General features: G+C 41.4%; 2 protein-coding genes across 2 annotated transcripts in view; both read left to right on the top strand.

Moving 5' to 3' along the window:
• The first annotated feature begins 8484 nt into the window (after positions 1-8484).
• Positions 8485-46528, top strand: LOC117440047 (gamma-aminobutyric acid receptor subunit rho-2-like). Its single transcript, XM_034076263.2, has 9 exons — positions 8485-8718; positions 10698-10804; positions 26430-26497; positions 30286-30509; positions 30654-30736; positions 32499-32639; positions 42205-42357; positions 43070-43278; positions 43365-46528. Exons 1-9 carry the CDS (start codon positions 8597-8599, stop codon positions 43671-43673), a joined length of 1416 nt encoding a protein of 471 aa, XP_033932154.1. The 5' UTR covers positions 8485-8596; the 3' UTR covers positions 43674-46528.
• A 48656-nt stretch (positions 46529-95184) lies between these two features.
• Positions 95185-121896, top strand: part of ankrd6b (ankyrin repeat domain 6b) — a 47497-nt gene continuing 20785 nt past the window's right edge. Inside the window, exons 1-3 of the mRNA XM_071202027.1 lie at positions 95185-95268; positions 97273-97382; positions 120759-120903. Of these exons, the coding sequence (XP_071058128.1) occupies positions 95185-95268; positions 97273-97382; positions 120759-120903 (339 nt within the window). The remainder of the gene's footprint in view (positions 95269-97272; positions 97383-120758; positions 120904-121896) is intronic.

The following is a 121896-nucleotide window of genomic DNA, read 5'->3' as shown; positions in this document are numbered from 1 at the left end:
AATATGAAGTAGTTGGTAAGGAAGGGGTTTTTCTTTAAGGGTGCAAAACTTTAGAACAGGGTAAAATATTCATTAATTTGTATTGAATTGAGTTTTCTTTTTGATTTTCAACATACTATTTGTACACAATGACTTTTCCATATTTCTGATAAACTATACTTTGACTGTTTTCCGTAAAATCATGACAAAACTATTACTTATTCTTAAATGTCACCTATTGCTGGAGATTGAGGATGAAAAAGCTACAACGCTTAAAGAACTTTTTTTCTAAAAAACTCTCAATTCTATAATTGACTCCCCCATTCAACGCAATGAGCCCCACCCTCCACTCAACAAATCATCTAAAAATGAAGGACCCTCGCTAAGACGATCGTTGTAAACTAAGCCATGGGAGCAGAGAAAAGCCAAGACTACCCCCGCGAGTTGCAGTCAGGAACAGAGTCCACCAGCAACACCACCACTGTGGGAAACCCGAATCTTGCCCGAATCTTGCTGCTGATGCTACTTCCTCGGGTCAAGAAGTCTCAGTTTAGGGACCACAGTGAAATCGGAGTTGTTTCATATTCTGGAGATGGTGATGTATCGGTACAGAAAGAAATCTGCAAAGAATGCCGACGCAGTAACCCCCGACCAGAGGCAACACGATTGTCGGAATGACATGCCCGATTTCTTCTTCAGAAACAATTACAAAGCGTTAATGAAAAGACTTTGGCTCGCCGACTTTGTTGCAGTGATTGACCAGAGTCTTATTGAAAAAGGCATTTGCGAGGATAAACTGAAGATAGGACGCGCTTCGGAAGCCTTTCTGCACAAGCTTGTAAAATGTAGATGCCTCAAGGAGAGACTTGAAATATCCATACAGAGTTGGAATGGAGAAGAAGAAGACTAACAAACAGCAGTCGGATGGAGAAGAAGCCAGGGACTTGTTCGATGCAGTGACTTTTTTCTTTAAGTAAAATAAAAAATGGGAAACTACTTTGCAAACACTCTGTATATATTGATCATAATGTAGTCCCTTACCCGTTTAATAAATGTGGTGATGGGGACGATTGAAAACAGAACGAGTAGTGACCCCTGTGTAAAAAGAATGGCCGAAGTTTGTAAACTGGAAGACATTTTGGATATCGTTCGTTCTAGCAGTATTATTCAGGGTCATTGGGAAACGGTTGTAAACGAAACATTTAAAGTGGTCCTGGAATCTTCATTTTCCGAAACATTCTGTAACATTATCTCAGAAATGAAACAAACATCAAAAGTGTATCATGTGCTCTCATTGTATGCTCTGTTTGTAGATGTAATGCATCTGTGTGTTGAAAACAGCATACACGTGAATATTTTGACTGAAGTGAAAAAACTCCATCACGATATCTCCAGTAATATGGGGAATTCTATGCTAGAGACTGTCCTGGGGATGCTACAATCAGTATAACTATTGATTTTGTGTGTGAAAAAAATAAAAAAAGTGTTTTTTACATCTAAAAACTGTTGTCATCATTATAACAAGGGGGGCGTGTCTGATACATGTGTATTACAGTCCTTCTTGTTGTGTTTTTCAGTGTTTTCTGTGTGTCTGTACACACAAAGCACGCGTCATTATCTACTTTTCAGCTTTTATATACAAAGTGTATCTTCAGTAACTTTACCAGAGAATTTAAGCATAAATCTGTCAAATGTTCAAAACAGCCTTGTTTTACTGAAATACCCTCAAAATGACAAACTGCCATTAAGAGTCAGATTCTTAACCAAATCTACTGACACAAAGTACTTCGTTATCTACTTTTCAGCTTTTAAATACAAAAGTGTATCTTTCGGTAACCTTTTTGAGAGAATTAAGCATAAATCTGTCAAAGATTCTTAACGAAATCTACTGACACAAAGTACTTCATTATCTACTTTTCAGCTTTTATACACAAAGTGTATCTTCAGTAACTTTTCCCAGAGAATTTAAGCATAAATCTGTCAATGTTCAAAACAGCCTTGTTTCACTGAAATACCCTCAAAATGACAAACTACCATTATTACGAAATCTCCTCAAACAGAGTACTTTCTACAGATGAAGCCTCCCACTCAACGCAATAAGTCCCACCCCACTCAGCAAATCATCTAAACGAAGGACACCGTTAAAAACTAGCCATGGATCTGAGAAAACCAAGTCTGATGTAGCCTACCCTGATTATAACCAGATAATGGATAGGGCTTAATGACTGGATTGTTACAAATAGGGGAGAGATGTTCCCGAAGAAGAGCTCTCCTCTATAACATATCCATGTAATGTTGTATGTTAGGACAAAAAGGGACCATGATAACATACATTGAGAATATCTTTCTTTAAAAGATGGTATTATAGATAACCTTTATAGAAACAGTATATCTCATGCCACTCGCCAAGATCGCAAACGACAATTAGCAGAAAAGAATAGAAAAAAGTAAAGAAAAACGAAGAAAAAGAGCAACATGAAAAGGAGAAGAAAATTAAAAGCAAACGCAGATGCGAATGAAAAGAAAAGGGACCATAGAGACGGAAAAGACAAAAGAAGGAAGGGTGAAAAGAAAAAGAAACAAAGTGAAGACATTTAAACTAGAGGATGGTGTTGTAGAGCCATTACCGGATCATAATAATCTTATAGATCATCTCCCGCTAACCGACTGCTGCGAATGTGTTTTCATCTCATCTCCAGCAATAGGTGACATTTAAGAATAAGTAATAGTTTGTCATGATTTTACGGAAAACAGTCAAAAGTATAGTTTATCAGAAATATGGAAAAGTCATTGTGTACAAATAGTATGTTGAAAATCAAAAAAGAAAACTCAATTCAATACAAATTAATGAATATTTTACCCTGTTCTAAAGTTTTGCACCCTTAAAGAAAAACCCCTTCCTTACCCAACTACTTCATATTATACCCTTTGTTAAGTGTTGCGTACATCAGGGTGTATCTCAAAGTATCTTGGTAACATAAATAACTAAAATATGTAAGTTTATCAGAAAAGAAAAAAACCTTGTTTATCTGAACAAGTGTTGCATACACCAAAGTGTGTTTAAAAGTATCTTAGTAACACAAGAAAAAGAGAAAAAAGCCTTGATGTCAACAAAACTGTATTTTTCCACTGAAATAGCGTTAAAATAAAAAAAAGTGCCTTTAAAGAAATGTATTCAGACAAAGTATTTTATTTTCAAAAAAAAAAAAAAGTTTAAGGTCTTGCATACATAAAAAGTGTATCTTACAGTTCCTTTGTGAGAGAATTACACAACAAATCTGCCAAGTGTCAGGGAGAAATATTGTTAAAATCACAAACTTACCTTTTAGAGAAACAGTCTTTAAGAAAAAATCTCATCAGACTGTACTTCATTTTCTAGTTTTAAGGTTTTGCATCCCTCAAAGTGTGTCTAAAAGTATCTTGGCAAGAGAAAAAAGCCCAAATCTGCCTTTAAAAGAATCCGAATTCCTTATAAAGTACTTCATATTCAACCAGTTTCAGTTTTCAGACACCAAACTTGTATCTAAAAGTATCTTGGTAACACAAGAAAAAGAGTAAGGTAATTTATTCGGTAATGTTACAGAATGTTTCTGAAAAATGAAGATTCCAGGACCACTTAAATGTTTCGTTTACAATACTATTACATATAGAGGAGAGCTCTTCTTCGGGAACATACCTCTCCCCTCTTTGTACCATCCAGTCATTAAGCCCATATCCATTATCTGGTGATAATAAGGGTAGGCTACATCAGACTTGGTTTTTCTCAGATCCATGGCTAGTTTTCAACGGTCGTCTTGGTGGGGTCCTTCGTTTTAGATTGATTTGCTGAGTGGGTTGGGACTTATTGCGTTGAGTGGGGGGAGTCAGTGTAGAATTGAGAGTTTTTAGAAAAAGTTCTTTAAGCGTTGTAGCTTTTCATCTCATCTCCAGCAATAGGTCATCATTTAAGAACAAGTAATAGTTTTGTCAAGATTCTACAGAAAAAAGTCAAAAAAGTATAGTACGTCAGAAATATGTAAAAGTCATATAGTATGTTGAAAATCAAAAAAAAGAAAACTCAATTCAATACAAATTAATGAATAGTTTACCCTGTTCTAAAGTTTTGCACCCTTAAAGAAAAACCCCTTCCTTACCAACTACTTCATATTATACCCTTTGTAAGTGTTGCGTACATCAGGGTGTATCTCAAAGTATCTTGGTAACATAAAATAACTAAAATATGTAATTTATCAGAAAAGAAAAAACCTTGTTTATCTGAACAAGTGTTGCATACACCAAAGTGTGTTTAAAAGTATCTTAGTAACACAAGAAAAAGAGAAGAAAGCGTTAATGTTAACAAACACTGGATTGTTCCATTGAAATAATAAATAAATAATTTCAAAAAGTGCTCTTAAAAAAGAACAAATGTATTCAGATAAAAGTATTTTGTTAGACTATTAAGTCCCCGATGGTTATATTTAACCCCTAACCCATTTGTATTATATGTTTGTTGTCCTAATAAAGCCAGAGTCACCTGAATTAAATTTTGTCTCCAGACCTTTTTTATTTTTTACAATTTTGTAACAATCTTAAACCATTTGTGGTTGGACTCTTTTTAAAAAAAAGTTTCTTTTTCATCTATCATTTTCAACCAAGCAGCAAGAGGTCAAATGTAAGAACAAGTAATAGGTTTTGTCACGATTTTACGGGAAATAGTCAGAGCGCTATGTCACATCTTAAAGACAGCTTTGAACTGGATAATGGTTAGTCTTTTTCAAACATACCGTACATTCTGCATGTTAGTATATCTGGCCCATCGATTTAGACCCTACTGCCCTACTGCCCCTACTGCATGCCCTCAATAGGGTAGTCACGCTTTGGGAAGAGGTGTTTCATTTCACAGATCCACCTTGATTGTTATTGTGAAGAGGGACGGGGGAGGAACATTCAGAGGATGAAGAAGCATAAACATAACTTGTTTGTAAAACGGACAGCACGTCAGTTTCAAGAAAGATGACACCGTGTTTATGCATGACATGCAACATATCTTGAAGTCCTACAAAAAAAAAAAAAAGGGTACAAGTATATTGTGTTGAAAATATCGTCAAAAGTCGTAATATTGTATAATGTATTAGTTGCATGTTGTATTTTTGCTAGCAATCACTATGTAGTTTTTTCAAAAATATAATGGAAAAAAAAAGCGAGAAAGACAAAAACAAAATACGTTGAAAATGGGATGAGTATGTCTGGCTCTCGGGGGGTTGGTGTGTTAAGAGTCACAGTCTTAAAGAAAATCTGCTCAGAAAAAGTACTTAACTTTCTACCAGTTGTAAAGTTGTCATACATAAAAAACGCTATCTATGAGTGTTTTTAGCTGTAAAATACCTCCACATTTTAGTTTTCAGCGTACGGTTTAAATCTTTCTACCATACATGCCTTTATGTCACTGGCGGTTATATAATGTTGTATACCGCTTTTCTTCAACAAGTTTTGGAAAAAACTTTATTAAAGAATTCTTTCCCCGCTTCTGTTTGTGACTTTTTAGGGATCTCGCTGTGTGTGTTAAAACTGTATCAAAAGCTTTTGGTAACCTTACCCTTCTTTTTCTTTTTAATGTTAGAGCACAGGTTTTTCTAAATACATTTATGACTGTTAACAAATAATTAAAGCCATCATTATATTCGGACAGCGACTGCATATCGCAGAGATCTGCTTGAAATTGTTGCAGCGGTCTGAGTACGAAAACTCTGTTTTCTTACCAAAATCCACCCGTGTCGACTTGTACAAAATGTATATGCGTTATCCTCTGATAAATATTCTCTGACTTTCTATATATATTTAAGTATATTACCTACCTCCCCTCTGTTTACAACATGCTTGTCTCCATAGGGGGTTTATGACTTCTCCATAGGGGGTTTGGGGTTTTCCCCCTCCCTTATCCCTTTAGCAAAAAAGGCTGACTTTTTAAAATATCTGTTTTTTATATGCTTTACTTTGATTTGGAGCACCCAACGGATGGCTGTAAGTTGGTCACCGGTGTCTCGCTGATTAAATTCATATCAAGACGTCTCTTGGCCATTTTCTCTCGACTTGAAAAATATTTAAGAGTGACGCTGGCTTTTTATTTAGACAGCCCTAAAGCGAGAGGGGCGGGGAAAGTGTGTGTGTGTGTGTGTGTGTGTGTGTGTGTGTGTGTTCCCCCTCCTTCACCATATGTTTTCTCCCCTCATGTCCTGTCATGTCCTGTTTGCAAAAACAGAGAGGTTTAAATATGTGTTTTTTAGATGCTTTTACTTTTGATTAATTTCATGTTATTTGTAATAGCCATATAGTTGAATATATAACCCCAAACATCGCCATTTCTCAGAATCCATTCTTCGTGAAGTTCTTCGGCTGTAGGCGTCTGAACCCGGCATACAAACTGCATTCGTTTCTTGATTGGAGCACCCAACGGATGGCTGTAAGTTGTCACCGGTGTCTCGCTGATTAAATTCATATCAAGACGTCTCTTGGCCATTTTCTCTCGACTTGAAAAATATTTAAGAGTGACGCTGGCTTTTTATTTAGACAGAGGGAGAGGGTGAGGGGCGGGGAAAGTGTGTGTGTGTGTGTGTGTGTGTGTGTGTGTGTGTGTGTGTGTGTGTGTGTGTGTGTGTGTGTGTGTGTGTGTGTGTGTGTGTGTGTGTGTGTGTGTGTGTGTGTGTGTGTGTGTGTGTGTGTGTGGTGTGTGTGTGTGTGTGTGTAGTGTGTGTGTGTGTGTGTGTGTGTGTGTGTGTGTTTGTGTGTGTGTGTGTGTTCCCCCTCCTTCACCATATGTTTTCTCCCCTCATGTCCTGTCATGTCCTGTTTGCAAAAAACAGAGAGGTTTAAATATGTTTTTTAGATGCTTTTACTTTTGATTAATTTCATGTTATTTGCAAGTATTTGTAAGTTACACTCGATACTGTATACAGGATTAACCACACAGGAAGTGGTTAGGAGGCGGGATATATATATCCTAGACATATTAATTAGCGGGGGCGGGACATCCGCCGGAAGCGGGGGCGGGACATCCGGTCGAACGAGGCGGGACTTCCGGTCGAACGAGGCGGGACTTCCGGTTTTCAAAATAAAAATAAAAAGGCGGGACTTCCGGTCAAATAAGGCGGGACTTCCGGCCAAAAAGGGGCGGGGCGACCTGTCACTTTTTCTGCATACTAATGAGATTGATATGGCATTTGTACTACTACTAATATTCTGTTTAGGGCGTAGACACAAAATACACACCAACAGTCTCTGGAGCAAAGGCCAACTCATGGATAGGGTCAGGCGCAGATCATTTCCCCGACTAGGACCTGCTGTACCAAAAACAAATCAACAAGATGACAATTAAAGTGTCCCTGTTACCATAACTGCACGATGCACAAGCAGTCATATCCACATCCCTGGTATCTTCGGCTCACGTTACAGCACAGTCCACAGTTTAGGAATACTCTGTTACAGTAACAGTCCTGCATTCAAGATGTTACTCAAGTAAAGTACAAAAGTATTAGCATCTAAATATACCTAGCAAAAGTAAAAGTTCTCATTCTGCAGATTGGCCCATTTGAGAATAATAAATATGATATGTTTTATAATGATTGATCAGTGAAAGTGTTCTCAGAGCTGGTGAAGGTGCAGCTAGTCTGAATGGCTTTGTAGACTGCAGGGTAGCTGGTGGATTTACTCCAGGTGGAACTAAAGTCTGATTTAACACTTGGTTAGATTTCACATCATTCATCCACATCTGTAAGGTATTAAATACATGGAGTAAAACTACACCATTTCCCTCTGAATTGTAGTGGGGTAGAAGTAAAAAAAAAATGAAATACTCAAGTAAAGTACAAGTAACTTCAAATTGTGATTAAGTACAGTACCACAGGGGGGTGTTACAGGGGCACTGGCCCCCTGTTGGCCCTCCCATAGAACCAGGACATCCATATAAAGACATAAGTAAACAAACAAGAAATCACTTTCAATCTGTTCTGAAAACGTTGTTATCCAGCCTGCAGGCTGTTGGAGTGAAGAGACGGATGCCAGATGTGGAAGCGTTACGGCATTTTAAGAGGATGCCTTTATACTGTCTCACACTGCAAACTAGAATCAGAATAAACATAAACATATCATGCAGTCGTTGACTGTTCAGAAGTTCACTAACAGGATCATTTTGTACGTGAGATTAAATATTTCAACGTTTTCAAGCAACACGCATTCAAAAATAATATCAAATAGAGACAGGAGCCTCCACATGGTCTGGGTGGTCTCCTAAAATGCAGCAGGACTATATATGTTGGCAGTGACCCTAAACGCCTCGTAAGGGGGGGGGGGGGTGGTATGTTGTTGTTTTTTTGTTTTCTTTCTATTTAGATTTGAGCATTTGGTGCTGATGCTGCGCGCGCCTGAGCCAGAAACAGCTGCTCTGGAGGCTGAAGACCAATCAGAGCATCAGACTTCCCCACTCCGTCTCCCCCCCACAGCAGCCGGCGCACTGGTTCCTACGTCCTCCGACCCGCACTCTCTCCTCCTGCCCCTGACAGGAAGATGGTACCGTGCACAGAGCTTCCTGCACGTGAACCGAAGGCGTCACTCACCGACTCGCTGCGGGACTTTTGAACTCACCATGCCGTGCTACGCTAGGATTCTCTTCATAGTGCTGTGTCTGATCCTGCTCGGGGACTGCAGGAAACACCGGAGTCGGAGAAAACGCTGGTCCGCTCCGGCGGAGAGTCACAAGCCCGGCAAGTGAGTACCGAAACATTCTTTATGTGACTCTTTAACTTAAAGGTGCCCTTCAGGAACAGCATAGGGCAACGCGAGGTGAATCACTTCTGATTCCACCCGATATGTCACATTTACGCACGACTCGGTGCCATGGACCAATCAGCACAGCTTGACAGCAGATTCAGACGATGCAGCAGCTTTGTGGATTTCCCCTTCACTTAGTTTCCATCCAGAATGTCAACATTTAGGGGGAATGGCCAGGAGCGGTTCCTGTTCCTTTTCCAGCCGAAACCCCTCCTCAGCGAGGCTGTTGGGAACAGCTGTATCTACGCTTTTCAAAACGAAAACATATCGATGGGATGCGTAAAATCAGCCCTCCACTGAGCCGGCTCACAATCACGACAGCAAACACCACCCTTCCCTCAGATCCAGTATTTTGTAAGTTATTTCAGGTGAATTCTTTATTCTGCCTTCAGGGACTCCGAACACAGAGACTGCGGAGTGGAGGGATATTCTCTTTGAGCCCGTTGTGTGGCTGCGATTTTCCCCGACTGTCACACTTCTGTCATTTCAAATAGGATCAACCATCCCTCAGCAGCAGCCAGATTTATTCTGATGTAACATGAATTCATAATACCAGCAACACTTGGATTTTAAAGCATTTGGCTATTTTACCACCTGCATTGCTTTATTCCATTTTGGGTCCTGCGGTTCATCTATTATTGTCTCCAAATATCGGTCTCTACTCGATGTCTCTGGTCTTTGACTTTCCCAGAACCCAAATGGACCTCTTCAAATTGCATTTATTTTTCAGCCAACAGTTTACTGTCATAACATACTCAGAATAAGAACTCAGTGTTGATAAGCAAGGACCAGATTATTTTGGGCCGTTTTGCTTAGGAAATTATTAAAAATGACTAAAGGTCAAATATGTATCTGAAGATCTTTCTGATAATTGATGCAACAAGTCAACCCATTGATTCAGCACAACTTCACAGTTCAGCTTCAGCACATATTCTTCTGACCCCTTCTGGACCACCATGTAAATGTTCATTTAACACTACAACCTTATCAATATTTATCTTTTAGGGAGTACAAAGCAATAACATTTCATTTTAATTACAGTTCTATTGCAAATAATATCTTTAAATTCGATGACTTTAGGTTACATTTCTAAAATGGTGGATTACTATCAGTATTACAATGTGACTAAAACCTTAAAAGATAGTGGTTGTTGTAAAGGATCTTCTCTGAGCTGTTCTGTTCTGCAGGATAATACGTTAAGTGTGAATACGCCTACTGCCTGAATCTGCTTTATGGTTTTCACTTTCTTTGCTTCATTCGTTCTGGTTTTAACATATGTTCATAATATAGTGTGTGTGAGTGTAACTGTGTGTTAAACTGTAGATACATTGTGCTTTTACAGCTCAGATTTTATATCTGCCTTGTTACACTAGTGTGTGCTCATGTGTTGCAGTGTTGGTGTTTAGGCTGCTTCCTGAATCTGCTGAGTGAAAGGCAGCTTTTCCTGTACATAACATCTCTGAGCAAAAGAACGATGTTTGATATTACATATCTTGGTTTCTTCTTTCTCTAAGGTTACATTGCTCTGTTGTCTTACCAAATGCACCGCCCCTTAACCCTGCTATAAAGTAGTCTGCTTGTTCTGGGTGCTTCTTTTTTAAACAAATCCCATGTGCAGACCGAAAGTTAAAATGAATGTCTCTAATAGAAAGCCTGATATCTCCTCGCCTTCTGTGCCAACTTATTAAACACGCATCAGTGCTCTCCACTGATGCACTGGGTGGCATGTGTTTATTACCATGGACACACACACTGTTGATCTTCACTCAATCTCACACACGCCGTCCTGCTGCCAGAAACACTTAATCGAGCACCACATGTGCATTCATTGGCCCCTGAAAACAGTCCCCAGCAATGTCCTCTTGAATGAGTAACTCTAATGCCACTCTCCTCTCTGTCCTCCCGCCTGCTGCCAGTCCTCTGTCCAAGAAAGTTGCTGATGGAACCAAATCCAAAAAGCTGAAGACCAGCCATCTCCTGCGTATCGATGAACATGACTTCACCATGAGGCCGGCCTTCGCAGGTGAGATCTCTGAGCTCCATGAGAGACACCTTCTCCCTTCAGAACCCTGCAGCTGGGTCAGAGGCTCCGCCTCCATGTGCAGTACTGCCTTGGTTATTATGATGGGAGCCAGGTGATGTAATATAAAGAGAACAGAGTGTGTAGGAGGGAGTGGGCTGTGGGGGGAGGGGGGATCTAACAAACACTGGACTTTAACCCTTGAGCTGCAGTGAAACCAAAAGTAAATGTTATCCTTTCCTTAACTTAAATACCAAAGTTAACCTTTATCACGTATGTCAGGTGTTTATGTCATGTACATACATAACATATATATATATATTTAAACTATATTTAGCTAACACTTATTTCAAAAGCAACTTAAACACACTTTAAAGAGGCCTTAATATGCTTTGTTGTGTTCTATAGGTTTTTGTGCAGGTAAATGGTCTGCAAAGACTACAATTCCACTCTGTAACAGTTGCGCTTGTATTTGCTAGCATTCCAACATATTGTACATGATAGGCTAAGGGGCGGGACATCTCTAAGTGGTTAACCAATCACAACAGAGCTGGCCAGCTAGCCACTCAGAGCAGACTGGGCTCTGGTTTCAGACAGAGGGTGAAAAGAGGTGCAGCAGGAGAGGACTCTTTAAAGTAGAGACACTACATACTGATATACACCTGAACATCTGCAGGAGAGGACTCTTTAAAGTAGAGACACTACATACTGATATACACCTGAACATCATCAGGAGAGGACTCTTTAAAGTAGAGACACTACATACTGATATACACCTGAACATCAGCAGGAGAGGACTCTTTAAAGTAGAGACACTACATACTGATATACACCTGAACATCAGCAAGAGAGGACTCTTTAAAGTAGATACACTACATACTGATATACACCTGAACATCAGCAGGAGAGGACTCTTTAAAGTAGAGACACTACATACTGATATACAGCTGAACATCAGCAGGAGAGGACTCTTTAAAGTAGAGACACTACATACTGATATACACCTGAACATCAGCAGGAGAGGACTCTTTAAAGTAGAGACACTACATACTGATATACACCTGAACATCAGCAGGAGAGGACTCTTTAAAGTAGAGAGACTACATACTGATATACACCTGAACATCAGCAGGAGAGGACTCTTTAAAGTAGAGAGACTACATACTGATATACACCTGAACATCAGCAGGAGAGGATGTTTAAAGTAGAGACACTACATACTAACATACACCTGAACATCAGCAGGAGAGGACTCTTTAAAGTAGAGACTCTACATACTGATATACACCTGAACATCAGCAGGAGAGGACTCTTTAAAGTAGAGAGACTACATACTGATATACACCTGAACATCAGCAGGAGAGGACTCTTTAAAGTAGAGAGACTACATACTGATATACACCTGAACATCAGCAGGAGAGGACTCTTTAAAGTAGAGACACTACATACTGATATACACCTGAAGATCAGCAGGAGAGAACTCTTTAAAGTAGAGACACTACAAACTGATATACACCTGAACATCAGCAGGAGAGGACTCTTTAAAGTAGAGACACTACATACTGATATACACCTGAACATCAGCAGGAGAGGACTCTTTAAAGTAGAGACACTACATACTGACATACACCTGAACATCAGCAGGAGAGGACTCTTTAAAGTAGAGACACTACATACTGATATACACCTAAACATCAGCAGGAGAGGACTATTTAAAGTAGAGACACTACATACTGATGTACACCTGAACATCAGCAGGAGAGGACTCTTTAAAGTAGAGACACTACATACTGATGTACACCTGAACATCAGCAGGAGAGGACTCTTTAATTAGAGACACTACATACTGATATACACCTGAACATCAGCAGGAGAGGACTCTTTAAAGTAGAGACTCTACATACTGATATACACCTGAACATCAGCAGGAGAGGACTCTTTAAAGTAGAGACTCTACATACTGATATACACCTGAACATCAGCAGGAGAGGACTCTTTAAAGTAGAGACACTACATACTGACATACACCTGAACATCAGCAGGAGAGGACTCTTTAAAGTAGAGACACTACATACTGACATACACCTGAACATCAGCAGGAGAGGACTCTTTAAAGTAGAGACACTACATACTGACATACACCTGAACATCAGCAGGAGAGGACTCTTTAAAGTAGAGACACTACATACTGACATACACCTGAACATCAGCAGGAGAGGACTCTTTAAAGTAGAGACACTACATACTGATATACACCTGAACATCAGCAGGAGAAGACTCTTTAAAGTAGAGACACTACATACTGATATACACCTGAACATCAGCAGGAGAGGACTCTTTAAAGTAGAGACATTACATACTGATATACACCTGAACATCAGCAGGAGAGGACTCTTTAAAGTAGAGACACTACATACTGATATACACCTGAACATCAGCAGGAGAGGACTCTTTAAAGTAGAGACACTACATACTGATATACACCTGAACATCAATCAATCAATCAATCAATCAATCAATCAATCAATCAATCAATCAATCAATGTTTATTTTTATAGCCCAATATCACAAATGTTACATTTGTCTCAGTGGTCTTCACAGTGTGTACAGAATATCAGTATGACAATACGACACCTTCTGTCCTTAGACCCTCACATCGTACAAGGAAACACTTCCAAAGAAAACCCAGTTTAAAGGGAAAAATGGGAGAAACCTCAGGGAGAGCAACAGAGGAGGGATCCCTCTCCCAGGACGGACAGACGTGCAATAGATGCCGTGTGTAAATTGAAAAGATAATACATTTGCAACATCAGCAGGAGAGGACTCTTTAAAGTAGAGACACTACATACTGACATACACCTGAACATCAGCAGGAGAGGACTCTTTAAAGTAGAGACTCTACATACTGACATACACCTGAACATCAGCAGGAGAGGACTCTTTAAAGTAGAGACACTACATTCTGATATACACCTGAACATCAGCAGGAGAGGACTCTTTAAAGTAGAGACACTACATACTGATATACACCTGAACATCAGCAGGAGAGGACTCTTTAAAGTAGAGACACTACATACTGATATACACCTGAACATCAGCAGGAGAGGACTCTTTAAAGTAGAGACACTACATACTGATATACACCTGAACATCAGCAGGAGAGGACTCTTTAAAGTAGAGACACTACATACTGATATACACCTGAACATCAGCAGGAGAGGACTCTTTAAAGTAGAGAGACTACATACTGATATACACCTGAACATCAGCAGGAGAGGACTCTTTAAAGTAGAGACACTACATACTGATATACACCTGAACATCAGCAGGAGAGGACTCTTTAAAGTAGAGAGACTACATACTGATATACACCTGAACATCAGCAGGAGAGGACTCTTTAAAGTAGAGAGACTACATACTGATATACACCTGAACATCAGCAGGAGAGGACTCTTTAAAGTAGAGACACTACATACTGATATACACCTGAACATCAGCAGGAGAGGACTCTTTAAAGTATAGACACTACATACTGATATACACCTGAACATCAGCAGGAGAGGACTCTTTAAAGTATAGACACTACATACTGATATACACCTGAACATCAGCAAGAGAGGACTCTTTAAAGTAGAGACTCTACATACTGATATACACCTGAACATCAGCAGGAGGGGACTCTTTAAAGTAGAGACACTACATACTGATATACACCTGAACATCAGCAGGAGAGGACTCTTTAAAGTAGAGACACTACATACTGATATACACCTGAACATCAGCAGGAGAGAACTCTTTAAAGTAGAGACACTACAAACTGATATACACCTGAACATCAGCAGGAGAGGACTCTTTAAAGTAGAGACCCTACATACTGATATACACCTGAACATCAGCAGGAGAGAACTCTTTAAAGTAGAGACACTACAAACTGATATACACCTGAACATCAGCAGGAGAGGACTCTTTAAAGTAGAGACCCTACATACTGATATACACCTGAACATCAGCAGGAGAGGACTCTTTAAAGTAGAGACACTACATACTGATATACACCTGAACATCAGCAGGAGAGGACTCTTTAAAGTAGAGACACTACATACTGATATACACCTGCACATCAGCAGGAGAGGACTCTTTAAAGTAGAGACACTACATACTGATATACAACCTGAACATCAGCAGGAGAGGACTCTTTAAAGTAGAGACACTACATACTGATATACACCTGAACATCAGCAGGAGAGGACTCTTTAAAGTAGAGACCCTACATACTGATATACACCTGAACATCAGCAGGATGTGTCCTCTTTAAGACCGTAGACATTCTGGGGTTAAGTATCTTGCCCAAGGACTTGTTGACCACAGGGGCTAAAGATCGATCGGCCCCTCTGATTGGTAGACGCCCATTCACTCCATGAGCCCAAGCCGCCGTACTCATATAACTTAACATTTTACTACAGTTACTCGGCAAACCAACTCATTTGAACCCACACCAGCTCTTTTCTGAACCAAATGAATGAGTTTTGTTGGAATTCTCCATCAGACTATAGTCCACGTCGAACGATCATTCCCAGTGAAGGGTTTGTTCTGAGTGATGGCACACACCAACAGGATTAATTTGTTGAATCTGAGTGTGGAGGGAATGTTGATGTCAAACTGATGAAGAAAGGGGTGGCAGGTTTGTTTTTCCCACTTCTTCTCTTCTGTTCCACTGCCAAACCTAAAGAGAACAGAAATAGGCGATGTGGAGCTCACAGCCTCGAGCTAACAAAGAGGAAGAAACCCTCAGCAGGTTACACTGTAAACACATTGTGACGCATGGCGATGGAGGCGATGGAGTAAGATTCATTCTGAGGCCATTATTTGTCACTTCCGATTGTTTGTATCTTCGATCAGTGACCCTGAACAGTCAGCAGAAGTCAGCAGGGGGGTCGTGTGCCCTTGCTTTACACCTTGAATGTCACGACAATGGTACCGCTGCTGGGATTTGGGGAAGCAATTAAAAATAAGAAGCTTATTTGTCGAACCAAAGTATCCCTTTCACTGGTATTCAGCCTAAACGGGTCCTGTCCCAGCACAGGAGGAGGTGGCGAGCTAAATGAAATGTCCCGTTGGGACGACAGCGGCGCCACATATGGGAGTGTGGGTCCCACTGAGGAGCGCCTTTTGTCCTGCGTCTGTCAGCCTTTATTTGCAGACACAGGCAGCTTTTACAGCAGAAGAACAGGAATGTGATCGTCTTATTCAAACACCACCAAAAGCTGACTGGTGTAAGCTGCTGCTGCTGCCGCTGCCTGTGAGACTGCCATGCCTTCCTTTGGCTGAGGAGAACAGTGTGTGTGCAGCTGCTGTGCTTCCTCCTGGCTTCAAAAGGAGCGACTGCAGTGTTACTAATGGAAGCCTCTTACAGAACGCTATCAAAAAATAGGCTTTTACGTGCCAAAAGGGATGTCAGTGTAGGGACGGAGGGAATTCCCAGGTCACAATCAGACACATCCAGAGTGTGGAGAAGGTTATTGTACAACATGAACACAATAACCGCTTTGTTGTGATTCCATATTCCGAAGAACAAAGATATTGAAAAGAGAAATGTTAATTGCTTTGTTAAGAGCCTACGGCGTGCCTCAGAGAGCAGCCGTGAACGAGGTGTGTATTACCAACAGTGTGCAGGTGGAGTTTGAATGTTATCCCAATTAGAGCTGCCCCACAAGTCAAGCACACAGGAAGCTGCAGATTGACGATGCGTCATCACATCTGACTCCCGGGGAACATCTATTCGCAGAGCTCCTCCTTCGTGTCTGCCTCGGGTTGGAAATCAGCCTCACCTGTCATGCATAAGTCATATTTGCATTTAAGACGCAGCATGTTCCCCCTCATTTCAACCAAATGCTTCCTCACTTGGATGTCTCTCCAGCCCTATATTGTGTAATGCTGTCTAATGGAGCCAGCTGTGGATTACAGCTGCTAATCCATGAAGAGAGGAGCAGTCCAGCTTCATTAGGTGGAATGGATAGGGTGTTGCCCCCCCCCATATCTACATAACACAAGGACAATTCCATAGGCTAAAGTGTCTCAGCGGTAATGAACCAATTAGACTCCCTGAAAGTGCAGCTTTAATGTGAGACATTTGACTTTCAGTAACAATATGTTCCAGGATCAGCTGTGATGTGTGGAGGACGATGGGCAGGTGCATGTGTGCAGCAAACCTCAAAGCTAGCCTGTGACTTTTAGTGCTGCAGATAGCTGTACATGTCTTTCACAAGTATTATTATTTAGACACTTTTCAGAGTGTGTCATTTTAATCACAACATCTTTAAATATGAAGCTTTTTAGAACGCATTTGGGACAATTAACTAAACTATTACGAAGACTATCTCCTGGCATCTGAATGTGGCTGCTACGTGGTCAGACATGTATGATTTTTCACCAAGATCATTTAAATAGGTTCAAATGTAGTTACGGACAAAAAATGACATTTACAAGCCATAATTGGTGGCCATCTGGAAAATTGCAGATTTCCCTGGTTGTTTAATTATCTTCAGCACACATTTAAATAAACAAGATGTAACTAATTATTCCCCTTGCAAATCACTTGCCAGAAAACGGCCCATGTTCATTACACTAATGATTTAGTTTTGATGCTCCAGTCTCACTCGTCTGGTGTGACCATAGCTAATGGTGGCCTATGCTAGCAGACCCTCCCCATTCGACTGTCATGAGGCCAAGTTAGCATTGATTTGAAAGAAACTCATTCAAATGTTTCAAGCTAAAGTTTGGAACAACATTGAAGTGAGAAAGTGTCAAACAAGTGCTAGAATGTATGGTCTTCACAGCCAAATCCAAGTCCACCCTCTTTCAAATGGCAATCATGAGGACTTCAAATGGCTTGTTTTGTTTGACTCAAATCCAAATGAGAAGGAACTCCATTATTGAATCCATTATGTAAATAGTTTCTAATAATTGTTTCTGTCTATTGACCAATCAATGAATCAACTAATCATCATATGCCTGTAATCAACACCTTGTTTAGTCTCTGTTCCCTACATCAGTGGCTCTGAACCTGTGTCTTCTTAATTCACACAATAACTAGAATATTAAATATCTTCATATGAGCATCCTCACATGGTTAAAGCTTTGGTGAAGACATGACTTGTGAGCAGATCCACTAAAGATCTGCTTTTTCCTTTTGGTTAAATTGTAATATGTGAAGGGAGAAGACTTTAAAATGTCCAGTGTTTTACAAGGAAATAATTAAAAGTTAGAGAGAAGTCAATATGATTGAGAGATATACTGACAGACGTTTGCTCACATCCTGCAGAGGATTCAGCTTTCATGTCTCTCAGAGCTCTGAACTCAGTACTTCACATTCGGACTCATATTGATATTTGAATCTCTTCCCAAACTACTGAAAACTTAAGGCTGTTTTCCAAATCATATGTTGAGGGTATTTGATGGCTGTATTAGATAGTGGACAGTGCAAAGGGGACAGGAAATGAAGGAACAAAGGATTCCCACCAGCAGCTCTTCACACACGGACCCCCAAAGGCTGTTTTATCAACCCATATTAAATATATCTATATTAAATGTCCTGTGCTGTGAGAACCACAAACAAAGCATATATTCATCTCCATTGTTCGGAGGCAGACATCTTAAATCTTAAACCTGGACACATAAAAACAGAAGTATTCGTACAGCTGAGCTGCCCGGGGCCTCCGGGGGCCCCGAAAGCACCAGCTTCACTTTCATGTTGGTCTGATTTATCTAAGCGCCAACCTGTGAGAGAGTGTAGCACTAGATCCCAGTTCTACCAGAAATGATGGGACCAATGATCATGACATAATCCTGTGACCCAGTCCATGAAATATTCACTACTAATTGTTCTTGTAATTACCAACAATGAATTTCCCACACTGCAAACGTCCAGCAGGGGAGCACTGGGAATGTCTTATATATTAGAGTTAAAGGATGATAAAGCTGCCAGGTGCTGTCTGCGGTGTAAAGGTAGATACATAGAAAGCAGCTCCCTTCCTCCCCAGGTGTTGAATGGGAGAATACAAAGTTGCTTGGGGGAACTGGCCCTTTATTTGGAGTTGTCTTCGCTACGTGCATGCTCATAAACACAATGTTCATTAGATTAGCACCGTTATAAAAAAGGGATGAAGAACTCAGGCTGCCACAAGGGGAATATTCCCCCATTGCCTAATGTTAGACTTTAATATGCCTGAACATCTGCTGGTAACCATCAGAATGAATGGTCGCCCCCCCCCCACACTGACATCCTGCGTTCCTTAGATTAATGATCATTATGTAGCCTACAACTGTAACTTTCTTAATTAAACACATTATGAATTGTCATCCACAGGGAGAAATTAAAGTCTCTATACACAGCGACTCAAATAATTAGCCTGATCAAATATTCAGTACTTAAATAAACACTGTGAATGGATGTGCTTTGTTTTCACGTCTGTGCTTTGGCGATAACTGCGTTTTAAAGAGTGAGTGTTATTAAATGAAGCCGTTGGGGTTTTAGTGGGCTGTCAGGAAAGCAGAACTGTGAAACTATCGATATGGTTTTTCTGCATGTTGCCCATAAACAGCCTGTTCATACATTTTCAGTTGGATTCATTATGGGGTAGATGATACGCAGTGTTCCTGTTTGTGGCACTGTGAGGTCAGCGGGAGACACCGGCTGACTCACTCTGAAAAAACTGAACCGTGACTTTAATTAAATGTATTATGTCAACAGATTTCACATGTAGGTTAGGTGAAAGCAATACTATTAAGTTTAAATATCATCTAACCATACACAGTTATGTGAAATCTGTTGACATAATACATTTAATTAAAGTCACGTTTCAGTTGTTCCAGTGTGCTTCATGTCCCATTTGAAACAGGAAGTGCTACTGAGGGTTGTAAGGGCCAAGAGGAGGTATGATGCGGGGCTTGGATGACGCATTCGTTGGTCTCATCTGATAATCAGTGACGTGGAATAATTCGCTGATGCTGTCAGCTCAAAATAGCAAATGGAAATCTTCCGGCGGACCCACACGCGGGACACGCAGTGATCGTCCAGCCTGAACACATGAGCCTCACTTCTTCAGCCTCAATCTGCACTCTAACAAGTCATTCAGGGGACCTTTGGCCACCACTTAATTAAATGCATGGTTGCAAGATACAAATTTGGATTAATTGATTTAGATACACATTTTAAGTTGCAAACATTAATTTATAAGTTGTGTTGACGTAATAAATGTTGGTAATTACATCAACTTAATATTGTGTGTAATTTAAACTCGGATTTCCGCGTTAATTGACTTAAAACTACATTCAAGTTGTAGTAAGTAATGCAATTGGCTTGATAACTTAATTGTTCTACACCTTGAGTTAAGGATTTCAAGTCCACTCCCACTTAACATGCCTGGACAAGTTCCCACAGTTAAGACAAATAGAAATATACAAAGGACATTTTAAGGTGAGTGTCATCTTTTGTCATTCTAATACAGTAGATAGCCTTGTAGTTGCACTGTATGGCAAATTGCTGTTTGACCAAAACTAGCAGCCTTTGAACTGCGAATAGTTCTGTGAGAGGATACAAAGTAGTAGAGGCTACTGTGAAAGTACAAATACTTTGGTTACTATTGTGATATCGCTTTTTATTCAAAATGAATCTCGGTGAAGCAGATCAAGGACATACTTCTTGAGGTCACCCATTCAGAATATATTCCTTTACAGTAGGTCATTTCTCTTTTTTCCCTTTTTCAAAAATAGCACAATACAATTGAAGTACGCAGAGAACTATAGCCATCCGCTGCCTTGTCGTGTGCCTTGGAGAAAAGGAAGAGGACCTTTTCAAGGAGTTTAGCGACGTAATTAAAAATCTTAAAATAAAATAAAATCCACGGCCACAGGACAAAAGCACTGCTCTCTGTCAGCTACATTTTTGAAGCATATTGCACTTTTGGCCACACCCCAATCAATAATATCTTAGCAACGTTCAGCGTGGATAGGTGTTGACAGCAATGGCATGGGGAAAGGATTGTGTAACATTTGAGAAGTGGCTTCTGCTCTTCACTTAACCAGTTCACATGTTGTATGGAACCTGAAAAAAGATGAGAAGATACACTAAAACTTGCACGGTTGTGATTGACAAAATCTGTCCACATGCATTTCAATCAGGAGAGACTTAGTTGAAGTTCATAGCATTTTGTTTTTGGAGATTAGACCCCATCATACTGTGATGAATTTAGGGGGGAGGGGAAGCCGACTAAAAAGAGAAACCCCCCGGGGTCTAGACACTGGTGGTGGGGAATACTAAGGGAATATAAAATCCGGATTGATGAGGGTTCTTCTGGGCTGTCCTGCCTTGGATCTGAACAGCTGGAGGTGAAGGAAATGGAGGAGGGTTGAATCAATTCTCCTGAACGATGCTGACGGGGGAGAGAAGAGCGGATTTAAACGTTTTGCCTGGTGGTGGGTCCAGGCTCAAGGGCGTATGGCACTCTCAACTCTTTCCAGGACATGCCGGGGCCCTGCCTGCCAGTAGCTTTGCCGATATCTGTGTTGATAGGTAATAGATTAAGAGCGGTGAATCATCTTAGATACAGTTTATCTAATTTAGCAGTGATTCCATGTCAGCCACAGCTTGTTACAAAAAACATGACTGATAGTGTGTTTAACGAACTTAAACTAGCTTTATTAAATGTCAGGTCTTTGGCAGGAAAAACATTTTTAATCAATGATTTTATCACTGAGCACAATCTCGATTTTATGTTTTTAACGGAAACTTGGATTGAACAAAATAACAGTGCAGCTGTTCTTATCGAATCAACCCCTCCCAACTTTAGTTTTATGAGTCAGGAAAGAATGCATAAGAAAGGGGGTGGAGTTGCTATTCTGTTCAATGATTCCCTTCAATGCAGGAAGACATCGTATGGAAACTTTGATTCTTTTGAATATGTGGCCCTTCAGCTGAAATGCTCCTCTCGAGCTCTGTTCCTAAATAACTATAGGCCACCCAAATACTGTGCAAGCTTTTTTGATGACTTTACCGAACTGCTGTCTATAGTGTGTATTGACTTTGACCATCTAGTCATTGTTGGTGATTTTAACATCCATGTTGACAACCCCCAGGACAGAGGGGCGAAAGAACTGTTTTGTGTTCTTGATAGCTATGGACTGACTCAGCATGTGACGGAGCCCACGCACAATAAGGGGCACACTCTGGACTTAATTATCTCAAAGGGTCTGAATATCTCTAAGGTTGTGGTGACTGATGTTGCACTGTCTGACCATTCCTGTGTTTTCTTTGAGAGCTCTATTTCTGTTCACACAAGTGTTCAAAAAGAGGTAACCACAAAGCGATGTTTAACTGAAAATACTAGGGAAATGTTTACTCCACACTTGCCCCTGCTAACATCTCAGTAAATGAGCTAGTAGATCATTTTAATTCAAAAATTAAAAATGTTATAGATGCCATTGCTCCAATTAAGGTTAAGGAAGTGTCTGGGAAGAAAATATCTCCATGGAGAAAGGCCATGACCGTGAGAGCAGAAAAAAGAGAGTGTTGAAAAGCTGAACGTAGGTGGTGAATAACAAATCTCCAGGTTCACTTTGAAATCTATAAAGAGAGACTTGGCCTTTATAATTTGGAATTGAAAAACGCACGACAGTCTTTCTTCTCTGACATCATTACCAAAAACAAAAACAACGCACGTGCCTTGTTTGCTACCGTCGACAGACTAACTAACCCCCCAGTGTCAGTAGCCTCTGAATTTCTATGCACCAGGGCGTGCAAGGATTTTGCCTCCAACATTCAGAAAATCAGACAAGCAGTCAGTGCCTCTGCATCAGGAACAGCAAATGTTTGTCTCTGTGTCCACTTAACATCAATTCAGACATCATGACACAATTCCATCAGATTAATGATAAAAACCTAGAGGACATTATTCAACTTCTGAAGTCCTCCTCCTGCTGCCTTGATATTATTCCAACAGGATTTTTCAAAGATGTTTTGCCCTGCATGGCCTCAGAACTACTTCATATAGTAAACAAATCTCTTCACTCAGGTATTTTTCCACAGGCCCTGAAAACTGCAGTCATTAAACCGCTCTTAAAAAAGAATAATCTAGATGCTTCAGTAATGAACAATTACAGGCCTATATCAAACCTGCCATTTCTAGGTAAAATCATTGAAAAAGTTGTTTTTCAACAGTTGAGTAATTTCTTGCATTTAAATAGTTGTTTCGATGTGTTCCAGTCAGGCTTTCGTCCAAACCACAGCACTGAGACTGCTCTTGTAAAGGTCTTCAATGACATCCACTTAAACACAGACAGTGGCAGAACTTCAGTGTTAGTATTATTAGATCTCAGTGCTGCGTTTGACACTGTTGACCACAACATATTACTCGACCGACTAGAACACTGGGTGGGACTTTCGAAAACAGTTCTAAATTGGTTTGAATCCTACTTAAAGGACTATAGGTAAATACACATCTGAGTTGACAAATATGACATGTGGGGTACCTCAAGGCTCCATCTTGGGGCCTCTTCTCTTTAACGTCAACATGCTACCACTGGCTCAGATAATGAAAACAACAAAATAAGTTACCATAGCTATGCGGATGACACAAATTTACGTAACAATTTCACCAGGAGACTATGCTCCAATTCAAACACTGAGTAAGTGCATTGAACAAATCAATGACTGGATGTGTCAGAACTTTCTCCAATTAAACAAAGATAAAACTGAAGTAATGGTTTTTGGAGCCAAGTCAGAACGTATAAAAGTTAGCGCTGAGCTTCAGCCTGCAATGTTCAAAACAACAGATAAAGCCAGAAATCTAGGTGTAGTCATGGACTCTGACCTGAGTTTCAACGGTCACATTAAAACAGTTACTAAATCAGCCTACTATCACCTAAAGAATATATCTAGGATTAAAAGACTAATGTCACAGCAGGATTTGGAAAAACTTGTCCATGCTTTTATCTTCAGTAGACTGGACTACTGTAATGGTGTCTTCACAGGTCTCACTAAAAAATCTATTAGAAAGCTGCAGCTGATTCAGAACGCCGCTGCTCGAGTCCTCACTAACACTAAGAAAGTGGATCACATCACTCCTGTTCTGAAGTCTTTATACTGGCTTCCTGTGTGTCAAAGAATAGATTGCAAAATACTGCTGCTGGTTTATAAAGCACTGAATGGTTTAGGCCCAAAATACATTTCTGACCTCCTGCTAAATTATGAACCATCCAGATCTCTCAGGTCTTCAGGGACTGGTCAGCTTTCTGTCCCCAGAGTCAGAACTAAACATGGTAAAGCAGCGTTCAGTTATTATGCTCCAAATATCTGGAACAAACTCACTGAAAACAGCAGTTCCGCTGCAACTCTGACTACTTTTAAATCCAGACTTTTCTTTTTGCCGCTGCTTTTAATTGAACTATTTACATCTTAAACTGCACTGTAACTTTTATCCATGTATTTTCTCTTTTAATGTTTCTTTTATTATCTTTTCTTTTTAATGACTGATTTTAAATGCCATTTTCTTAATGTCTTTCGTTTTTTGTAAAGCACTTTGAATTGCCTTGTGTTGAAAGGTGCTATATAAATAAACTTGCCTTGCCTTGCCTTGCCTTGCCTTGCCTTGCCTTGACTTGGTGTGCTGATTGCTGATTGGCTGTGGGAAATGAGACGCAGCCGATTGGTTAGCTGGGGTGAGTTGCGCCTTTTGCTAATTGAGAAAGGGGGCGAGTAAGTGAGGGAGAATTGTGAATGAGAGCGTGGGAACCAGTCTTCCTGAAATAATTTACGCTGAGCTTCATTTAAACACTAGGCAAAGTACTCAAAAGCACCTCTGTGTGTCTTCAGGACCACATTGCCATGACGACACACACATGCAGACTCAATAGGGGAAAACAATACCAGGGTTGCTTTAGCAGCTGGTAATAATGTCTCTGAATTAGCTAAGAGTGACAGTTTAAAAAGTATGCAATTACCTAATTCATTATCTCTTATGCGCTAACCTATTATTTAATGTACTATTTATTAACTTTTTACCTTTACTCCTCACATTTTTTTTCACAAATACCTGTCCTTTATACATTTTCAAAACATCATTATTATCATCGCACGCCTATTTCACCATAATGACATACAGAAAAAACAATGGATGTTTATATGACAATAACAATTTGAAATAGAAGCTTTTTAATGTTCTATTAATATAAAGTGAGGTCCAGTTACCAGCTTGACTCTTGGCTTGGCTACTTTTTACTTAAGTACATTTCAAAGCCCATACTTCTGTAATTTTACTCAAGAAGTTTAGTCAGTACTTCAACTTTTACCAGAGTATTTTTAAAAATGAGTATCTGTACTTCTACTTGGGTGAAGGATATGTGTACTTTTTCCGTCTTTGGCTACATCCCTCTTCTGGACAGTCATTTTTTCCCCTCTTCTGTGTCTTGAGATCCGCGCAGAATGGGTTCTGCCTGTGGCCCCCCTTGTGGCCCCCAGTGCCCCGCTGGCCCCCCCCTCTCAGCAGGTGTCTCCTTTTTTCTCCCATGAGGCAACATGTCAGGAGCTCAGGCTCTGCTGCATCTGGCACGTTATGTGTGGCATATGGTGTGAGTAAGAGTAGGGAGGACACTCTGCCGACAGCTGGAAGCGGACATGAGCTGATATCCTTCATCCCAGGTAGCAGCTTTGCCACTGGTTACGTAAGGCTGGACCCCCTCACGCTGCTCAGATTAACAGTATTACAGCGGTCAATGTGCCTTTAATACACCAGGGGCAGAAGGCTGTGTGAATTTGTTTTGCTATTGATGAGAAGGGTACTAGTACACTCTTCCATCTAAATGTAAATCCCAAACTGGGCACTTCAATAATCCTCTCAATCAGATATGAACAGCTATGCGAATATTGTGTTCTGTTTAATTACGATTTGTTTTTTTAAGAAATGATTAGAGTAATTAGTTATGGCTTAGCAGTATATTCCATCTTGTTATGTGTGTGTGAAATCATTTCTCTACTCAAATCCAATAACATCTCATTTCTGTTCTTCCTCAGAGTGTCAGTTCAAACACAAGAGGAGAAGAGAAACTGGGAGAGAAACTCCCACTGGAGGGAACACAGGGATTCTAGCCTTTGCAGACCAGTTACATTCAGAAAAACGTATATCAAACACTACAGGAAAGGGAAACCCCAAAAAGCATAATAGGGCCTCTTTAAGATTTAAAAAACATTGTTTATATATCATTATACAAATGTCCGGCCCTGGTCAGAGCCTGCAGTGCAGAACCTGCCTATAAACATTGTTGGTGAAGAATATATCTTGATTATTGGTTTGAATAAATGTTTCTTATTAAGTTAGTACGTTACATAACAAAAGTAGCTTCAGATGAGTCAGCGAGGACTTTTGGTCGCACATGAGACATGAACAGCAGTTCACCCAGCTTCCTCACGGCATCAAAGTCATCTTTGACAATAACAGTAATTATACACTCCTGTACTTTAGGTTCTTCTTATTCTTCAAGTCTTGGATCCAGTTCCACACTTTGTTTGTATGTTTCAATGTTTTCTGAGGCACTCTTTATGGTCAGAAACTGTAATCTGTGTGGGGTTCCTCTGCAGGTCCAGCTGTCCCTGTTGGAGTGGATGTCCAGGTGGAGAGCTTGGACAGCATATCAGAGGTGGACATGGTAAGTGGCTTAAATGTGTTGAACGCCATATGGTACACACAGTAAGATTATGGGGGAAATGGATTACAAATAAATAATGTAATCTGCAAAAATAATTGAAATCTGCAGACACTTATTGGAATATACATTGAGTTTGGATGTTAAACTACAGAATTACTCATTCTGTCTTCGACCAACAGAAACCTCAAAGTAAGGAGATTATACAGGATGTACAAAATATGATGTCATTATTACTGCTACAATCCCAGCGGATTATGTCTCTGGTAGCGCATGTAGCAGTTCATCTGTGACAGATTCAGTAAAGTTGCTGACTTCAACAATGGAGCTCCTACCGCTCCAACACGTGGAGCAGCTCCACTCGGACACGGAGGCTAATGAGCAGGAACGTTCTCCATCCGCAGCGTGAGGATGGACACAGGAGACACAGTGACTCAGACTGTGGGAACACCCTTCTCAGTCCCACTTTGTGACTGAAGATCAGACACTGCATCAGAAGGCTTCTCTGCTCTGTCCTGACAGATGAACTTTGAGTCATTCAGATGTTGTTTTCAGTTGGATAATCAGAATCAGATTATGAAATCTCGACGGTAGGAATTGTTTATTTTGCTCAAACCCAGACTGAATGTTGATTAATGTAATTAAATAGACCTTCTGTCCTGCAACCATCAATTGGATCTGAACTGCTGTCCTGATGTTGTGTAAGCTCCCGTTTCCAAGGACAGCCAAGGATTACATTTCATTTGAATCCCAGTGTGTATTTAATTGTTTTGGAACAGGGGGGGGGGGGTAAAAATGAATGATTCCAGATGACGGCAGCCCTTAATGACATTATGTCATATCACAAAGCTGCAGGATGCTTAACAGTTACGCAGCAAACACTCTTTGAAACGGGTTAAAGCATATCGATGTTAATAGGACTCACTAAAAACGAGCTATTTCATCTGGATTGGTGTAGTATTGCAAATGTAATGCAATGGTTTCAAGCAGGGATTGGTTTAAGAAGTTGTTTAAATGTTTGCTAGCTCAGTAGTATACCTAAAACAGCTGACTACTAGCATTTAACGTAATCCGTCAGGAGGAAGGGGCTGTGGCAAGGTAGGAAGGATGATAGCCTGGATACAAAGTTGTATCTACAATTTGTAAATGTCTATATCTACCTAAAAAAGTTTGAATGACAACAATTTTGTTTCATATAGTGGAGGATTAGCTAAACTAACTAAACACTAAAAATGAATTCTAGCTATCTGACAGGAGATTTGCAAATATAACATCAGAAACGCATTTGTCTACACTTTTTAAGAGACAACTCCTAAAGTGTAAGGGTCCTTTCCTGTCTTTGTATTATCCCTGATGAACGATAAAGCCCTAACACACAAGCAAACGTCCCTAATGAAAGAGACACTGTGGGCCGATGGGTTGAACGTGATGTTGATCCCTCTCCATGCAGAGAACCAGGGTTCAGATCTAGCCTGGGACAGTCTGCCACGTGTCGTCCTATCTTTCTCCCCCTTTCAAAAGTGTCAATGAAATAAAGGCACAGGTTGCTACGGCGGCCGACAGGTGCATGCAAATAAAGAAACATCTTCACCAACACATGCGCAGCATTTAGTAAACAATCACAAGCTTCACGAAACATGTGCAGCAATTCCTAAAGAGGTTGCATAAATGAAACTGCAAACACAGCTATAAACCCAACGGAAACGGGGACACTAAAAAGTGACGCACACAGCTGGTACCGGTGCACTTAGTGACGTTCGGGGATTATAAAATGGGCCAACTTGGTGAAGATGTTTCTTCATTTGCATGTGATCGGGCACATTTGTGTTTTCATATTTGCATCGTTTTGAAATGGCAGCGCATTTCCCCTAATGGAAGTGTTTTTGTTTGTGGTAAAGAGTTTGCACCTGTCGACCACTGTAGGTTTTTTAATGAATTTCAGAACGAATCCCAGATGGGTTTGAGTAATATAAGTGTTGGTAATAACGGTTCATTACTGACAACCCTTATTCCATTACTGATGCATATGTTATGTTGTTGGTTCAGTTATTTATACATGCGCTAAGGCTGCAAAGCCTAGAAATGTTTGTGGAGACTATTTTCAGCTACAGCAGCAGTGTGTGTGAGATTGGGTGAAAATAAAGTCAGTGTGTGTTCATGGTAATAAAGCAACGTGTCAGAGTGCGGCAGTGAGGCTCCTTGATGTGTTCCTGAAGCTTCACCGCACAGAGCAGGAAGATATCTCCGGCTTTGATATACAGGACATTGTTGGTTTGAGTTTGTGCGTTGTATTTGATGACAAGAAGGGGAAACACCACTAGTCTGTACTGTGGCTTTTGCTGGTGTATATAACTCTGTGTTTTGTGGTAATGATACAGTAAGATCATAGAGCAGGGGTGTCAAACTCAAATTCATCGCGGGCCACATTAACATTATGGTTGCACTCAAAGGGCCGGTTGTAACCATATAAATATACATGTATAAATATATAATATATACAAAATAATGTATTATATTACATTATTGCCTCTGCATTGGATTATTATCGGATAGGGTAATAACTTCGTAATTAACTACGTCTGAAAGCAGAAGTCCAGGGCAAATAATTCTCTCTTCATGTAACTGTAGTATTATATTCTTTGCAAGCTCTTGCGGGCCACATCAAATGAAGTCGCGGGCCGGATTTGGCCCCCGGGCCTTGAGTTTGACATCCCTGTCATAGATGCTCAAATAATGCACAACAGGAGCCCACAGAAGAGTCATGAAGTTAGTGAAATGTCTACATTTATATCTAAATCAAATCGTTAGTAATTATCATTTCTTAACTTCAAATGTTGTCGCAAATAGAAGAACACAATTATAGTTGCTGAAATGTATTGTAACAGTGCAAAAGTAGAGAAGAGCAGCTACACAGCCATTTCTACACACATGTGTAAAGGCTAGCAAGCATAGCGGTGAAACCCTGCAGGTCGCAGCAGAACAAGAGTGCAGCAGTCAGAGCGTGGCCTGCGGTGACTCCATCAGCTGATACATTCAACTCTTCATTTCTTAGAAACAGAATTATTTCTTCTTTCAAAGCTTCAATAGTCTCGCATTATGAAATTCAGCTTTCAGCTACATTATAATTAAATTGTGGTTGTATAGAGCTAATCTGCTGGCAGTTATATATATGGGGTCAAGAACACTTCAATCCCAACACTTTTTAAAACAGCTCAAAGCTCAATCTGGCACTGTTACGCTTGACACATGTTAATGTTTTAAGTGTTCATTACTGTGCATTGTCCGTGCCAAATCATCGATTGAATGAATAAATGAGTGAAGGTAGCGCACATTACAGTGATCACTCAGTCAGAGCTTCAGACATGCCCCTGAACTCATCTTACGCAACATCAAGGTGCCGTATGGCGGGTGCCAAGAGCACAATGTGCGGCTGCAGCCATTATTCCAAACGGATCTGCTCTTATGTAATGCCATGAGGAGAGTGGCATGGGGGATGATCTCTGTAGCCGAGTGTGGGGGGGGGCTGAGTAGTGCAGAGGCAGGGTCACTCCGGCTTGCATAGCAACAGGGGAAGGAGGCGAGAAGACAAGGGTAATCTAGGACCAATGGAAGCTTAGGTAACATATGTTCGGCACTTCTCTTACCCGTTTGTGTTAGTCATAAGCATTCTATATAATCCAGCAGCCAGTGTAATCCCAGAGTAATTTCAGAAACCAGAGGTGGCCAGCAAGTGAGTCCTTGTCGTGCAACTTAATCCAGAGGCTGTTTGTGCCCCTCCCCCGCTGCCTCAGGACTTCACCATGACCCTGTATCTGAGGCACTACTGGAAGGACGAGAGGCTTGCCTTCCCCAGCACCACCAACAAGAGCATGACCTTTGACGGGCGCCTGGTGAAGAAGATCTGGGTGCCCGATGTGTTCTTCGTCCACTCCAAGAGGTCCTTCATCCACGACACCACCACTGAAAACATCATGCTGCGGGTGTTCCCTGACGGCCACGTCCTGTACAGCCTGAGGTGAGGACACCAGCAGGAAGCCCCCCCACACACGCTCATATCTGCCCTCACAGGGCTGTTTCACGCTGACTAAATGCCACTTGGCAGCGTTGTTGGAGCCGGCCCAGAGCTGCTGGTGATGCTAACACTCTGCTGTTTCCCCAGGGTCACAGTGACTGCTGCGTGCAACATGGATTTCAGTCGCTTCCCTTTGGACTCGCAGACATGCACGCTGGAGCTGGAGAGCTGTAAGCATGCACACACACTCCACTCTACTGCTGTGGGAAATAAAGGGCCGGTAATTATAAAGGGCCCAAAGAATATGTGCAGCATGTTGCCTCAATCAGCACCACATTGCGTCAAATCACTGAATTGTTATTCATTCCTGTTGTTGTCAGTAGGAGGTAGGTGCCGGTCATGAATGTAATTAACATCATCCCCAGCAGTATGTTGATTTCAGACTATCATTAAACAACTATTGTGGCCAAAAGCAACACATTCTGTTAGTAAAATCATTTGTTGTTTGTGCTGGGTTTTTTAAGTTAAAGAGGCCTATAATGCTCGTTGGAGTTTCCCGTTCCTGTAGTGCAGGGGTGCCCAATACGTCGATCGCATGGCATTGATACAAAAGTAAAAAATAAAAAGTTAGCCTATCATCCATCCTTACTATGGCATTTGCCACTTGTTTGCCGTCTTACGGTCAACCGTGTCAGCTGCAAATCACCGGCGAGCTGATTACCTATTAGCCTTCCAATGTATACACTTCTACTAAAGAAAGGGTATAAGGGGGGCCTCACCTCCTCATCTGAAGCGCAGATGCGGCACAATAAGTGTAAGCGTGCCACAGTTTCTCCGCCACTTCGAGGTACCGGTGACCACAGTCCACTAGCACCCCCCCCCCCCCACCCCCACCCCTCGCGACACACAGGGCCTCACCACATGACTTTGGGCAGGCCCTATAGGTAGATCACTTTGACTTGGTCATTTTAAAAGTAGCTCCCAAGCTGAACAATGGTGGGCACCCCTGCTTAGTGTGTTCTGTAGGTTTGTGTGCATGTAAATGGTCTGTAAATGCTAAAATATTTGTGTTGCCTCCGTTGGACTCCTTTGTCAGTAACATAGTGACATCACTGTTGAACACTAGCGTTCTATTGGCTAGCGCTCCAGCACACTGTACGTGAAAGGCTAAGGCAGCGACCATCAACTGGCGGCCCGCGGGCCACATCCGGCCCGACAGACATTCTCATCCGGCGCGCACGACGGGGGTTACTGTGGCGTTGGTGAGTAATGTGCAGTACCGGAGTCCAACAGAGAGGCAGCAGCTGCGGGAAAGAAGCCTAGAAGTGATCCTTCGTTAATGTGAAGACTCTGCTAAGCTTTATGCGCTCCGCAGTACCTGAGCGTGCTCCACTAGCCCCCCGTCCCCCTTAACAACTTCAACATTCTGGGCTATATATAAAAATCGCTGGCCCGCGAAAGTGTCTATTGGATACATTCTGGCCCTTGGACAAATGTAGTTGGTGATCCCTGGGCTAAGGGGCGGGACATCTCTACGCGGTTGACCAATCACTACAGAGCCGGCCAGCTAACCAATCAGAGCAGACTGGGCTCTGGTTTCAGACAGAGGGGGAAAAGAGGTGCTGCAGCACAGGCAGTATGAGAACAATAAAGAGCTTTTTGAACATTAAAGCATGAAGACATTCAATTCAATTCAAAACCTTTATCTATCCAGGTAAAATCCCATTGAGATCAATGATCTCTTTTTCAAGGGAGACCTGCATGTCACAGGAGAGACACTACATACTGGTTCTCTTCACATTCATTGCAATTGGAGTGTAGGGAGGTGAATTAAAAGTCTGAAAGGGTTCAAAAAGATCAAGTTCACTAATGGAAAGTGAAAAGGCAAACAGATGCACTGATAAACAATAACTCCACTATTCCTTTGGTAAGTGTCAGGGGTAAAGTTATTATCGGAACAGGCCACGCTTACATCCCTGCTCTCTCCTTCAGATGCTTACACAGATGAAGACCTGATGCTGTACTGGAAGAGCGGTGATGAGTCTCTGAGCACCGACGACAGGATCTCTCTGTCTCAGTTCCTCATCCAGAAGTTCCACACCTCTTCCAGACTGGCTTTCTACAGCAGCACAGGTACGCGGCCCACATCATGCTGAGTGGAGTGTTTTATCTGAGGCTGGTTTAGCCAAAGGCCAACAATGCAGACTTTGGAATGGAGTTATTTGAGTAATCGGTTCATATAAATGGAAATCGAAAGGACTTCCGTTTGTATGTCTGTAATCCTGCATAGTCGAGGGGCCACTAGTCAAAATCGAATTTTAATATTAATATGTCAGTTAAATGTATGCTTACTTGTGCATATTCTTAAACAAACTAAAGTTGGTCAACACATGGGAAATGAGTAGGGCCCTTCAGCTCACTGCTGATAGGATCATCAGGCCCCTATGTTACCGTCTGAAGTAACTGCATTGAGTTGAACCTCAGTAAGATGAGCAAAAGAAAAAGACTTAGCATAACATGCTTTCATATCACCTGCTGTCTTGTGCACTCTGTCAATTGCATGTCATACTTACTTCCAGTGTTTCTTTGCAAATATTTAATTTCTATAAACATATATACAATGATATCGTGTTTTTTTCACCATTTTACCTTATATTTTAATATATGGTGCTGCTATCACGTTTCAAACTTTTCGTGATGACATACTTGGTCTTGACTTGGAGATCTGCTTGAACTCTTCCCTGTCTCTGACTCAGATGGTGTGGTGCTTCACTTTTCTTCCTCTATGATTACAATGGCTCTATTTTGAATAATCAGTTGTTCTTTCATGTTTTAAATCCTCGCATTTCCAATGTTCCAGATTTTTGGCTTTAAAAAAATCAAAACTCAAACTTATTTAAATTGAGCATTTTATTTATTTGATTGAATCATTTATTTGGACAATGCACAGTAATGAACACTTAAAACATTCAAAGGTATCAAGCGTAACAGTGCCAGATTTAGCTTTGAGCTCATTTCCACCCTCACATAAACCATTTAAGAAAATTACCTTTTACAAACAAGCAAAAACAAAATACATGATAGAAAAGAAAAGAATATAAATGACAAAGGCAAAGCAGGAATACAATGCCTGTATTGTGGAATTAAAGTGTTTTTATTTTTCAGATAAAGGCAGCAAACTTACTTACGATATTTCCCTCTATGGTGTTGAATCCAAATTGCGTCCTCACTTCACTTCTGAGATGATTATCCGTCTAACTCAGCTTGCTAGTCTTCTCTATTTTGAGTGAGCAAGGAAAACAACAAATACATATTTTCACCGTGTGACAAGAAATGTGGAAATGCCAGGTGTAAATAATAACAATAATGAAAGATATAGTTCATTTAGAGGCCTGAGTTTTAGGATCCTTTCCTGTGCCACTCACTAGGACACTTAAATAGAGTGGAGCCATCATTAATGCCATTAGCAGCACTTCCACGACAAGTGAAAATGTGTGCTGTGAAAGGAACAGCATATTAAAGAGAAATGGGATAGGACAATTATGGCGCACATAATGTGTGTCTGACCAAAGTCTTAAAATCTGATTAAATATACTGTATGTCATTCCATATTCCTATTTTAGTTCAAATAAGAAGTAAAAAACCTATCTCCACCCTAGCTGAGTTAAGTGTCGTTTTAAACAAATAATTATATTTATATTCAGCAGCAACGTCTTTAGAGAAGCACTATCCTGGTTACCCCGTGAACACACTGACAACCGTTACCATGGTGAAACACGGTGCTACTAAGGGTTGAAAATAATAACAGATATTTATTATATAAGTACATTAAATAAAAGTTAATCCCCGAGCTAAACGTTGTGCAGCTTTATGTAAAGGCACTGAAATTGACTGTTTGGCTTTGCCTGAGGTTTTACTCAAACAGTGAGATGTGCACTGAAATGGTTCTGTACGGTCCTCACTATTGCGTTAAGCGTGTTGTCACTTCCGGTTGTTATATGCTATCCTGTGTGTTGGTTCTGCTGCTGATACTTTATATTATCTTAACTTAATCGATCGTTTTACAATTCTTGATCAAGGCAGCTACCTGACGTTGTAATCACACGTTACTACAGCTTAAGCACTCACAACTCTCCTTCTCTTAGCGACTGTAACTCCACAGTTGCCTACACTCCTTTCGGGTTTGCGAACGGTCGCTACTTTAGCTTGATAGCTAGCCATGGCTCTTTCCCCACCCTCGGGTGTTATTTCCTGCTCTTCCTGTCTCATGTTTGGTTACTTCCCTACCTCCTATACCGATAGGTCTGCGTGTGTTAAATGTAGTAGTTGCTAGGTTGGAGGCGGGAATCATAGCCATAGAAGCCCGGCTCTGCATTTTAGAAAGTAACTCAGCTACAGTAAAGCCCATGTTAGTCGGTACAGACCGGCAAGAGGTAGCTAGCCGTCCCCCGGCAACTCCCGAGCAGCCGGGAGACTGGGGGTGTTTCTCAATGTTGAGGACGCTTGCTTGGTAGCACATGTCTTCCGAGTCACTTGCTTCAGAAGCGAGGCAACAATCCTTCCTGGCATTCGGAAAACGAAGAGTGGAACAGGCGAGCAAGTGTGCAGGTGTGCGTCATATGAGAGGTCCCGCCTTACATTTTCCGCCACAGATTAGGGGAAATTGGTCCGTGCGCAAAGCATTGTGGGGATTTTAAGACCGCGGAATCTACACATGTGCAGCCTCGACATTTCTCGCTACGAAGCAATCTTTGACTCAAGTTTACTAAAAGGTGGGGTAGGTCATTCTGGAGAAACCAGCTCGAGTGCGCTAGAATTTGAAAATACACAGCCGGAACAAATCTGCCACTTCCTCACAGATCCCCTCCTCCAACACACAGGAACGCGCACATGACCAATGAGGGCACGAGATAAGTTTGTGCCCAGATGGAAGGCTGACAGGCAGGTAGGCCATCCAGTTACTTTAGCCGGGCCGGCTAAAATGATTGGTCGTGCTTTTTACAGTACCACGGCTTACACAGATGATATTTTGTTATGGATTTTTTGTCAAAGCACTTCAGATATTCATTGCTATCGGGATGTTAAGAGCATTCCATGGAATATAACAAAAAGTGTATCTCGGGCCGGTTTCTCAAACTTACCTACCCCACCTTTAAATTAAATTATACCTCCTATGAAAGTCTCGTTTTTAGTCTTACGCATCCGACCTGGAAAACTTTGCAGCCAATCTTATTTGTTACAGTGTACCGTGCACCAGGTCCTTATTCAGAATTCTTATCAGAATTCTCTGAGTTTTTATCAACTTTGGTTCTTAAAACAGACAAAGTAATTATCGTAGGTGACTTTAATATTCATGTTGACGACGATAAAAATAGCCTTACTCTTGCATTTAACTCTATATTAGATTCTGTTGGTTTCTGTCAGAGTGTAAATAAACCAAACCAAAAAAATCATAATTTGACATTACATTACATTGCATTTAGCTGCTTTTATCCAAAGCGACTTACAATAAGTGCGTTCGACCAACAAAATACAAACTTGAAGAAAACAGAATCATAAAGTACATCAGGCATCATAGAGCAAAAACATTTCAAGTGCTACTCAACTGGCTTTAGATAAGCCAGCCCTTTGTTAGTATATAAGTGCTTTGTTAATAGTTCTATCGCTCGAAGTGGAGTCGAAAGAGATGAGTTTTCAGTCTGGAAGGTGTGTAAGCTTTCTGCTGTCCTGATGTCAGTGGGGAGCTCATTCCACCATTTTGGAGCCAGGATAGCAAACCCACGTGTTTTTGCTGATGGGAACTTGGGTCCCCTTCGCAGCGAGGGTGCAGCGAGCCGTTTGGTTGATGCAGAGCGGAGTGCACGTGCTGGGGTGTACGGTTTAACCATGTCCTGGATGTAGGAAGGGCCAGATCCATTCGCAGCATGGTACGCAAGTACCAGTGTCTTGAAGTGGATTCTAGCAGTTACCGGAAGCCAGTGGAGGGAGCGGAGGAGCGGCGTGGTGTGGGAAAATTTAGGAAGGTTGAAGACCAGACGAGCCGCTGCATTCTGAATTAGCTGCAGAGGTCGGATGGCACATGCAGGTAGACCAGCCAGGAGGGAGTTGCAGTAGTCTAGGCGTGAGATAACGAGAGCCTGGCAAATTATTGATTCGAAAATAATATGATACAGTACAGCACTATTACGTCATTCAAGCTCGGCTCTGTGTGTGTGTGGAACGAGCCATTTTGTGTGCGCAAGCAAAAGAGAGAGCACACCGGTACCGGAGATCGTTGTTGTTAGCTTCTGGTGCTAGCCAACTACCAACCCAGTCTCACGGCATTTCGTGTTCACCAACACGATTTTTAATCTATTGATTCGTGTTCACCATCACGATTTGCCCCTTTTTTTCGTGTTGCACAGCACGATTTTAAAAGCAATGTATTTCTACTGCCTGCAGCACGTCTTTTTCTCCGGTCGGGTCGTGGGAGACCGGAAGCTGTGTGGTTCATAAAAACATGTTCTTACTCAATATCAAGCAACAATTATTGCTTTTATTTTAAATCGTATAATTTCAGACTTTTGTTGCCGTCTGTGAGGAAAATAAATGGGGCTCAGAGCTTCAGGATACTGAAATCTGTATTTTTAAATATTTTTTCCTTCTAATTTGTTATTCTTTTCAAAATAACACACTGTTATTTACTCACCAATAACACACAATTATCCTTGCTTTTATTTATTGGTTTAATTCCATAATCTCGGGCTTTTTTGGTGTCCGTCAGGAACTGAATTTCAAAATAAAAATAACCGGAAACAGACGTAGGCCTATAAGGGACATTTCGAGCATCATTGCGTCAACATTTCTGAGTTTAGGATGGCCGAAGACACTACACTACCCATAATCCCCAGCTATCGTTTAGGACTACAGTCCCCGTAAGGTTACGCAGAGCGTCAAACAGCTGTGTGAAATGGAACAAAACCACGCCAGACTATCCAAAACTGGAATCGAACACCCCCCCAGAACTACACATGCTGGTGTTTCGCAAAATGTTCTATGGGACGTCTCTACTGAACGTTTTCGTTTTTCCCACAATTAGAAGTTGCCAGTATTAAACACATTGGTGTTATCAAATGTAAAACATATAATTAATAAATGGGTGAAAATCGCTTGTGTCCATAATGCGCAGCATTAATATATACCCACATGACAGCTCATTGCTACTTTGTAATTCTACTCCACTACAATTCAGAGGTTAACCTGGTAGTTTCACTCCACTGCATTTATTTGCATTAAACTGTCATATTCTGCACATTTCTAATTCTATCTACATACATAAGAGTATAATTAATGTGTATAATATCAGTTAAAATAAGTGCTACAACATAGTTAACATTGCAGGAAAGCAATATATTAGACGTTAAGTACTTTGTCAGGCTTAATATTTATCTGTAGATAGATACCCCCAAAGACCTTAATCTGTTATTTAATGTTTAAATAAAGTTTAATCCGTTTTTCTGTTTTGCACCTCCTCCTATTAATATCTGTGTACATCCTGCACTAAACTGTTTTTATTATGAGATCACTTATAGTATCTTCTTGATTTTTATATTCTATATTTCTATATTTATACTTTCCCCCTAGGAAAGTATGTACTCTTAATATTTTTTTAATCAAATATAACACATAAAAACAATAATTCAATAACGTGCTTTAACCACTAGGAGGTGCACACAAGGTGCACACAGCCATAATAACTTTGTATTATTAGTGTGTATGTACAACATCTGAAGATGTATAGTTTTATGCATGCTTTCACATCATTTTACAGCATATTGCTATACTATTTCAGACTCAGTATTTACATTCTTACATTCATTCTTACAAATCAGTAATATCTTTGAAAACTACAGTCCTTTTATATCAGCTGTGCACAGTGGTGTAGTGGGCGTTGGACGCGGGGGTACCCGTACCCCCACTTATTTGGAGCATGATCTTTTTTGTAATAGTCTAATAAATATAAAATCATTGCCAGTCTTATCAGTTGCAAGTGTGTATTTGTTGTAATAATGACAACAACATAATACATTTCACAGTAATTAATAAAAAATAATAAAAACGATTTCCTTAAAGAATTATGATTAGTCATCAGGCTCGTGACCCCGCGGCGAGCTGGGTGTGTGTCAGTGACACACCCACGGCCAGTTTACCGCCTGCCGATTTTGCGGCAGCTCTTTCCCTCAAGAACGCTAATGAAAAAGCTCTATAATGGCAGGCAAACATTTTTTACTTGACTTCTTTTCTAAAAAGAATATAATTCACAAGAAGAAAGAGTCTAGCAGCACCGAAGCTACAAGTGAAGCTGCTACTAGTACTACAGTACATCATCAGAAGAGCCGCCTAAAGACGTGGATAATGCTAGCTAACGTGCACGTTAGCTGCGCTAGCAACGTTCCCCTGGCTAGCTCAAGCTCACCTTTCCCAGAGGTATGGACGGAGGAGATGTGGCGGAGGAAACAAGAGGCATACCCGTGGATACACTGCAAAGCTGGGAAACTGGGCTGCAAAGTTTGTTCATCCATATCTGATGTATCAGTCTTCAAAACGCAAGGGGTGTGTGTGTGTGTGTGTGTGTGTGTGTGTGTGTGTGTGTGTGTGTGTGTGTGTGTGTGTGTGTGTGTGTGTGTGTGTGTGTGTGTGTGTGTGTGTGTGTGTGTGTGTGTGTGTGTGTGTGTGTGTGTGTGTGTGTGTGTGTGTGTGTGTGTGTGTGTGTGTGTGTGTGTGTGTGTGTGAGAGAAAGAAAAAAAAAAGCAGCGCTGTCTGCTTATTTGCTATGTAGGCTAGGCCTAATCAGAATAATTTCCAGTCCAGATTCAATGTTTGCATTAGTAGGCTATATATATTTTTCGTTTTGTTTATTTAATAAGTTAATTTCAGGACAACTTTGGGAATTTTGTTTGTTTGTTATGAGTTTTAAATAGATTTTGAAAGTGGAGATAGAGAGAAAAGCAGCGCTGTCTGCTTAGTTGCAATACTGTAGTTTATGCAATTTAGGCCTATACATTGTTTATGTAACGTATGTGCCAGTGTGTCCATGGTTTTGAGTCTGTGTGTGTCTGTTGAGCACAGCGCCGTCTGCTTTTTGCAGTACAGTAAGTAAAGTAGGACTAAGCATACCGGTAGTTTCTGTGGACCTGTCTTCCCGTTTTGTAAGTGCACTGCGCGCTTGCAGTTGTTTGGGATGACCTAATTTAAAATAGCGTCCCCCCAGTAAAAAAATCTCCACTACACCACTGGCTGTGCACCGTTATGGTGTAAATATAACCTATCTGTGAATTAGATCAAATGTAAAAGTCAGCCGAATTAGTGTTGATACTGCAAGGAGACGTATTGTGTGAAGAGAAATTGAAGATGTTGTTTAATTGCTGATATATTTATGATCCACGTCACGTAGCCTATTCAGTTTCGGTGGCATTTCTTCCAGTTTTTCCAAAGGTCTTCTCATCAGTGCTCTCTAAATAAAAAAACTACGGCAGATCTGTAATATGTAATGCAGCCGAACCGTGTATTACAATGCCGTTATGTGATGACTTTCAAAGAGAAAAGCAAGAGCACTCGGAATTAAGTATTATTCTTTTTAAATGTTTTCCGGATTTCATATAATATAAACACCAAATCCCAGCATGCATTGCGGCTAACACATCCAATCAGCGATCTTAAAACCATAGCTGAGGATCTTGGGTAATCGCTCGAAATGCCTACGTCTGTTTCCGGTTATATTTATTTTGAAATTCAGTTCCTGACGGACGCCAAAAAAGCCTGAGATTATGGAATTAAACCAATAAATAAAAGCAAGGATAATTGTGTGTTATTGGTGAGTAAATAACAGTGTGTTATTTTGAAAAGAATAACAAATTAGAAGGAAAAAAAGATTTAAAAAATACAGATTTCAGTATCCTGAGGCTCTGAGCCCCATTTATTTTCCTCACAGACGGCAACAAAAGTCCGAAATTATACGATTTAAAATAAAAGCAATAACTGTGGCTTGATATTGAGTAAGAACATGTTTTTATGAACCACACAGCTTCCGGTCTTCCACGACCCGACCGGAGAAAAAGACGTGCTGCAGCCTGCAGGCACGAAACACATTAGGCTTGTTTGAGACAAGCAAGACCTGCGCAGACCTGCGCAGTTGCGATCAACGTCTTGCTCGTGCGTTGCATGATGGTTAGTCATTTTGTCCGACTTGCTCTGGAGGCTCGCCCACATGAGACTTTGAAATCTCGCGGGACAAAGACGCCCGCAGCCTTGAGAGCGAGGCGAGGCGAGTTGGCGCACTTGCTCTCCACGAGCTGCAGAAGCGAAATGCTTGATGGGAAACGACTCGCTGGTATCTCGAGCTGAGCGCTTATTGGTGGTGTTTACCACGTGCTGCTGATGAAACTCTCCAATTGGCTGGCAAAATTGTGTTGTTGTTTTGTGTCAGTTTTACGTCGCCACATCCATTCTCATTTTTCATCATTGTTCCACAATGTTTATCATCATGAAATTAATATCTATATATTTTATACTATACTGCTTACCGTTTTCATACTTTATATATCTTAGCATATTCATACACACTGTTCATACTGCTCACAGGCTGATATCTAGTGTATTCATACCCCACTGTTTATTCATCATTCAATTCATTCTATATTTTATTCTGTAGATTGTGTACATTACTTTTCACTTTACTGCTTGTTGCACCTGGTTAGAAGCTAAACTGCATTTCGTTGTCTCAGTACCTGTAATCTGTGCAATAACAATAAAGTTGAATCTAATCTTGAGCAGGAACAAATGTATTTACTTAGTACATATCTGACATTAACGATTAAACACATGTGTGCATTCTTTATAAATGCAAACCGAGTCAAGCCGACTCCGGAGGTGGCGGTATGCACCTTAAAGTTGTTTGCAATCCGCCAAAAAACCGAGAGAAGAAGAAGCAGAATGCGAAGAAGAAGATGAAGAAGAAGAAGCCGACTCGGAGCTGTCCGACTTCAGGCGAGCTTTTTGACACCTCCCCCGGCTGCGATCGGCTACTCTCGTCTACTTTCGAGGCGAGCCGCAATGTGTCTCAAACAAGCCTATTACCAGTAGAAATACATTGCTTTTAAAATCGTGCTCTGCAACACGAAAAAAAGGGGCAAATCGTGTTGGTGAACACGAATCAATAGATTAAAAATTGTGTTGGTGAACACGAAATGCCGTGAGACTGGGTTGCAACTACGCTAACGGATATAAGGAGTTTTTTCAACAACAAGGTGGAGGAGAGTCCTCTCCTGTCAGACTGAGAGACTCAGTGAACTAAAGGACTCTCTCAGTGTTATCTCAGTGGCTCTCAAACGGTTTGGTCACCATTAATGTAAACAATTATTTCCGAGGCACACTCGGTTTATATGATCATTATAGTTATAAAAAAATAAGAGAATACATGAAAAACAGGTATGAAATACTATATGACAGTAAATAAAGTTTAAAAGGATGATTTGTAAAATATCTATAAAGAAAAAGTAAATCTGTTTACAGTTCTGTTTCCTATGGGTGTTGAGAGATGTATCCACAGATCTCTTCATTTTGCTCTCAAAGTGCACTGGCTCTGTGTTTATCGAGGAATTTTAGTAAACCATTTTTCTGACATTACATTTATTTTTATTTCACTTCTTCTCTCCTCCAGGCTGGTACAACCGTCTGTACATCAACTTCACCCTGCGGCGCCACATCTTCTTCTTCCTGCTGCAGACCTACTTTCCTGCCACTCTGATGGTCATGCTGTCCTGGGTGTCCTTCTGGATCGACCGCAGGGCCGTCCCTGCCAGGGTCTCATTAGGTGAGAAGATATGCAACACAATAACCACCCTTCCTGTTCGTGTCTATCACACATCACAGTGACCTGAGAGCATGGACCAGTGTGCACAGTAGAACTGTGAGGGAATCAAACTGAAAGAAAAGTTCAACATTCTGGGAAATGTACTTATTTCCTGTCTTCCTGAGTTCAGACGATCAATATCATTCTCCTTTCCTCGTTAAGTATGGAGCTGGAGTCAAGACGCAAACATGATTGAGCTGTGAATCACAATCTCAAAACTCATAGGCTATCGATATTACGACGATAAAGGCTAGCTAGCTAGATGATAGCTGAAGCATCACAGCCAATTTATTCTGACTATTCTGCTATTGTCGTTCACCTTAATGCAACCAAACTCCTTTTGATTGGTCAAAACTACTTGGAGATTACAAACGGTAACCAGAATGCTTCCAACACCAAAATCGTGTCCTGTTATGGTCAGATTCTACATATGGACAATGTTTATAGAGATAGCCAATCACTGATTCCCATTCTTTGTCTGGGAACCTCCTCCTCCTATATTTTAGTTTTGACTGTTTTTAGTGTTTCCCCTCCTTTTCGAGAACTATAGGTGGTGCAAGACAAATACCTGGGGGGTCTGTAGCCACCCTAGGAAAGCCGCAGCACCCCAAAGAAATGTCTGTGGTTTGCTTTTCAAATGTTCACATGAAGTTGTATGTTTTGTGTTCCTCAGGTATAACCACGGTGCTCACCATGTCCACCATCATCACTGGAGTCAACGCCTCCATGCCCAGGGTGTCCTACATAAAAGCTGTGGACATTTACCTCTGGGTCAGTTTCGTCTTTGTCTTCCTGTCGGTGCTTGAATACGCTGCCGTCAACTACCTGACGACGGTGAGGGACGGTAAAGACCGTAAGCTCAGAGAAAAAGCCAGGGAACAGGTACAGAGACCTTTTCAGAATTACTGTACGTCTCTAATTCATATTAGTCTTTATCACTCTTGATTTCTTTCCTGTCTTTTGCTCAGTCTCAGAACCTGCCCTGCACCTGTGGCATGTCCCACGGCAGGACCATGATGCTGGACGGAACGTACAGTGAGGCGGACGCCAACAGTCTGGCGGGGTACACACGGGGCTCCATGGCGGCTGATGATGCATCGGAAAGACCGGAGCGGATAGTGGTGCATCTCTCGCTGGACAACGAGCCTACAGAGACCAAGAAGAAGAAGGGCTTCCGGATTATCCAGAACACCCACGCCATCGATACCTCCTCTCGCATGATCTTCCCTGGCGCATACATCCTATTTAACCTGATCTACTGGTGTGTGTACTGCTGAGTGTCTGCATTTAACCCTAAACTATAGCAGCGAAAGAAAACACTACGAAACCCATCGTTGACTTTAGAAGACGGATACAGTTGTTTCCATTCTGCATTTTCAGGTGGATCAACTAGTTTGGCAGTGAAGCTTAAGAACATCAGAGACTTCTGGGTGTGAATATCTCCAACTCATAGTTTACAGCTGAACTGGACCACTCGTACAGCTTCTCTTCCTTTACATAATTACATCCCAACTCCTATTTACACTAATTATACCTTGGGGACTGGTTGCATACGTTTGCACCTTGACTGGTCTAGTGACAGTTATACAAAATAAACCAATACAAATGTTGTATTACTGTTGCCATGGTCATGATAATGGTAGAGTACTTCGAAATAAAATGGAAATCGTTGTTAGTTGTTACAGAGACAACACGTCAGCAGTGTCAAATTGTGCAATATGAACTGTACACATGAACATATGTTGATTTAAGCAGGAAAGTCTGTTCCATTTTGTTATGATTTATGTAGATCTTTAGAGCTGCCCACCAGATATCATCATGTTTGAAACACGCTGATTTAAGGGTTGTTAATTCTGTTGACTTATCAACTTGTCACCCTGAACAGTTGCGTGCATATCACCCCCCTGCTGCCATTTCTGGCCGCCTTTATGTCGCTGGTCATGATTGTATATATGAGGTCCCCATTATTAATCCGGCAACAGAACTCAGGTTGAGCAATTGTTTCTTCAATGGGGAAAAACATCTGTTATGATAAAGACACCAGATCTATTTAATTTGTTAAATACATTGGAGAATTGTCTTGTAAGTACAGATCCAAGACAAGGATAAAGATGATCTTTAAAGCAAGCTGAAAAACACAAACAAGTAAATGTTGTCATCTTATAAATATTGTCCAATTTGCTTAGTTGCCTAAAGTAGGCCCTGAGCAACATTAGCAAATATTTTAGGCAAAACAACTTCTTTAAAGCGCCAAATGTATGTCCTTGTCTCCGGTTTGGTCTCCATTAACTCCTGAGAAAACCTTCTGTGTTTTGAAGTGTCATGTGTCAGGGTGAATACAGGCCATTCGCACAGACCGCTCAGATTATTAGGAAAGATTTGCACAACTGAAGAACTTATATGCCTTTTTGAAGTTAGACTGTTTGATCTGAGCCAGTCCAATCTTTGTGGAACCAGCCCCCGTCCAGACTTCAAATACCACTCTCCTCTCTGAAGATGTTCATGATGAAACTGTAGAAAAATAATAAGAGCAGATAATTTGTCTGCGTTGCCTCTGTAACCTCTGGATCTGACTGAGTCACATCACTAAATGTGTCGAGAGCACAGACAGACACTCATCACCAAGGTCACAATATCAATTGATCCAATAGCCCATAGGCAAAACACAGAAGATCAACAAAAGATATGATATCAAATTAACTTACCAAAGCTGAAGTAGATGGTCAACTTCATACATTTTCTCTCCGTTTTACTGATTTGAATCGTTATACACTGCTCTCTCTAGAGAAATACTCTGAGCATGCGCAGTGTAGTTTTTACAGCACCCATTCACTTAGACAGTGAGAGAGAGGGGCTAGATCGGGGCTTGACCCACGTCGCTCAAAACGGCTCAATAGGCACACTGTAGACACTAATTAGAAGAACACAGACTAAAACAGCAATGTACAGACGAATCAGATGATTAAACATGATCTGAAAAATATATTTTAAGATGTATTTTTTTTGCATATATTTGCATTTTTTTGGAATTATTATTTGAATTACTTTCTGCTGACACTAGGTGGGGCTGTCCCCCTTATGGCCAGTCGCCACTGTAAATACCACGCTCTCTTTTCATAATGGCGGCTCCTACTACCGCGACCACATTTCAGTGAAAGTGACAGTAATGCTGCTGCGCTGTGTGACACATGGACTACTTTTGGCATTTCCAAACTGAAGCATCCCCTAAAGCCAGGACGACACCGGATGTTGCTTGAGTTTTAAAGCACAACACACAACTGTTGCTCAGAAATCTTATGTATGTATGCATTTACAGCTTGTTGGTTTGCTCAGTTTCTTTTATTTGATATTTATTTGTTTAATTTAGTGCAGCAATAGATCCATGTGCTATTATACCTGAAGTTTGCAGAGATGCAGGAAACAGGACTTGTATAGAAAATTGCTTGATGCATGCTACAGATGTGGAAAACTCTATGTATATTTCTTAGGAAGGACTTAAAAAACATGGAAAGCTTTTAACAGTGATGTGTCCAACTTGAAGCGCCTTAAAATGAACATTTTTTTATACATCAACATGGTTTAATGGTTGTATTCTTGTTTTGTAATGTTTTTGTTTTAGTACTTGCATAGTTGAGACTGCATATTGACTCAACCCAGTCTCACAGCATTTCGTGTTGTAGTCACGACATTTAATCTATTGATTCGTGTTCACCAGCACGATTTCCCCCTTTTTTTCGTGTCACACAGAACGATTTTAAAAGCAATGTATTTCTATTGGTACTGTTAGGGAAATTATTGACCTAGACTCCTAGATATGACGTACAGGACCAACCCTGACGTTTGTTTATCTCCTTTAAGGACATAGGCTGCTTGAGCCATAATGTTATTGTTCCCATTCTGTGACCGGTCAACACTAGGTCACAGATGGTCTGTTGTTGTGGGTGCACTGGGACGCTTCCTTCTTTTTTGTTTGTGGACATCTTCGAGGCCATAAGTGACGGACGCAAGTGACTCAGTGTGCCCAACTGGTTAAACTATCTTATCAAAATATGTTGATTACTCTCTTTGAAACCAGTTAAATGGGCTAACGAGAGAGAGGTTCTCCAGAATTGACGTGGCAACCACCCGTGCAGTCAGACCGTGACTGCTGTGATTGTGATGTGAATTCTCCGGCCGTAACTCCAAATAAACCTCCAGTGTTTGACATCAAAGCTCCTGCTCTACCCTGTCTCCTTCCTGAGTCAGTGACTCCCACTGCATTGCTACACAGAAGTTTCCATTACAATTAGTATGTTTCGTCCCTGCAACACGTCTTTTTGTCCGGTCGGGTCTTGGAAGACCGGAAGCTGTGGGGTTCATAAAAACATCTCCTTACTCAATATCAAGCCACGATTATTGTTTTTATTTTAAATCGTATAATGTCGGACTTTTTTTGTCGTCTGTGAGGAAAAGAAATGGGGCTCAGAGCCTCAGAATACTGAAATCAGTATTTTTCTAAATCTTTTTTTCCTTCTAATTTGTTATTCTTTTCTAAATAATTATCCTTGTTTTTATTTATTTGTTTAATTCCATAATCTCTGGCTTTTTTGGCGTCCGTCAGGAACTGAATTTCAAAATAAAAATAACCAGAAACAGACGTAGGCCTATAAGGGACATTTCGAGCATCATTGCGATACACAGCCACTGAACTGATTACCCAAGATCCTCAGCTATGGTTTAAGCTCGCTGATTGGATTGTTTAGCCGCAATGCACGTAAGGATATGGTGTTTATCAGTGGCGTGCACAGACATTTATAGGGGCAGGTGCTCAAGAGAAGAAAAAAAGGGCACCTTCTGAGTCGTCGTGGCGGTCGCGCCAAAATTGTGCGCTCCGAAATTGTGCGCAAAAATTTGCCGGATAATGGCGGATTTTGTTAGTTTCTTTTCGGTTTTTGGTTAATTTATTTCAGTGTTAGGGTTAGGTTAGGGTTATGTTATTTAATTCTTATTTTTGCCTGATTTTACTGATTTATTATCAAAAAAAGTATTATTTTAACATTTATGTTTATTATTCGAAATGACTTAGGGGGGTCCAATCTGAAGCTAGGGGGGGACGAAACCCCCCCCCCCCCCCCCGGGATTGACGCCCCTGGTGGAACCGCCGGCTGCCTTAGTAGTGTGAGATTTATTAAAAGGCACATCTTGTATGTCGTAATTGCATATATATTTATTTCAATAACCTGTGTGCTGTGTGATGCAGATGCCTATCTAAAACAAACCAAATAGTAGGCTTACTAGCTTCTACACGCTAAAGCAACTGTAGTCAGGGATGCAAACTCATCAGGTATGAAAAAGGTGACAAGGATCCGAGTCCCCCGACCCCACGGAATATCGGCTTTAAACTTTTACTGTAACAGAGTATTCCTACACTCTGGTACTTCTACTTTTACTCAAGTACAAGATCTGAGTACTTCTACTTTTACTCAAGTACAAGATCTGAGTACTTCTACTTTTACTCAAGTACAAGATCTGAGTACTTCTACTTTTACTCAAGTACAAGATCTGAGTACTTCTACTTTTATTAAGTACAAGATCTGAGTAGGCCTACTTCTACTAAAGTACAAGATCTGAGTACTTCTACTTTTACTCTTGTACAATCTCTATACTTATACCACCTCTGTTTATAGCCTATGAAAAAAACTATTAGAAAACTAAGGCTAAAGCTAACGTTAGCAGATAGTGACAATGATATTGCGACAGAACAACTTTTCAGTTCACATCACGCTCTGCTGCTCTGCTCTGAACACCTGAACGGCCTGTTCTAACAGCTGTTCACCAGCGGCTCAGTCTGTGCCACAGTGACTCCGCACAGTTAACAACACACCATAGATAATGTAGCTGACCCTCATCCCGGACCAGCAGAGTTCAGCCGGCCCGACAGGCAAGAAGACTCGAGCACACAGCTCGTGCTTCATATATTAAAAAATAACACTTCATGATGGCACATAACAGCTCGCGACCGCAGATTATTTCAGCGATTAGATAAAATGTAAATTATATTTGACACAACTTTAGTTACATTTCCATGACTTTTCCAAAACTTTGGGAAAAATATTGTTTTCCATAACGTTTCCAGGGCCTGGAATTTGCATTTTGAATTTCCATGACTTTTCCAGGTTTGCAATGACCGTACGAACCCTGTATAGTTTAGTTTTGCATCTGATTTAGGGGATTCAACAATACACTCGTTGTATTTGTTACCTGGTGGTTACTTACTTGGTCGTCACTAGGGCACTTTTAATCGTGTTGCTGCGTGCTGCTGCACCACACACCCGCCGTGGCCTGTCTGACTGAATACTGACTGACGTTGAGAGCAGGGAAGGGAGGGGCTGCAGCCAGGGTATGTACGGGAGTGCCGCGGGGCGTGTGATGTCTGACAAAATTACAACGCGCATTTGGGGCATTGTTGTATATATTAGAAGCTTGTAATCCAAAATTGATCGATGTTACCATGAGCCACATACAGTACACTGTTAAAAAAAAAAAAAATGTGAAAAACGAACTTTCAAAAGGGCACATTGCTGTCCAGAGGGCAAAACGGGCAGGTGCTCAAGCACTACCTAGAGTCTATGTGTGCACATCTCTGGATGCAATATGAAATCAGAAAAACATTAAAAAATAATAATAATACTTTATTCCGAGTGTTCTTGCTTTTCTCTTTGAAAGTCATCACATAACGGCATTGTAATACACGGTTCGGCTGCATTACATATTACAGATCTGCCGTAGTTCTTTATTTATAGAGCCCTGATGAGAAGACCTTTGTACAAACTGGAAGAAATGCCGCCGAAACTGAATACGTGAGGTGGATCATAAATATATCAGCAATTAAACAACATCTTCAATTTCTCTTCACACAATACGTCTCCTTGCAGTTTCAACACTAATTCGGCTGACTTTTACATTTTATCTAATTCATAGATAGGTTATATTTACACCATAACGGTGCACAGCTGATATAAAAGGGCTGTAGTTTTTGAAGATATTACTGATTTTCTTTGAATGTAAGAATGTAAATACTGAGTCTGAAATAGTATAGCAATACGCTGTAAAATGATGTGAAAACGTGAATAAAACTACACATCTTCAGATGTTGTACATACATAAGTGTCCTACACTAATAATACAAAGTTATTATGGCTGTGTGTACCTTGTGTGCACCCCCTAGTGGTTAAAGCACGTTATTGAATTATTGTTTTTATGTGTTATATTTGATTAAAAAAATATTAAGAGTACATACTTTCATAGGGGGAAAGTAGAAGGTCTGTGATAGAAATATAGAATATAAAAAATCAAGACGATACTATAAGTGATCTCTACAATAAAACAGTTTAGTGCAGGATGTACAAAGATGTTAATATGAGGAGGTGCAAAACAGAAAAACAAATTAACCTTTATTTAAACATTAAATAATACTTTAGATTAAGGTCTTCTTTTAAATAAGAAAAACACTTTGGGGGTATCTATCTACAGATAAATATTAAGTCTGACAAAGTACTTAACGTCTAATATATTGCTTTCCTGCAATGTTAACTATGTTGAAGCACTTATTTTAACTGATATTATACATATGAATTATACTCTTCTGTATGTAGATAGTATAAGAAATGTGCAGAATATGACAGTTTAATGGTGGAGGTACACACATATTGATAGATGTCTTGTAATGCGCTGTTGAGGAACCTGTGACCCAAAATGTTCATTCATTGCATAACTACACTGTAGTTGTGTATATGATATGTCAGTAAACCTTTGAAAATCTTGAAATCTTGAAAGGGATGTGCAAAATAGCCATTATACAGTCTTTAATTAACTATTAGTAGAGAATAACGAGTAATGAATATACTTTATTACTCGTTTCCATTCATGTCAATTGCAGATAAATGTTTAGTCTTCTCAAGCATCCATCCATCCATCCATCCATCTATCTTCTCCCGCTTATCCGTGGTCGGGTCGCGGGGGTAGCAGTTCCAGCAGAGAGCCCCAAAACTTTATTTTCCCTGGCGACATCAACCAGCTCTGACTGGGGGATCCCAAGGCGCTCCCAGACCAGCGAAGAGATATAATCCCTCCACCTGGTCCTAGGTCTGCCCCTCGGTCTCTTCCCAGCTGGACGTCCCTGGAACACCTCCCTAGGGAGGCGCCCAGGTGGCATCCTAACTAGGTGCCCGAACCACCTCAATCGGCTCCTTTCGACGTGCCAACTATCAAATATCTCTCCTGATTGTTGGCACTTGACAATCACCTTACCTGAATTGTACTCAGGTGTAACTAAAGTCTGATTTAAGGGTTGTTTATATTTCACATCATTAATCAGAATCTGCAAAGTAACTCAAATAAATATAGTGGAGTAAAACTACCAGGTTAACCTCTGAATTGTAGTGAAGTAGAATTACAAAGTAACAATGAGCTGTCATGTGGGTATATTAATGCTGCGCATTATGGACACAAGCGATTTTCACCCATTTAGTAATTATATGTTTTACATTTGATAGCACCAATGTGTTTAATACTGGCAACTTCTAATTGTGGGAAAAACGAAAACGTTCAGTAGAGACGTCCCATAGAACATTTTGCGAAACACAATAGCCAGCATGTGTAGTTCTGGGGGGGCGTTCGATTCCAGTTTTGGATAGTCTGGCGTGGTTTTGTTCCATTTCAAACAGCTGTTTGACGCTCGGCGTAACCTTGGCGCACTGCCACTCCAACATCCAATCCCAGAGCTTGAAGATTAATCACGGGGACTGTAGTCCTAAACGATAGCTGGGGATTATGGGTAGTGTAGTGTCTTCGGCCATCCTAAACTCCTAGAGGCCTACGTCTGTTTCCGGTTATTTTTATTTTGAAATTCAGTTCCTGACGGACACCAAAAAAGCCAGAGATAATGGAATTAAACCAATAAATAAAAGCAAGGATAATTGTGTGTTATTGGTGAATAAATAACAGTGTGTTATTTTGAAAGAATAACAAATTAAAAAGAAAAAAATATTTAAAAAATACTGATTTCAGTATTCTGAGGCTCTGAGCCCCATTTCTTTTCCTCACAGACGGCAACAAAAGTCCGAAATTATACGATTTAAAATAAAAGCAATAATTGTGGCTTGATATTGAGTAAGAACATGTTTTTATGAACCACACAGCTTCCGGTCTTCCACGACCCGACCGGAGAAAAAGACGTGCTGCAGGCACGAAACACATTACCAGTAGAAATACACTGCTTTTAAAATCGTGCTGTGCAACACGAAAAAAAGGGGGAAATCGTGTTGGTGAACACGAATCAATAGATTAAAAATCGTGTTGGTGAACACGAAATGCCATGAGACTGGGTTGCATATTAGGGTTTAATCACGTGGGGAAAACTTAAAGCTATTGCTAAGCTAGCAATGCAGTGATGCTCTGCAGATTCTTTCCACTTTAAAAGTTAGTATTTCAAAGGCTGATTCTACCTTAAAAAATATCACTTTCTTAAAGATATGGCTCGATAATATTGGGAGTTTTCACTTTACTGAGAGTTAGATGAGAATATTTGCTTTAATCTCATATCTATACAGAGCTTGACCATGGACATCATTAGCTTAGCTTAGCATAAAGGCTAGAAGCCATCAACACCATGAAGCTTATTAGTTACCATGTTTGATCTAATGTATTTAATCAAACAGAGATGTAGAAAGAAACTTAGGGACAAACAAACTTTATTTAGCCTAATATTGTGTTTATATGCCACTTCTGTTTAATATGGAGGTTACCAAACGAGGCAGCCATAAGGAGCACAGCACCAGACCTATTGAATTTAGCTAACACGTTTGAAGTGATTCACAGGCAGGAACCAGACTAGGTTACTTCCAGTCTTTATGCTAAGCTAAGCAACTCTAGGCTCGTGCTCGTGTAGATTTTTCGTGTTGCTCAACACTTTTTCCACAGATTTGGCAGTATTGATCTTTCATCTAGCTCTCAGCCAGAAGTGAAAATTCACATTCGGCGGAACGCCTAACTACTACAAAAGTTCACAGTTCTCTCTTATTTTCAGTAACTATCATTGTATCAGCTTAATGGCAGCAATCATTCGCCGAAGGTATTGCGATTGGTAGCCTATATATTTATTTTAATGGTGCATATTACATTTTGTAATAAAACTCTCATAACAGCATATTACTTGATTTTTCTCATGCAAAACCAGACATTTTGAGCTTTGCGGTCAATATATCATTAACATATCCAATTTCCTTCACTGTTAAAGAAAAAAGGGGGACAATTCTGGTTTAATGTAATTCGAACATTTGAACTGTTTGAACAAACAGAAGGAAGATAGCTCATATATGAGACTTCAAAGGTCTTTTATTTTGAAACTGTACCTCAGATTGTTCAGATTCTCTCTGAGTGACTAGATGGGGTGTCCTGCTATCACCCTGAAGAGAAATAAGTCGTTGATACTGGATAGTTTTTGTTTCATTCTTATCTAAAAATAGGGATGATAGCTCATATATGAGACTTCAAATGTCTTTTATTTTGAAACTCTACATCAGATTGTCCTGATTCTCTCTGAGTGACTAGATGGGGTGTCCTGCTATCACCCTGGAGTGAAATAAGTTTTTTTTATTTATTCTTGTATAAAAACAGAAGGACGTCTTCATAACTGTATATTACATTTTACATTCACTCAGTTATAATAGTTTGTTTTCAATTATTATTGATCACATTATATAGTACATATTTCTTAATTCAAGCTCCAGTATATATGAATATGTTTGGTGTGTTTTTTTAGGTATATTTGTTATTGACCGAGTAAACGCTTTTATTTTGAAGGCAGTTTTTACAGGCCTCTACCGTAATCCATAGGATATACGCGCACCGCAATACAACGTGCTTTTGACTGTGTTTTCCGAAGTGGAGGCTGGCTTGACCACAGTCTGTTTACCCAGTGTTTCCTGACATGAAACGTTTTATTTCACCTTGCTATGTGTTTTTAACGTATATTAAAAAACGGGGACATTTCCGGGGACAGTTTCAACCGGGGACAGGCCAATACAAACGGGGACTGTCCCCGGAAAACGGGGACGTCTGGTCACCCTACGTTAGCTTCCTACCAACATCACACAAAATGCTCAGAATGTAATTCTTTCACAGCAAATTTCATAAATAAAGACCTTCTTACACACATTTAAATGAGTCCTGATTTACTGCTTTGAAGATCGGACCACCAGGGGCAACACTGCTGTCAAGTTCCTTCTTTCTGGTTTTTTCAAGACATCAATGGCTAAGAGGCAGCTTCACTGAAAATATTCATAACTTCCAAGAATAATGTATCAGACACAACCTTCCTGTGTGACGCACATACGTCTTTAATCCAGATTTTAGAGAGCACTCTGGGCAAATCTAATCCCCAAATAAACAAATCACGTCAGATTTGCCTATGCTACCACTACTTTAAAAAACACAGTGCTGCAGTAAGGCAGCTGATCCCACACTGTTGTTGTTTATGAATGCATCTGCTGCTTTAGGTAATACACTGACTCATGCTGTAATATGTCTGGCTGTGGTTTATACCCACTGGCAGATCCCTGAGGTCTTATTGTGCTAAAATGATGTCTGCTCTGGCTTGTTCTATGTTGTGTCTAGGATACATTTATAAACATTTACACACATTCCTTTCAAAAGCTCAACAAAAGAAAGATGATATACATAGTTTACAAATCTCTGTGCAAAGCCGATGGCTCTGGGTAGTTGTGTTGGATTTTAACAGGCAGATCAACTGAGAGTGACCCAGAATTAGGGTTTTCTGAATAATTAATTATTATATATTTTGCTCATTGTTCATTAGCAAATAAAAAAATATCAGGTTAACAGGAGCAACAATCCTGAAGTTACATAATCAGGAAGAAAGTCAAGATGAGCGAAAAATGACGACTTTTGACAGCTTCATGGCTTACATTGCTTTGAGACAGGGAAAGTGTCGGTTAACGGACCCTTTATCAGTCTACTCTACAAGTACACCACTAATAATAGTGACAATAACAGCCTTATGTATTAATGGCTTTTAATATGCATACAGTACATTACTGTTTTAAGCTGGAATGTGATGCGTAGGATGAGTACAGCGATCAGCCCCATGTCAGCTTACCAACAGGAGTCTGTTCTCTCTCCTCCACTGCTGATGGAAGTGTTTCCTGATCACTGCTGCAATAAAATAAGCTGGACATCTGCAAAAAGAAAAGTCAGAATCAATATAGATGTTTTTTATTTGAAAGAAAATTCAGATTGAACATGGTAAAAAACTGTAAATTATAGTGTCCGCCCAAAAAATATGTTGTACTTATAGTGAAAACTAACCTTGGATGATGGGTTAGTAGACTAAAAGCTTTAGGAATCCAAAGTACAACATATAATAAGTACCCTGTATCAAGATTGATGCAAAACAAGTGATATTTGACCTTTTTAGACAGATTTAGCAAAAACCTCTTCTGGGGCCATTTGGGTGGATTTTCCTTATCTCTGGCCCCCCTTGTTCGATTTTGACATGTGACATCTCTTTCTGACCGTTAGAGCCAATAGAATCCAAAGGAAATCGTCCCGCACACACTCATGTTAAGAAAAAAAAGGTGGGGTCTCTGCGCATGCTAGCTTGCAGCAGAGGGGAGAAATATCGCTGCTCTGATATAAAGCAACGGAAAAGCTGTTTTATTGCTTATGGATTATCAGAACATTTCAAAGGGGACGCAGTCACATTGGATTAACCTATGGATTAACTACACCATCGTTGTTATCGTTTTCATGCCATTGAAGACCAGTTTAGACCAGACAAAGCCATGTTAGCGTTGTGAGCTACCTAGCGCCACTTGTTTTAATGTACGTTTTTGTTGATAACGTCACGAGTTTGTATCTTTCAGTGTTGGGGTGGGCACCGTTAGATTCTGTGTCTCCTTGCGATCATAAACGATGTGTTGGATGTGTACCTAGGATAAGTAATAAGGGAGCTAGGAGTGATTATCGGTGCAGTAATAGGTTAGCATTTTTCGCTCAGGGGTCATTTAGATGCTTCTTATGAGACTTGTGTTTTGTTTTGGTAAAAATGGTTTGTTTCGTCAGTTAGCTGAGATTATTCCCGTTAATCTGGTATAACACATTAATAGGTTCTTAAATATTAAGATTCCCAGTGTCGTGAACAAAAAAAAAAAGGACCCGCCGATGGGGTCATTGGGGCTTAACAGGAGAGTTGCGTGAATTTCATTCAAGGCAAGGCAACTTTATTGACTTTACACATACAGAGGGTCAATTCAAAGTAGCCTACATTCACTGACATTATGACATGGATATGGCGCCACCTTGTCTCATGTCTACAATGCAGATTATTGACATTAGGTCTGGCAATACAGTCAATCATTATCCTGGTGATTATTTCGCAGATAAACCCAGTAACCCCGCCCCCTCTAAAACGGCTCTTTTGAATGGCTCTTTGAAAGATACGGAGCCATAAGTTCCGGCTCCCTTCAAAGAGCCATAATTCCCATCACTAAACTGAAACATTAACAGAAATATATAATTTTTTCATAAATGCACTTGCTTCATTTCTGAGAAAAAAAGCACTTTCACGTCTGCGTTAAAGCTGCATTTATTAATTTGATGCTTTAAATCTGACATTGGCTACGAGCCGAACATAGCCTATTATCAGCAGAGCCTTCATATCCAGCAGACTTTAGCAGAAATGTGCAGTCATGCTTTACATATGTCCACCTGTTGAATGTCAGTCCAATACCTTTGGTAGTCATTGGACAAAGCAGACTGCTTCACCCGCGGTGTCTCATGGAGAGATAGCGCAGGTCCTTCCTCCTGCAGTTACCAGACTGTATAACCACCAGGGCCCCTGCTAGACCCCCCCCCCCCCCCACACACACACACACACACACACAACAACAACTCGGATTATGACACCACTGTTGTAAAATAACAGCACTGTGCAATAATGTAAAAACTAAACTAAAAGCAAATAAAGACTACGACACCACTGCTGAGCAATAACACCTACAGTATTTGCAATATGCAATTAAAATGATTATTACTGGCTGCCGTCATTATTTGACCATTTTAATTCCGGAACAAGAATCTGTAAGTAACTCGATATATTGTTTTTCCTCTCTTATAACTTCTACCACTACATTCTACATGTTACACTTAATTATTTTATAAATACTGCTGCTGCTACTTTTCTACCCGAATGTGTAAATTGTAATAAGTTGTAATGTTTATTTTAAATATAATGTGCATGCCCTTTATCTAATAGTGTTTTATTTTGTGTCTCTTTCTATACAGTACTTTAGCTGTTACATTGTACATCTCCCCTCTGTGGGACGAATAAAAAAGGAATGTGATTCTGATGAACTAGTCAGTCTGCTGTGGGTGATGAGCAGACAGTATCCTCTTGGTTTATCAGAGCTTTTTCTGAAAGCTGCTGCTGATGGAAACAGGACTGATGATGGGGTGAATAGAAGTGAAGAGTTAAGCAGAACCAAAACAATCAGCTGACAGAAGCTTAAAGGCTCAGTAGAAACCATAGACTGTATGTAGAAACTGAGGGGAAATGTGGAGGTGTTGATCATTCACCACTTAAATGCTTAAAGACAATTTATTAAAACATTTCATCTCATTTGTTTAATCTGTACACAATCAGAAATGGACAAATGACCCTCACATGGAAAAACTCCCAAAGAAGTTAATGGGGAAAAATTGAGGAAACCTCTGGGAAAGCTGTCCCTCTCCCAGGACGGACAGATATAAGATAGATGTCATGTTTAAAACAAAAAAGGTAATACATTTACAACATAGATAGTCCAAATGCTAGAAAATAATGAATGTGTGTATACAGAAGAAGATGAAGATCGATCCAGGTGGATGTCAACAATCCTCTGGGTGCCATTAAAGAAGTATTAAGGTGAGCGTCAGGCAGAACCACAGCAACAGGGACAGCCACGACTTAGGATCCAGGACTCAGGATGCAGGACTCAGGATGCAGGACTCAGGATCCAGGACTTAGGATCCAGGACTCAGGATCCAGGACTTAGGATCCAGGACTTAGGATCCAGGACTTAGGATCCACGACTCAGGATCCACGACTCAGGATCCACGACTCAGGATCCAGGACTTAGGATCCAGGACTCAGGATCCAGGACTCAGGATCCACGACTCAGGATGCAGGACTCCGGATCCACGACTCAGGATCCAGGACTTAGGAGCCACGACTCAGGATCACTGAACACACCTGCGGGTGCTTTGGCCAGCGTTTTACAGGTATTTGTATTTAGGTAAAGATAAACAAACAAAATACGATTTTCTAAATGAGTTTTTAGTGAGATTTAGGAGTTGTAGTTGCACATTTTAAGTTTACGACTGAGCAGTGTTAGCAGTTACCCCATGGCTCCAGTTTTTATACTAAGCTAAAACATCCTGGCTCCAGATCTGTACTCAACACAGCCATGAGATCGACCTTATATTTCTCATCTCACAGTTAGAAAAAAGTTAATCTGATTATTTCTGTAATCATACTGCAAATACAATGAAATAACATTAAAGGGAACATGACAGTATGCTAACTTGGCTAGCATGCTTCAAAAGAACACTCGTATCCAGCTGTTAGTGTCAAAGCTTTTCCACAGTCTGAGACAAATGAAGGAGGATCACACTGGAAAGAAGCCTCTCATTACTTACAGAATGACACTTCAAAGATGGGAGTCCCAGAGTTTACTCTGCTCTCAGCTGGAGTTGGTATGCGAGTTGTAGGCTACCGACTGCCAGAACTGAGAATGTCAAGACACTAAGCAAATCAAGCCCTTTATGTTGCTGAAATAGTGAGACAATCCCTCCCAATTCCTTCTCTTTGAGTCTACAGATTTTTGATTATTCTCCCAGTGCTGTCCTCACTTGCACTGATAATGCCCCAGCATGCTCTCAAATGGACATGCAGACTGATCACAGCTTGATTTAGTTTTGTGCTTGCTCAGCAGATTTGTTGTTAATTCATTTCTCTACTTTGCCTCATCATGCTTGTAAAATAGCTTGGTTTCTGTCATTATGTCATTAATCATGTCACTTCACACTGATATAATAACATCGCTTTAATAATAACATTATATGTTGAGGTCAGATTTTATTAAACGTTTGACGTTCACCTATCTCTTAGTAAACAGTAAAAGGACTGCAGTGGTGGGAGAGGGTAAAGTGGGAGAAAATGAGGACAACAGTAAATGTTGTTCTGAATCATGGGGTGGATTCCCGGAGAGCCCTCATAGTTGAATGTTTTGTCAATCTGGAGAAAGCTGAACAAACTGAAAACATGGCCAAAAGGTTAGCAAATAGATATAAAGATATTTTGTTCCTTTTGTTAACAGTTTTGACATTTGGTGAAGGTCTGAGTGCCCTTCTAGTTGAAACAACTGATGCTGTTGGTAATCTTTGGAAAGCAGTCTCTGTTATTGGTTCATCACTGAGGGAAACGTACGCACCTTAATATTGTTGAACGTTTGAATTGTTTTAATGCAGGGATCAATATTCATCAATCATGAGTCAAAAGACAACCAAATCTTAGAATCCTCTTAGCATCCTCTCCATACTGTATACAACCACCTCATGTGACCAAAGGTTAAAGCTTAGGTCGCCTGATGACAGATGAGTAAACTCCATCCATGAGAAATGACATGTTCTCCATAAAGCAGATAGAGGAAAGAGTGCATGGAGGAGAGAGCAGAGACTGTAATTATTCAAATTGGGCCAGTCGTCATTTTGTTTTTATTAGTTTTGTTGGCTTTTCTATAATTAATTATCCATGAGTCTGCAATAATCCAACTAAACAAGGGTTCCAAGAGGTTTTTGTTCTTTGTTCTTCACAAATTCAGATTTTCTGCATTTAGATCTTGCAAAAACATTTGTAGTATATTGAGACATCATGGTAATTGTATTACATTTTACTGCACTCCTACTTAACTATATTTTGTGTAAATATTGTCTTTATTTTTTATTTTCTTGCAATAGTCTTGGCTTTTATAATTCTTCTACTAAAATAATCTTCTTTCTGTGTCTCTGCATGCACCAATTATACCAAAGCAAATTCCTCGTATGTGTAAACCTACTTGGTAATAAAACTGATTCTGATTTAAAACATTATTTTAGGTAAGAACATCCCTGTTGGATGAAGTGGAAGCCATACTTCAAAAGTAGAAAAAAAAAAGTAAATGTTGGAAAACATAGGACTAATTGCCCAGTAGCCTCTTCACACACTTTTACTTTTACCAGGATCCTGTCTTAACCTTTAGGGACAATTGTGAGAAAAACAAAATAATAATGATTATTCTCTTAGAAGTTTGAAGTTAGAGTTAGTACTCTATGTACTACTACATTGACCCCCACTGCAGTCAGCCTGTCGATGTGTCCCTGGGCAAGACACTTCACCCCAGATTGCTCCTTTGGGTATTGTCCACAATATGGCATGTGTTACATCTCTAATAAGTAACATGTGATATAATGTAATGTAAAGCGCTTTGAGCACTTGGAAAGCGCTAAATAAAAAAATAGAAATTACCATGAATTATTACTAAACCGTTTTTCCCATTAAAGGGGACCTATCATGCAAAATGCACCTTTGTACGTCTTTTATACATGGATATGTGTCCCCGTTGTGTCAGGGAACTCACCAAGTGTCAGAAAACACAACCCTCTCTCTTTTCCGCCATACCCAAATCTCTAAAAACGGGGCTGCAACGGATCTGATACAGACTGATCCAGATTTGAAATATCTCTGACTTCAGAAACAAGGAGCTCCGCCTATATGGGCAACTCTCCACCTATCAGGGGAATGGTGGGTTGCCGTGGGATGGTAACAGCATGGTAACAGCATGGTAACAGCATGGTAACAGCATGGTAACAGCATAGATACAGTCGGCAAGCGAGGGAGCGCCCACAAAACGTCACATCCGGTTCGCGCTGAGGGGGAAAACTAACCGGCTTCCACAATGCCCAGGAGCTGCTGTGTGCCCTTTTTGTACAACTAACAAGCTTAAAAATCCAAATCTAAAATTTAATATTATGCCCAACGGGAGCACAGAGCCCAGGAGAAGAACCCGGTGGCTTCAAGCGATCCGTCGAGAGGATGAGTTTGGCCACCTGTGGGATCCAAAATCCAAACATGTGTACGTCTGTAGTCAGCACTTCATTACAGGTATGACAACGTTATTCACACAATAACAGTGTTAGATTGTTTCGTAGTTAACATGAATGTTCAATTACTAGTTTTAAGAGAAGTTAACTAACTACTACGTTATTCAGGCTACCTTGCTTGAGTATACAAAAACACAGCTATGCTAACAACACTGGTGGCTTCCGAGCTTTCTGCAGTTAAAATGTATTTCACCCCCTTCTATCCCCTTCTCATTTCGTTTGTGAACTGTCTTAAACTAGGCTTAAAAAACGAGGACATAGCCCACCCAGACTACACACCCTCGCTGTTCCCACATAAAAAGACAAAGTCTCCCAGGTCAGTACTTCAGAGGCTGGAGAGAAGGAGGAAGCGTGAGGGTGTTCAGTCTGCCCAACCAGAATCCCCAACATCAGAGGGCCCAGCACCAGAAGCCCCGGCACCAGAATCCCCAACATCAGAGGGCCCAGCACCAGAAGCCCCGGCACCAGAATCCCCAACATCAGAGGGCCCAGCACCAGAAGACCCGGCACCAGAATCCCCAACATCAGAGGGCCCAGCACCAGAAGCCCCGGCACCAGAATCCCCAACATCAGAGGGCCCAGCACCAGAAGACCCGGCACCAGAATCCCCAACATCAGAAGCTCCCATACCTCTTCAGGGGTTAGAGAGAAAACAACTTTATGAAGAATTGTATAATTTAAGAAGAGAAAGAGATGAGGCCATGAAGGAGCGAGCTGAAGCCATCAGAGAATTGGAGACGTTGAAAATGTCGGTAAACACTGTGAGAGAAAATGACACTAAATGTAAAGTCATGACAGGCCTGTCATGGACAGTATTTGACACTCTTCATCAGTACCTGGTACAGTTTGTTAAATCACAGAAAACATCCAAGATGTCAACACAAGACCAGCTCTTTATTACTCTGGTGAAACTGCGGCAGAACCCCTCAACCGATATGATGTGTGGAATATTTGACCTGGCACATAGCACTTTCCTGGATGTATTCTCCCGATGGTTGGATTTGATGTACGCCAACATTTCTTTTTTGATTAAATGGCCTGATAGAGAGTGTATCAGAAGCACAGTACCAGCAGAGGTTCTCTTCCAGTACGCTAGAGTGACTGCAATTATCGACTGCTTTGAGATCAGAATTTAACACTCAAAGAAGCTGAAAACAAGGTGAGATATTTTTCTTTTTGATAGCATGCATAAAGTGTCTGGTTTTTGTAATACTTACCTGGCTGTCTGTGTATATGTCAACCCAGTCTCACGGCATTTCGTGTTCACCAACACGATTTTTAATCTATTGATTCGTGTTCACCATCACGATTTGCCCCTTTTTTTCGTGTTGTTCAGCACGATTGTAAAAGCAATGTATTTCTACTGGTAACGTGTTTCGTGCCTGCAGGCTGCAGCACGTCTTTTTCTCCGGTCGGGTCGTGGAAGACCGGAAGCTGTGTGGTTCATAAAAACATGTTCTTACTCAATATCAAGCCACAATTATTGCTTTTATTTTAATTCGTATAATTTCGGACTTTTGTTGCCGTCTGTGAGGAAAATAAATGGGGCTCAGAGCCTCAGGATACTGAAATCTGTATTTTTAAATATTTCTTTCCTTCTAATTTGTTATTCTTTTCAAAATAACACACTGTTATTTACTCACCAATAACACACAATTATCCTTGCTTTTATTTATTGGTTTAATTCCATAATCTCGCGCTTTTTGGTGTCCGTCAGGAACTGAATTTCAAAATAAAAATAACCGGAAACAGACGTAGGCCTATAAGGGACATTTCGAACATCATTGCGATTGTCAACATTTCTGAGTTTAGGATGGCCAAAGACACTACACTACCCATAATCCCCAGCTATCGTTTAGGACTACAGTTCCCGTAAGGTTGCAGAGCGTCAAACAGCTGTGTGAAATGGAACGAAACCACGCCAGATTATCCAAAACTGGAATCGAACGCCCCCCCAGAACTACACATGCTGGCTATTGTGTTTCGCAAAGTGTTCTATGGGACGTCTCTACTGAACGTTTTCGTTTTTCCCACAATTAGAAGTTGCCAGTATTAAACACATTGGTGTCATCAAATGTAAAACATATAATTAATAAATGGGTGAAAATCACTTGTGTCCATAATGCGCAGCATTAATATATACCCACATGACAGCTCAGTGCTACTTTGTAATTCTACTCCACTACAATTCAGAGGTTAACCTGGTATTTTTACTCCACTGCATTTATTTGAGTTACTTTGCAGATTCTGATTAATTATGTGAAATATAAACAACCCTTAAATCAGACTTTAGTTACACCTGAGTAAAATTCAGGTAAGGTGATTGTCAAGTGCCAACAATCAGGAGAGATATTTGATAGTTGGTGCTTGAGAAGACTAAACATGTATCTGCAATTGACATGAATGGAAACAAGTAATAAAGTATATTCATTACTCGTTATTCTCTACTAATAGTTAATTAAAGACTGTATATTATGGCTATTTTGCACATCCCTTTCAAGATTTTCAAAGGTTTATTGACATATCATACACAACTACGGTGTAGTTATGCAATGAATGAAAAACTTGGGTCACAGGTTCCTCAGCAGTGCATTACAAGACATCTATCAATATGTGTGTACCTCCACCATTAAACTGTCATATTCTGCTCATTTCTTATTCTATCTACATACATAAGAGTATAATTAATGTGTATAATATAAGTTAAAATAAGTGCTTCAACATAGTTAACATTGCAGGAAAGCAATATATTAGACGTTAATTACTTTGTCAGGCTTAATATTTAATATTTAATGTTTAAATAAAGGTTAATCCGTTTTTCTGTTTTGCACCTCCTCCTATTAATATCTTTGTACATCCTGCACTCAACTGTTTTATTGTAGAGATCATTTATAGTATCTTCTTGATTTTTTATATTCTATATTTCTATATTTATACTTTCCCCCTATGAAAGTATGTACTCTTAATATTTTTGTAATCAAATATAACACATACAAACAATAATTCAATAACGTGCTTTAACCACTAGGAGGTGCACACAAGGTACACACAGCCATAATAACTTTGTATTATTAGTGTGTATGTACAACATCTGAAGATGTATAGTTTTATGCATGCTTTCACATCATTTTACAGCATATTGCTATACTATTTCAGACTCAGTATTTACATTCAAAGAAAATCAGTAATATCTTTAAAAACGACAGTCCTTTTCTATCAGCTGTGCACCGTTATGGTGTAAATATAACCTATCTATGAATTAGATCAAATGTAAAAGTCAGCCGAATTAGTGTTGATACTGCAAGGAGACGTATTGTGTGAAGAGAAATTGAAGATGTTGTTTAATTGTTGTTTAATTGTTGTTTAATTGATGATCCACGTCAAGTATTCAGTTTCGGCGCCATTTCTTCCAGTTTGTCCAAAGGTCTTCTCATCAGGGCTCTCTAAATAAAGAACTACGGCAGATCTGTAATATGTAATGCAGCCGAACCGTGTATTACAATGCCGTTATGTGATGACTTTCAAAGAGAAAAGCAAGAGCACTCGGAATTAAGTATTATTTTATACTTTTAAAATGTTTTCCCTATTTCATATAATATAAACACCAACTCCCAGCATGCATTGCGGCTAACACATCCAATCAGAGAGCTTAAAACCATAGCTGAGGATCTTGGGTAATCGCTCGAAATGCCTACGTCTGTTTCCGGTTATATTTATTTTGAAATTCAGTTCCTGACGGACGCCAAAAAAGCCCGAGATTATGGAATTAAACCAATAAATAAAAGCAAGGATAATTGTGTGTTATTGGTGAGTAAATAACATTGTGTTATTTTGAAAAGAATAACAAATTAGAAGGAAAAAAAGATTTAAAAAATACAGATTTCAGTATCCTGAGGCTCTGAGCCCCATTTATTTTCCTCACAGACGACAACAAAAGTCCAAAATTATACGATTTAAAATAAAAGCAATAACTGTGGCTTGATATTGAGTAAGAACATGTTTTTATGAACCACACAGCTTCCGGTCTTCCACGACCACGAAACACGTTACCAGTAGAAATACATTGCTTTTAAAATCGTGCTGTGCAACACGGAAAAAAGGGGCAAATCGTGATGGTGAACACGAATCAATAGATTAAAAATCGTGTTGGTGAACACGAAATGCCGTGAGACTGGGTTGGTATATGTATGTACACAATTTATAGATAAGTATTACTAACGACGGTCTCTTCTCACAGAGCTATCACCTACTCAAAATACAAAAACTGGACAACAGTGAAGTATTTCATTGCATGTCACCCATCTGGCTCAATCACATATCTCTCCAAAGGCTGGGGAGGGAGGGCTTCAGATGTGCATATTGTAAGGAACTCAGACTTCTTATCTCAGAAGTTCCACCCTGCAGGAGATCAGGTAACAATTGAACTGTTTTTTTTTTCTAATTTAAGTCTTATTTGTGAATTTATTATTTACCCATAGTTACCATTTTTGAGTTGCTGTTGAAGTAAAGTAGTGTTTTTAAGTATTTGTTATGTTTATTTCAGATTTTAGCCGACAGGGGCTTTGAAGGATGACTTTGCTGTTCCGGGTGCACAGCTCATCCCACCGTCTTTCACGAAGGGCCGAAAACAACTGTCAGCCGAAGATGTTGCAAATTCTCGTGTGACTTCGAACATCAGAATTCACATTGGTAAGTATAGAGTCAGCAGTCAGATTCATACAGTATGTACATTTGAATGTTTTTGGTATTCATAGTGTGCTGCATCATCAAATCACTGTTGCTACTTGCCGCTGACGTGGTTCACATTTCCCTAACTAAATTAATTACTGTAACAGTACAGATCCGGGTTAACAAGTGCTGAGAGCTTGTTCAATTAATCACATCAACGAGTACATGTGTAATCCCTACTTTGTAGGGTGTCTTAAGATAACATTTTATCTTAAAAACATGTTATTCTATATTTAAATACATTGAACTGTTGTTCACATTTAGTGCAATATCAAGAGAACAGGATAACAGGAAGTTAACAGGGATCATTCTTCACTTTAACATGAAAAAGAAACACTAATTATAGGACACAATGCACTGACGATATGATATAACGGTCAACTGTGCTACTCCTGTGAAACTCAAACATAACTAGAGAATGCAATTCCTGAAGAAATTGCTAGTGGGAATGCTTTATGCTGAAAAGCTGACGCTAAACTGCTATGCTGAAATGTAATGTGTAAGAAGAAAGTGAATAATTTAGATTGAAATGATATGTGTAAGAAGAAAGTGAATAATTTAGATTGAAATGTAATGTGTAAGAAGAAAGTGAAGAATTTAGATTGAAATGATACATGAACACTGGGGGCTTGAATGTGTGATGAGAGAAGAAAATAAAGTAAAAAGGCTTGGAAAAGCAGCAGAATATTTGAACCGCAAACTTCTGAACTAAGTTGATGGTGAATGATCTGTCGCCATGGCAACGGCATTTGAAGACACTCCATAATACACTTAGATGCGTTGATGGCTGCATCGTTACCAAACCTGTGAAGTCTTGGGCTGTTTGGAGTATTTTCATTGAAGCTATGAGAAAACCGTGTTTCAAGGCGAGCATTGTGTTGCCATGGTAACGGCATTTGAAGAAATCTCAAAACTGTCCGGTAGATGTCTTCACAGCTGGACTGTTGAAGTCTGCTGCATGTCAGCTGGAGTGATGACATCATCGTGTTCCATTACACAGGTGTTTATAGTTGAGCTAACGAGCTCTGTAGAGATCACAGGTTTCCATTGTTCTGAATGAGAGATGAACCTCTTACATGTGAACGTTTTGTGGAAGAACCGTAACAGATATCTGTGAAATTTCAAAACGTGAAGCATGTCAAGGAAGTTGAGTATCTGAAGTGTAATTGTTGTGTACTTTCGGGTTAATAATGTGGCCTTTTTGGCAGTTTAACTAAAGGTGTGCGGCTGCTACCGTGAGGAAATATCTGCCTGAAATTACAATGGACTTCAATGGAGGAATGTTGAACGTTTTTGTCACTTCATGCCCTCAAGAGGCATTTTGTTGAATTATCTTGCTTAATTATTTGTCATTTTTCAAGCTACGAGATGTTTTCCTACGTTTATCATGAAAAATTATGTCCCAGGAATGTAGGGTTTGGGAATTATGGCAGTTTTAAAAAAATATATGAAGGCACATTTCAAGATTTCTTACCCTCTAGCAAACCTCTAAAACAAGGTCTGAACAAATGTTAATATCTCTAAAAGTAAGAATCAGTTTTACACGAATAATGTCAGAGAGATTTGTAACATTCTAAAGTTGGAATGAGGTTTCTGAGTGAAAGTATGAATGAACAGTTAGCAGTTGAATCGCATGAAGATTTGTTGAAGTCTGAAGATTTCCTCCATTGACTTCAATGTTAAAAATGTGATGTATTATGGGATGTATCTCTAGAATTATGAAAGTTATGAATGAGAAACGTAATAGCCATCGATTCCCGACCGAGCTGAACGTTTTGATGTTTGAACGGAGTTTCTGCGATGTTCAATGCGGGAGGAGAAGAGGGCCAAAATACCGGCGGAATAATAATAATAATAAATGTTTCGTGCGTAGAAGAACAGTTAGTTGGAATGCTGTTAACAGCATTCCCACTAAACAATGTAGATAAACAGCATTTTAACAACAAATATGTGATATGTGGTCTGCAGAGAGAGTACTTGGTGCCCTGAAGAGCCGGTACCACATTCTGGATGGCCCACTTCCTCTGCGCCTGGTGAAGAGACTGCAGGATGAAAGACAGAAGAGAGAAGAGGCCATGATGGATAGGATTGTGCCTGTCTGTGCAGCACTAATGAACTTGTCTCGCAGTGTCATGTACAACCGTTACAGAATCTGAGAGTAAGAACAAAATCGATGTGCAGTCATTTAATAATGAGCATCAGAGAACAATCAATTCAATTCAAAAGCTTTATTTATCCAGGTAAAATCCCATTGAGATCAATGATCTCTTTTTCAAGGGAGACCTGCAGCAGTAGGTTCCACAAGAAGACATAAAAACATAAACAACAGAACAGCAAAAGGACATCATACAGCAAAATGTACAGGGATTACAATTTACATATCTAACCACATGTACAGGTACCAACAGCATCTGATTTTGTAGCATCCAACCGAGCTTTAAAAACATGTAGTGGTACTAGCTTGGTAATTTTCCATTCTTTTTGCAGACTGTTCCATGTTAGTGGAGCTGCACATCTAAAAGCTTTCTTCCCTAAGACAGTCCTAGCACTTGGCACATTTAATAAAACCACAGCATGCGATCTCAGGCAATAAGTACTTTCAATTCGCAGAGAGATCAGGGAGCAGATATAAGATGGTAGTTTATCCAACATGGCTTTGTAAATGAAAATGTACCAGTGACTGAGCCTCCGTACAGTAAGTGATGGCATAACCGCCTTGGTATACAGGGTACAGTGATGAGTAAGTGCTTTACAATTTGTCAAAAATCTCAGAGCACTGTGATACGCAGCATCTAACTTGCTCAGGTAATTGGCAGGTGCATTCATATATAACAAATCACCATAGTCCAGCACAGGTCAAAGGTCACAGTGACTAGCCTTTTCCTGGCCTCAAGCGAGAAACAGGACTTGTTTCTGTAAAAGAAAACTAGCCTAACCCTCAGCTTTTTAAGCAGGTTATTTACATGAAATGTAAAAGTGAGACAATCATCAAACCAGATACCCAAGTATTTGTAACAGCTTGAAGTGGTACTTCAAGTTGTATTCCTTGCGTAGTTACAATATCCAAAGCAGTCTCCGGTGTATTTTTAGCTTTAGAAAAGAGCATTACCTTGGTTTTATCCACATTTAAAAGAAGCTTAAGTTCAGAGAGCTGAGTCTGCATAATGTTAAAAACATCCTGTAATTTAACAACAGCCTCGTTAATCGAGGGGCCTGCACAGTACATAACGGTATCGTCCGCATAAAAATGTAAGGTTGCTCCTTCGACATTTTCACCTAAACTATTAATATAGATAGAGAATAATAGCGGACCTAAAACTGAACCTTGTGGTACACCATTAGTGATGTTTAACCACTCAGAAGACAGCCCATCAAACTGAACACATTGGGACCTTTCAGAGAGGTAGTTCACAAACCACCCACTGCATGGCTGGATATGCCAATACTGACCAGCCTCTGCTTCAAAATGCGATGATCGACGGTATCAAAAGCTTTGGATAGGTCAACAAATAGAGCTGCACAACTCTGCTTATTATCTAAAATACTCGTAATGTCATTTACCACTTTCATTGTGGCAGTGATGGTGCTATATTGCTTTCTGAAGCCTGAACAATATTTTATGCAACTTTTTTATACAACAATGAAGTCATTATTGTTCCAATTGTGCCATTTAAGGTTTCAGTTGAGACATAATGGATCTTTCTAATCAAACCCACCTGTTCGTCTTTCCACAGGTCCCTAAACTTATCTCAGTGCTGCTCTGCTGCTGCACACCCTATCACCCTGCCTTTGATGCCTGTCACCCTGCCTCTGATGCCTGTCACCCTGCCTCTGATGCCTGTCACCCTGCCTCTGATGCCTGAAGCTCTGCCTCTGTTGCCTGATGTTCTGCTGCCACTTGTGTTGCCTGATGGGTCACTCTCCCTGTGCTGCTTTCGACTGGACTGTGTTCTGCCTACTAAGCAGAAACATATACAGCAGGCTTTCCCACACATAGACTATACTTGGGCGGGCCGCCCAGGTATATTAACGGCCGCCCAAGTATATTTCGCGACCCATTTAGGTTTTTTTTTTTATAATAATATTTGAATAATCTTTTTTTTTATAAAAAAAAATGTATTCGTCCGTGACCACGACGCCATCTGCGATCGATTAACTTGTGGACAATGATCCCTCGCTCCCTTGCACTGATCTCGCCTCCTTCTGGCCTGTTAAGTGGCCTGCCTCACACAGGGTGACTGGCTGTCCACATGATGTGGCCTGCCGACATGGCCACTGTCATACAGATCATAAATCAAAGCCCTTGATTGGTCTCTGTGTGTCATTCAAGCTCGGGATAAGCTCAGCTCAGGTGAGGTAAAGGACTCTCTGAGTGTTTAGATAGTTAACTTAGTCTAAGTTCTCAGTGGGTCTCAAACGGTGTGGTCACCAGTTATGTAAACACATATTAAGGTGACAAAAGGTAAGATACACTTTTAAAACTTGTTGAGAGAAAACTAGTCTTTGCTGCTGCCTCAAAGAGGAGAAGGGGGGAGAGGAGGGAGACAGGAGAGGCTGATTCACAACTATAAATGAACCAAAAATAAATTAATGAACAAGTTTCAGTGTTTTTTTCATATTGGAAATGGTATGTTATTGGTTATGGCCATGATTTTATGATTATTGAAATGTATACAGTTCTGTTTAATATAGGTGTTTCCATAGATCTAGTCTCTATATTTTCCCCTCAAAATGCACCAGATTGATGCATTTAACTCCAAAATAAAAAATAAAATCTTACCGGGGGCATGCCCCTGGACCCCCATAGAAGATTTGAGGTAAAAATCACATGGATAGGTTCCTAAATACATTTATAAATACATTTATTTTTTTAAATAGTAACCCATTTCCATATGTTCATGTGTGGGTAGTAGATTTAAACTATAGGGCTATCATTATGGGCCCTGCCTGTACCTGTTCGCTCTGCCATCGCGTGATGGGTCTGCTAACAAGCGACCAACAGAAAGGTTAATGTTGTTGCACGTCACCTCACCCCCCCCACCCCCCGCTACCACCACTACCGCTATTTCAGATATGTGGGAAACAGATCTGTGGGAAACACTGGCAGTTAATGGACCAGCACCAGAGGTGTTCCCATACACAGGCGTTGGAGCTGTTCTTCATGAAATCCCAGAAGGATGAAGTGCTCTGACAAACAGTGCCATCTTTGCGCAAAATGATTATACAGGAATGAAAAGTCAATAAATAAACATGTTGTTAAAACTTTTTCTTTTTTTTTTCTTTTTTTCGGGCAACAGCTTGCTTATCTTTCTTACAGTGCAGACGCTTTTCTGCTTGCTCCTGCCTCTGCTTACTTTTTATGCTGATTTTCCTATTCTTATTCTCTGAAAACTTCGAGCAGCGGCTCCTGGACATTAACCTATCACTGGGACAGTTCATCTTCGTAAATAGACGGAGGTTTTCAGCCATATTTCAACATTTTTACGGCGACCCCAGTCTTACAGTAGCGTGGCCTAGCAACAGCTAAAGCCTGGTAGGCTACTGCATGCTATTTAGCTTAAGCTAGTTGGTAGCAAAATGCCTCCGTTCTCTACAGATGACTTCCACAAACTTCTACAGAAGATAGCTGTGCTGGAAATTAAAATGCAACGGTTGGAAGTTAACGTGGAAGTGAATGGACTATGTTGTGGGAATGACACCACTTTACCAGTGTTGCAAAATAATGGAAAAGGGTATGCTAACTCACAGCTAGTTAGCAGCTACAAGGATTCCAAGGAACAGGAGGGCTGTGTACCGGGTAATAAATCTACAAGTGGTGGTCCTCCCTGGAACTCTGGGTGCAAGGCCTAAGAGTAAATCATTTTCATGGGATTTGGGAGGACGGATAACGGGCAGAGCCCAACACTCTGAAATATGTGATGCGACCGGCTGGCCTGCATTGTTATCACCCAGGAGGAGCGCCTCTTCAACCCCTAAACAGCAGTGGACAGCTGCTAAAGGGAGAATTACAAAAAATCCTCCTAAACCACCAAGTGTGCCAATCCAGAACAGATACGCTCTGCTGACCGAGAGCCGGAGATCTCTTTCTGATGACCTGGATAACCCGTCCTCTTCACACAGCGCCTTTGAGGATACTCCGTTCACCCTTTCACCCTCGCCTACCATCCTGGAGATCGTTGAACACAAGAAGGAGATACAGAGGGCTGGCACCGATTCCTTCCTGGATTTCAAAGACCAGACTAAGGCGATACGCAGGGCTGGCAGCATGTCCTTTACCCCCGCCCCTCAACGACGCCCACCAAAATCACCGAAGCAGAGATGCGCACCATCTCCCCCGGCTTCATCACCATGCCTACCACAATCATCCAAACCTGTTAAGCTCCGTGATCGCTTTTCAGGACTGAACCCACAATACAAACACGGACAGAAAAACAGGAGTTTGTAGCAAAAGGTTTATTTTGTAATCGTGACAGGGGATATTAACTGTGTAATATAGTCCAGGAAAGGGGATACAAAAACTAGGGAATGGAGATCCTCAGCCGAGGCTCCGGAGTGAGCTGGGGATATCGCCAGGCAGATGAGAGGTGGCTTGAGCCTGAGTCTGTACGCTCCCGAGAGCGAGTAGGTTGGAGTAAGAGTTAGTGTTTGTCCTACCAGACAGGAGTGTGGCGAGCAGGGGTTTCAGAGCGAGGGGAGCGAGCAGGCTGGAACGGGTAGCGTGGAGAGCGGATGAATCCGACGAGGAAGTGGCTGGACGTGGCTAGCCGAGGAGGTGATGATGATGGGTTCTGGATAGAGAGACAAACAGGTAAGACAAAAACTGATTCCATAGTTGTGTCAGGCTAAGCTAGAAAGCAATACGTTTACCAGTGTAATCTTGACGACGAACTGGTGAAGACTGGATGAGGAGACCGGGTTAATAAGCAGGTGTGGATGAGTAGATGATCAGGATGAATGAGAAGCAGCTGCGGAGATGAATTGGCAGGAACCAGAAGTAGGTCAGCCACGCCCAGCCCGGGAGACAAACACAGACAGACAACAAACAAAAAGGGAAGCAGAAGGAATGGAGTACTGCAAATCCTTACAGTACCCCCCCCCCCCCCCTCAACGGGAGCCTCCTGGCGACCACCAGGCCTGTCAGGATGGGCCCTGTGGAATTCCCTGACCATGACTGGGTCCATGATTCGAGAACGAGGAACCCAACAACGTTCCTCCAAGTTGTAGCCCTCCCAGTCCACCAAGTATTGTAGACCCCTACCCCGGCGTCTAACATCCAGGAGACGCCGCACGGAGTAGGCTGGATGGTTATCGATGACACGGGGGGGAGGAGGGGGAACGGCCGGAGGGCACAGGTCGCTGGTGAGAGCTGGCTTGATTTGAGAGACATGGAAAGTGGGATGGATTCTCATATTTCTGGGGAGCCTTAAACGGACAGCAGAGGGATTGATGAGTCGCACAATGGGGAAGGGACCAATAAACCGAGGGGACAGTTTCTTGGACTCGGTGAGGAGGGGGATGTTCTTGGAGGACAACCATACCGATTGTCCAAGGGTGTAAGGGGGAGCAACATGTCGACGGCGGTTGGCCGATTGTTGACTCCTGGCGGATGCTTGGAGGAGAGCCAAGCGGGTGTCCCTCCAGATCTTACGGCAACGTTGGACATGTTGCTGGACAGAAGGAACAGCCAACTCACTCTCCTCTTCGGGGAACAGGGGTGGCTGGTATCCCAGAGAGGCTTCAAAGGGTGAGAGTCCCGTGGCAGATGAGGTGAGGGAATTATGTGAGTACTCCACCCACGGTAGATGGGAGCTCCAGGTCCTCTGATTACTGTTAGCCACACAGCGGAGAGCAGACTCCAGGTCCTGATTTGCCCTCTCAGTTTGGCCGTTGGACTGGGGATGAAAGCCAGATGTTAGACTAACTGAAGCTCCAAGAGACTGACAAAAAGCCTTCCAAACCTGAGATGTGAATTGTGGACCCTGGTCGGAGACAATGTCAGCTGGGATACCGTGTAGACGGAAAACATGCTGTGTTAGATGTTTGGAGGTCTCCAGGGCTGAAGGGAGCTTGGGTAGAGCAACAAAGTGTGCACACTTGGAGAAACGATCAACGACTGTTAGAATGGTTGTGTTCCCTTGAGAGGGAGGCAGACCGGTGACAAAGTCCAGGGCTATATGTGACCAGGGTCGACTAGGGATTGGAAGGGGTTGGAGCAGCCCAGCCGGTTTCTGATGGGAGGCCTTGTTCCTAGCACAGGTTGTGCAAGCTGACACAAACTCCCTTGTGTCTCTGTCGACTGTAGGCCACCAGAAGTGTCTTCGGAGGAGAGAAAGTGTTCGATTGGCACCGGGGTGATTCGAGAAACGGGAACTGTGGACACACTGCAGGACTTGGGAACGAACAGAGTCGGGAACAAACTGACGGTTAGGCGGCCCGCTTCCTGGGTCGGGTTGTTCCAAAAGGGCCTCTTGAATGGAATTCTTCTCCCTGTACACAAACTCGCTCGGATCTGTCATTAGCCCGCATGGTTTTTCATACCACTGCTACGCTGACGACACCCAATTAATCTGTCCTTTCCCCGCTCAGAGACCCAGGTGGTCGCACGCATCTCTTCTTGTTTAGCTGACATCTCTCAGTGGATGTCCGCTCATCATCTCAAGCTCAACCTTGACAAAACTGAAGTGCTTTTCCTTCCGGGAAAAGATTGTCCCACTCTTGACCTGACCATCAACATCGGCACCTCTGCTGTCTCCCCGACCCAGACTGCAAGGAATCTGGGTGTGATCCTGGATAACAACCTGTCCTTCACTGCAAATATCGCTGCTACAACCCGCTGCTGCAGATACACGCTTTTCAACATCAGGAAGATACGTCCCCAGCTGACCCAGAAAGCCACGCAGGTTCTGGTCCAGGCTCTCGTCATCTCACGCCTAGACTACTGCAACTCCCTCCTGGCTGGTCTACCTACATGTGCCATCCGACCTCTGCAGCTCATCCAGAATGCAGCGGCTCGTCTGGTCTTCAACCTTCCTAAATTCTCCCACACCACTCCGCTCCTCCGCTCCCTCCACTGGCTTCCAGTAACTGCTAGAATTCACTTCAAGACACTGGTACTTGCGTACCATGCTGCGAATGGATCTGGCCCTTCCTACATCCAGGACATGGTTAAACCGTACACCCCAGCACGTGCACTCCGCTCTGCATCAACCAAACGGCTTGCTGCACCCTCGCTGCGAGGGGGACCCAAGTTCCCATCAGCAAAAACACGTGGGTTTGCTATCCTGGCTCCAAGATGGTGGTATGAGCTCCCCATTGACATCAGCTCGGCAGAAAGCTTACACACCTTCCGGCGCAGACTGAAAACTCATCTCTTTCGACTCCACTTAGAGCGATAGAATGACTAACAAAGAACTGCTAACAGAGCACTTATATACTAATAAAGGACTGGCTTATCTATAGCCAGTTGAGTAGCACTTGAACTGATTGGCTCTATGAAACCTGATGTACTTATATGATTCTGTTTTCCTCAAGGTTGTGTCTTCCTGGTCGAATGTACTTATTGTAAGTCGCTTTGGATAAAAGCGTCAGCTAAATGCAATGTAATGTAATGTAATGTAATTACTAATCTCCCAGGTGATGGCTCCCACAACACAACTCAGGGGGAGTATTGAGTCAACAGAGGTTACTGGACTCACAGACGAGAACGATCTGGACAGAGCATCGGGCTTGGTATTCTTGGAACCAGGGCGATAGGTGAGGGAGAAGTTGAAGCGGCCGAAGAAGAGAGCCCACCTAGCTTGTCGGGAGTTCAGCCGCTTGGCTGACTGGATGTATTCCACATTTTTATGGTCTGTCCAAACCAGAAATGGCTGCTCACTGCCCTCAAGCCAGTGTCTCCACTCCTCCAAAGCCATCTTCACTGCCAGCAGTTCCTTGTTGCCCACATCATAGTTTCTCTCCGCAGGGGAGAGACGGCGAGAGAAAAACGCACACGGGTGAAGCCTGTTGTTTGGCCCTGCTGTCTGAGACAGGACAGCGCCGACTCCGATGTCTGATGCGTCAACCTCAACAACAAATTGTTTGCTGGAGTCCGACTGGATGAGGATGGGGGCTGAAGTGAACAGAGACTTGAGTCTGAGAAAGGCCTCGTTAGCCTCCGAGGTCCAGGAGAACCTGACCTTGATGGAAGTGAGACTGGAGAGTGGAGCTGCGATCCTGCTGAAGTCTTTAATGAACCGGCGATAAAAATTGGCGAAACCCAGGAACCTCTGCAATTCCTTCCGCGTCGTGGGGACTGGCCACTCGGAGACAGCAAGAATCTTTCCAGGATCCGCCTCCAGCCTGCCTTGTCTGATGATAAATCCAAGGAAGCTGACACGTTCCTGGTTAAACTCACACTTCTCAGCCTTGACGTACAGCTTGTTCTCTAGCAGTCTCTGTAGAACCTGGCTGACGTGATTCTGGTGTTCCTCCAGGCTCTTGGAAAAGATCAAGATATCGTCGATGTAAACAAAAACAAACCGGTTGAGGAAATCCCGCAAAACATCATTCACCAGGGACTGAAAAACTGCTGGGGCATTAGAGAGTCCGAAGGGCATGACAAGGTACTCAAAGTGGCCAAGGGGAGTGTTAAAGGCGGTCTTCCATTCATCACCTTGGCGGATCCGAACCAAGTGGTAAGCGTTTCTGAGATCCAGCTTTGAGAAGATGGTGGCACCTTGGAGAGGCTCAAAAGCAGAGTTAATCAGGGGAAGTGGGTACTTGTTTTTCACAGTGATGTTATTCAATCCACGGAAGTCAATACAGGGACGTAGTGATTTATCCTTCTTTTCCACGAAGAAAAACCCAGAGGGGAGGAAGAAGGACAAATTATTCCAGAAGCCAGAGAATCACCGATATATTTCTCCATGGCCTCTCTCTCAGGCCGGGACAGATTATAGAGCTTGCTTGTTGGTAACTGTGCTCCAGGAAGCAAATTGACGGGGCAGTCATATGGACGGTGAGGAGGGAGAGAAAGAGCCTTATCCTTGCAGAAAACTTCCCCCAGCTTGTGGTAAACCTCAGGTATGCCAGATAAATCCACATCAGAAGAGTCACAAGGAGCAGACACTGGCTTAGCAGGAAATGGAGGTACAGCTGATTGCAAACAGTTAAGGTGACACTTCTGATTCCAAGCAATTATCCTTCCTCCAGCCCAATCAATATGAGGGTTGTGAGCGCGAAGCCAAGGGTAACCAAGAACCAACGGGGTAGATGGAGCAGAAATGACCTTGAGTTGGATTTGTTCTCTGTGATTCCCCGAAATAAACAGAGTTACAGGTAAGGTCTGCTGGGTAACCCTAGAGATGCGTTGGCCATTTAAGGCATAAGCAGTCATGGGGTCCGATAAGGATTCCAATTTAATTCCCAGCTGGTTGGCAAGCTCCAGGTCCACAAAACTGTCCTCAGCACCAGAGTCTATGAGGGCGGAAAGGGGCAAGGTCTGAGAGTTGGAACAGAGTCTGGCAGGTATGAGGAAACGGCGCAAAGTAGGGGCAATAATTGAGGTAGGAAGTGTACTCGTCAGGACCCCCAAATTCACCGACGAGCACCTGCGTTTGGGTGGACAGGGCAACCGGCCAGGAGATGCCCCAGTTTACCACAATACAGGCACCCTCCTGCCCTCATGCGGCGAAGGCGTTCCTCAGGTGATAATCCTGCACCTCCCACCTGCATCACTTCCTCCTTATCCAAGGTGGGCATGTGAGATGGCGAGGAAAACGCAGATGGTGTGGAATCAAAGGGAGCACTTCTGGGAGGATAGCTCGGCTTACTGAAAAAGGCACTTGGTGGACGCTGTCCTCGCTCCGCACGACGTTCCCTTAGCCGGCTGTCGAGACGAGAAACCAAATCAATCAGGGATTGAAGGTCTGCTGGCACATCTCGAGCGGCCAGCTCGTCCTTCAGTTGCTCCTTTAATCCTTTAACGAACACTGCCCTTAGAGCCGCCTCGTCCCATCGGGCTTCTGCCGCCAGTGTACGAAACTCAATGGAGTAATCTGCCACGGTCCGATTCCCCTGCTGTATCCTTAGCAGACGATTGTCAGCCGAGCCAGAATAGTCAGTGTGATCAAAAACTAAAGACAGTTGTTCAGAAAAAACTCCAAAAGAAAGGCTGTCATAATCCACTGATGAACTTAGTGCCTCAGCCCAAGTTAAGGCTTTACCACGAAGCAAACTCAACACATAGTTTATCTTGGTAACATCAGAAGAAAAAGACTGGGGGCACTGGCGAAACACCTTGCTGCACTGAAAGATAAATCCCCTGCATTTCTCCACTTCACCATGAAACGGTTCAGGGTCGGTGATGGGGAAATCCCAGCATGGAGTAGTTACTGGAGGGGGGTTAGAGGTGGCAGGAGTTATAGCTGCTGTCGTCAGGTTGGAGATCTGAGCAGCCAGGTTGGAGATGTGCAGAGCCATGGATTGGTTACTTTCCACCAATGCACGGATTAACTGTTCATGTTGACCCAACATATTGCCTTGATGAGACAGGGCGTGCTGGACAGTGGAGGAGTCCGGTCCGGTGTTTGTGGGGTTCATTTTATGACCAGTTCGTTCTGTTAAGCTCCGTGATCGCTTTTCAGGACTGAACCCACAATACAAACACGGACAGAAAAACAGGAGTTTGTAGCAAAGGTTTATTTTCTAATCGTGACAGGGAATATTAACTGTGTAATATAGTCCAGGAAAGGGGATACAAAAACTAGGGAATGGAGATCCTCAGCCGAGGCTCCGGAGTGAGCTGAGCCTGAGTCTGTACGCTCCCGAGAGCGAGTAGGTTGGAGCAGGAGTTAGTGTTTGTCCTACCAGACAGGAGTGTGGCGAGCAGGGGTTTCAGAGCGAGGGGAGCGAGCAGGCTGGAACGGGTAGCGTGGAGAGCGGATTAATCCGACGAGGAAGTGGCTGGACGTGGCTAGCGGAGGAGGTGATGATGGGTTCTGGATAGAGAGACAAACAGGTAAGACAAAAACTGATTCCATAGTTGTGTCAGGCTAAGCTAGAAAGCAATACGTTTACCAGTGTAATCTTGACGACGAACTGGTGAAGACTGGATAAGGAGACCGGGTTAATAAGCAGGTGTGGATGAGTAGATGATCAGGATGAATGAGAAGCAGCTGCGGAGATGAATTGGCAGGAACCAGAAGTAGGTCAGCCACGCCCAGCCCGGGAGACAAACACAGACAGACAGACAACAAACAAAAAGGGAAGCAGAAGGAATGGAGTACTGCAAATCCTTACAAAACCAAAACAATCTGCAAACTGATATCTGCTGGGTCCAGGCTCAAGGGCGTATGGCACTCTCAACTCTTTCCAGGACATGCCCGGGCCCTGCCTGCCAGTAGCTTTGCCGATATCTGTGTTGATAGGTAATAGATTAAGAGCGGTGAATCATCTTAGATACAGTTTATCTAATTTAGCAGTGATTCCATGTCAGCCACAGCTTGTTACAAAAAACCTGACTGATAGTGTGTTTAACGAACTTAAACTAGCTTTATTAAATGTCAGGTCTTTGGCAGGAAAAACATTTTTAATCAATGATTTTATCACTGAGCACAATCTTGATTTTATGTTTTTAACAGAAACTTGGATTGAACAAAATAACAGTGCAGCTGTTCTTATCGAATCAACCCCTCCCAACTTTAGTTGTATGAGTCAGGAAAGAATGCATAAGAAAGGGGGTGGAGTTGCTATTCTGTTCAATGATTCCCTTCAATGCAGGAAGACATCGTATGGAAACTTTGATTCTTTTGAATATGTGGCCCTTCAGCTGAAATGCTCCTCTCGAGCTCTGTTCCTAAATATCTATAGGCCACCCAAATACTGTGCAAGCTTTTTTGATGATCTTACTGAACTGCTGTCTATAGTGTGTATTGACTTTGACCGTCTAGTCATTGTTGGTGATTTTAACATCCATGTTGACAACCCCCAGGACAGAGGGGCAAAAGAACTGTTTTGTGTTCTTGATAGCTATGGACTGACTCAGCATGTGACGGAGCCCACGCACAATAAGGGGCACACTCTGGACTTAATTATCTCAAAGGGTCTGAATATCTCGAAGGCTGTGGTGACTGATGTTGCACTGTCTGACCATTCCTGTGTTTTCTTTGAGAGCTGTATTTCTGTTCACACAAGTGTTCAAAAAGAGGTAACCACAAAGCGATGTTTAACTGAAAATACTAGGGAAATGTTTACTCAGAATATTTCTTCCACACTTGCCCCTGCTAACACCTCAGTAAATGAGCTAGTAGATCATTTTAATTCAAAAATTAAAAATGTTATAGATGCCATTGCTCCAATTAAGGTAAAGGAAGTGACTGGGAAGAAAATATCTCCATGGTCCTGCGTCACCTGGCTGATTCCAATGGGGCAGCGGTTCTGCTCCTGCAGGAGACACACTGCACATCAGACAACATCCTCAAGATCCCTGGGTTCCATCTCGCTGGGTCCATCTACACTACAGCAAGCAACACGGTGTAGCAACGTTCGTCCGGACTGAAATAAGCTGGTCAGCCAGTAGCCAATCCCCACCAGGCTCTAACATCGAGTGGCTGGTTACAAAAATCCAGGAAACATCAGTCGTCAACGTATATAAGCCCCCACCATCAGAGCTGTCCACGACGTCACTCCCATCAATAACTGCACCCGCCATCTATGCAGGTGACTTCAACTGTCAGCACACAGACTGGGGTTACAACTACACAACACCTAATGGAGTGGCGCTGAGTGAATGGGCCTCCAACACTGATGCACTGCTGCTGTATGACCCCAAGGAGCCTCCAACCTTCTTCTCTGCACGCTGGAACACCTCCACCAACCCGGACCTGGCCTTCGCCACATGCCACAGTAACGACCCGATACCGGTGAGACGCGTCCTGGACAGGTTTCCCCGCTCACATCACCGACCATCCATCATTAAAGTCCCATCACTGGTGGAACCGGTACCAGGGAAACCCGTCAAGCGATGGAACTTCCGAAAGGCCAACTGGGAGTCGTATGCTGAGGAGACTGAAAGAATGTCAGCTGGCCTGCCAGACCCAGGCACAGCCGACCTGGATACGGCCTATGCAGCCTATTGCCAGGTCCTCCTGGGTGCGGCAAAGAAGTCCATCCCACGTGGCTATAACAGGAATTACATCCCGGGTTGGGACGAGGAATGCAGCCACCTTCTGTGTGACCACCAGAGGGCTAGCTCCAGAGAAGAGGTGGATGTGACTGCAGCAGCACTGCTCAAGAAGCTAGATATCACCCGCAGGGCCAGATGGACAGAGGTCGTTGAATCAATCGACTTCACCCATTCTAGTCGCAAGGCGTGGCAGACCATCAACCAGCTCACAGGCAGAAATACAACACCCCACAGCTGCCCAGTCACAGCAAACGCCATCGCATCCCAGCTCCTGAAGAACGGCCGCTTCCCGGATGCTGACAAAGCCTTTGCCCGACTGACATCGCGTGAGGTGTCTTGCATCTCGGGAGCGGCCAGTGTCGATTCCAACCTCTCGGGAGAATTCACAGCAGAGGAACTCAGTGAGGCCATGAGCAAGCTCAAGCCAGGCAAATCCCCTGGCCGTGACAACATCCACCCGGAGTTCGTCATCCACCAGAGCACAACAACATCTGGCTGGCTCTGTGCTTTCTACACATCATGCTACCAGAGATTAAAGCTCCCAAAGACTTGGCGCCGTGCCTCTGTCATAGCTCTGCCAAAGCCAAATAAATCTGCAGAAGACCCCAAGTCATACAGACCAATCTCGTTGCTCTGTGTCCCATTTAAGATCTTGGAGAGGATGATCCATAGCCGCATCGAGCCAGTGGTGGACTCCCAGCTCCCACGGGAACAAGCTGGTTTCCGTCGTGGAAGATCAACAGCAGACCAGGTAACACTACTCTGCCAGGACATCGAGGACAGCTTCCAGGCCAATGAGAAAGCTGGGGTAGTGTATTTGGATCTGACTGCTGCATATGACACTGTGTGGCTCCGGGGACTCCACCTGAAGCTGCTGAGGACAATACCGGACCGCCACATTACATTATTACATTGCATTTAGCTGACGCTTTTATCCAAAGCGACTTACAATAAGTACATTCGACCAAGAAGACACAACCTTGAGGAAAACAGAATCATATAAGTACATCAGGTTTCATAGAGCCAATCATTTCAAGTGCTACTCAACTGGCTTTAGATAAGCCAGTCCTTTATTAGTATATAAGTGCTCTGTTAGCAGTTCTTTGTTAGTCATTCTATCGCTCGAAGTGGAGTCGAAAGAGATGAGTTTTCAGTCTGCGCCGGAAGGTGTGTAAGCTTTCTGCCGTCCTGATGTCAATGGGGAGCTCATTCCACCATTTAGGAGCCAGGATAGCAAACCCACGTGTTTTTGCTGATGGGAACTTGGGTCCCCCTCGCAGCGAGGGTGCAGCGAGTCGTTTGGCTGATGCAGAGCGAAGTGCACGCGCTGGGGTGTACGGTTTAACCATGTCCTGGATGTAGGAAGGGCCAGATCCATTCGCAGCATGGTACGCAAGTACCAGTGTCTTGAAGTGAATTCTAGCAGTTACCGGAAGCCAGTGGAGGGAGCGGAGGAGCGGAGTGGTGTGGGAACATTTAGGAAGGTTGAAGACCAGACGAGCCGCTGCATTCTGGATGAGCTGCAGAGGTCGGATGGCACATGCAGGTAGACCAGCCAGGAGGGAGTTGCAGTAGTCTAGGCGTGAGATGACGAGAGCCTGGACCTGAACCTGCGTCGCTTTCTGGGTCAGCTGGGGACGTATCTTCCTGATGTTGAAAAGCGTGTATCTGCAGCAGCGGGTTGTAGCAGCGATATTTGCAGTGAAGGACAGGTTGTTATCCAGGATCACACCCAGATTCCTTGCAGTCTGGGTCGGGGAGACAACAGAGGTGCCGATGTTGATGGTCAGGTCAAGAGTGGGACAATCTTTTCCCGGAAGGAAAAGCACTTCAGTTTTGTCAAGGTTGAGCTTGAGATGATGAGCGGACATCCACTGAGAGATATCAGCTAAACAAGCAGAGATGCGAGCGACGACCTGGGTCTCTGAGCGAGGAAAGGACAGAATTAGTTGGGTGTCGTCAGCGTAGCAGTGGTATGAAAAACCATGCGGGCTAATGACAGATCCGAGCGAGTTTGTGTACAGGGAGAAGAGGAGGGGACCAAGAACAGAGCCCTGAGGGACCCCTGTAGTTAATTGACAAGGGTCGGACTCGGACCCTCTCCAAGTTACATTACATTATTACATTACATTGCATTTAGCTGACGCTTTTATCCAAAGCGACTTACAATAAGTACATTCGACCCTGTAGGTGCGGTCTTTGAGGTATGAGGTGAGGAGGGAAAGTGCAGAGCCTGATACTCCAAGTTCTTGGAGAGTGCGAAGGAGGATCTGATGATTCACCGTGTCGAATGCAGCAGACAGGTCCAACAGGATGATGACAGAGGAGAGGGAGGCTGCTTTAGCAGTGTGCAGTTCCTCAGTGACAGCAATGAGGGCAGTTTCTGCATCTTTCAGCTCCCGAAGTTTGTGTAGTATGTGTTGTGACCAAAATGTTTGCATCACATTAATGGCACCACTTTGTACTCTGAATATCAGGCAGTTCTAGTTCTTTAGGCTGCTGTGTGTGTAAATCCCTGCGTGATATAACGTACCGAGTCGTGAATAACCAATATGTATATGCAGCTCATGATGGCTATTGTGCAATAACAACCATTGTGATGAACAAATGCACTAAAACGTGCTAATTTCCTTGTCAGACATAGAAATTATGTGAGGTTTAATTCATCAGTTAACGTGATTTTGCCTCTTACCGGGTGATTCGACCAGGTATCAGAAGATATCAGAGAATGAAACTTCAGGCCATTCAGTCGGATCATTCGTCCACTCTTTAATAAGATATGGACAAGAATCCGATCCTATTAAATTAATTTTTTTAAGGTATCTATCCCTGTCAATGGGCTTCAATGAATCAATGTATGACATGTTTGTTTAACATTTAAAATCCGCGCGCTTACAGTGCTCCAGGCGAGGGGGAAAGGATTGTTTTCCCCCTCAAAATGCCCCGCCCCCAACTGTGACTCGACGCCGACTGTATGTATGGTAACAGCATGGTAACAGCATGGTAACATGGCTTGTGCCTCGCCCCCCTCCTTTGCAGGGGGGCGTGGTCAGCTGCAGCTCATTTGCTACAGAATCAGCCCTTGCAAAAACAGGGCTGGAATAGAGCAAATAGAGCGAAATGAGGCATGGCTAAAATGCATGATCTGTTTGGTACAGACATGTTTTATATAGGTATGGCCCTACAATATATTATTAAAATATAGCATGATAGGTCCACTTTAAGTGAATGAAGGGCTCCTTGTAAACAGCTGATGTTATGTGTGGACTGTACATTGATCATCAGAACTCAGTGTGTGAATGCCCTCTGCAGGTACTGTGAGGAACTGCAGCAGGCACCCTTCAGGTTTCTTTACACTGAGTCTAAAACCATTTGGATTTCCAGAGGTCATATTTTATTCCTCTTCTACTGCAAGAGTGATGCATAAGTCCAGATGTAGCTCTTGTCACGGCTTCATGAGCCTGAGTCTTCATCATGAGCCTGAGTCTTCATTATGTCTTCGTCATGAGCCTGAGTCTTCATCATGATTCTGAGTCTTCATTATGTCTTCATCATGAGCCTGAGTCTTCATCATAAGTCTGAGTCTTCATCATGTCTTCGTCATGAGTCTGAGTCTTCATCATGATTCTCAGTCTTCATCTTCATCATAAGTCTGAGTCTTCATCATGTCTTCACCATGAGTCTGAGTCTTCATCATGTCTTCATGTTCATATTTAGCTGCTGAACAATCGACCTATATGGTCCTTTTTTGTAGGAGGACATGCTGACAATTACATGCAGTGAAGCAATGCAGTATTATTCCATTGCACTGTATTATACCGTGTGATACAGAAGGGAAGTTCTAAGATAGCTAACCCGTGCAAACGCGCTGCAACGTCCCAAAACACTTACATTACAACTGTAATACTTATAAGAACATGGCAGGTAGTGGGAGGTTGGAGTGGGAGAGGGATTTTCCACATTTGCTGTTACAATGACTTTGTTCAAGGACATTTTGCAATTACTATCATGTCAAGCCTCATATTATAGCGCTAATTACAAATGATACAGAACAGGAATTTCACATCAGGCCAGACGTTAGAAACCTTTTATAATTGCTCCTGTGGGTAATGTCCGCAGTATTCAATGTAATACATGTATAATATATGAAATATTATGGAATGGAAAGCGCTTTGAATACTTGGAAAAGCAATACAATTAATACCATGAATTATTATTCCAGGAGTAATGTGCTCTCTTTCTCTGTTTTGTGTTAAAAGCCTAGCAGCTGAGTTCTGGATAAGCTGCAGCTTCTCAACTGATATTTTGGGCAGACCAGTGAAAAGAGCATTGCAGTAGTCCAACCTACTTGAGATGAATGCATGGATACATTTTTCAGCATCCTGGTTGTGAAATGGGCACACTTTGGCCATTGTTCTAAAGTGGAAGAAAGATGTTTTAGTTACCTTGCATATATGTGATGTTGTAGTGATCACTAATTTACTTACATAATTCACTCGTGGAACTACGGGTTGGGGGTATTGTTTCCGCACAGACAAATGTGTTGCTAACTGTATTGTGTGCCCTCCTTGCTTCTTCCCTCTCTTCTCTACTCGGACTGCAAGCCAGCAACATGTCCTTTTCTGCTCCTCAATAAAGTAACCTTTTGCACCTTCGATGCACCGCCTCCGACTCCTATCTCTCGGCACTACACTGACTTAAGTCTTGCAGAAGTTGCAGAAGTTTCCGAGACTGGACCGATCATGGCTAGAGAGGCCGTTTTTCGCAAACTGCCGGAGATGTTTGGAGACGTCCGTGGCTGCCACGTGCACACGGACTGAGGCTCGGTGCGCCCCCCATGGAGTGGCTGAGGACGTCGCTCGCCATTCCCGCATCGTTTCGGCGCTGGGAGACAGCAATCCTTCCGACCATATGGAGACGATACATGACCTGCTAGGTACAGAAGAACCCGACTTTTTTTTCATGGAACTGTTTCTTCGGGAAATGCGGCTGCATGTCCAGGCTGCACTAGCTAACACGGCTAGTGTTGAGCCCCGCGCTTTAGCCGAAGAAGCTGACCGGCTCTTCCTGGCCGTCCGGCAATTTACCCCTGAGGTGCTGGCCACTACACGCAGCTGCACCCTCCCTGGTGGGGGCACGCTGCCTAGCAGAGGCTCCGGGGCCGACGACATCGAATAACGGCTACCGTTTTATAGCTAGCGGCCGTCGACACCGGCTAACAGCTAACCACGACAGCTAACGGCTAGCAGCTACCGACGGCTAACAACGGCTAACAGCTAACGACGACTGACAACTAAGGGCTAACGGCTGGCTGCTTCCATGTGGTAACATCTGATTGTTAACATTTTTTTTTGGTGGTGCTGGAGGGGAGGTTCGACCAAGCCTGGTTGACCTCGTGTGGATCCTCTCACAATTTCACCTACCTGTTTTTTGGTAGTGGACAGGACGACCCTTTTGAGCTTTTTCCGGTGCCTGAGAGGAGGTTCGACCAGCCGGTTGACCTTGTGTGGACACTCTCGCTTTTTCACCACCTCAACGGTGGTTCCGGACGTCGCCCACGTTTTCATCGGTGCCTGGGTGGCGCACTTCTGGACCCCGTCTCGCCTCGACAGTTTCGGACGTCGCCCATGCTTTCATCATGGGTGGCGCGCTCCGGGACCCTGTCTGGCCTCTTCCCTCGCCTCGGCAGCGGCTTCGGACGTCACCCTCACTTTCATCGGCACCTGGGTGGCACACTACTGGACCCTGCTTGGCCTCTCCTCTAACCGCGGCTCACGATTTGCCTCGACAGTTTCGGACGTCGCCCATGCTTTCATCGGCCCATGGGTGGCGCGCTTCGGGACCCTGTTTGGCCTCTCCTCTGTCCACGGCTCCGTCCTCCCGGGGAGACTGCTCCTGCCTCCCGGGGATACCGCTCATTCCTCCGGAGGACTTTGTGCCTGCTGCCGCTGCACGTTTGCCTGCGGCCGGGCTGCGCTCCTCCCTGCTGGGGACCACCGGGATATTCATGCCCGTCCCCACGTCGCGGCTCAGCGACCCGGTTTTCTACGGCTGGCGGATGTGTTCTTCGTTCGCCTTAACGCCTACCGAGGCCCCCCTGCGGCCTCCCTGCGGCCCCTTTACGGCGGCCTGTTCCATGGGCCGGCCCTCACCTGCAACCCCACCCTCCGCGGGCCCTGTGGTGCTTCCTCCTGGACGCGAGGATTGTTCCATGTTTGAATTCTGGGGGGGCTTGTGTAGTGATCACTAATTTACTCATGTTACATAATTCACTCATGGAACTACGGGTTGGGGGTGTTGTTTCCGCACGGACATATGTGTTGCTAACTGTATATATTGTGTGCCCTCCTTGCTTCTTCCCTCTCTTCTCTACTCGGACTGCAAGCCAGCAACATGTCCTTTTCTGCTCCTCAATAAAGTAACCTTTTGCACCTTCGATGCACCACCTCCGACTCCTATCTCTCGGCACTACATATCGGAGTCTAAAATTACTCCCAGACTTGTCACCTGAAGTTTGCTCTGACAACTTAGGTTCCCTAGCCTGGTGGAAAGCTCCTCTTGCTTTTGTGCCGACTAATAAGATAGCTGTCTTCTCTTCGTTTAATATAGAAAGTTGTTACTCATCCATTGAGTGATAGCAGATAGGCAGGAGGTAAGCTACTGTACAGTATGTCCTACTATACAACCATTGGTTAAAGCTAAGCACATGGAATGAAATATGTGAACAGAAAGCAAAAGACGAAGACATTAGACTGTATGATACACTCCGTCTGATGCCTTGCAGAACCTGAGAGACCCCGGTTCCGGGGGCCTCCTGCAATATCTTGCAGAAAACAATGTCTGAGGGCATGTTCATTTAATAAACTATGAATGTTTTATATCCATGTAACGGAAAGAAACTCATCTAACTGATCATTTTAATTTTTTTTTCAAAAACCCCCCCACAATGCTAACGCTGAGCCTCTGAATTAGCAACAGATGACTGCACCGAAATTCACTCACAAAACCTTATTATTTATCTTTGCTGCACATCCAACCGATCGTTTCACATCGTGAGGGGACACAGAATCGATGGTTATCCTCATTATCACTCAATTATACATTACATTACATTACATTGCATTTAGCTGACGCTTTTATCCAAAGCGACTTACAATAAGTGCGTTTGACCGACAAAATACAAACTTGAAGAAAACAGAATCATATAAGTACATCAGGCTTCATAGAGCAAAAACATTTCAAGTGCTACTCAACTGGCTTTAGATAAGCCAGTCCTTTATTAGTATATAAGTGCTTTGTTAATAGTTCTATCGCTCGAAGTGGAGTCGAAAGAGATGAGTTTTCAGTCTGTGCCGGAAGGTGTGTAAGCTATCTGCTGTCCTGATGTCAATGGGGAGCTCATTCCACCATTTTGGAGCCAGGATAGTAAACCCACGTGTTTCTGCTGATGGGAACTTGGGTCCCCTTCGTAGCGAGGGTGCAGCGAGCCGTTTGGTTGATGCAGAGCGGAGTGCACGTGCTGGGGTGTACGGTTTAACCATGTCCTGGATGTAGGAAGGGCCAGATCCATTCGCAGCATGGTACGCAAGTACCATTGTCTTGAAGTGGATTCTAGCAGTTACCGGAAGCCAGTGGAGGGAGCGGAGGAGCGGCGTGGTGTGGGAGAATTTAGGAAGGTTGAAGACCAGACGAGCCGCTGCATTCTGGATGAGCTGCAGAGGTCGGATGGCACATGCAGGTAGACCAGCCAGGAGGGAGTTGCAGTAGTTTAGGCGTGAGATGACGAGAGCCTGGACCAGAACCTGCGAATTCTCGGAGATAATAACAAGAACACACATCAAAACATGTGGAGCTAGTTAGCTAAAAACGGCAAAATGGCTCACCTGTGTGGCAGTCTGGTCAAAAGTGGTCTTCAATGGCATTAAAACGATAAAAATGATGCTGAAGTTAATCCATAGGTTAATCCAATGTGTCTGTGTCACTTTGAATGATTTCTGATAATCCATCAGCAATAAATCTGATTTTCGGTTTTGAGATGTCAGACCTAGAGACAGCTTCACTCTGGAGCAAAACTGTGTACGCAAAGCCCTCACCTTTTTGTGTGGGGAGATTTCCCTTGGATTCTATTGGCTCTAACAGTCAGAAAGAGATGTCACATGTCAAAATCGAAGAAGGGGGGCCAGAGATAAAGAAAATCCACCCAAATGGCCCCAGAAGAGGGTTTTTGGGGCTAAATCTGTCTAAAAAGGTCAAATATCACTTGTTTTGCATCAATCTTGATACAGGGTACTTATCATATGTTGTACTTTGAATTCCTAAAGCTTTTAGTCTACTAACCCATCGTCCAAGGTTAGTTTTCACTATAAGTACAAAATATCTTTTGGACGGACACTATAATTTACAGTTTTTTACCATGTTCAATCTGAATTTTCTTTAAAATAAAAACATCTATATTGATTCTGACTTTTCTACATACAACTCACAGGTTTATCATTACTTTGAGAAAAAAGATTATTAATTTAACCCTTTTAGAAAGGAAGATATGGTCATTTGTTCTGGGAATGTCATTTTCGAGCCTGAAAAACAGGCTCAGGGCTTAACAGGCTATTAGATGATACCAGAACTTCTGCTGACATCTGCTGGTTCAGCTTCAGTACTTTCACTTCTACTACCATGAGAGTTGTGTATCTACTTAAATCCTCATGTGCGATTACTTGCCCCCCCAAAAATGATATTGTCACATTTGTATGAATCATCATGTAGATAAACAGCAGAGGGACAGAACTGTTATGATAATGTCTCTTGAAATTGCTGAAGTTCACACATCCAGATCAAATGATTTGGATGGAAAAAGTCCACAAAAAAAATCTGATAGGCACCAATTTGCTGTCAGTAGAACAACGGAGAGTCAGCTGATCTCTGTTATTTACACCTTCATGTTTTCAATTAAAATTAAAGCGTTATAGGCAACATAGACCTACTCCCTTTTAACTGTCTCTCATGAACCTCTTGCAATTTCCTCAGTAGTCATGTCATTGTTGATGTACAGACACAGATTATTGTGTAGAAATTAAACCCTATTAATTTAAGGTATAGGCTTAAACACAAACATTTACACGTAAACACCATTTTCCAGGCATCGACTAGAAGGAGGAGTCTTTAAGTGAAATGCCTCGGTTCACTGCACATTTACATTTCTGTAAGAATACACTGTTTGTGTAATGTGTTGTTGTGTGATGCACAGAGCATAATGGGGGAAAACTGTCAGTCTGCATCAGGTATCCAATCATTTACTGTAATATGTCCTGAAAATACTGGTGAGGAGAGCATGCAGTGGAGTAATGCAATAGAAACCAACAGTGTATCTATCATTGGAAAGGCTTCAGTAGGCATGAGCTCATACAAGTTGTACCATGCAATATTCCTATATTTAATATTTACACGTAACAGAATATGTATTTTTCAGGGGAGTCCAAACTACGGCCCGGGGGCCAACTGTGGCCCATTGTACGTTTGTAATTGTCCCGCAGAAAATTCTCAAAGTATAACGGAATATGGCCCACATATGAAACTAGTGCTTGTCTTAAATTGTACTTCTTAAACATGTAAATATATTACACAGTAATGAGGGGCCCATCCCTTCATATGTTTTTCTGTATGTGAACATTTTCTGTATCTTACCACATGATGGCACTATGTAGTTATAACACGTCTCTTTAATAACATTGTGGTAAATCCTGAGTAAAATGCATATCAGAATTTGTGAATACTGTTATGCATTTGTTTCTCGTGGTTGCAGTATGTATCTACCTGTTTAGCTGCAGTATTAGATTGATAATCTTCATTTCCCCACACATCTCCACTAGAACTCAACACGCTGCTGCTTCAAGAGAAAATACAGCTGTCAGATTTATGGAATCATTCGGCATAACTGGCCCCAGGCAAACTGAGGGGCCAAACTGCAGACACCAACCAACAACTCATTCAGGAACTACTTTTTTTCAACCAATTTTACTTCATTTATAACTTGGCATAGCATATTTAAATCATAAAATGTTCTTGGGCCTACACTGTACACATATGCGTTAGGTATCCTTATTTTATATTTTAAATAATTGCACTGCACACACACATTTAAAACTGCTAACCAACGGGGAAAAGTACAATTGAGGTACTTTACTTGAGTATTACCATTTTATATTACTTTGTACTACTCCACATTTAAAAGGTAAATAATGTTATCGTACTCCGCTAAATTTTTTTGATATTTTTTTCATAAAATAAGTGCATCTCTAAAAATGTAAGTAGTGGACTAACTCTTTAATTCAGCAACAATAGTTAAATGATTAAAAATATTTTACAAAAAGTAATCAGAACTTTGTTTGTCTACAACAGTAACATTCTACTTGATGCAACAATATTATCTAGACATGTCAGGTATAAATATAATCATATACACTCATAAAGGCCATTTTTCTACACAATGAGTAATTTTAATTTTTATACTTTAAGTACATTTAGCAAAAAATACTTTTTTTTGTTTAATTTAGTACTTTTTAATGCATGTAAGATATGTAACATTATGTAACATTAAGCTGTCTGTGGCTCTTTTTCTGCTGTAACAACGTAAATGTCCCGTCTGTGGGACACATTTTCGGGACCCCCTTGAAAACGAGATGGTGCATCTCAAGGGGTTTATCCCAATGAATAAAATGTCTATATATAATAAAGGTATTCTGATTCTGAATGCAGGACTTTTACATTTAATTAAGTATTTTGCCAATAATGTAATGATACTTAACTCAAGTAAAGCATCTGAGTACTTCTTCCCCCTCTGGATAGCACCATCTTGTATCAAATTCCAGAGAGGCTATCTCCTAAAAGTTATTTACTCTTCTGAAAAAAACAATGCCAATATGTCCTCGGGCAAAACCGAAGACTGAGAGCAGAAGGTGATGCGGTAATGAGGGATCAGATTCCAGCTCTGAAACTTGAGACGAGAGAATTGAACACGTCTTTAGTGCTTTTGGTGAGCAGCTCTGCAGAACATCAAAGGTCAGAGCTGGTGAAAGAGGGTCAGCTCCCTCAGCAGGGGGAGTGTGGCTGAACTGAAGCCTGACGTCAGCTGACAAATCACTGCAGGCTGATGTCCCATTTCCAGGTTGAAAGATTACACTGATCGGGTTTCAGTGGTCTTTGCTCTACAACCTATGGGAGTGATTCACACACATGAACTCCCCCCCTCCTCCTCCTCCTCCTCCTCCTCCTCCTCCTCCTCCTCCTCCTCCTCCTCCTTTGTTTTCTTTCTTGCCATATTTGCGCTGTGTTTTCAGAATCAGGTTTATTGCCAAGTAGGTTTACACATACAAGGGCTTTCCCCTTGGTGTACATGTTGCATACATAACGTTTAATATTAGGAAAACATCCCAAAAAAAAACTATTTAAAAAACAACGTTAAGATATAGAAAATGATCTTACATGAAATCTGGATATACCAAAAAACTACCTGCAGTATAGCATTGTAAAGTACTAATACAATAAACGATGTGCCATATTGTTATGGAGAGCAGAACGCTGTGTACAGTAGATACTTAGAGAGTTAGCAAAAATGTGCAAAAATATTCAGAGGGTTGTGCAGAACTGGCAATACTTAAATGAAATAAATAAAAACAACATATTGTTTGCGTAGTGTGCATTATTGTAATACATACAGTCTATAGAGCAGCTGAAGACTGTATGCATTACATTAATGCACACGTTTGTTTATGAAACAGTAATAGTTTTGGTAGATTAGAAAAAGACTTATCAGCAGGCTTGGATTTTCGTCATTTTAGGGGCAAGGCCATTTGGCCTTTGGTGTCACACATTTTTCAGGGCGGAAAGGCCACATGCCAGGGCGCAAAGGCCATTGAGGGAAACATTTGGATTTAGAGCTTACAAATAAATAACTTCACTTTCTATAAGAAAAACACACGAATGACATGGAAAACAAAAATCACTTTTTTAATATCAACCATGTCAAACATTTTATCATCATATAGGCCTATGCCTCCTTAGTATTACCGTATATAAAATTAAATACTCTACTTTGAATAATAAGTGTTCGGTATGTTTTCCATCTACTACTAAAATTCTCTTAATATGTAACAAATATATTCAATTTCAGAGCAGAAGAAACAGCCTTCAAGGGTCAAACTCTGCACATACATCATTCAGCAGTGCACAGTGAAATGATCTCATACATGCAAGTGTAACATACACAGATTACTTGTAGAATATCGTCATGTAGAATAAGGCAATAAGTGTTTTATAATGACTAATAAAGAGCCAATATACTGCTAATATGCATGTTAATTAACAACTAGTTGATGGTTAATTTGTGTACCTTAATATGAAGTTGTACCGCTTATATGATGAACATTGATGTCTATGTGCCTTATTCTGTATTTGACATAATTGTTTCAATAAAAAAAAAAAGATATAAGTCAATATATTGAGATACTAAGTCAATATATTGAGATACTAAGTCAATATATTGAGATAGTAAGTCAATATATTGAGATACTAAGTCAATATATTGAGATACTAAGTCAATATATTGAGATAGTTAAGTCAATATATTGAGATAGCTAAGTCAATATATTGAGATAGCAAGTCAATGATTTCTTCTTTTTTTTTCCTATGGCGCAAACAGGCTTCCAGAGATTACACTTAAAATATTTGTTGTTAGTGCCATTGTTTATCACTTAGGTAATTAAAAATAATTAGACAAATAATTTAATAATTTGGTTAATTATTGTATTTAAATAAAAAATCTCACAGGTGACGAATATAAAGAAGGAGCCCTGGATGGCTCGGCAATAAGAATAGCGAAATATATTATACGAAAAAAGGATAAAAGAAGTGTCCCTGATAGTGACGAACCTACAGAATTGTTTTTAATAAAAGTTCCTAAGTGCAATAGTAATTTCATACGAATTTGGGAAAAAAAAACATTTCCATTCAGATTCACAGCAGCAGATATTGGAGCAGTTACGAATGCAATTGGTCGTACATAAATGCTGCTCTCTCAAGTATCTTTGAAGAAACTATAATTTGTTGGAGTGGTGGTTCGTCGAACATCCCATGTGGTGTGCACATTCAAGCACTGGATCCAGCAGGCCGTTTTAACGTTTTATTCTCAAATGATAGTTGACAAAGGTTTCGCTGCTGTGGATGTTTTTATATCATTTCATGCATCCACAGGATTAAACTCTTTTCTTTAACATAGGTATGGGTCAAAGGGAATCAAGGCGGATAGTTCCTTTGTTCTTCAGTCTCTGTTGTTTTATGTTTCATGTGGAACTTAATTGCTGCAGGTCTCCCTTGAAAAAGATATCTATGATCTCAATGGGACCAATCTGGATAAATAAAGGTTTGAAATGAAATGAAGGAAGTGAGTGACTGGCCTGAAGGGCGGAGCTTTAAAGACTTTGGTGGGGGAGTGGTCTACACTTGATTGACAGAGGTGGTGATGCAGGTTGAGAGGGGAGAGACTTGATTTCTAATAATCTTACTAATTACATTTCTATATTATAACAAGTATGTAAGTGGTTCGGATTAACCTCTTTGAATGAAATTAGCTGAAGTTGAATTGTGACCCTTAAATCTGTACCTTGCTGCAGGGCCGGCCCTGACCAATTTGCTGCCCTAGGCAAGATTTTAGCTGGCGCCCCCCCCCCCCCCCCCCCAAAATGCAGACACTCACTATGATTCGCGCGTGCACGGTTGTGGCATGACCACCAAAACAGAAAGATATTGACACAAGATGTGTGCAACTGTATTTAGTTCCCTATCCATTTGAACATGATTTAAGTGGGGGGGGGGACCTCACCTCTTCTAGGGTGGTCCGGGGGCATGCACCCCCGGGAAGACTTTTTTTTTTAAATATTGAAGTTAAAAGCATCAATCTGGTGCACTTTGAGAGCAACATTAGGAGATCTATGGATACATCTCTCAATACCCATATGAAACAGAACTGTAAACAGATTTTATTTTTCTTTATGGATATTTTACAAATCACTCCCCTTTCAAACTGTATTCTTGTTTATTAATAACAACTTTTTTGTACAGTCAGTATTTTATACCTGTTTTTCACCTATTCTCTTATTTTTTTATAACTATAATGATCATATAGAGGTGTGCCTTTACCTCACTGAGCTGAGGTTATCAGAGCCTCTCAGTCTTTCAGGAGAGAGCTCTCTAAAGCTCTCACCCCCGCGGCCGCTTACAATGTAAATTCCAATGTTAATAAAAGCACACAGAAGCTGTGTACGTTTTTTGGAACTTTGATTTATTTTAAATGAATACAAAATGAAAACCTATAATTGCACACTAAAACCATTATTTAAAAAAAAGAACAATTTCACATAAACCTCTGGTTTTTACTGGGACTGGGGCAGTTCAACTTGATGTGGGGGGGGGGGTGTGACATAGTTTATGGGCGTTGTACGCAATATATGCGTAGTTCTGTTAGTATAAGATAATAAGATGTACTTTGTTGATCCAAAATCGGGAAATTGTGTTGTTATGAAATTTAAAAAACAAACCAAAAACCTCCCAACATACCTGACCTCTTTCTGGAACAGCTCACACTTTGTTGGTCGAAGCTTGACACCATGGGACTGCAAGGCTCTCAGGACTTGACATACTCCCTCAACATGGCTAGTGAAGGAGTCGGAGTAGCAGAGGATGTCATCGAGGTAAGGGATACAGCAGTCGTCACGCAGAGAGTCCAACATTTCCTCCATGCTGCGCTGAAAAGCAGCAGGGGCGTTGGAGAGTCCAAAAGGTATCCTCACCCACTCATACAGCCCCCAAGGGGTGATGAACGTCATCATGTGTATGGATCCTTCAGCAATGTAGCCCTGGTGGTAGGCCTTGCCTTGGTCTAAAATGCTGAACCAGCTTTGGCCTTTTAGGGTGTGAGTTCCTGGATACGAGGCAATGGGTGACGGTCTGGTACTGTTTTCTGGTTTAACATTCTATAATCGATGCATAACCTTAGGGACCCATCCTTTTTCCTGACGCAGACTACAGGAGCTGAGTACGGAGATTTGGACTTAACTATCCAGCCTTTTACAAGCAGGTCTTGGATGTACTCTTTAACCTCTTTATAAAGGGGCTTGGGCACTGCACTGTATGTGTGCTGAACTGGGATATTGTCCTTTAAGTTGATGGACATTTGCAGGCTGGGAATGCAACCTATGTCCCCATCATCTTTAGCAAAGGCTGCCGATTCCTTGTGTAACACCTGTTCCACCTTCATCTGTTGCTCATCACTCAGGTGGCTGACATCCACAGGTGGGTGCCACAGTGCAGAAGTGGGTTTGTCACTGTTAGAGTGTGGTGATGTGGAAGAACTGGCTATATTTGCCTGGGCTTGATTGTCCTTGCTGCTTGGGTTGTCTGTCTCTATCACTCTATCAATGGTTTCGATGTTGCCTAGAACAGTACACAGCACTTCTGGAATGGTTTGACACAGGCACCTTTACGAAAGGTCTCTCTGTCTATTGGATCACCATTAGTCCTTCTCCAACACTCAGCTGTGCCAGTGGTGTAGCTTCTAGATTGGGTTCGAAAAGCCCAAGTGAGTCAGATTCACTAATATCTACTGGTACCCTGCACTTAATATAAGCTACCTGGCCAGGATAAATAGTGACTTCTTTCCTGCCTATCTTTACTGCAGTATTCTCTTGTTCCTGTTTTTGCTCAGTCTTTATGAAACTCACCATAGCTTCTGCCATTGCACTGTCAATCTCCAAAGCACCCGTAAGCAAGTTGACAAGGATAGATATCACTTTGGGTCAACTTTCATGACTCCTAAAGAGTTCCTGGATGACATTAAAACCAACTATCGGTCTGTCTATTTTTATTCGACTCACTAGGAAATAGGGATGCTCCAATCGCCAATGTTGGGGCCGATCACCGGAATCAGTATCGGCCGATACCGATTTCCGATCCAATCGAGTGGGCGGGGCCTAAATGGAAGATTTAAATCTTAAAATCTTTAAATCTTCCATTTAAAACTCAGTTAATGGGGCTCATTCACTGGAGCATCCACAAACAACAATCAACTTAATTATTACATTAAAATGATGTACATTATTCAAGTTTACATTCACTTTGGATAATAATACGGGAGAAATTAGCGGAAGCACTCTCTTTTCCTCTCTCCCTCTCTCTCTCCCCCCCCCCTCTCTCCCCCTCTCCTGACAGCATGTCAGTATCTCATGCAGCTCACTGATCCAGTAATGAGTGACCCAACAGTGAAGAATAAATATATTTATAACTAGTTTAGCTTGTTCCAGAGGTAGATAAAATAGCTAAGTGTGTTAGGTCTAACTCTTGTGGGTTTTGCTCCGCTCACCGGTCCGGCGGGTGGAGCTGCAGGATTTCTAATTCACACACGTTGCATACCGCTATTTTACTGTCTTTTTCGGACACCTTAAAATAATGCCAGACCGGTGAAGCCATTTTAGCGAGCTTGTTTTGCCGCGCACAGAGAAAAGTGTAAAGTATTTTACGTCATGCGATCGGCTTTCGCGATCGGCTTTCGCGATCGGCTCTCGCGATCGGCAGGTTTAGAGAGCACCGATCGGTAGAGAGTGAGTATCGGCCGATCTCGATCGATGACCGATCGATCGGAGCATCCCTACTAGGAAAGGCACTCGAATAGATAAGTCTGGATCATCGTTTCCCTGCAGGTGTACTACCACTTCAATCCATCCTTCATAAGGTACTGCATCTCCTGTGACAGCCGTCGCGTAGAGATCATCCTCCATGAGTTCACTGAGGGGTCTAATATCTTGTCCAGGTAAGTATTTGTCTTTCCAAGCACTGTCTATTATGCTCACATTGGCCCCAGAGTAAAAGAGCGGTTATGGCGTAACCGTTCATGCTACATCTCAATTGCGACTTTCGGCCAATTAGCGGAGCTATCTTTTTGATTGGGTGTTGTTCGTTATTTTTCTGCGTGTTGATAGGTGTATGACCAGTGATTTGTCTTGCTGCTGCAACCTCCTGGGGGTGGGACTTGTCCTTTGGGTCGGTCAGTGGTCGTCCCGTTGCCCTGACCGGCGCCCGTTTCCCGCCTGCTTCTGTTTTTTTCAAGCAGCCTATAGCACGATGAAAGAAAAAAAAATCAGCCAAGTACCCCCTGATCAGCACAAAAACTATTTGTTAGGGAAGAAATGCCTATATAAACAGGTACAGCACAGTGCTGCACCATCGGTGTCAGATTTATTAAAACAACAACCTTGTAACTGAGAAACACTTAAATGCTACATTTCAAATGTTTACAATCCATCACTAAATTCATGGCAAACCAATTTTAACATCATGCAATAACACTAAGACGACATTAGTTGCATTGAACTGATCTTTTTAATAAGTTGTACTTACAATTTAGTGAGAAACATGGGCTTGTGTTTCACTGAGGATCTTTGTTATTCTCAATGACAGGAAGGCCACTGCAGTTATTACACTTCGCGTTTTGAAATATGTGTAACTCTGTTAATATAAAACCCACACTGCTCAAACTTCCTTACTTTTCCTAAAATTGGTATTTTCCCATTAGCATAAAAATAAATCTCACGTACCCCCTGCAGTACTCCAAAGTACCCCTAGGGGTCCGCGTACCCCCATTTGAGAACCACTGCTCTAGATGATAGGAAAGGAGGTTTCAAACTTCCTTTATAACCTGCTTTAGCTTAGGAACCACTGGACCTCCCTTTACGAAAGGAGAGGAGAAAATGCTGCCCCACAATGCCTTGCAGCCGCAGCATTTGCCGTCACACAACAGCCGGCCGATCACGGAAACAACCGATTATGACCGAGAAATTATATCTTGAAAGTTACGGCGCTTATTAAGCTTTTTAAAACGTAGGTGGCAACTTGCCAAAGTGCTTTGTTTTGAACGTTCATCAGTATTATAATCAAAAAGACAAATATGAACGTTAGTTTTTACTGAAATTATCAAATAAAGTCAACATTTCACAGTCTTTACTGAGCTTTGTGGGGTTTGTTCAACTTTTAAAAGATGTTTGAATGGTGATGTACACAGTGATAGATGTTAAGGACTAACGTTTATAATAAATACATTTGTATTTATTTTTAAGATATTTTCATAGTTCATACAATCACACGTATTGGGATCATTTGTATTAATGTGGACCGGAGGGAGAGGGTGACGAGCATAAGTTTTACTTTCCTTTTTTATTTCAATTTCAACTTTGGTCATGAAGAATATGTTTCTCTGTTGTCCACGTTCATAAAGCATAAAGCAGCAGCATCAGAGCACGGTGCAGAGTCTCTAGGTGAGTTTACAGTAGTCCCTCCTTCTTATTGAACATCCATGTTGTAGTCCGCTGTATAGAAAACTGTAGTTTCCATAGTTTCCCCACAGCAGCAGACGCACATTCATGACATCCGCTGGCGCATCATAAACACGTCGGATAGTGAAAGTGCATTCGGATTCTCTGAAGCACCGCAGTCTCTTCTCCTAAATCCTTTTGAATTCTCCTATCCACTATCCCTTAACCCCGTGACGTTTCACTCAGAGGTCAAGGAATAGACAAGGGTTAGAATTTAGGAGCTGATTTTTGGACTATTCGATTGCAGCCTCGTTCTTATAGAGTGGCGAAGTCCCTCCCCTTCCGGGGGAGGTCCATGGGACCTTATTTCGGAAAAATTATGTATTGAAGTCAATGGAGAGAGAAAGATTATCTTTCGATCCCGTTTGAATTGTGCAACAAATTACACATATGATGTTTGTCAATTTAAAAGATCATTTTGCAAGTCAGAAAAAAAAAGTGTCTTAAAACTGTGAAGTAACACATTTTTTTGTGTGAAACGCTTAATGAACTACATCTCTGGTCTCACAGACTCTCACAACAACACACGTCACCAAGATGGCCGTCACTACTGTCTTGTCAAAAAAGTGATTGACTACCCTCACTATCAACACGTCCAGAAGAATGTCATGCAAAGCTGCCTGCCTGCCTGCCTTCCTTTGATTCTCTCTGAAATGCCTGATCTTTTTAATGTTTAATGTCAACCATTTGTGCAGATAGCATGTAGAACAGATCGCCAGTGTAGCGTTAGCGTTAGCATTTCCCCCCGGGCTTAAATGGTGTATTATAGAATGATCACACCGGTGTGACAGTACTCTTCAAAGGGTTCACGAAATAACTACTATTCTTACTGTTTAACATTTTGGGTTACTTGATGTTACTTCATGTTAAGGCTAATAAAAATGACAAGGCTAAGTTGATCCAGCCAGCCACTCCTGATCCTTTAATCAGACGGGAAGCAAAAGAACGAGCAAGACCCATTGCTGGTATGATAACAACCTGGTACTAAGCACACAGGCATCTTGTTAAAGTTATCTTATCTTAGCTATCTCTTATATTTAGTGGAGGAAAACAATTGACATCAGTTATGAGATCACTTACGCGACTGGGATTTGTAGTCTTTCTAGTTGCGTATTTTGTCATAGTCTTATATTTCAACAATTTTACGACAAACTGTGACTTTTTTCACATGGAAATTATTTTTTAAGATTGACAAACATCATATGTGTAATTGGTGGCACAATTGAAATGGGATCGAAAGATACGTTTTCTCTCTCCATTGACTTCAATACATAATCTTTCCGAAATAAGGTCCCATGGAGCGGAAGTAGATGGGCGTGACTTCGCCACTCTATTATACTGTCACTACCCGATCCGTCCCCCTGCCCGTACTGCGCATGTGCGAGATGGTCCGGAAGTCCGGACGGCAACACAAGATGGACACTTGACACAGTGGCTTTTAGCAAAGCTCAAAAAGAAAAACCGAGAGAGATGAGTTATTGTTATTACAACGTGACTTCACTATTATTTAACAACTCTTTTTATTGGGTTCTTTTATTTGGGGTTAAGTACATTGTCAGAATAAGTGAGAAATAGATTTCCCTTCTGTTAGACAGCTATCATACTGAATAAATATTTACTGTGAATGTATGCAAAAATGTATGGCATATGGCTGTCTAACAGAAGTTAAATTCATTCCTCACTTATTCTGACAATGTACTTAACCCCAAATAAAAGAACCCAATAAAAAGAGTTGTTAAATAATAGTGAAGTCACGTTGTAATAACAATAACTCATCTCTCTCGAGTTTTCTTTTTGAGCTTTGCTAAAAGCCACTGTGTCAAGTGTCCATCTTGTGTTGCCGTCCGGAGTTGTCCAATATGGCGGACCATCTCGCACATGCGCAGTACCGATCGGGCAGGGGGACGGATCGGGTAGTGACATACATCCATGGTAAATAATAACAGACCCCTTTACGGCAGTGTTACTCTGCCATCTACTGCCCCCTGCTGTCCATTGTTAAACAGGTAATATAAAATGATATTAAATATAAACATCAAATTGTGATCACACACTTTGTGTGGGTCACACAAAGTGTATTTCCACTAGTTCCATTCTTTGTAAATATTGTCTTGGGATGACAGCAGATAAAGACGGGCACAAAGACAAGAAGAGTGAAACATCCATATTGCGGCAGACACACCCTCCCTCACCAGGACGGGGCCCCACTCTAGTCTCTATGGCTCAGGGGCTTGAGATGTAAATGGAGAAAGGGCGAGTCAGAGTCGCAGAAAAGGGACTGTTCTTCTTGAAGACTGTTTTCTATTCAATCACTGACAATATCCCTGAGTTGTATACCCATAAGAATGAGATGCCCCCATCCTTTTAGCTTTAATGATGGCTGTAATTTGGCTCTGCATTGTGTTTATTTGTCTGTATTGTTCACGCTTTATTTGTATATATCTTACTTTTATTTCTGCTTAATTTTCTATTTCGAGATGTTTATATTTTATGTTTTTTTGTTTGTTTTTTAACCATGTGCAATTGCGCCTTTGTAAAACAAATGCTGCTGTTACGGAAATAAATCCTAATTTGGGATCAATAAAGTATATCTTAATTTATCTTTCAATAGTTCCAAAGGCACCTTCTTACTCCCTGTCATAAGAAACATTTTCACTCGGCCTACCTTTTATCATAAAAAAAGTATAAATATAATTAAATACTTTTAATTAATAGCTTTAGTGCACCATTTTACTACTGACCTAAAAAAACACGCCAAACTGTAGAACCAGACAAACCTAGATTTGATTGTTACCCCCTCTAACTCATGGAGGCCCAAGAGACTGGGATCTGCTGCAGGCTCCAAAAAGTGTATTCTAACAACAAAGCAGAGGTATGATAAAAGAAAAGAGATTGATGAAGACTTGCAGCTCTAGTCATATTTTTATCAAATAAGACGCACAAACAAATGAGAAGTTTAAAAGTACAGGATGTAGACTGCAATATCATCAATTCAATGATAACTTTTAACCCGTCTGGGAAAATATCCCTGACGATGTCATCAGGGCACTGGGGGTTATGTCAGCTTTGGTATTGAGACGACACATTTTTAATGGGATGTATATGTGTTAAACTTTAGGTAGCAGTTTTAAAGACATGAGCTGTTTCCAAGAGTTTAGTCTGAAGTGTGCAGTGGAAAGGAGATAGTTTAGGTATTAAATAAAATCAGTATTCCAATTAATTTGAAAGGACAGTTACATAATTTTCTTATATTTTTCCTGAAGGGCATTTGTTATGTTAAACTACTGTGGAATTCCACATTGGGACATGGGACAATTCCCTGCTGTTATTAATACTTACTACAAAAACGGCAGTTTAATGAGCCATATAGCCACAGTCGGCTACATATTGTGTACAATTATTATTATTATGAGTTATGCTGTTTTATTTGTCCCTTGAAATGTTCTTATGTTGATGAAAGTGCAATACTATATAAATGGAATCTCTTTTGCTCAAACAACTAGATACACTTTGTTATTAACCTTTTTTTAAATTATTATATATATATTTTACACATCTGGTTGATTGTCACAAGATTACGTAATCAGGATACTGATATACTTCCATTCCACTACAATTGAGGATTTACTTTTGGTACTTTAAGTATATTTTGATGCTAATACTTTTGTACTTTTACTTGAGTAACATTTTGAATGCAAGACTTTTATTTGTAAAAGAGTATTCCTCAGAGTCGTCCCGACCCATTAAGCGACATAAGCGGCCGCTTAGGGCCCCGCAGCCACTAGGGGCCCCCTAGCAAAAAAAAATAAATAATAATAATAATAATCTCAGTACACCGTCGCCGTGATAAGTATGTTTCATTAATTTAGTTAATATGCCTAGATTGCCCACTCTCAAAGTCATGTATTATATTATTGAGTCAATCATATAATACATTCACCGTGCTTTACCTGAACCTCATCATGACACTAGAGAAGATGGCAGGATTGTAATTTCCTGTGTTCAGCGAAGTGTTCAGAGGCAAGGCACCAGACCAACCAGAGAGTTAAATGGAAATAAACATCTGTCTTATTGGCTGACAGGTACCTATCCTGTGAGCTGTGACAATGTTTAAAATAAACTGTCAGTCGGACTCAGAGTTTTTGAAGATGGACATAAGAACATATTTTCTTAAAAAAGACGACAATTCTCAAGTGGTGGCTCACACAACAACCCCAGAGCCACCACTTGAGCCAGGTAAACAAGGTATGTAAATGTCAGTAAACTTCCAAGATATGTGAACATGTAAGCAAAGCATAAATCACAGCTACGTTGACGTTACTTTGAATCGCGGGGGTAAGCTAAACCGTTAGCAAGTAGCTATAGCTAGCCTGATATATTAAATAAACATTTTGTCATACAATCTAAATGTTGTGTTTTTTTATCGTTACCTGGTGATTTCAAAGAAAGCTCTCTGGAAAATGTTGACTTACTGTTCGACATGAAGCTAGAAGCTACCTTGCTTACAGTACACAGTTGATCCTGAGTCCTGTCAGTTAAAGTGTTTCATAGTTAGCTTAGCTAAGCATCAACCTAGCAAAGAAATATATGGATGTTATGTGACAGTATTTCTGAGAAAAAGTCAGCTGAAATGGTGGCATGCCACTGCTTTACGTGTCGACAGCATGTTTGAACATATTTGCAGCAGTAAATGTGGCTGTTTGGCCACTGACGTTGCCATAACAACACCTGAATTTAAATGTGCAACCTCTTTTTGACATGAAATTATAATTCTTTTGAATGATATTCCTATTGACAGCTAGTTTCTATGTGAACATTATGAGATGGACAACCAGAGAGAATAAATGAAAAACAGTTGTGAAATACTATATGACAAAACAAGAATACCGTTTAAAAGGGGAGTGATTTGTAAAATATAAGAAAAATAAAATCTGTTTACAGTTCTGTTTCCTATGGGTGTTGAGAGATGTATCCATAGATCTCTTAATTTTGCTCTCTAAGTGCACCAGATTGATGCTTTTAACTTCAATTTTTTTTTAAATCTTCCCGGGGGAGCATGCAGCGGAGATGAGGGCGCCCCTAGAGGATATTAGGTCCACGGTGTTTACATGATTATTTATACAATATGTGTGCTTATGCTAACATCATAAGACAAAAGTTGGTTCTGTGTTGTGTGTAGTGAGAACGCGCTAGAGTGAGGGGGGCCCCCAAGCCAAAGCTCGCTTAGGGCCCCCAAAAGTCTAGGGCCGACCCTGGTATTCCTACACTCTGGTACTTCTACGTTTACTCAAGTACACGATCTGGGTAATTTTCCCGCCTCTGCTCCGAACCCTGCTCGTTTCACCCATAGACTGTACACTTAACAGGTTTCACCTGTCTAATGGCTGGCAAAGTAGACCGCTGGAGAATGAGACAAAGAGTAACTCGGTATGCGGCCAAGGGTCAAAGGGAGGGGGCGGGGACGCGGAGCCTGTCATTTTGGACCGGAACTCATTAGATTGGACGACAAGGTTTAACTGGACTGGAGCTGGGTTGTGTCTTCTACCTCGGTGTGTTGACCGTACTGACGGAGTCTGTCGGCGGGTCTGTTCACATGCTAATGACCCAGAGGGAGGTGGCGGCGGGGAGAGGCGACAGGAGCTCGGTGTGTTCACTCCTATGAGAATCACACCTCATACACTCCGCAGTTACCTCTCTAGCAGCGTGCACTTCACGGGATTGTCGGACTATTTAACACCGTAACAGGAAGACACTCGCGGGAAAATGTATCTTCCAGGTTAGTAGTCTCTTTTTATTACATTATTTGTGTATAATCTCTTTAATATCAGCGTTTACATGGCTTGTTTTGCACTAAGTTCACCATATGTGACGGGCTCTGCGTTGGGACTCTGCTGACTTGAATTACGTTCCGACTCCGAGAGAAATCTCTGCGATATTCAAATGATGTTGGCTAGTTAGCTACTATTTTAACCTGTTTTTAACTTCTAGCTTTATGTTAGCCCGTTGAGGTTACGTAGTTGTGTGTTGCAACTGTATAGGCTACCACTGGTTCTATTCAGAGGTAGTAGAATTACTCCGATCTTAAAAAAGTAGAAGTACCAGAGTGTAGGAATACTCTGTTACAAGTAAAAGTCCGGCATTCAAAACATTACTCAAGTAAAAGTACAAAAGTATTTGCATCAAAATATATTTAAAGTACCAAAAGTAAAACTAGTAATTGTACAGATTGGTCCATTTCAGAATAATATATATGATATGTTTTATAATGATTGATCATGAAAGTGTTCTCAAAGCTGGTGAAGGTGCAGCTAGTCTGAATGACTTTGTATACTGCAGGGTAGCTGGTGGATTTACTCCAGGTGGAACTAAAGTCTGATTTAAGGCTTGATTATATTTCACATCATTCATCCAAATCTGTAGAGTAACTAAAGGTATTAAATACATGTAGTGGAGTAAAAGTATACCATTTACCTCTGAACTGTAGTGGGGTAGAAGTAAAAAATAGCAGAACATGGAAATACTCAACTACTGCCTGCATTATGATCACTTGTTAGCCCAGCTGGGAATTACATGGTGAGTTCACAGTGAATTTATTGTACTTAAAGTATTGCTTTCAAACATAAGGTATATCTCCATCATGACAAGGTTAACATCCCAGTTATCCCCATTGGGTTTGTCATGTTTAAACCATATATACAGTCTATGGTTTAAACAGACGTTTGTGTATTCTTTTTTTTTAAATGTATTTGTTGAATATTTTGTTAAGAGCTAATATGAAATACCTCCCTTAGACATCCCAAGCTACTGTCTTAGTGTGCTGCTGACTGATGAATGAACTCGCCAAGATGTCCTTACTGTTCTCATTATAGTTATACAGGTCCCCAACAGGGAGTTAGGGATGTTACAGCAAAATATCACTATTTTAGGAGCTTTGGTCTGGACTCAGATGAAATATGTCTGAATACTCTGAAAACAAGAATATTTTAAGTAATTAAAAACGTAATTGGGACACTGGGTGCATAATAATCACAGCTCTTTCTAATTAGGCAACAGACCCTGAAGAAATACCATAACATGTAAAAAAAAGTAGGCTTTGGTGAAATCTTCTCTGCAGCAAGGAATTAGCCTGAGGCTTAACCTAAATATGTAATTCTATAAGGTTCACATTGAGGCTATTCAACAGTTCAAGATATGAGCTTAATGGGAAAGGCAGCTCAGTAATGTGTTACAATGATAGACTCCAGGGCACAGTGGCTGTTGTGAGCTACAGTATATCTGTCTGAAACGCATACTTATTTTAATTGGATTATGTTTACGAGGCGTCAGTGTCTTAACTCCTCAGGCTACGATTTTATGTGATAATAACATCATCAGCGACCTTACTATGGCAACAATAAATGATGGCGTTATGGTCCTGGTGTAAAAAAGCTATTGAATACACGTGAGATCAAGTTACACTGACGATTCTTTCATTTGTCCCGGATTCACTCCACTTTGCTGTTTGGGAAAAAGCCTCTGCGTCACACTCAGTGGTGGAAAGTAACTAAGTAGATTTACTCAAGTGCTTTACTTGAGATACATTTTGAAGTACTTGTACTTGACTTGACCGTTTCAATTTGTGTCTACTTTGTTCTTCTACCCCACTACAGTTCAGAGGGAACTTGTACTTCTACTCCACTACATGTATTAATACCTTTTAGTTACTTCTTCACAGATGTGGATGAATGATGTGAAATCTAATCAAGTGTTGAATCAGACTTTAGTTCCACCTGGAGTAAACCCACAAGCTACCCTGCAGTCTACAAAGTACTTCAGACTAGCTGCACCTTCACCAGCTTTGAGAACACTTTCATGATCAATCATTATAAAACATATCATATATATTATTCTGAAATGGACCAATCTGCACAACGACTACTTTCACTTTTAAGTATATTTTAATACTTTTGTACTTTTACTGATGTAACATTTTGAATGCAGGACTTTACTTGTAACAGAGTATTCCTACACTCTGGTACTTCTACTTTTACTTAAGTACAAGATCGGATTACTTTTCCCACCTCTGGATCACACTTTCTAATTTGTGACTTTCATGAAAACAAAAAGTGAGCCTCTCAGTAAACGGAGACCATTATACGAATCTTTATTTTCACAAAAACCTTCAAAAGATCTGCACACCCAGTTGTATGGAAGCTCTTCCTCCGTACAGCGTGTATTCTTGCTGTGTGAAGCTGTTGGAGTATGACCCAAACCCGTCTGTCCAACTGCTGCCTCCCCCGGAGAGATGATTAGCACGGCACAGTGTGGACCAGATCAGAGGTCACCAGGTGTATAATGGGAACATAATGAGCCCTAATGTGCTGCAGGGCACGGGGGGCTGATTGGGGGGGAAGAAACTAGACACTGTATGAGAGCTGATTATTAGATTTGTTTGTCAGATGGTGAGATGATGATGATGATGATGATGATGATGATGATGATGCCTCCAGTGTAGTGTGAGCTTGTGTTGTAAAGACGCTGTGATCTGATAATCCCCATAATGCTTTGTGAGTGAAAATCAATATTGTAAAAAAAAAGTACTTCTGTGGTGCCTTTGACCATTATGATATGTAATCTATGATATGAATGCTGCCTCAAAGGATTATAACTTTGAATACGATTTACAAGTTAGAAGTGTAGCTGTTCAGAATTAGAGGCTGGATTTGCACGCTGTCGTAGCACGGCTTCTTAGTGAATCACAATCAACTGTATTGCCAGGTACATTTACACGTACGAGGAATTAGCTTTAGTGTGCGGCGAACGAAACAGTGAAAAGTAGTTGTAAGTGTAGGTAAAACATATAACGATAATACAAATAAAGTATTTTTAAGACACTATTTAGCATTAAAGAGAATTATTTATACCTAATTTAAATATACAAAAGAACAAACAAACTTAAGACAATGAATATATGCCAAACTAAAGGTGTAATCTATTTTTATGTGTGCATAAATGTGCAACATATATATTCAGAGAGCTGAGCGTGAACATGGCTCACCGTATTACATAAACATGTTGTTCACATGATGTGATTATGTTACGCATCATGTTTGTGGGGTGGACACAAGGGATTCACTGAAGGCGCGAGTGAATAGCTCTGGCATAACAAGATGAGCTTTCTTTGGGCTTTGGCCTTGCAGGGGCTCGCCATCCCTCTTGACCCTTTATTGGAAGCTTGAAACAACGGCCATGCACAGCCCCTCATACTTCTCACACACTGCATCTGCTGCCAAGTTGTCGCAGGGCACAGGACTTAACAAGTGGGGGACATATTGGTGGACAGGCTCAAAGAGACAAAAGGCTAGTGCAGCAGGAGAGAGCCTGTACTCGATGTGTGGGTGTGTTTTGTTCTGGGGGTAGAGGTGGGGGGGATGCTCGGCCCCACAGCTGACACTCGGCTCTCTCCAGCTGGAGATGAGGCACCATGCTATACCTCCTCCTGCTCTCATTGTTGTATGTATGTGCATGTGAATGCCTTATTACGTATGTGGGGGGAAAACATAGACAAACACCATCAATAATGTATGTCTGTATGTCCATTATCGTATCTCTCACACTGCATTGTGTGTACAATCAACAGTTGGTGCGGACACACCAACTTTACATAAAACAGACAGAGCGGGAAACGCTGTCGTCATACTATCAGTTTCTATTGAGGATCAGGGACCCCGCCCTGCCCCAATGGGTGGAAGACACTTTTCACATGTTGCAGGGTTATACCCAGGAAAGGACACATCTGTAACACAAAAGTGCCACTCTTTAGTTTATTTGTATAAAAAGCTTTGTGTGTGTACTATAATATTACCTCTTTAGACCTTCAAGCCAGAACATGTAAGAATCAGTTTCTTTATAACAGATTTATTTTAGGAGGCCGCGAACCAATAAGGTTGGGAATGACTGCTCGTAGGGGTGGGCGATATTGAAACATATATTATCACGATATTTTTCAAGCAGTATCACGATAGACGATATATATCACGATATTTTTTCATGTCGGTTATTATGGTTATTTTTCAAGTTACTTAACAGTACAAGCAAACAAAAAGGAGTAACAGACCAAAATAGCATTTCAAGATGGTTTTATTTCTGAAATGAATCCCTGAATGAACAATTCAACATTTTGATATGGCTTCAAGTTTCTCAGTATAAAAATGAACTTTCTGAGGTAGCACTAGCATGAAAAAGAGGGTAAAACATAACTAAGTAAAACATCAATGAGGAAAAGTCAGTGCAAAACAATTAAAATGTAAACTTTAGACTTGAAGTGCAATAAAAGACTTTAGCATAACTGAAGGGAAAAGTTTATTTTTTTTATCACGATAGATACGATATCTCTGAAAAAGCATATCCTGGAGACCTAATATAGTCACGACGATATATATCGTCATATCACCCACCCCTAACTGCTCGTAACAAAATGTGTTTGGAGGTACCTAATACGTAAATATGAATCCTCAATGCACAGGAAGCCTTGAGCCCAACAGAGCTGTTATTAAAAAAACAACTGATTACTTAGATTATTTGATCCAAGAAAAATAATTATCTTCAACGATACATTTAATCAATTAATTGTTAAATGATTATTTTATTGCAAAAATCAGCCCTATCAATTAGGGAGAGGTCCAACTTGCCTCTGTTTATCATTAAAGTGAGTATTTTTTGGACAATTTAAGAACCAACAAGTCAATGATTGTGTGCAATATTATACTTTTTTGAAATGAACATTATGCAGGACGTAGAACAGTGTTGGAGTACTTTATGTTTACCTCACACAGTTTGGGTATTAGTCTTTCTTCTCACCCTGTTGTGTTACCAACATTACTGTTAGTAATCATTCCCATCAGTATATTATTTGGAATGAGGCCAAATTGGCATAATCTAATACTTCAACAAAGTACAGGGGCCATGTGAATTGTTCACTTAACGGCCACATGTGGTTATGGGTGGTGTCGTGGTAATGCATTTGCTAGCCCACGGTGGGTGGTGAACTCATTGTAAGGTCCACTAAAAGGGTGGCGGCATCTCTCTGAGGAGGACAAGGAGCATTTTCTGCTCCGTGCTCCCGGACAATGAAGCTGGCCCAGGAGGTGATTATGGCTGCCGACGGGCGAGGGTCTTCCAACTCAGGCATTGGGGAGGGTCTTCTTCTTTGTTGTGCAGCTGCATCCTGTAATCCTGTCTCAACACATGCTTGTTCAGGGTTCCCAAGGGGTCTTAAAAAGTCTTGCATTTGATAATCAGAATTTAAGGCCTTAAAAAGTCTTAAATATGATAAAAAAAAAATAAGAAAGGTCTTAAATATGGTTTAGAAGGTCTTAAAAATGATTGGATTTGAAAGGTACTTCTGTGTTGCGATTGCATCTAAATGTGTTTTGGGGGAAATGTCCGGGCTGCAAAGTAACCAGTAGGGTGGGTAATAGCCGTTCAGTCCCCCCCATGGTCCCCCCCAACAATTTGTAAAATAAATCAACATGGAACCAGTCACTAACTTTGTTTCCGCCGGCCCCTTATTGGAGAACACCCAGCTAGTAACCTAGCAACCAACCAAGCTTCAGCTAGTGGCAGTCAGAAACTTGGGTATCTTCAAATCTACTTACAAATAAATATGGGGAAGTGTAAGTTAAACCGTATTTGGTTGGAAAACGTCAAATGTAGTTCTTGGTTATTATGTGCAATTCATTTTTTTAAGGTTTTCTAACAATTTAAATCATGTTTAATGATCTTGAACATCGCTAAAACATAGCTTTTAAGAAAGCTATTTCATAAATGGCTAGATCTTGATAAATAACAATTATTTGTATTGTTTGTGCTGAGATATTCAGGAGTTCAATTATTTAAAATGCGCAGTCCTGAATGTGGGTTTGTGGTGAATGTGGGACAGGACACACATTTTCAGAGTAAAGGCTTTCACATTACTATCATTATATTTGTATTTAAATGTAGGCTACATTTTACACCACAACGGAACACAAAAGCACGACCAACCATCATACATTGAATTCCTTGACTAACAAGAGAAAGATTAATTCATTTAAATATTTAACAACAAATGGGCCGGTTCTAAAGGGTTATTCAGTTAAGCCCGATGAGAGGGGGTACAGCTGTGCACATGTCATCATTAACAGACGTCGTTTAAAAGTGACGTTTGAGTGAACGAGGGCGTCCCAATTAATACCTGAGGACTCCTCTGTCCTCGCGTCACCTCCTCGTGTCCCTCGCTCGCATTTTACGGAGGCGGAGCTAAGACGCAAGGAAGGGAGGCGAGTGAGGGAAAGGAGGAGTCGAGGAGGGGTATTGGGATGAGGCTACTATATACTGTAGCTAAACACCAATCATACAACAGCATGAAGGCAGCAGAGCTACACAAACACACACACAAACACACACCCACAGAGACGCACACACACTTTCTGTCTAACACGCTAACACAGTTCTGTGTACTGTTATACTGTTATGTTCAGTCATCGTTCTTATGTTGAACATGAATACATTTACTACGTATTTATTCTAATATTACGTTTAAATAGGTTAAACTTAATTTATTTATTTAACCTTTATTTAAACAGATAAAAGCATTTAGATAGAATGTCATTTGCAATGCTGACCTGGCCAAGAAGGCAGCAACGTTACACTTATGTGTAAAATAACATAACACAAACATATAAAATGCAGAGAACATAACTAAGAAGACAAAAAAGCAGTCACTACATTGTGCACATTAGGACAGTAAGAAAGGTGCACTACGTATTACTGCAAGAGCAGCTGGTGGTAAGGACTTCAGACAACTTCAATCTAAAACATGCTATTGAGACGAGTGCCGTCAGTTTGAGGCGTGATTGAAGGTCATTCCAAGACCAAGGACCATAATAAAAAAGACTCCTTTTTCCAGCCTCAGTCCGCACAGCAGGAACCTAGAACCGTATCCAGGCACTGGATCTGAGGTTGTAAGAGTCACAAACTGGAGCAAATCTAGCACACATGTACAGTGGAAGCTTACCTAAAATGGCTTTATACATTAAGAAAAACCAATGCTGCATCCTACGCATACTAAGTGAGGACCATCCAGTTAGGCTGTACAGTGTGCAATGATGAGTCCTATAGGGTGCATTTGATATATAACGCAGTGCAGCATGGTAGAGTGGGTCAAGTTTGGCCAAAACAGTGGGACAGGCAAACCTATAGATGGTATCACCGTAGTCCAGCTGGGACAGGAATAAGCCAGAGACCAACTTTTTACGGGATGAAGTTGAAAAACAACATTTAAGTCTGTAAAGGAAGCCAAGAGTTAGCTGAGGCCTGGTTCCACCTTGCTCCGGGAACAGCGTGGATACTGTTGTGCTGGACTGGGAGAAAGGCGGGTGTCGTGTTTCTGCTGTGCCTTTTCTTGGCTGTGCTGGACAAGGAGAAGATCGCTAGTCGTCCTGAACAATCTACTGGATTCGGGTGTGTTCTGCCGCCCGCAGTGGACATCCCCTGTACAGTTTCGGAGGTGTTGCACAAACAATTGCTGGTTGCACTGTCGCTGACATTCATTTCGGATTTTTTTTGTCTTTCTCACATGCCTGCCACGATGGTCCTTCAGAATTTTAAACTCTAATCTCACTTTCGCGAAGTTTGCTGGTGACTCTAGAACAGCTGACAATGTATGTGTGTTGATTAAGAGGAAAAGGTGCTTGGTATTTTTATTGTTGTTATTATCAGGAAATGTACAGCCAAATCCAGGTCCACCGAGCAGTATTAGTCAAATAGCTACTCCTGCTGATCTTATATCTAGATCTGGGCTAGGTTTAATTCATTTAAATGTGCGTAGTCTGTTACCTAAATTAGATTTTGTCCGCATTTGGGCGAGTTCGACTGATGCTGATGTCATTGTCTTATCAGAAACGTGGCTAGATAAATCCATTTTGGCCTCTGACATTTACATAAATGGTTACAGTGTATATCGTACTGACCGGCCTAAAAAAGGTGGTGGCGTTGCCATTTATGTGAAAAATAAGTTTTGTGTAACTAATATGGTTTCCAAACAGCTAGAATTTTTAGCCGTGAATATTGAGGTAACAAAGGGTCAACAGGTCATGCTACAGGGCCCCCTCGGCTGTCAAGGACTCTTTATCGTCATTGGCAAAACTGTTATCACAACTTTCCTACAAGGAAATAGTGCTGCTTGGTGATTTTAATTGGGACTGGTTAACTTCTGTGTCACAGGATTTTAAAAACCTGTGTACCTCTTTGAATTTTACCCAGATTACAGACAGTCCTACTCGCCCAAATATTAAGTCCCTAATAATGCTAACCGGGAGCTAACGGGAGAATAAACTCCCGTGGAAGAGCAGCACTGCAGCGGTCGGTAAATGCTGCAGAAACACATTAATAAACAATGAACCACGGCACTCTGGAGAAAAGCATAAGGTTGGAGAAGTCGTTATCCAATTTATTCTGGCTTCGTGTGATTAAAAGCAACACGATCATCAACCCGACGCAGTTGTTGTTGTTGTTGTTGTGAGCGCCGTAATGGCTGCCGTTGGGGGGCAAATCAGCGATGTAAACGGTGACGTCATGACGCAGCAAGGGCAGCTCTGGGGCGCCAGTGGGCGGTGTGCACAGAGCGGGAGCTGAAAAGGGAAACCGGAGCTGAACCAGAAAAGCTCCCGCTCGGAGCTAGAAACTGAAAAGCGCTGGTGTGAAAGAGATGACATGAGCAGCCCTACCAGCATTTGCCATGGTGGCCTAAACATTTTTATTTGGTCTTAAATTGTAGTTCAACATTTATTTCCTGTTACTTCTGGACCATGACGGTTGGCCAGCCTTCAACGTTTAACTGAGTGGAATAATGAATATGTTTTACCAACATGTTGGCTATATGTTAAGGAGTTTTCAGTAGGTTGTGACAGTGCACTGCAACATATTTGATTTAATTTATTTTAGTCTGATTTATTTTTATTTATCATATTAATAATATATGTTTAGTATGGTTTTGGAAGTGCGCTCCAACATATTTGTTGATCTTGTTTATTGGTAAAATATTATTTGTTTTAAAGTTCAATAAATGGTCAATGAATAATCGTCAAAATAATCGTGATATCAATTATTGACCCAAATAATCGTGATTATGATTTTTGCCATAATCGCACAGCCCTACTACAGTCCAAATTAAAATTGAGCAATTTTATTTCTCTGAATGTTTTTAAGGCACGTCTGCATGAGATGCTTTCTGACACTATGGGTGTTTGTTTGTAAGTGTTGGTGAATATGTAAATATGATGTCCTCTATTGTTTGTTTTTATGTTGTTTTTATATTTCATGTGGAACTAAATTGATGCAGGTCTCCCTTGTAAAAGAGATCCATGATCTCAAGGGACCTATTTGTCTAAATAAAGGTTTGAAATGAAATGAAAGAGTGAATTTCAATTTCTTAGTTAGAACTTCAACATGGTGTTTGAAGTTGAGATTACTGTCCAACCAAAAGCCAAGATATTTGTAGGTATCGACAAACTCAACAGATACACCATCAAGGGTGTCAATGGAGAGGCAAGAGGACGCTGACTTAATATTATTGCTTTCACCTAACCTAATATTACGTTATATATATATATATATATATATATATACGTCAAACGATTACAATTTTTAATCAGATTAATCACAGCTTAAAAATTAATTAATCATGATTAATCACCATTCGAACTATGTCCAAAATATGCCATTTATTTATGTATATTGTTGTGGGAATGGAAAGATAAATGAAAGAAGGCGGATATATCCATTTAAAAAATGAAAAATATTCCTCTAAGGAACATTTAGAACAGTTAAAAAACGTGCGATTAAATAATTTAATCGACTGACAGCCCTAATAATATTATGTTACGTTCCAGTTTTTTCACTGTAACATCAAGACCAAAAGCAGTTAAGTACAGAATGTTTGGAAGATGTACATCTCCAGTAGCGGAACATTTGATGGTGTCCTTTTTATTTATTAACTGTCAAAGTCAAGTTAGGTTATATGACTGCAAATCATTTCCAACAATTAACCGTTTTTGGTCATGCTTTTCATACAAACTAAATGTTAGATGAATAACTCCAACGACAACTGTACGTTTTAAGACTTTACTTCTGCACAACATTAACAACAACTGTTACAACCATAGAACACACACCTCTCTCGCACATGCGCAGTAGGTAACAACACTTTAACACTAAACAACTTGACTAGTTTCTTAACTTGTTCAGAAAGAATCGGAAAGTTTAGTTTTTGCTTTAGTCATGTGATTTAAGTTCTCCCCTTGCTGCAGTGTTGTCCACCGTGTTCTATGACACTACAGTGTATCTTCAAATTGGGGGGAATAATTAAACTGGACATCTTGAGCAGAAAGATGAACATTTGTCAGACTTCTTTAGATTCTTCTCGTGAAATTCTAATTTGTATAGGCCAGCAGTAACACTGCTTGGTACCCAAGGTATGTTGCCTCTTTGCCGCACCGTCGCCAAGCAATCATTTAATGTTGGCAGAAATGCTGTTTGAAAGGGAACCACAGCTGACTGATTACAACGCTCTGGCTCTTTTTCTCCCTCCCCGAGGCGAGCGTTTGCTCCTGCTGCCCTCCGGTAGTCCACCAGCAGATGACAAACACCCACCTCTCCGCCTCCGCCGGTGAGGTGACGTGCAACAACATTAACCTTTCTGTTGGTCGCTTGTTAGCAGACCCTTCACGCGATGGCAGAGCGAACAGGTACAGGCAGGGCCCATAGTGATAGCCCTATAGTTTAAATCTACTACCCACACATGAACATATGGAAATGGGTTACTATTTCAAAAAATAAATGTATTTATAAATGTATTTAGGAACCTATCCATGTGATTTTTAGTGGGGGTCGACCTCAAATCCTCTATGGGGGTCCAGGGGCATGCCCCCCGGTAAGATTTTATTTTTTATTTTGGAGTTAAATGCATCAATCTGGTGCATTTTGAGGGGAAAATATAGAGACTAGATCTATGGAAACACCTATATTAAACAGAACTGTATACATTTCAATAATCATAAAATCATGGCCATAACCAATAACATACCATTTCCAATATGAAAAAAACACTGAAACTTGTTATTTATTTATTTTTGGTTAATTTATAGTTGTGAGTGTGTCTGTGCTCCTGAATCAGCCTCTCCTGTCTCCCTCCTCTCCCCCTGCTCCTCTTGAGGCAGCAGCAAAGACTAGTTTTCTCTCAACAAGTTTTAAAAGTGTATCTTACCTTTTTTCACCGTAATATGTGTTTACATAACTGGTGACCACACCGTTTGAGACCCACTGAGAACTTAGACTAAGTTAACTATCTAAACACTCAGAGAGTCCTTTACCTCACCTGAGCTGAGCTTATCCCGAGCTTGAATGACACACAGAGACCAATCAAGGGCTTTGATTTATGATCTGTATGACAGTGGCCATGTCGGCAGGCCACATCATGTGGACAGCCAGTCACCCTGTGTGAGGCAGGCCACTTAACAGGCCAGAAGGAGGCGAGATCAGTGCAAGGGAGCGAGGGATCATTGTCCACAAGTGAATCGATCGCAGATGGCGTCGTGGTCACGGACGAATAAAAAACAAAATTATATAATTTTTTTTTTTTTTTTTAAATTATAAAAAAAAGAAAAAAACCTAAATGGGTCGCGAAATATACTTGGGCGGCCGTTAATATACCTGGGCGGCCCGCCCAAGTATAGTCTATGTGTGGGAAACCCTGGCATCATATTGAGAGGTGCAGCCAGTGACGCGTCCTAAAACCAGGAAGTAAGCTGCTGGTTCCCTGGAAAATAGCTGGAAATAAGGTCTGTGAAAAACTAACCTGTTTGATAAATGCATGTTTTGTTCAGCCGGATAATCTCCACATGTCTACCCTACTTTTATAATTTTCGAATCATAAATCTAATCGATAAAAAGGGTTAATAAAAGGTTATAAAAAGGGTTTTAGGACGCGTCACTGCACCACTAGAAGCTAACTCCATCAATCAAGCTGAAACGTTCTCTCCCTCTTCTTCTCATGCTCCCTGTCACTCTCCTTTAACTCCTCCGGTAACTTTCTTTTATTTGAAGATTGTTTTTTGCCTGGCGCTTGGCCGGTTACCGCCGGTATTAAAAACATTTTGACGATTAGGTGGCGCGATAGTCTGTAGTGAAGCAGCGCGCTCCCGCTCACGGGAGTCTGCTCGCGCTGCGCTCCGGAGCAAACAGCCGTTTGCTTTTCCCCCAACAACGACAACCGACGGACGGAACGCTATGTTGTAGCGTTGATAAACGAAAAAATTTAACTAAATTGCTAGTCAAAATACCAATACCACAGGACCATTTTTTAAAAGTCATTAAAACCACCTCTTGAGTTGTGTTAAAAGGCAGTTTATTTGTAGTCCTATGTTTACGGTGACCTTTGTACTATTTATTGAGATGGCTGTCACATCTGGCCCAGCTGTCACATGGATGACAGAGGGTTTATTTCCAGAAGCGATTTGAGGATTAGCGAACAGTGTGTCAGGCTCCTATTTCTCTGTATAAAGGCTCACATGCTTGGCAGTGATTACACAGATAACATAGCCATACATATGTGTCCTGTATCCCCCTCTTTGGTCCAGCACGACTGACTCGGTGGGCATAGAAACAGTGAGCCCCTGCAGTGAGCTCGCACTGAAACAGATCTTGGGATTAGGAGTGGGTCAAAGTATTGCTTTAGTCAGGTTCTGGCTCTCCTCTCCGTTTCCTGGTGCAGGAAACACAGATGGCAGTTTTGAGTGGGATCCCAGGGTGGAGGGAGGCGTTGGGGGAACCTTCCATTCTGATCACTTGTTTCACACACATTATGTCATGCAGCTGATCCCTCACATGTACAGTGTGAGAGGAAAAGCCCGCCTGCTGGGAAACTAGCTGCGCTGTTAAGAGCAGTCAAGGGGGAGGCTGCTCTTTTGTATTCCTGTTACTATCTTTCCAATCAAATAGCTTTATGAGCACAAACATACAGTATTACATAGCTTAGTACAATTGCGAGATCTATACATACATACAGTATGCATTTGAAATGTGCTGTTAAGTTCATAAACATTTCTGAACAAATGCAAGAATAACATGTTTTCGAAAACAAAATACTTTTTGAACATGAACTAAAAAGGTGAATTATTGTGCAGGGAAATGCTGATAGTCAATTCCTATATTACAAGAATAATAAAATAATACCACAAAGACGTGAGAGCTGGTGACTCTGTCCTAGTTCCTTGTCTCATTCTTGCGATGAGGGGTCGTGAAAAGTATGCTTTTGCTTCATACATGTGATATGAAAGGTCCTGTGGAGTTGTGGCCGGATCAGTGGAGTCACAGTACGTGTACAGCTGATGCAGAGCCCGATGGGACTGTATAGTGCTGCATGTCATAGGGCTGTGAGTGCTCATACACACAGATGACCCACATAACAGAGCATTTACTGCAGGCCATGTAGCTCAGAACGCTCAAGTTAATTTGAGTGCATCCATGACCTGCTTTATATCACAAAGGTAAGAGAGTGGTGCAGCAATGAGTCCTGAAACCTGGACACGAGTTTGCCTTTTACCAGTACCACTTCTTTTTCGAACGTTGTTTTTGTTGCAAGCCTAAAATCAAGTCTGTGGTTAGCAGAGATTTTCATGTTTTGTTGGACGACAGAAAATGTGTCAGTTACATGTCAGTATGTATACATACATACTGTATGTGTATGTGTGTGTGTGTTTGTTTTGTATGTGTTTGGTTTGTGAGGCACTTTGAGTTACTTTTGTGAATTAAAACTGCTTTATAAATAAAGTTTGATTTGATGATTATTTTAGCACAGGACATTGACGTGTTGCTGGTTCAGTGTTTCCCCTAGGATGGAGTCATAGCAGCGGTGCTAAGGCCAAGGGCCTAGCAAAATGTGAGCGCGTGGAATTTGTTAGTGTGTGTGCGTGCGAAGGGAGCTGTATACTTTTCAATAACATCTTTAGAATATGATCACAACCAATAACAAATCATTTAAACTTGTTTATTCTTATCTTATGTTACCTAGTTAGTTTTCTTTATTTTTCTTTATGCATATTTTACTAATCACTCCCCTTTTAAACTGTTTTTTTGTACTGTCCTATAGTACACATTGGAATGATTTCTTACTTTATTTTTTACGACGAGGCTATATTAAATATATAAAGGTGTGCTCTATCTAGCTCTCTGTCTCGCTCGCTCACAGAGGCTGTATGCTCCTCCGTGGCGATGACGCGAGCGCCACATATTATTATTTTAATGTACAAAAAATAAATAAAAATAATTTATTTTTATTATTATTTTGTTGGTACCTGGCTGGCGCCCCGCAGCTGAATGTATATAGGGGAAACACTGTGGTCACTTGTCAAAGTGGCTGTTAGAGTACACTAATTGCCTCCCCCTCCTTTCAGCTAATCATTTGTAAACTGTAATCCAAAACCAATTATCACAAGCTCATTTCAGGGCGGAGAGACTGAGTAAAAACACAACATTCCTCTGCTGACATGAAGGTTATAGGACAGCAGTGCAAATTGGAGGTATCTATGGGTTCACTGAATAGATCACACCCCCTCCTTGCTGCTCAGCTATGAGACCCTCACACCCACTTAAACTTTCATTAAAAATGTACTGGTTGTGGTTTTGAATGGGTTGCTGTTGGGCGTGTTGACAGTGGGGGGCACTGGCATTTACATTCCTGGCATACTCTTGACATCAACTGATTTCCATCGGCTTAAAGGATGCACAGTCACCTTCTCGCTTATCAGTCATGGTGCAGTGTCATGGACAGTGTTGACAGCAGACTCTATTGCTGTCTGTGAGCATTACGAATACATCCCATCATAAGGTTCAGTGACATTACTCATCACAGAAACACTGTTTTGAAAGGTCTGTAAGGACTGTCCTGTTATGGTGATTTGAAAAGCTGGCATAGCTTGTATAGCTTTGCTGAGGCTGTATTTTTATACATATATACGACTTCTGGGTGGAATTTTGCCATTATTATAGAAAGTCAATAGACATTAATTAATTGGAGATAGTATTGTATAATCCCAAAGGTTAATGGCAACAAATAAATAGTTCTAGTGTTGCAATTTAAGTTTATTGTTATTGATTAATATGCTAATTATTTGTCTTGTTTGGTCTGTTAAATGTAGTTTCTCGATATAATCCAAAATTGACGTCTTTTTTGTTTTTGTTTTGTCCAACCAATAGTCTAAACCTCACAGAAAAGCAGAGCATCCTAACATCTGAGAAGCAATCCAGGCATTTTTCGAGCAGAAATGACCAAATTGTTGAGAAATGGTTTCTTCTCAGTTTGTAAAACTAATAACAGTTGCAGGACACATAATGTGCTACAGAGATGACCCTGGAGTGCAATACTCTCTGGTTCTCCCCCAACTGATAGTGTAGTTGCCAGCTCATAGAGTCCTATTGTGAACCAGGAAATGTTGAGTACCCCAAAGTGTTATGTAACAAACAGCATAATTAGCATATGCAGACATGTAGCCAAACATGGCCTTGGTGATTTGGACAGTATTGGAGTGGTTTTGGAGGTTATTGATGATGCTGAATCCACTCCTGACATTCTCAGGATCCAAAATGGCCATATTTGTCATTCTGGTGGGCTGATTCTGATGAATCTTGGGTCCATTACAAATTATCAGGGGATTCAAAACTTCCATTTCTGATCCAGAATAGGTCAGAAATGGATTCGGGCATTTGGCATCCTCATAACCTCCAACACCTCTTTGTTCCAGAAAGGTGTGCTGCTTGCATGAGAATGAGTCGGGGAGGTCAGAGCAGGTATGCAACTGTGAGGTTATCAAGTGGGACCCTCCCCTCACAGCTGTTTCAGTGATGAGCCCCCACACCTCCTGCAGGCTGAACTGCAAGACTCCACATGTGAGCTGTCAGAGCGGCTGCTCCGACCCAACACACTGCCTGTTGTCCTGCTCCACTGAACCCCATGCAGCAACACAATGATGCAAGCACACTAGAGGCTTATGTGATATTAATACATTATAACATTTTAATATGATGTGAATACAAATACACGTTCATTGTTATGCAGATGATACTCAATTCTATTTATCGATAATGATGAAACCAATCATCTAAATACTATTCAAAATTCCCTCAAGGACTTAAAAAGTTGGATTATCTTAAATGCTTTGATGTTTAACAGAACTGAAGTTATAGTACTCTGGCCCTAGCATCTCCGAAACAAACAATCTGATATGAGCAGGATTTCATTGCCCTTATTTGGGTCTAAGGTGACAGACATACGTGTAGTTGCTGTTGGGTTGTCAGTCATCTCGATCACTAGCCTAATCACACCAAATATGTTTAGACATTTTAAATACATTTGACTGAAATTGTATCCTAGTATTACACACTTTTTTGGAAACCATTTAGAAAATCAACTGTTGAAAACACTTGGAGCAACATTTCTTGTTACCCCATTGGCCAATAAAGCTGATTCAAATTTTGATTCTGGTTTCAAATAAAATCGTTCAGAGTTTCTAATTCCATGACCTCAGACCTCAACCAAAGCTGATTTATATCTGTGTAAATTAAATATTTTGGGGGTTAGGTATGTCAGGTAAAAGAAAGCAATTTAAATAATTCATTTGAAGCTTGATGACCCTAACCCAATGAAATGGTCATTCATTTCATTTTGTGATGATTTATTGACAAAATAATCAAAATGTCACTGGGTAATTTAAAGAGTGCTCGATGCACCACTATGCGTTTTATTTCAGCTTCCAGATTGTTGGTCTTCACAGTGGGACCGTCAACCTTTACGATGTGTCTGAAAAGTTATTTATCTTTATTTTGTCAATCAAATCAAGTTTAACACAGTAGAAATTGTCATAAATATTGTAATGATTTGAA

This window comes from Pseudochaenichthys georgianus, chromosome 24 (genome assembly GCF_902827115.2).
Source record: "Pseudochaenichthys georgianus chromosome 24, fPseGeo1.2, whole genome shotgun sequence".
Taxonomy (NCBI): Eukaryota; Metazoa; Chordata; class Actinopteri; order Perciformes; family Channichthyidae; genus Pseudochaenichthys; species Pseudochaenichthys georgianus.
Note: the sequence above shows the minus strand (reverse complement) of the source record. Positions and strands in the feature narration are given on the sequence as shown.

Coding starts and splice junctions, on each gene's coding strand:
- LOC117440047 (XM_034076263.2), top strand. CDS start 8,597: ATGCCGTGCTACGCTAGGATTCTCTTCATAGTGCTGTGTCTGATCCTG. Junction 30,737..32,498: donor CACGCTGGAGCTGGAGAGCT/GTAAGCATGCAC, acceptor TCTCTCCTTCAG/ATGCTTACACAGATGAAGAC. Junction 32,640..42,204: donor GGCTTTCTACAGCAGCACAG/GTACGCGGCCCA, acceptor TCTCTCCTCCAG/GCTGGTACAACCGTCTGTAC.